At 46.3% G+C, this 144,179-nt stretch overlaps 1 protein-coding gene and 1 pseudogene across 1 annotated transcript; both read left to right on the top strand.

Moving 5' to 3' along the window:
* Positions 1-42,579: 42,579 nt before the first annotated feature.
* LOC126089601 (5S ribosomal RNA) lies at positions 42,580-42,697 on the top strand (annotated as a pseudogene).
* A 9,022-nt stretch (positions 42,698-51,719) lies between these two features.
* Positions 51,720-122,838, top strand: LOC126191451 (DNA-dependent metalloprotease dvc-1-like). Its single transcript, XM_049932331.1, has 5 exons — positions 51,720-51,816; positions 65,534-65,760; positions 87,714-87,822; positions 97,210-97,552; positions 122,735-122,838. The coding sequence occupies exons 2-5, from the start codon at positions 65,543-65,545 to the stop codon at positions 122,737-122,739; spliced, it is 675 nt and encodes a 224-aa protein (XP_049788288.1). The 5' UTR covers positions 51,720-51,816; positions 65,534-65,542; the 3' UTR covers positions 122,740-122,838.
* Positions 122,839-144,179: the final 21,341 nt, after the last annotated feature.

Genomic DNA, 144,179 nt, shown 5'->3' with positions numbered 1-144,179 from the left:
TTCCTAAGAGATAACTATTTTAATATGACAAATAATATTAAAATGATCTGAGTATCTTGTGCGGCAATGTGAGTAAATGATACTGACTATGAACTGGCAGTAGTGGTACTACTGCACTCCTGCCACTAATAGTGATAATAGTAATAATAATGATAATAATAGTAATAATGACAATAATAGCAATAATGTTAGTGGGAGATATAAAAAATGATAGGCATATGAGGAGCTAGACGTTTTCTGATACAGCGAATTCAGGGGAAAGGAAAATGAAGGAGATTGCTCCAGCAAAGAATACTAAGAAAAGAGGAAGATATGGTTGGAAAGAAGGATGTACAAGGGTAACGAATGTTGTTGTTGTGGTCTTCAGTCCTGAGACTGGTTTCATGCAGCTCTCCATGCTACTCTATCCTGTGCAAGCTTCTTCATCTCCCAGTACTTACTGCAACCTACATCCTTCTGAAGCTGCTTAATGTATTCATCTCTTTGTCTGCCTCTACGATTTTTACCCTCCACGCTGCCCTCCAATGCTAAATCTGTGATCCCTTGATGCCTCAGAACATGCCCTACCAACCGGTCCCTTCTTCTCGTCAAAGTTGTGCCACAAACTCCTCTTCTCCCCTATTCTATTCAATACCTCGTCATTAGTTACGTGATCTACCCATCTAATCTTCAGCATTCTTCTGTAGCAATACATTTCGAAAGCTTCTATTCTCTTCTTGTCCAAACTATTTATCGTCCATGTTTCACTTCCATACATGGCTACACTCCATAAAAATACTTTCAGAAACGACTTCCTGACACTTAAATCTATACCCGATGTTAACAAATACCTCTTCTTCAGAAACGCTTTCCTTGCCATTGCCAGTCTACATTTCATATCCTCTCTACTTCGACCATCATCAGTTATTTTGCTCCCCAAATAGCAAAACTCCTTTACTACTTTTAGTGTCTCATTTCCTAATCTAATTCCCTCAGCATCACCCGACTTAATTCGACTACATTCCATTATCCTCGTTTTGCTTTTGTTGGTGTTCATCTTATATCCTCCTTTCAAGACACTGTCCATTCTGTTCAACTGCTCTTCCAAGTCCTTTCCTGTCTCTGACAGAATTACAATGTCATCGGCGAACCTCAAAGTTTTTATTTCTTCTCCATGAATTTTAATACCTACTCCGGATTTTTCTTTTGTTTCCTTTACTGCTGGCTCAGTATACAGATTGAATAACATCGGGGAGAGGCTACAACCTTGTCTCACTCCCTTACCAACCACTGCTTCCGTTTCATGCCCCTCGACTCTTATCACTGCCATCTGGTTTCTATACAAATCGTAAATAGCCTTTCGCTCCCTGTATTTTACCCCTGCCACCTTCAGAATTTGAAAGAGAGTATTCAAGTCAACATGCGAATAGCTAATTCTTATTGTTGTGGTGGATATGTCATTGACTGTCTTTTGAAGCTGAAGATGTTCAGTTCTCTTCAATAAACTAAACTAAACTCCGTCCGAACACCCATTGGAAGTGCCAACGGTATTCACCTACCGCCGTGTCATTCTCAGCCTATAGGCGTCACTGGATACGTATATGGAGGGGCATGCGATCAGCACACCGCTCTCCCGGCCGTCTCCCGGCCGTTGTCAGTTTTCGTGACCGGAGCCGCTACTTCTGTCAATTAGCTCCTCAACACACCTCATAGGGGCTGAGTGCACACCGCTTGCCAACAGCCGTCGGTAGACGCTCATCCATCCAAGTGCTAGCCAAGCCCGACAGCGCTTAACTTCGGTGAGCTGGAGGTTATTCCAGAGTCGGGTTCCTGCTACTGAGAAGGACTTCAAGAAAGTGGCTGAATGGTGGAGTGGGACAGAGAGGATTTTGCTCTGATGGGAACGGCTGTTTATGCCGTATTGTTCAGACAAGAGCGTTGAGGTCGAGGAGAGATATGAGGCACAGTATTCGTTGACAAGACAGTACATAAGACAGAGGATATGGAAATCTCTGCCCTTGTCTGCACGCAGCCAGGATAGCTGTGCTTTATGATGGTGTAATATGATCAAGGAGTCGAACGTCACAAACATAACGAAAACAGGTATTCATCATCAGTCCAGGCGCCGTGAGCTTTCACGAGAAAGGCCTTGCTGGATAACATCGCTGTAATCAGTAATTGGAAGTGTGTTTGTACAAATTCCTTTTTCAGGTCAAGAGGAAACAGCTTTTTATATTTTTATAAGGCATCGAGAGATCATGATGCCTTCTTGCACATTGCAATTACGTGCTCTGTCCAATTTAGATTTTCATCTACTATAACTCCTAGACTCTTTGCCGAAGGAGAGAGGTCGATATCTGTCCCATTTACGGTTAAGGATGGTAGGGATTCGAGATATTTCTGGCTAATGAGCCTAGAAAGACCAACCAGTACCTCTTGGGTTTTGGATGGTTTGAGCTTTAACCCTGTAGCCTGCGCCCATTTTCATAGTGAACATAGGTCGTTGTTGAGATTCTCGTTGGGTCGTTGTTGAGATTATCGACAGCTGTCTTCAGGTTTTGCACTGAGATACAAATGGTGGTCATGTCTCTATATTGCAACAGCATCGCCGACTTCATGCTAATGGCGCTGGTACTTGAGAACAAAATTAATAAAATGGTGATTTCAGACAGAAACCACTGGTACTCGAAGGATTAAGGTGTTTTTGTGTGAATTCCAATGTGGAGACATCCATTATGCTGCTGGACTAGGCCATTTGGTATCAGGGTAATGAAGGGTATGACGAGAGGATTTGCTGTTCTTACTAAATGCCATTGGGAGTTCACCCTCTATTTAACAATTATGGTATCAGTCTTGTTGCCACATTCAACAGATGACCACTTCATGATCCAGATGTTGTAGAAGTGCGGGTTTCGAGAATCGCTGCATTCTGTGACGCTTTCCCAGGTCGTCTGTGGACACTTTGGCGTTGATCTTGCCGCCACAAACCGAGGCGAGATCCATCGCTGAATACCATAAGATGTCACTCAACGGCCCATTTCACTCTGCCTCAACGCGGAGGAAGTCTATGTTGTCTGACGTATGGTGTCAGTGGTAAGCGGCACATAGCAATCCGAGATCTGAAGCCGGCTTCCAGCAGTCGGCTGCCGACAATTCGTGGTGGCACTGCTTATAACCTCTTGCCGGGTTTCAGCTGTTGTCATTCATCTAGTCGTCAAAACCAGTCGAACAATCCTGCGTTATTCTCGTGGTGCAGTCCTTATGGAAAAAAAAAGAGATGGCTATAAGTGGAGCGGCACGTGCCCTTCCTCTGGGCAGGTTTTGCTGCGATTTCCGCCTGAAAAGTCTCAGTATTGTTAGACGCAGCCATTAGTCATCATGTACTGATGCTGTTCTTTATCTGCTGGAATGGCATTTTCCTGCATTGAAAATATGCTCGCACAACGATGAAATTTTAATCAACGTACCCTACATACATTGTAATACTGGAGTGTCAGCTTGAATCATTTGGTCAAAGTCTTGATGGTGAGACACTTTTCGTTTCAAGGCAGAGGCCAAAGTTATAATGTTAAAAGGTGAAGCAGTCATCAACCCCAAAGTTGGTTGGAACAGCACAGGTCTTTACCAGTCATGACCAAACTGCAGGTGATGTGCCGTTACCTTCCTTTAACTCCGAACTGACTTACCCTATCGGTTATAGTGGGACCTATAATTTAACGTGTATCCCAGTATCCCGAATCACGGTCCAACTCGGCATTTCTCACACTAACAAATCCTGCCGTAGATGACAGAAATGGAAAATGACATCAACAATGGGGGATTGAATCCGAGATGTTTCGATACCTGGTCTGGCACTTTAGCAACTTTATGTATTACACCTATGTATATTTATTTACCTCTGCATATATAAAAAAGATGGTCTTTATGTATTGTAGAATCGATAATTCGTTATAGAAAAATGTTGAAAAGTGAAGGATTATTCCTACTGATGAGATTCCGTGAGATTATTGATATAAATTGATGCTGAACTATATTATACATTTTTTATTGAAAATTTCATAACAAAAACCACCCTTGTAAAAAATTTCCATTTTTCAGGAGAGGGAAAAACATTCTAAATAGCTGTAAAATATCTTGCCACCAACTATGTTTTATATATGGCTCCTTGGGAATGTCTAAATCATATTTATGACACTGTACTAGCTTACCTTTCTGTGTAGCTAAAAAAAAAATATTCAAATTACAGTCCTCACTGATATGGGCTGTTTTTGTCAGAAAATATAGCTGTGAGTATGAAGAAATGACTCGTTAGGTGGACTAATTATACTTTATAATCCTCATAATATGCTCATTTTTAGGGAAGATAAGATTACGCTATATTAAAGTCACAGAATTGATCAAATAAACGTTCACTGGTCCTCTCCATTGCTGTAGATATTCAATCATATCCAAATTCGGCCCATTTTCTTCCTCTCCACATGCAGTCACTGTTTTGAACGAATTTTGGCTCCTACTCGTCATTAAGGAAAAAGCGCCTCGAAGTGTTGAGCTTTTAACTTCTTAATCTTGGGTAAATTGTCGTAAATCTGTCTTAAAGTTAGCTCATGTGGAAGCTTTATATTGTTACGAAGTGCAACCGCACCCCGAGGTACCGTATAACAGTCCCGCACAAAGATGTAGCTCATGGACGCCTCCTTACCCCTTTCAAGTTAATTATTTTTTTTGCAGGTGAAGTAGCAGCCAACAGCTTCTTTTACGCTGAACATCATTGACTGGTCTAGTCTGCAGATGCGGAAAGGTGCTGTATGTTTTTGGGAAGAGGTAATGACTATGTCCCAATCATCAGGTACTTCAATGACCTGATTCTTATGTAAAATTAAGGAGAAATCTTGATCATTGAGCAAAAAAGAATTACCTTTCATCGGAAAGATGTAAGTTATTCTGTTGAACATTTTCAGACTGTACTAGCATACACAGAAATTACACGACAAAATTTTTATTCTGACTAGCCCTTCCCTCTGTTATCAAAACTAGATCTCCCTCCAGACACTGCTTACTTTCCAATTACTGACACAATAAACAGGTTGCTTCATTGTGCCGTTTGGCGGGAACAATTTTGCCGACGTAATTTATGCGTTTCTCGCCGTACAGCTTCTTCTTCTTTATTTCTTTTCCTTCCTGACGTTTTTGCTTTTTAGGCCACAGAAAACTGTCTTCGGAATTCTTTAGAGACTCACAGACCATGAACAGTCATTTGCCAAAGAGTAGATTGAAACAATCCAACACGTACTGGAAGGCGACAATGAACACTCAGGTTGCATTGTCGCTTGATATCACACAAAACTAGCCCTCGAATAATGACAAAGGCTGTCTTTGTCAGAAAGTATTTATGTAGAACCATCACATTTTTGAACTGCAATAACTCAGGACAACGCTGCCATGTCTGATTAGAACAAGTCGTGAGTCAGCGTTGAAATTACAAACATGAAAAAAATTGATAAGGATTGTCTTCAATTAATAAATCACGAGAATGAACAATATATTTGACCCATTCGCTGTACGCTGATAAGCCAAAACGTTATGACCGCTGCCCACCAAGACGTTAGATGCTGCCTCGTGGCGTTGCGGGCACGTGACGTGATGACGTAAGTATGTAAGCGGAGCAGACACGGATGAGGGATCACCCTGGCGAAGATATGGACTGCAAACGGGGAAATTCATTGACAAAGGGCAGCTTATTATTATGCAGGACCTGTGAGAAAGTACCTCGAAAACGGCGAAGCTGGTCGAATGTTCACGTGCTACTGTCGTGAGCATCCACGGAAAGACGCAGGACAGTGGCGCTAGATGGTTGGACGTCCACGACTCTTCACAGAACGTGTCGTTCGGAGGCTTGTCTGCTCAGTAAAGTAGGATAGATGGTGATGTGTGGTATCTCTGCCGAAGGAGCGCAATACTGGTGGAAGCACAAAAATTTCGGTGTGCACTCTTCATCGTACATTATTGAACATGGAGCTCCGCAGCATGTCGTCTCTACTTGTTCTCAAGTCGACTCAACGACATCGCCAAATACGACTGCAGTGGGATTCGACCGTCGATAAATGGAAACGTGGGTGACTCACATTTTTGCTACACTAGCTGGATGCCCTTCTCCACAAACGCCGTCATCGAGGAGAACGGTGGCTCTAAGCGTGCAGCGCGCCACGGATGCAAGCTGGTGGGAGGAGTACAGGGTGTGGTAGAAAAGTAATGAGACTCAGTCTAGAAAAACAAATTTATTGATCCAATTTGTACAAAACGTTAATATTCTTCAAAGTACTCGCCTTGGGCGTCGACACAACGTTGCCAGCGCGTTTTCCAAGCTTCATAGGCCCCACTGTAGTCCGTTTGAGTTATCCCAGTTAGTGCCTTCGTGACAGCACGTTGGATGTTCGGAATATCGTCGAAACGATGACCCTTCAGGCATCTTTTGACCTTCGGAAATAGGAAGAAATCAGGAGGACTCAAGTCAGGGCTGTATGGTGGCTGTGGCAAAACTTCAACTCCAATTCGGGTCAAGTAGGAGGTCACGAGGAACGCTGTGTGCGCCGAAGCGTTGTCGTGGTGGAGACGCCAGCGTTGAGCAAGATCCTGTCGCTTCCGTTTGACGGCTCTGTGCAATCGCTGAAGGACTTCTTTGTAGAATTCGGCATTGACAGTCTTCCCCTGAGGGACAAACTCTTTGTGAATTAACCCCCGCTTGTCGAAAAACACAATCAGCATTGTCTTGATGCGGGACTTTGACATTCTTGCTTTCTTCCGCCACGGGGATGCCGGTGTGTGCCACTCCGAGCTCTGGGCTTTCGTCTCCGGGTCGTACTGGAATGTCCACGATTCGTCGCCTGTTACTATGTTGTCTAAAAAGTGTGGATTAGTTTCCAAATCGTTCAACATCTCACGGCAAACGTCCACTCGTTGTTGCTTTTGTTCGGCGGTGAGCACTCGGGGAACCAATTTTGCGCAAACTTTCCTCATCATCAAATCTTGCGTATCAATTTGGTGAACCGTAAATTTATTCACGGAGACCTCATCGGCGATCATTTTGAGACTTAAACGACGGTTGGAGTCCAGGAGTCCTTTCACTTTGGCCACCGTTTCATCCACACGACTCGTTGAAGGGCGTCCAGATCGTTCCATGTCTTCAACGGATTCCCTCCCGTTTTTAAATTCATTAAACCACCGGAACACTTGAGCTCTTGATAGGGAGTCTTCTTTGTAGGCCTCCGTAATCATAGCAAAAGTTTCCGAAGCAGTTTTGCCCGAGCGAAAGCAAAATTTGATTGCATACCGCTGTTCTATCGAGCGATCCATCTTCAGCGTTTTCACAAGTGTCACGGGCACACAAACAACGTAATACGCGAAGCTCGACCCTCACTGCACCAGAGCTCCGACGCGACTGCGAACCGGTTCTATTGTTAGCTCAGATCCCCCACCACGTGACGTACAGGTGGAGACCGCCCTGCGAGCGACTGGGGCGCCGCGCGGCGGCCAGTCTCATTACTTATCTACCACATCCTGTATTACTCGACGGGATACATTCTACTGCGCTTGCATGGGACCTGTGGTAGTAAACGAAGACACGCTGACAACCGCGAACCACCAGCATCCGCTCATGCTTGATGTCTTCCCCGACGGTGAACTCATCTTTCAGCAGTATAATTGTCCGTATCTCGGCGCTAGATCCGTGCTAGAGTGGTTTGAGGAGTATTATAGTGAACTCAAAGTTGATATCTCGGCGACCAAATTAGCCTGATATAAATACTATGGAACCCATCTGGGTCGCTATCGAGTGCCATCGCCGCGTACGCGAATCAGCGACGCGTTATTTAGGCGAATCACGTAACCTGTGCATAGACATCTAACGCCACATACCCTCACAAACCTAGCAACAAACTATCGTATCCCTGATACACAGAATCAGTGACGTATTTCGTACCAAAGACGGACAAACACCCTATTGAGTAGGTGGTCATAGTGCTTTGGCTCGTCAGTGCATAATTAAATCAACTTATCCACGTCGACGTCCAGCACTCGAAAAATTGAAAATGGCATTCCATTTGAAACCGAATCACCAGTTACTAATCATAGTCTCCATCACTGCTGGTTATTATTGACGACTGAGGCGTCAGTATTGGTTGGTTGGTTGGTTTAAAGATTAAAGGGACGAAACTGCAAAGGTCATCGGTCCCTTGCTTCATAAAAACACAGAGCACAGTGAAACCATCCACCAGTCAGGCGAAGCACTAAAATAAAAATTCCGGGGGAAGAAAAGCCCCATGGTCAATGGTAAGACAACACGGAAAACGGAGCACAGCAACAAAAACTACATAGAGAACAAAGGCAGAAGGAATTAAAACTGCACAGCAGAGGACTGTGGCTGGCTGATCACGAAAATAATAGGATGAGCCAGCTACTCTATTTTTGTGATCGGCTGAACGGTGTAGAAGTTGATATGCTGCAGCGCCATATACTTTTACAAAGAGCCATCCCGTGTGTGGCCGAGCGGTTCTAGGCGCTACAGTCTGGAACCGCGCGACCGCTACGGTCGCAGGTTCGAATCCTGCCTCGGGCATGGATGTGTGTGATGTGCTTAGATTAGTTAGGCTTAAGTAGTTCTAAGTTCTAGGGGACTGATGACCTCAGCAGTTAAGTCCCATAGGGCTCAGAGCCATTTTTTTTTTTTACAAAGAAGTGGATAACATAAAAGCCTTCTCCGTGAAAAAATACATATATATACCAACTTTTATGTTTATCAGTAAAATTGTGTCGAAGTCTATTACTCTCCAAGCTGTTACACTAACATCCTTTTTTATATATGAAATAAATTAAAATCCCCCACTAATCCCAGGAACCGGTATAGGGATTGTAATATAGTTTTCGCTAATAGATAGACCGATTCACGAGAAGGGTTTGAATATGGTAATTATGAGGAGAATCTAAAAGGAATGTATCTCTTTCTGTACACAACTTATTTGTATCCCAAAAATTCAGCATTCTAGCACCACAGAATTACGCTACCCATGTCACCACTGCAATGAATGAGGAAATAAAGAATTCATTACTTACGTTCTAAGTGCCATTGCAGAAAACTGACTGGTAGTAAGAGCCAATAAGAAGCTTTTTGTTTCAAGTGCTGTTAACCCTCCAGTAGTCGCGTGGATGACAATAGTCGTCCACTGAGTTTCTGTATTTTATACGATCATATAATGTATTTTTATTTCTATTAATACACTCCTGGAAATGGAAAAAAGAACACATTGACACCGGTGTGTCAGATCCACCATACTTGCTCCGGACACTGCGAGAGGGCTGTACAAGCAATGATCACACGCACGGCACAGCGGACACACCAGGAACCGCGGTGTTGGCCGTCGAATGGCGCTATCTGCGCAGCATTTGTGCACCGCCGCCGTCAGTGTCAGCCAGTTTGCCGTGGCATACGGAGCTCCATCGCAGTCTTTAACACTGGTAGCATGCCGCGACAGCGTGGACGTGAACCGTATGTGCAGTTGACGGACTTTGAGCGGGGGCGTATAGTGGGCATGCGGGAGGCCGGGTGGACGTACCGCCGAATTGCTCAACACGTGGGGCGTGAGGTCTCCACAGTACATCGATGTTGTCGCCAGTGGTCGGCGGAAGGTGCACGTGCCCGTCGACCTGGGACCGGACCGCAGCGACGCACGGATGCACGCCAAGACCGTAGGATCCTACGCAGTGCCGTAGGGGACCGCACCGCCACTTCCCAGCAAATTAGGGACACTGTTGCTCCTGGGGTATCGGCGAGGACCATTCGCAACCGTCTCCATGAAGCTGGGCTACGGTCCCGCACACCGTTAGGCCGTCTTCCGCTCACGCCCCAACATCGTGCAGTCCGCCTCCAGTGGTGTCGCGACAGGCGTGAATGGAGGGACGAATGGAGACGTGTCGTCTTCAGCGATGAGAGTCGCTTCCGCCTTGGTGCCAATGATGGTCGTATGCGTGTTTGGCGCCGTGCAGGTGAGCGCCACAATCAGGACAGCATACGACCGAGGCACACAGGGCCAACACCCGGCATCATGGTGTGGGGAGCGATCTCCTACACTGGCCGTACACCACTGGTGATCGTCGAGGGGACACTGAATAGTGCACGGTACATCCAAACCGTCATCGAACCCATCGTTCTACCATTCCTAGACCGGCAAGGGAACTTGCTGTTCCAACAGGACAATGCACGTCCGCATGTATCCCGTGCCACCCAACGTGCTCTAGAAGGTGTAAATCAACTACCCTGGCCAGCAAGATCTCCGGATCTGTCCCCCATTGAGCATGTTTGGGACTGGATGAAGCGTCGTCTCACGCGGTCTGCACGTCCAGCACGAACGCTGGTCCAACTGAGGCGCCAGGTGGAAATGGCATGGCAAGCCGTTCCACAGGACTACATCCAGCATCTCTACGATCGTCTCCATGGGAGAATAGCAGCCTGCATTGCTGCGAAAGGTGGATATACACTGTACTAGTGCCGACATTGTGCATGCTCTGTTGCCTGTGTCTATGTGCCTGTGGTTCTGTCAGTGTGATCATGTGATGTATCTGACCCCAGGAATGTGTCAATAAAGTTTCCCCTTCCTGGGACAATGAATTCACGGTGTTCTTATTTCAATTTCCAGGAGTGTATGTATTATTGCCATAATTTGAGTTACAAAAAAAAACAAACGAAATATACGTTAAAATGGTTTATTGTTAATTGTGAATCTTAGTTTGCATAAAAATAAGTACAAATACAAAACATGAAATACACAAACTTCGTAAACTTTTACAACACACTTTAGAAATGTAATTTTGACCATATATCAGTTCCATTTGGGAAAGTTAATTAACCACAATTTAGACACTTTGAGCACGATCTTCTCGTGGTTTTTTTTTTTTTTTCTCGACTACAGATCTGGCATCTTCCCCTTCCTTGCACCTGCAGGCCGGTGTTCAATTTGGCTGAATTTTGGTACTTCTGTGTTGAGTAAAAGAGCACCTCTTTTCCTAATTTCGACTGGCACCTGAGGATTTTCGACGCGTCGTTGTATTTAGAGTGAGCTCCCAGCAAAATGATTCTATAAAATCATCTCTTTTGACTGCTTTATAGCCATTATTCACTGAGTATATGACATCAGCGCCAACTTTTGTCTTATTGTAAAATATGACTATTTCGGGTTTTCTTTTGTCTCCAGCAGATACACCAATTGAATCATCCTCGTGCATTGAAGGTACCAGAACAGTGGATCTGTTTTTTCTTTGGGTGTACGAAACAGGAGTCTTATTTTTTTGAAAACCAAAAACAGAAGTATTCAGTTGCTTCTTTTTTATTTGGTAGGAACTCTTTTGGAACTCCCTTTTATTTTATTTTTTGGCTTCCCAACATAAGTAATATTTTTTTCATGTAATGTTTCCACCAGAGGAATACTGGAAAACCAGTTACCTCGAGTAATATTCCTATTAGAGTCATAAATTGGTTTGGCAAGGCGAAGGACAACGTCTTTTTGAGCACTGCTGACTAAATAAGGCCCTGGTGCCTGTTTTCCACAGTAAACTTCTAAATTCATCGTGTACATCATTCTACAATCTACAAGTGCGAATACCTTTATTCCATATTTAACAGGTTTGCTTGGAATAAACTGCCGTAAGCAAAACTTCCCCCTAAAAGGAAGCAGTTGTTCATCAACCGTGAGGTATTCGCCTGGTGTGAAATAACGCTGAAAATTCTTTATAAATTATCCAATAAGGTCACGAATTGGCGCTAGCTTGTCCGATTTTCTTCTGTCTGCTCTCGTGCTGTAGTCGTCAAAGCGGAGGCAGCCCATCAGAAAACGAAATCTATGCTCGCTCATTGATAAATAGCAAGCTTCTGTTCCACATCCTTTGGAGTTATCTCACATTTTTTCAGTACTTTTCTGCTACAATGGCGAGAACCAACAAGGAAAATAATTCCAATCAGAGCACTAATTTCAATTTCATCCGTGAGACGAGCATCCCTGTCTCTGGAGAAATTATTTTAATTTTCCGAATATTCAGATTTGTACATTTTGTAATGATGCTGATTATTCCGTCATCAACAAATAGTCGCAATGCATCTATTGCTGTTTTAGCATATTTAGCTCTGTCTTTCGGTCCCGGTAAGCGGATTATTACTTATGTGATCAAATTTTCACATTTTTCTGGGGAACTTTTTTGCTCCACTTGGTGCTTCCATCGATGCCTACAGATTCCTCTAAATTACAATCCTCACTACTCTCTTCAAAATCAGTTGCTATGATTCTCTGATGCTACATAATCGCTGTCTCAGTCACTGACGTCACTCTCGCAGTCTAGAGGATCTTCGTCTGAATCACATTCCTCCAGCCACTTTATCCAAATGTTAAGGTCTGGACTTCTTTCTGCCACAATGGAAACTTTATGGTTTACTGAAATAAAACAAGAAAATGACTAAAACAGAGATAGAAAATACGAGGGCCGTTCAGAAAGTAACCTCCGGTTGATTTAAAAAAATACACCAAGTTAAATAAAAATATTTTAATATATACATCTTACAACTACATCTTTGCACTATTTTTCTACATAGTCTCCATAGCGATTGAGGCACTTATCGTATCTCTTCACAAGCTTTGAAATTCCTTCTGCATAAAAATCACCCGCTTGTGCCTGGAGCCAGCCTGTGACCGCATCTTTGAGCTCTTCGTCGTCATCAAACCGCTGTGACCCGAGCCATTTCTTCAAATGCATGAAGAGGTGATAATCACTTGGCGCCAGGTCTGGGCTGTAAGGTGGATGGTTGATAACGTCCCACTTGAAGGACTCAAGAAGGGCCGTTGTTCTGCGAGCAGAGTGAGGACGGGCGTTATCGTGCAAAAAAACGATACCGGAAGTCAGCATACCACGGCGTTTGTTCTGTATAGCCCGTCGTAACTTTTTTATTGTTTCACAGTACACGTCTTGATTAATGGTCGTACCACGTTCCATGAATTCAACCAACAACACCCCTTTGGCATCCCAAAACACCGTTGCCATCAGTTTTCTGGCAGAAAAATCTTGCGAGGCTTTTCTTGGTTTGGTAGGCGAATTTGAATGTGCCCACATCTTTGATTGTTCTTTTGTCTCAGGGTTCACGTACTTAATCCAGGTTTCGTCACCGGTCACGATTCTGTTTAACAATGGTTCTCCTTCGTCCTCATAACGTGACAGAAAGTCTAATGCAGAGGCCATTCTTTGAGTTTTGTGGTGGTCGGTAAGAATTTTGGGCACCCATCGTGCACAGAACTTACGGTAACCCAATCTTGCTGTCACTATCTCGTACAAGTGAATCTTAGAAATCTGTGGAAAACCAGTAGACAACTCCGACATTGAGAAACGTCGATTTTCACGAACTTTTGCATCAACTGTCTGAACGAGTTCGTCAGTCACCAATGATGGTCTACCACTCCTCTCTTCATCATGAACGTTTTCTCGTCCACTTTTAAATAAACGTACCCATTCACGGACAACTCCTTCACTCATAACTCTTGGTCCGTACACGGCACAAAGCTCACGATGAATAGCTGCTGCAGAATATCCTTTGGCTGTAAAAAACCTTATGACAGCACGCACTTCACATTTGGCAGGGTTTTCTATTGCAGCACACATTTCAAACTGCCACAAAAACTAAACTAGCGCAGGTACGACGTTCACTCGACCACGGCTTGATGCCGACTGACCTGTTGAGTGCGTGAACGCACAGATGGCGTCGCTACTCCCCCCACAACCCGCACTGTGACCGATCGGAGGTTACTTTCTGAACCGCCCTCGTAGCTAAGGACAAATTTCAACGGACACGTGTGGCTACGATGTGTCTCAACCCCTCCCCTGCAGACTCCTGGTGGCTGGTCCTCATTGTTGCCAAAAAAATTAACGGTGGCAATTCAAAGAGGAGTGGATGACTATTGTCACCAACGTGACCACTCGAGGGTTAATACAGAGCCACTACGTTTTATTTGTGATAATACAAGTACAGAAATACGGTAGCGATATTTTAACTAACAGATCTGTAGACAACAAAAATCATTTCTCATTTCTTTCCAGTTTCTTTGCAAAAGAGCTGCATAGTTAAATTCGAGCAAAACGATCTCTAATTATTGACGTCTGTTTCTCACACAACACCATTCTTGGGATTAGACATTGCTACGTTTACTGTACTCCCTCTGTAGTTATGGAAGAAATGGCAACAGTTTCAACAGATCTTTACGTTTTCCAGTTCATGAAGTTCATTAGTCTTTCCGATGAAGTACAGCGTGACATACATTTAGATGGTCTTTACTCTTTTGAGTACATTGACATTTTTCCGTTGTGCTGTTTCAGAGTATGAATTTTTATATAGCTATTTGTGATGGATGATAATAAGACACTTTGATAGTACCGGCACTACATTTGACCTTACATGGCTGCACGGACAACAGTGTTTCAGCGTAAGTATAGCGTTTCACGTAAATATAGCATAATGGTGCTGAAACTGAGAGGAAGAAAAATTGAAGCACTGGAAATCTAGTCCAAAGTTTAGTACACATTGTTACGTAATATTTAAAAACCCGCATTTCTGAAAGGAAAAGGCGACGAAGGCAAATTTGTTATGGTCGCATAGTGATAACATAATAGCGATTGTTATAAAATAAAAAGGTTCATAGTGTAAACCGACTTAGGCGTTTCATAATTACCTGCATTATCAAAAATAACAGACTGTTACGTATCAGAAAATCTGCTATTTTAGTCAATCTAATACTTCAGTTATAATCAGTTTATTCTTACAAAATAATTGTTACTGAATGGAACAGTGTCTACATCTACATCATACACCGCGAGCGAGCTAATGGTGTGTGGCGGAGGGTCCTTTTGGTACCACTAAAACTGAGCCATTCAACCCTGCTCCACTCGCGAATAGCGCGTGGGAAGAATTGTTGGTAAATGGCTCTAATTTCCCGAATTTTCTCCTCGTGGTTATTAGGCGAGAGGTATGTGGGGGGAAGTTATATTTTGCCCACCTTTTCCCGGATATTGTTCTCTCGAAATTTCAACAGTAAATCTCCCCGTGATGTACAACGCCTCTCTTGTAATGCCTGCCAATGGAGTTTGGTTGGGCATCACCGTATCACTCTCTCGCCGTCTAAACAAGCCTGTGACGAAACGCGCCGCTCTTCATTGGATATTTTGTCTCTTTTCTACCAGCCCCACCCTGTATGGATCCCATATAGATGAACAATATTCAAGAATCGGTCGATCAAGGGCCTTATAAGCCACTTCCTTCGAGGACAAGTTGCATTTCCTTAAGACTCTTTCTACGAATCTGAATCTGGCATCTGCTTTTCCCACTATTTCTTTTATGTGGTCCTTCCATTCATGGTTGCTCTGGATAGTTACTTCTAGAACTTTTGCGGCAAATACTGCTTCCAGCGGTTTGTCGTCAATACTATAGCCATACAGTAGCGGATTTCTTTTCCTATGTATGTGCAATGTGTTACATTTACTTAGGTTCAGCGTCAACTATCAGAGCTTGCACCATTCATCAATTCTCTGGAAGTCATTCTGCAAATCGTGACAATCTTCTGCCGTTGTTTTTTTTTACAGACAACCGCATCATCTGTGAACACCTTAAAGAGCATCCGAAGCTTTCTACTACATCATTTATACATATCGTAAACAGTAACGGTCTTATCATACTTCCTTGGGGTACTCCGGAAATTATCTTCATGTCTGTCGATTTTGTTCCGATAAGAGCGACGTGTTGCGTTCTATCTGCAAGGAAGTCTTGAATGCAGTCGGAAATATGTTCCGATACTCGATAAGCTGTTATTTTTTTCAGTAAAAGGCAATGCGGGACGGTGTCAAATGCCTTCCTTAAGTCAAGGAACACGGCACCAACCTGAGCGCCGTCGTCTACGACACTGTGGATCCCAGGGGAAACAGAGCGAGCCGAGTTTCGCAGGAACTCCGTTTGAGGAATCCATGTTGATCTTTATAGCGGAGATTTACATTCTCCAAAAATGCCATAATTCTTGAGCATAAAACATGTTCCATAATACTACAACAGATTGACTACAACAAAATAATTGTGTGCATCTGTCCTATGGCCCTTCTCATAAACGGGAATGACCTGCACTTTCTTCCAGTCGCTTTCGTTGCTCAAGGGATCTGAGATAAATTGCTGCTAGAAGGGGAGAAAGTTCTTTCGCATAATCTTCGTAGAATCGGGTATCTCACCTGGTCCTAACGTCTTTCCACTACTAAGCTATTGTAGTTGTTTTTCTATTCCGCGATCGTTTGTCTCTGCCATTTCGACGTTCGTATTTCGATTGAAACATTTGACCTTACATGGCTGTTATCTTCCGTTTCGGTGCCAGTATGGTCACTGAGTGAATGAATAGGTGATTTTTAACGACTTACTGATTTTGCTTACGGCCAAAATCTCTTACGATTTTACTTTCAAGGCCATTGATCACTTCTCTCATTGCTCTCTTCAAGCTCATTTTCACTTCGTTCAGCTTTTGCGTTTGTCAGCTAGGTTTTTACTTCTCTTGACTCTGCGATGAAGTTCTCTTTGTTTACGTTGCACTTTTCTAACACGACTATTAAATCATGGTGGATCTATCCCATCCCTCAAGACCATACTCATAACGTCCTTGTTGTCCTCCATGTCTGCGTCGTCATCACCGAATATTTGTTGCTGACTTTTCAGATACTCTGAAATTTGTTGTATCCTATCATTCTTCCTAAGCAAAAATATCTTCCTACCTTTCTTAACGTTTTTGTAAGCCCTGTTGTCATAGCTGCTGTCACAGCCTTATGATCACTGATACCTTCCTCTGCATTAATTGATGCGTTAAGTTCAAGTCTGGTTGTAGCCAGGTGGTCTAAGACGTTACTCTCACGAGTTGGTTCTCTAACTATTTACTCAAAGCAATTTTCGGACAAGACGTCCAGAACAATGTCAAGCGAATCCCTGTCTCTGACACGAGTTTTGATAGCATGACACTCCCAATCTATACCTGGCAACTTGTAGTCACCCCCTATTGCAACGGCTTTATCAGGAAATTATTAACGATATGCTTCAAGTTCTGTCTGAAGCGATCTATCACTAGAATTCCTGATTCAGGAGATCTATAAAAGCACCCAATTACCATTCTTGACCGATCTTTGGTACTTAACTTCACCCAAATTAATTCACAATCGGAATCCGTCATAATCTCGCTAGATCCGATCGAATGCTTTACTGCAATAAACACACCGCCACCATTGGCGACTAACCTATCTTACGATAAACTATCCAATCTGAATTTAGGACTTCGTTGTCACACCTTTCTGTTCCTAATGCAATCCGTGTGCCCGCATCTCGTGGTCGTGCGGTAGCGTTCTCGCTTCCCACGCCCGGGTTCCCGGGTTCGATTTCCGGCGGGGTCAGGGATTTTCTCTGCCTCGTGATGGCTGGGTGTTGTGTGCTGTCCTTAGGTTAGTTAGGTTTAAGTAGTTCTAAGTTCTAGGGGACTGATGACCATTGATGTTAAGTCCCATAGTGCTCAGAGCCATTTTTTTTGCAATCCGTGCGTTATAACTTTCAGTAAGCGATACTAACTCTGGCTCCTTTCCTTGGGTGCTCCTGCAGTTTACTAAGATCATATTAATATTTCCTATCACTGATCTGCAACACGAACATTCTCTGAGGACACTGTGGCTTATTTATCAGGCCAACCATCTTTGATTCCAAGGAAAGTTTTTCTAAAGTGAAGAAGTCCCATGTGTTCGCCACACGTACTCCGCTACCCTAGTAGCCGCGTCCTGCGAGTAGTGTACCCGTGACCAACTAAGATGAACCCTACAATTCTGCACCCGATAGCTGAGGTCGGGAAAGTCGCATCCGATATCGTCGCAGAGTCGTCTGAACCTCTGGTTTAGACTTTCCACTATGCTCCAAACCAGACAGCTTAACCTGCACACCGTGTGCGTTGCTAGCTGCCTTCATCAAATCAGCCATCCACCGAAAGGAGCCGAGGATGCCCCCTGAACCCAAGTGGCAGGCGTCATTCGCACCGACGTGTGCCACTATATGCAGCCAGTTGCACTGCGCAGTTCAATAGAACGTAGTTGATGTCTGGTGGGACAGCCTCGTGCACAATCGCACGATGCAGGTGACATTTCCCAAAATCATCCACCGTCTCCTCCCTCCCTTCTCCCACCACCCCTCCTGCAGCTATGGAAATTTCCGCGTCTCAGGGTGGCTTCCGCAGCTGAGATGATTGTGCGTGGCAGGAATGCGGCTGCAAGTACAGCGACGTATTCTACAAAGGATAGTATGCGCTCTTCAAAAACCACTTTCATGAATGCCACTATGTCAAAGTTGTAGCAGTGGTTGAATCGCCTCACGTCTTCCGTGCACAGATATGAGGTTCACTCCAAAAGAAATGCACACTATTTTTTTTTAAATCCATCTTTTATTCTACATGTCTGAAAGTTTTACAGTGTGTAGATACATCCTTTAGGAACAATATTTTCATTTCTCCTCATAATTTCCATCCCTCTCAACTGCCTTTCACCATCTTGGAACCAGCACCTGTATACCCACACTGTAAAATTCTGGACCAACCTATTGGAGCCACTTTTGGCAGCGTGCACAAGCTAGTCATCATCTTCAAACCTTGTTCCACGAAGAGTCTTCCAGTTTCCCAAAGAGATGATAGTCACATGGAGCCAGGTCAGGACTGTAATGGGGGTGTTTCAGTGTTCCCCATCCGAGTTTTGTGATCGCTTCCATGGTTTTTTGACTGACATGTGGCCGTGCATTGTCGTGCACAGCTTGAAGTTTCTTCAGTGTCGTCACATACGCATCAGAATTTATGGTGGTTCCACTTGGCATGATGTCCACAAGCAAGAGTCCTTCAGAATCGAAAACACCGTAGCCATAACTTTTCCAGCAGAAGGTGTGGTTTTGAATTTTTTTTTCTTGGATGAATTTGCATGATACCACTCCATTAATTGTCTCTTCGTCTCTGGAGAAAAATGATGGAGCCATGTTTCATCACCTGTGACAATTCTTCCAACAAATTAATCTCCACCATTCTCGTACTGTTCCAAAAGTTCGCTGCATACCGTTTTTCTTGTTTCTTTGTGAGCCACTGTCAACATCCTGGGAACCCACCTGGCACAAACCTTTTTTAACGCCAACACTTTCAGTATTCTGCAAACACTCCCATCCCCTATCCCAACGTAGCGTGACAATTCGTTCACTGTGATGCGTCTGTCAACAGTCACCAATACGTTAACTCTCTGTATATTGACTGGAGTGTGTGCAGACCGAGGCCTGCGGCTGCGAGGACAATCCTCAATATTGCCATGCCCGCTTTCATCACGTAGCCTGCTTGCCCTCCGACTAACTGTACTGCGATCGACAGCAGCATCTCCATACACCTTTTTCAACCTCTTGTGGATGTTTCCCACTGTCTCGTTTTCACAGCACAGGAATTCTATGACAGCACGTTGCTTCTGACGAACGTCAAGTGTAGCAGCCATCTTGAAGACATGCTGTGACGGCGCCACTCACGGGAACAGGTTGAAGTAAATTTGAAAACAAGCGGGAAGGATGTATCTACACACTGTAAAATTTTCACACATGCAGAATGAAAATTGTATTTTTACAAAGATAGTGTGCATTTCTTTTGGGGTGACCCTCGTACTTCTGCGATGATGTTGGTCAAACTGTGAATGCAAGTAATGAAATGTGTATTTCCATATTTACGTTATAATACACGTTTCGTTTTATTCTCTTAAAACATAGCCAATGGTAAGATTTTCTTGTATGAGTTTTGCTTTTAATGTGGGTGTGATGCCTGCATTCAGGTTTCGCTTGAATTTTCCCCACTGTAGGTGGAGCTGTGAATAAAAAATGCAAGCCTAAGACCATAACCGGTGAACAATGACACAATGCTTACATTCAAATCTACTAGCAAGGTAGAACATTTTTCGGACGGCCAGTGACAGAGTTCACGGACTTGCTTGCCGGGGAAGGGGGCGACGGGAGGGGCTCATTCCTCTCCGCTCTCCGCCTCACCCGTCTACCTGCTTCCACTGCCAGCCTCCCTCACTCTCTCCCCCCCCCCCCCTCTCTCTCTCTTTCTCTCTCTCTATTTAAGCTACATAAAACATGGCACATACAATGTGCAGTAGACACGTTCAGCATGCAGTAAAAGAGGACCTCCATAGAAAAACTCAACTACACTATTATGATGTTTGATACTGTAGTTACGAAAGCCTCAGAACTCAGTAATAATTTGCAGGATTAAAAAAAAAAAAAAAAACGCGAACAGGTTGGTTGGTTTAAAGATTAAAGGGACCAAACTGCAAAGGCCATCGGTCCCTTGCTTCATAAAAACACAGAGCACAGTGAAACCATCCACCAGGCAGGCGAAGCACTAAAATAAAAATTCCGGGGGAAGAAAAGCCCCATGGTCAATGGTAAGACAACACGGAAAACGGAGCACAGCAACAAAAACTACATAGAGAACAAAGGCAGAAGGAATTAAAACTGCACAGCAGAGGACTGTGGCTGGCTGCTCACGAAAATAATAGGATGAGCCAGCCACTCTGCAACACGTTAAAACCTTCAGCCTAAAAGAATAGGAGGGAGTCGAATTAAAACACAAAACTAAGTAAAAGATACAGCTCAAAAGAGGGTGATGTAATAAAATTAAACTGACCTATAAAAGCCGGTTGCGCGAATAAAACTTAAAACCCGATCTGCCATAGAGACATTGTCACCTAAAAGAGATGATAAATCACCCTGGAGATTAAAAGCACGCCTGAGAGCAGTTAAAAGAGGACATTCCAACAACAGATGGGCCACCGTCATGTTTGCACCACAGCGACAATGAGGGGGGTCCTCTCGACGCAGCAGATGACCATGCGTCAGCCAAGAGTGACCAATGCGGAGCCTACAGAGAATAACAGAATCCCTGCGAGAGGCCCGCATGGAGGAACCCCACACGGTCGTGGTCTCCTTTACACTCCGCAGCTTGTTGGGTACAGACAGAGTGCGCCATTCGTCTGCCCACATCCCAAAGACCCGACGGCGTAACACCGATCGGAGATCAGTTGCCGGGAGGCCGATCTCCAACAACAGTTTGCGGGTGGCTTCTTTAGCTAACTTGTCGGCGTGTTCGTTTCCCGCTATCTCAACGTGTCCCGGGGTCCATATGAACACCACTGAACGTCCACGCTGTGCAAGAGCATGAACGGACTCCTGGATGGCAACAACAATGGACCAACCATGCATATTAACGTAATGTGGAAATTTGGACAAGTCTGTGCGCACCTTAGATGACTAACAATCAGCCGCCATTGAACTTTGACTATTTCTCTTTTTCCTGGTTGATTCGCCCACGGCTTCTATTTTTTTTCCAGAACGCAGTTACTTGCACAGTGAAACAACTACTTACTGTGAGGTGCGTGGTCTGTTCAGAAAACGACGTTCTCTGTATCGTCTGACGACAGGGACAGTGTCTTGTTCACAAAAAAAAGAAAAAAAAATGAAGTTCCCGACAGACAGTATTCAACAGTGAAGAAATCCAAAGCTGCCCACTCAAGGTCCGGTAAGGTCATGATGACTCTTCTTTAGCTGCAGGGCCCCTCAGCTCGTTGACTTCCTCGATCATGGAACGACAATCAAGGCGCAGCGCTATGAAGGCTCTTAGCGGAAACTGCAACGCACCATAAAATCAAAGCACCTACGAATGCTGTTGGACGGAATCATCCTGTTATACGATAAAGCCCGTCCCCACACTGCCGAAGCGATTTGATTGGCTAACACTGCTACATCCTCCGTACAGGCCGGACATTTTACGGCGTGATTTTCACATCTTTGGCGACCTGAAGAAATACGTGCTTGGTCGTCGGTTTTAGTGGAACGGGGAAGTGCAAGAGTGGGTGTGCTTGTGGATCCTCCAGCGACCGACAGCCTTCTGGAGCGGGATAGATCCTCTCGTCTCCCAGTGGGATAGCTGTCTTAACGCGTACGGTGATTGTTTTTGAATGGAACCATTCCATGCTCCCGTTAGGTGGGTGTTCAGTTTTCATTTGACTCCCCCTTACGTACTGATGGATGTGTTAATGTCAATATTTGTTGTAGCCTCAGATTGCACGACGCCGCAGGGACCTTTATTAAAATATAAGACGATGTTTCATACACTGTTAACTGACATTGCTCTGACAATTTTCCTACCTCGATAACCGAAAATAAAATGGGAAGCTCTTTCTTCTTCTCGATTCGAGCCGAATAACCTTCATCTGAGCCGGGCACACTGCCATCATTACGCGACGGAGACCGATAACTTAACACGGCACCTCTTGTGTCAATATAATCACTTCTACGGTTCGATACAGACTAGGTCGCTATTCTAGATAAGCAATATCTACGTTATCTAAAGCTCACACGAATATTAATCGTTTGATACACGGTGCTGCGCTGTATCCGCATGAGATGTTGCGCTCAATTCAGCGCTAGGCACTTTTTTTTGCGTTAATGCGGCTCCATATCAAATGTAACCCACATCCGTGAGTAACCCAGACATTTTAGCTTGACAACTTACATGGAAAAACAACAGAAAGAGCAAATGTGTAGCTGTGAAATGAGTCAGTGCTGACTGCATGTCTCCTTTCCTAGTATTCGTTATACGGTTTCCTCGAACGAGAAGCATCATATAAACACAGAATCCTGCAAACAGAACAGAGGTTCTCACACCTATTCCTGGAGAAAGAGGTAGATTACAATCAGTGGTTTAAAAACTCAACCACCGAACACCACGGACCCCTTACGCCAGAGTACTCAGAAGATATTTCTGAACCATCTGCGAAATTCTTTCGCTGTATTTAATATTCTTCGACCGTTTTGTGTATGGCGGAGTGTCCGTTATATTTCAGCAAATATTAATGTTTCTCTGCATTGCGTTCATGAAAGGCGTGGGGTCAGATACTTTACACACTTATACTTTTATCCCTCGAGAGCGATACACAATAGGGAGAGGCATGTTTGTAGTTCTCGCCGTGAAAGTCGGACCTTACATGTCTATTGAATTATTAAGCCATGTTAGATTCTCCCGCTCTTGCATAGACGAGCCACGATTTCCCAGCTTCCTATCAGTGAACCGAAGGCTATTACGTGCTTTATCTACAGCTCAGCATATCTCACATCAATTCATAAGGCGCTGATATACACTACTGACCATTAAAATTGCTACACAACGAAGATGACGTGCTACAGACGCGAAATTTAACCGACAGGAAGAAGATACTGTGATATGCAAATGATTAGCTTTTCAGAGCATTCACACAAGGTTGGCGACGGTGGCCACACCTACAACGTGCTGACACGAGGAAAGTTTCCAACCGATTTTTCATAAACAAACAGCAGTTGACCGGCGTTGCCTGGTGAAACGTTGCTATGATGCCTCGTGTAAGGAGGAGAAATGCGTACCATCACGTTTCCGACTTTGATAATGGTCGGATTGTAGCCTATCGCGATTGCGGCTTATCGCATAGCGACATTGCTGCTCACGTAGGTCGAGATCCAATGACTGTTAGCAGAATATGGAATCGGTGGGGTCAGGAGGGTAATACGGAACGCCGTGCTGGATCCCAACGGCCTCGTATCACTAGCAGTCGAGATGACAGGCATCTTATCCGCATGGCTGTAACGGATCGTGCAGCCACATCTCGATCCCTGAGTCAACAGATATGGGGACGTTTTCAAGACAACAACCATCTGTACGAAAAGTTCGACGACGTTTGCAGCAGCATGGACTATCAGCTCGGAGACAATGGCTGCGGTTACCCTTGACGTTGCATCACAGGCAGGAGCACCTGCGATGGTGTACTCAACGACGAACCTGGGTGCACGAATGGCAAAACGTCATTTTTTCCGATGAATGCAGGTTCTGTTTACAGCATCATGATGGTCGCATCCGTGTTTGGCGACGTCGCGGTGAACGCACATTGGAAGCGTGTATTCGTCATCGCCATACTGGCGTATTACCCGGCATGATGGTATGGGGTGCCATTGGTTACACGTCTCGGTCACCTCTTGTTCCCATTGACGGTACTTTGAACAGTGGACGTTACATTTCAGATGTGTTACGACCCATGGGAGTACCCTTCATTCGATCCCTGAGAAAACCCTACATTTCAGCAGGATGATGCACGATCGCATGTTGCAGGTCCTGTACGCGCCTTTCTGGATACAGAAAATGTTCTACTGCTGCCCTGACCAGCATATTCTCCAGATCTCTCACCAATTGAAAACGTCTGGTCAATGGTGGCCGAGCAACTGACTCGTCACTACACGCCAGTCACTACTCTTGATGAACTGTGGAATCGTGTTGAAGCTGCATGGGCAGCTGTATCTGTTCACGCCATCCAAGCTCTGTTTGACTCAATGCCCAGGCGTATCAAGGCCGTTATTACGGCCAGAGGTGGTTGTTCTGGGTACAGATTTCTCGGGATATATGCACCCAAACTGTGTGAAAATGTAATCACATGTCAGTTCTAGTATAATATATTTGTCCAATGATTAACCGTTTATCATCTGCATTTCTTCTAGGAGTACGAATTTTAATGGCTAGTAGTGTATTTGCCATTGGGAGCTCGGGTTCAGAAAAAGTAATGTAACACTTCGTACCTCCATACGTTGTTATTCCCATTTTTTCGGACGTATTTTAAAAAGATATCATAATTGTACGTTATATAATGTGACATCTCATTCTGAGGAGTAACAGCGGTGGAAAAACGCAGTCAGTTATGTCACTGTGTGCTAGACGCAAATTCATGTAACGTATGATGAAATATCCCAAACTTGACAAAAAAAAAATAAATGTGAGACCTTTCGCACTACTAAGCATCTATATGGGCTCTCACAGAAATTCAGCCAAAGAGGCGGGCGACGAGATTCTAAAATTGCCATTGTTTGTATAACTGGGTCAGCGTGTTCGGAAAGGCGTCATGAACTTCACAAGTGATACACCAAACTTATTGCATCCAAAACCGTACCGAGGTGATCCTGTGCCTGCGGCAGAGCTGCCAAAATGCGCCTCCCCACATTTCCTCTTAAAACGATCTGTCGGAAATACACTCCTGGAAATTGAAATAAGAACACCGTGAATTCATTGTCCCAGGAAGGGGAAACTTTATTGACACATTCCTGGGGTCAGATACATCACATGATCACACTGACGGAACCACAGGCACATAGACACAGGCAACAGAGCATGCACAATGTCGGCACTAGTACAGTGTATATCCACCTTCCGCAGCAATGCAGGCTGCTATTCTCCCATGGAGACGATCGTAGAGATGCTGGATGTAGTCCTGTGGAACGGCTTGCCATGCCATTTCCACCTGGCGCCTCAGTTGGACCAGCGTTCGTGCTGGACGTGCAGACCGCGTGAGACGACGCTTCATCCAGTCCCAAACATGCTCAATGGGGGACAGATCCGGAGATCTTGCTGGCCAGGGTAGTTGACTTACACCTTCTAGAGCACGTTGGGTGGCACGGGATACATGCGGACGTGCATTGTCCTCTTGGAACAGCAAGTTCCCTTGCCGGTCTACGAATGGTAGAACGATGGGTTCGATGACGGTTTGGATGTACCGTGCACTATTCAGTGTCCCCTCGACGATCACCAGTGGTGTACGGCCAGTGTAGGAGATCGCTCCCCACACCATGATGCCGGGTGTTGGCCCTGTGTGCCTCGGTCGTATGCAGTCCTGATTGTGGCGCTCACCTGCACGGCGCCAAACACGCATACGACCATCATTGGCACCAAGGCAGAAGCGACTCTCATCGCTGAAGACGACACGTCTCCATTCGTCCCTCCATTCACGCCTGTAGCGACACCACTGGAGGCGGGCTGCACGATGTTGGGGCGTGAGCGGAAGACGGACTAACGGTGTGTGGGACCGTAGCCCAGCTTCATGGAGACGGTTGTGAATGGTCCTCGCCGATACCCCAGGAGCAACAGTGTCCCTAATTTGCTGGGAAGTGGCGGTGCGGTCCCCTACGGCACTGCGTAGGATCCTACGGTCTTGGCGTGCATCCGTGCGTCGCTGCGGTCCGGTCCTAGGTCGAGGGGCACGTGCACCTTCCGCCGACCACTGGCGACAACATCGATGTACTGTGGAGACCTCACGCCCCACGTGTTGAGCAATTCGGCGGTACGTCCACCCGGCCTCCCGCATGCCCACTATACGCCCTCGCTCAAAGTCCGTCAACTGCACATACGGTTCACGTCCACGCTGTCGCGGCATGCTACCAGTGTTAAAGACTGCGATGGAGCTCCGTATGCCACGGCAAACTGGCTGACACTGACGGCGGCGGTGCACAAATGCTGCGGAGCTAGCGCCATTCGACGGCCAACATCGCGGTTCCTGGTGTGTCCGCTGTGCCGTGCGTGTGATCATTGCTTGTACAGCCCTCTCGCAGTGTCCGGAGCAAGTATGGTGGGTCTGACACACCAGTGTCAATGTGTTTTTTTTTCCATTTCCAGGAGTGTACATTCTTCATTCTCCAATGGATGTCTACGAGTGTCCGTCTTTCAGCAGCGTGAAAATGGATAACAGAACTTTGGTTCTGTTTGGATGCATTTTGTAATAACATCCCCTTAGTTCACGTTTTCGCATTCACCACATGCTTCTGGGAAAGACACGAACGCCACACTAATCCCTTGTTTGCATGTAGGTGCTTATATACAGGCCTCGGAGTCGCAGTATGTTACATTATACTGCAGCAGCGCCCTCAGACGGAAACTTTCCGATTGCCCAAAAAAGGAATGGTGTTTGTTGCTTCACAATACATAAATTATATCCCAAGAGATTGCAAAGCAGAAGTTCGCTCTTGAAATAAACGGATCTTACTGAGCTTGAAGAAGGTCGTGAATAGGGCTACGAGAAGCTGGATGTTCCTCCTGCGATACTGCAGCAATACTTGGCAGGAATGCAGCCAGTGCACATTACTGTTGGTAGCGGTGATCACGAGGATATACTGTCCCAAGTAGACAGTGCTCCGAACGGCCACGTGGCACTATGCAGAGGGAAGACCACCGTTTTCGACGTATGGCTCCGGCGCATCGCACTGCATCTACAGCAGCAATTTAAGCAGCAGCTCTAGCAAATCGGTTACTTCAAGGACAACTCCGAGACAGACGCCCTGCAGCGTGCATTCCACTGACCCCAGACCACCGCCATTACTGACTTCAGTGTATAACTTGTAATGGTCGCCTAGTCGTAGATATAGCTAATTGCTATAATCGCACTATTTCACTCCCATTTACGGAGCTTGTTAGCACTTGATGTTAGGTTGGCGCCATTAAAATGCATTGTGTTGTGGTAATCGCTGCTACTTGCCGGATCGCTGCTGTGTCTCGATGCTGATGCTGGCTCTAAATCTGGTTGTCTAGGGTTAAAAACATGAAGTCCCGTGTTTTTTATGTGCTTTTGATGATAAAGAACGAGTGAAACCAACAAATATGTAAACTTCAAATATTTATTACTCTGGTGGCCATCTTAATTCCACTGTCCACCAAAGACCATGACACAACACAAAGTACTACTTTCTTTACATGTTCTTTGCATTGTTTATCCACCTCAAACAATAACACACAAACACACTTTACCAAAGTGACATTCCGACTGCCTCTCGACCGTTCTTGCTGCTTGTATTTATAACATTGTCAAAGAACTACTAAAAAGAGATATAGTTAACAAGTCACATGTACATCTGTTATCATAATTTGTGCAGAAAAGTTATTAATTTGCACCGAGTGACATAATTTAACATGTTATTAAAATGACATACAGATTTGTTGACTTGACAGAATAATTCTTTGTTACAAAAAGGCCGTTTTTTAGAAGTTTGTCAATTGACTTCTCTAATTTGCATAAATAAGTAAATAACATGAATTATTAAGAATTACATTGGTTTTAGTCTAAAATAGGATTGCTTACGTGAAAACTGAGTGAAAACGCTCCTAGTGAACAAATAGGTTTCACTGGGTGATTTTTATTTAAGGAGATCCAAAATATCTAAGTTGTCCACTATTTTTCGTACTTCATATTAATTATTTAAGATGAACTCAGTGTTTTTACATGATGACATTTGCTGTATCAGTGATCAAGTGATATTAACTTTTGTGTGGGTCAGTTATTCAGTATAATTTAATGGGTTGACTGTTTATGCAGACATGTTATGCAATCATTGTTAACATACACAATAACTTTTCTATAATCATAAATACTTGTTAAACTGGTTGAATTGGGAGGGTATCGTATACTTCGGTAAAGTAAAGCCTTTAATACGTTCCGTTAAAAACTGCCCACGTCGTGTTGTGCCGACTCCACTGTGGCTTGAATGGATTTTTAAGTTTGTTTTATATGTCTGACTTCTAATTTCACCACTCAAGTCTCCAGGGTTGAGCAGTTATTGGTCGATGACGACACGCAATACAGTTTGTTAAAGCGGAGTTCGCCGTTATTAATTTTGTTTTTAGATTTAATTTTATTACTCGTACAGAGACTCAACGTTCCTTTGTTTAACAGCGCGTCGTCAAAGTAAGTATGAAATGCTAATCTCTTTGCAATACATAATGTCGACTATTGTGTTAAAGTTCGTACTTATTTTGCCATTTTAGAGAAGAGGAACCTTAAGCGCTTCTGCTTCTATAGTCTCAGTATCAAACGTTCACTAATTTCAATTTACTTCCTGTCTCAGTTCAGTATTTAACACAAATTATATATCAATGTCGTTTCAGAGATATTACGTCGGTTCCACACTAACGGGATAACACGTAATTGTCATTTAACATCACTTTTATTAATAATTCTTTTTCTTATGACGTAAATGTTAATGAATGATCACTATCTAGGAGGAAAGAGGGATTGATCCTAATCATGAGATAATAGCTTTTAATGAGCCCGATATCGTTAATTAAGTAAAAAGTCACGTTCAAGGATGATATGCGAACAACTTTCGTTACGTCCGTTTTCACGTATCTGTCAAAACTAATCCTGTCACCCACAATTCAAATTAACACTGACGTTAACCTCTTTGGTCGGAACATCGAATCGCAACTATTATGTGAAAGTTTATTCTAGTCCCCGAATTAATTCCTTTCAGATACGCGCACGACCGAACAGCGGAACGGAACACAAACGACTTGTTTTAACAACCGAACAACGCAATGACGTTACATTACGACACTGTCCGCCCAATGAACATCTCTTTGACTTTATCTTCTATACTCTGTTTAATTAAATTACTCCTAATTACAATTTATTCAGGTATTTAACGAAAACATCTAACAAAAAATAAAATAAATTTATGCCAACGTAAAAGATGCGTTATAAGTGGAATCAAGCGAGAGCTCATTGGAGGGAAGGGCGGATGTCTGTTGCGTATTTCGATGAAAGCCGGTTCTGCCTCGATGTCAGTTGATGGCCGTGTGTTGATTAGGAGGAGGCCAGCCTGTGTGCTGGACACACTGGACCTACACCTGGAGATTTTCAACAGGATATCACTCGTTCGCATACTGCTGTTGTAACACAATATGCTCCACAGAGTTCGACATGTTGCTTTGACCTGCTCGATCACCAGATATATTTCCAATCGAGCACGTATGGGACGTCATCGGATGACAACTCCAGCGTCATTCGCAAACTGCATTAACCGTCCCTCTACTGACCTACCAAGTGTAACAGGCGTGGAACTCCATCCCACAAACTGACATTCAGCACCTCTACCACACAATGCATGCACGTTTACATGGCTGCATTCAACATTCTGGCGGTTACACCGGTTATTAATGAACGGGCATTTCACTTTTGCAATGGCTTATCTCACGACTGTAACCTGTGATCTTGCAGTGTTAGTCACTTACATATGTTACCTAGACAAATGCATTCCCGAAGTTTCGCTACTCTACAGTATTTTGATTATAATTTTAATTACAACAGTTTTAAGTATAACAATTTTAATTATTTTATTTATTATTTTATTTATTTGTTATTTTTGTTATTTTAATTAGTTTATTTAAAGTCTTGAGAGCTCCTTCAAAAAACCGACTCTCGTAGAATTTGTACCAAAATAGGATGTGATTTACACCATATTCTTTGCCATCACATTGACAGTAGTGTGTCTTCAAAAAGACGATTTTATATAAGTCTGCAAGGAAAGACCCATGACTGAGAAACATTCTCCCAATGGATGCTATTATTTTGATTTTGTGGACTAAACAAACTATGAGGGCCTTGAATGAGATTTTCACTCTGCAGCGGAGTGTGCGCTGATATGAAACTTCCTGGCACATTAAAACCGTGTGCCGGACCGAGAGGCTCCTGTAAAGTTTGGAAGGTAGGAGACGAGGTACTGGCGGAAGTAAAGCTGTGAGGAGGGGGCGTGAGTCGTGCTTGAGTAGTTCAGTTGGTAGAGCACTTGGCCGCGAAAGGCAAAGGTCCCGAGTTCGAGTCTCGGTCCGGCGCACAGTTTTAATCTGCCAGGAAGTTTTATGAGGGTGTTGTTGTGAATGGATGTATTCCTGCATAGCTTTTATCTCTTGTTTTTCGACTTTCGTTCTACTCTTCTTGCCATGAGGGAATCGCTTCCTGTCTAATTTTCAGGAGACAATCGATGTAAAAAAAAAAAAAAAATAAATAAAAAAAAGTCTCTGAGCACTATGGGGCTTAACATCTGAGGTCATCAGTCCCCTAGACTTAGAACTACTTAAACCTAACTAACGTAAGGACAGCACACACGTCCATGCCCGAGGCAGGATTCGAATCTGCGACCGTAGTAGCAGCGTGGGTCAGGACTGAAGCACCTAGAACCGCTCGGCCACAATGGCCGACTACAATCGGTGTCTAGGAGTATCATATCCATGTGTCTTACGCTGCTTAATTGCATATCCGGCTAGTCGATCTGCTTTATCAATGTATTTAATGGCGTAATGAGATTTAATCTACTGTATAATTTTACCAGTTCTTTACTTGATAATAGCGATCTGCTAAGTCCTGGATGTATTTACTGGTTCTTTTGTTCCAGTTTTAAATAACTTCAGAACGCTTTTTAGATGGTAGTTATTACTGATTTTGAGATTCTGAGAAGTATTGTTTATTTTACTGTTTCAATACCAGCGAATGTTTCAGTTAGAAATATGAAAGCATCAGTTGCTAGTTGAAAACTTTCTTTTGTATACTGTGGGCAGACGAAAGCTCCTCCAGCGTGATTTTCCGTACCAATTTTTGGCCCGTCTGCAAATATTTGAGCGTAACTTGTCGTCTTTTCTTCCAGCCACGACAGACGTGAAAACTGCGCACATCCCATTCCTTTGCAGGGAACAATTGCCATATGATACACTAATAATTTGATACATACCGTGATAGTCAGAGAGCAATATTAGAAGCAGTTCTCTTCGGCGTATTGTATTTCATAGATATTTCCAGCGTTCGTACCTTTTATAAACATGGAAGAGCCTTTTTCTCGTATTTCTGTAGTTCCCAATTTTAGTGAGCTTTTCATATTCTTTTCTCAGTTGTTGGTAAAATATAACCATCACACAACATTGTTCTGTGAATGTATAGAGCCATTTCCGTTATTTCCAGGACGAGGGCGTTAATGCGGGAAGAAAGCATAACTCCATGGCAGATGTGTAGGCTTTTGTACTGCAGTCTGTCCACGGGTGCCACGTATTTTGATCAGTGTTCTGGTAGATCATGCATCCGTAATCTGCACAGGAACGTAAAATTTTGTTCAAGTCCTTCTGTATCCACGCGACGATACGTTGCCGAAGACAACAGCTTCGCCAATGACAATCTGATAAAGAGACTGCCTTCACTACGCTAGTCTGTTCTGTTTTGGAGTACTGCTGCGCGGTGTTGGGTCCGTACCAGGTAGAATTATCGGAGTACATCCAGAAAGTTCAAAGATTACCACATTTTGTACGAGAGCAGTTCAATAAGTAATGCAACACTTTTTTTTCTGAAACAGTGGTTGTTTTATTCAGCATTGAAATACACCAGGTTATTCCCCAATCTTTTAGCTACACAACACTATTTTTCAACGTAATCTCCATTCAATGCTACGGCCTTACGCCACCTTGAAATGAGGGCCTGTATGCCTGCACGGTACCATTCCACTGGTCGATGTCGGAGCCAACGTCGTACTGCATCAATAACTTCTTCATCATCCGCGTAGTGCCTCTCAGGGATTGCGTCCTTCATTGGGCCAAACATATGGAAATCCGACGGTCCGAGATCGGGGCTGTAGGGTGCATGAGGAAGAACGGTCCACTGAAGTTTTGTGAGCTCCTCTCGGATGCGAAGACTTGTGTGAGGTCTTGCGTTGTCATGAAGAAGGAGAAGTTCGTTCAGATTTTTGTGCCTACGAACACGCTGAAGTCGTTTCTTCAATTTCTGAAGAGTAGCACAATACACTTCAGAGTTGATCGTTTGACCATGGGGAAGGACATCGAACAGAATAACCCCTTCAGCGTCCCAGAAGACTGTAACCATGACTTTACCGGCTGAGGGTATGGCTTTAAACTTTTTCTTGGTAGGGGAGTGGGTGTGGCGCCACTCCATTGATTGCCGTTTTGTTTCAGGTTCGAAGTGATGAACCCATGTTTCATCGCCTGTAACAATCTTTGAGAAGAAATTGTCACCCTCAGCCACATGACGAGCAAGCAATTCCGCACAGATGGTTCTCCTTTGCCCTTTATGGTGTGCGGTTAGACAACGAGGGACCCAGCGGGAGCAAACCTTTTAATATCCCAACCGGTGAACAATTGTGACAGCACTACCAACAGAGATGTCATGTTGAGCACTGAGTTGTTTGATGGTGATCCGTCGATCATCTCGAACGAGTGTGTTCACACGCTCCGCCATTGCAGGAGTCACAGCTGTGCACGGCCGGCCCGCACGCGGGAGATCAGACAGTCTTGCTTGACCTTGCGGCGATGATGACACATGCTTTGCCCAACGACTCACCGTGCTTTTGTCCACTGCCAGATCACCGTAGACATTCTGCAAGCGTCTATGAATATCTGAGATGCCCTGGTTTTCCGCCAAAAGAAACTCGATCACTGCCCGTTGTTCGCAACGCACATCCGTTACAGACGCCATTTTAACAGCTCCATACAGCGCTGCCACCTGTCGGAAGTCAATGAAACTATACGAGACGAAGCGGGAATGTTTGAAAATATTCCACAAGAAATTTCCGGTTTTTTCAATCAAAATTGGCCGAGAAAAAAAATGTGTTGCATTACTTATTGAACTGCCCTCGTATTATCGAGAAATAGGCGAGAGAGCGTCGCGGACATGATACAGAATCTGGGGTGGACATAATTAAAAAGAAGGCGTTTCTCGTTGCGATGGGATCTTTGCACGAAATTTCAGTTACCAACTTTCTTCTCCGAACGCGAAAATATTTTGTTGGCAGAGACCAAAGTAGGGAGAAACGATCATCATAATAAAATAAGGGAAAAGAGAGCTCGCACGCAAAGATATAGGTCCGTTTTTCCCCGCACTGTTCTAGAGTGGAATGAGAGAGAATTATTGCAATGGTGGTTCGATGAACCCTCTGTCAGACACATACATGTGATTTACAGAGTATCCATGCAGATTTAGATGTAGATGCTAAAATGGGTCTGCTGGTGGCGAAGAAGTCATCGTGGCGTGGGATGTGTATAATATGAATTGGTGATAATGAACAGATCTACAGACTTACAAAAGTTGAAAGTTTATGCCAAAAGTTTTGCGGCCACAGTAACAACGTGAACCGCAATAATTTAAAAAATGGTTCTCCACCAGCTGAGATGCAACTACTTCAACAAATTGATTGAACTGTGAAATTCAGAAATGTTCGTTAGTTTAGAGATGAAATATTGTTACTAAAATGTTCGTGTATCCACATAACTTGTAGATCTTCATTCTTGAGGTGTAGCTTCGCTACAAATACTCCTGAGCTCTTGTTTTGTGCTGCTGTGCAAAACGCATCGTGAAATGTGCTAAATAAATTCCAGGTACATATTTTGCACAAACGTGCTTTATTCGCACGCAAGATGTGCGACGGCGAAATATGTAAACGAAGTTCTACATGCTGTGCTGTTGGTGGCTGGTATAAACTGCTCTTCGTGCTGTCACACTCAGACTCGCTTGACTTTAGGAGATCTGTTGATCTCGTTTCTTTTGTAGTTTTGGCTCTGATAATGCCTCGCCTACTTAACTGCTCTATTCGTTTAGCTTTTTAATTCTTCTCTTTCTGGTGTGTCTGCTCAAGGTGTAATTCTAGTCATATGAACCTATTTCTCTAATTGCGTGCTTTATTCAAGCAGTAGGTCCGGCCACCTTGTGGTCGGGCGCCAATGTATCGGGTTGTCCACATTGGCTGTTAATGGGTTTTCAGACCGCTGCGCCTCTTCATAGAATCGGCGGACGGTCTGTTTGATGCGGTCCTTTCCGTTGGAACGCCAGCCTATTCGTGAAGCTCCCTAGCGGGGAAGCGTCTGGGTAGGTGCACTATCTGTAGTTTCTCAGTGTGGATGTTGGCAGGACTGCCCTATACCACATACGTGTACCCTATAACTGGCCTAATAAGTGCCAGATATACTGTTAATCTACACTGGGCGGATAGCGACGTTGTTGGGTTTAAGATTGAGTAAAGCGTGCGTATTCGACCCAACCCTCTTACTTCGCGGATGTGAGGTCCCCAGGTCATGTGCCGATCTAGGGTCACACCAAGGTATTCCCCGGTTCGTGACCATGGAATGGGGCTTCTCATGATAAGAAGCGGTACTAAATCCGTATGAAGCGTTTTCCTGGTGATTACCAAGGCTTGGCTTGTAGCCACATTAATCTTGAATCGTCATTTGGCCGCTCGAGATCCAAGATTGTCGCATGGTTCTTGCAGGCGACGCCTCATTACGTGGACGCTGAGACTGCGCACAAAGAGCGCAGTGTCGTCTGTTTAAAGCGCAAGCTCGACTCTGGGAGTTTTCGGCATGTCAGAGGTATACACAGCATACAATAGAGGACCGAGAACGGACCCCCGCGGCACTCCCGCCAGCATTCGTCTTGCTGTGGATTTGAAACTGTCCGCTTGAACGTGGAAAGTGCGGTCACTTGGCGAGGATTTCAGCAGGCGGACGTATGACACCGGTAGTCCCAGAACAAGATGCTTCTACATCAGTGCCAAACACTGTCGAATGACAAACAGCCTATTGGCTTCTGTCTCGGGTTCTTCGGTCGACGTTCATCTAATGATTTTTCTGACGTTTCGCCAGCAAGAGTGGCTGGCATTGTCAAAGCTTCACCCTCCATTGCCGGTGGTGAACTGGAGTTTCATTCCCTTCTCAGATGGAGAAGGGCGGGCTGTTTGAGAGCGTGCGGAGCTCTTTTAAGCCATGGGGTTTAGGTTATTCTGCTTTGGCTCTGTTTATTCTTTTTTGCTGGGGTGCAAGGAAGGGGGGGCATTTCTCCCAATTGGGAATTTATTTGCAGGAGTTTGTTGGGGACAGTTCCGGTATTTACCTTAGCGGCCAAGGAAAACCTGCAAAACCCGGCCAGAACTGCTTGTGTCTTGCCTTCTCTTTATTTTCCGTGTTGCCAGCGTTGACGCTGGCGTTCACGGCGGGCAAGGGCGGCTTCGCGTCTTCTGTCACGCTCCGCCTCTTGCTCCTCTCTCTGTCTTCTGAACTGCTCGTTCAGGGCTTCCTCCTTTCTTCTTCTGAGCTCCCTGCTTTGCAGGAAGCTCATCTGGTACTCGTCTCGGCCGGCTGGGTTGTCGTCGTCCAGGAATTCGCTGTTCACAAGTTGCGCTATGTTGTTGACGAACTCCTTGGTTTGGACGCTTGAGGCCTGACGTGCAACCGCTTCTCCCTTGCCTTCTAACGAGGCCTGTGCGGCTCGACTAATTGTCATCTTCTTAGGCCAGGCCGTTTGTGTGGCCTGGTCGCGACTGGGCTGTGCTGCTGTTGTTGCCAGCCTGTCGTCTTGGTGCTGCGCCTCCTCCTTGTTGGTGTTGCGGCTAAGGGATTCACGTAGAGTGAGGCAGGCGGCCTCCATCTCCGCATGGAGAATCATGCGGAATCGTGTTTCCGCCTCCTGGAGGGCCGACTCGATGTCGGGACCAGCTGTCGTCTCCGTCTTCCCACTCGCTGCGTCGCGCCGCCGCCTCCCTCCTCCGCCCTTGCCACAGGCGGCGGGGGAAGGCGGCCGCACGTGAGCGGTGGCCGCCGTCGAATCACCTCCGGGCGCCGCCGTTGTTCCCGCGGCGTTGCCTCCTCCTCTCGCTGATTCCACTGTCCCTCCGCGGCTCGCAGCGGCTGCAGGACGTTGCCGTCGCCTTCTCCTGCGGCGTCGCTTCTTTGCCTGGGGCGCCGTCTCCTTTGTAGTGGCGTGGTTTCGGCCGTTGAAGGCCTGACATCCGCGCCAGTTGGCGACGTGTTCACCGCCGCAGCGGGCGCACGTCGGTTTGACGTCTTTGGCGCTGGTACAAGTGCGGGTGTCGTGGTGACGTCCGCACTTGACGCACCTGGCGGCGTTGCGGCAGTGCTTTGCCACATGCCCTTCCTCCTGGCACTTGAAGCACTGTGGCTTCGTGTCCAGGTGCGGGGGGAGAGTCTCCAGCTGCACGTGGAAGCCCAATAGCTTCCGGATGTTCAGAATGTCCCCGTCGTTGTTCGCCGCTGGTGTGGCGACGATATACAGAGGCAGTTTCTTCTTATTGGTTTTGTTGTGCAACCTGACGGTTGCCTCAACAAAACCTTGGCGGCGCAGTCCTTCTTTTACCGCGCGCTCCGTGAGGATCCAAGGCAGTCCCCTCAGGAGCGCCTTTGTGACTTCTTTGCGACGAGTCTTTTGACCCATCGCACTTCTTTCCGGGGCGTCCACCGTGTGAGCGGCCACAAGGGCCTTCAGGGCCCTGTAGTTCCTCCAGTCACAGGCCTGGAGCTTGATGGTGGCGTCGGAGTCGACGGACTCAACGACGACCTCCTTCTCGCAGCTCTTCCCCATCTCATCATAGAGTTCCACCCACTCGACCTCCCTGCACTTGATGTACAGGGCGGGAGCGGGGGAAACCTCTTCTTCTGTTGCCGAGTTGCCGCCTCTCGCGACATTACGTCCCACGCTGCTCATTTTTACCATACTGCGCGCTGGGGTTTGACAATTTGCTTTTTGCCCTCGCGGCCGCAGCCTATATGTACCTGGCGCGCCAACGTCCGAGGGCTTCTCCGCGGTCATTTCCGGTGCGGTTCTCCTCTTGCTACCTGCGACGTGGTCGGCGAAGGAGAAAAGAGACCCACTTGCAATTTCGGGAATATACCGCATACCATGCACATGCGGAAAAGTTTATGTCGGAATGACTGGACGATCAATTAACACCAGGGTCAAAGAGCACAAGCGACATTGCAGGTTGGGGCAGGTGGAGAAATCGGCCGTGGCAGAGCACGCACTGAATGGAACCGACCACGTAATAAAATTCGCCGACACGGAATTTCTAGCTCTAGAGAAGCACTATCACACGCGCTTGTTCAGAGAAGCTGTAGAAATACAAAAACACGCGAACAGTTTCAACAAGAAAGAGGAAAGCCTTAAGGTAAACGGATCCTGGCTTCCCGTACTGCAGCGAACGACCGTCGCAGGTAGCAAGAAGAGAACCGCACCGGAAATGACCGCGGAGAAGCCCTCGGACGTTGGCGCGCCAGGTACATATAGGCTGCGGCCGCGAGCTCGCCTCCAGTTCACCACCGGCAATGGAGGGTGAAGCTTTGACAATGCCAACCACTCGTGCTGGCGAAACGTCAGAAAAATCATTAGATGAACGTCGGCCGAAGAACCCGAGACAGAAGCCAATAGGCAGTTTGTCAACAAGTGGCCACGAAAGCCTTAACAATACTGTCGAATGCCTTGGACATGTCGAGGAATACCGCCTCAAGGTCCTCTCTACGGTCCAGCGCTCCCTTGCCTGTTCGACCAACCTAAGGAGCTGTTGTTGGGTATAGCGCCCGCTCCGGAAACCGAACTGCTCATCCGAAAGCAGGCGCTCATCCTTCACGTGTCTGCACAGCCGTTTGGCCTAAAGCCTTTCAAAAACCTTAGAAAGGGCTGGAAGTAGGCTTATTGGCCTGTAATTGTGCGCGAGTCTCGTATCCTTACCAGGCAACAACCTCCGTGTGTCTCCAGTGAGATGGGAAACTGCCACTTCGTAAGATGTTATTAAAGATAACAGTAGAAATATGGACCGCGCCTTGCGGCATTTGGAGGAGGATTGCCTGCTTTAGGGGACTGAATTGAGAAAGTTGTACCCGCACTTCTTCCTCAGTTACTGCTTCAATGACGTCGTCCTCGTCCCGATTTTCCAAGAAAACTGGTAAACGCTCTTTCACTAATCGTATGTGGTTGTCATCAGCTACGTCATCGGTAGGCGTGAAATTCTCCGCGAACGCGTCCGTCAATGCGTTTGTCTTGGCTTCGGGCTTAGGCTACAACCTCACGCCCGACTTGTAGAGGTGGAATGCGATGTTTCTTCCGCACAGACTGTTTGGTGACGCACCATGCGCTGTTATCATCAGTTCGGAGGGTGGCTATTTTGCCCTCCCAGTCCCGATTTCGGTGCTGGTCGACAACAACTTTCATTTCACGGGGAAGGCGAATCAATCGCCGTTTCGTCGCACGTTGTCCTGTCAACTGCCATTCACGAGACATGCGGTTTTTCTTCGCGATCGTTTCCAAGACGTTTGGAAGAATATGTCGGAAGAAATCTCGGTGTCGCTGCGGTCGATGGGGAGTGGGTGCGTCAACGGCTGGCAGCGTGAGGTGCGTGAGTATTACGAGCGCCTCCTCCACAACGGCTTCGTCAGGATTATGAGTGAGAGGAAGGGTGTCTTCTAGGTGCACTTTAAAGTGATCCCAGTCGACGTTCCGCAACTGTCATCGGCCATTCACTGGGGAATTTCCGTCCAGGTCAAGGTCAAAGACAACCGGCACATGATCGACGAAAGTGCACACCTAGAGGATGCTAAGTCTGGTAACCAGCGCCTTTTAAAATGGCAATGTCTAGGACATTAGGGCGCCCACGGTGTGGATAAATTGCTCGGTCGTAACTTCCCAATGTTATCGCATCACGTGCCTCAGCCACGCGGAAGAGGCGACGTCCGCTGAGATAGGTAATGCACGAATACCACTCGGCATTTTTCGCATTCAGATCACCGCTGTGACTATTTTGCCGTGCACAGAGAGGAGCTTATCGACAACATCTCGTGGTATTAAATTCCCTCTAGATTGGCGATATGCTGCTACAAACATGAGTTGTCCCATCGACGTGCTGACTGAGACACATGTTGCTTCGATACCTTCGAGCTCAGGAAGCTGAAATAGATGGTGTCTGAGTTTAGCTTTGACATAGGCGGCAGTACCGTCTCCCACCGTTTCGCGATCAGTCCGGTAGAAACAGAACTCAGCGGCCCGCACATGAACTCCGGGCTTGAGGTGTGTTTCACTCATCGAGCAGATATCTATCGCTTCTTCTCGTAGGAACTGACGAAATTCGCCGTCCTATGTACGAATGCCATTGGCATTCGAAACACACACGGTTAAACCACATATCGTTGTATTTACGAGGGCAGCTCAATAAGTAATGCAACACATTTTTTTTCTCGGCCAATTTGGGTTGAAAAAACCGGAAATTTCTTGTGGAATATTTTCAAACATTCCCGCTTCGTCTCGTATAGTTTCATTGACTTCCGACAGGTGGCAGCGCTGTACGGAGCTGTTAAAATGGCGTCTGTAATGGATGTGCGTTGCGAACAACGGGCAGTGATCGAGTTTCTTTTGGCGGAAAACCAGGGCATCTCAGGTATTCATAGGCGCTTGCAGAATGTCTACGGTGATCTGGCAGTGGACAAAAGCACGGTGAGTCGTTGGGCAAAGCGTGTGTCATCATCGCCGCAAGGTCAAGCAAGACTGTCTGATCTCCCGCGTGCGGGCCGGCCGTGCACAGCTGTGACTCCTGCAATGGCGGAGCGTGCGAACACACTCGTTCGAGATGATCGACGGATCACCATCAAACAACTCAGTGCTCAACTTGACATCTCTGTTGGTAGTGCTGTCACAATTGTTCACCAGTTGGGATATTCAAAGGTTTGTTCCCGCTGGGTCCCTCGTTGTCTAACCGAACACCATAAAGAGCAAAGGAGAACCATCTGTGCGGAATTGCTTGCTCGTCATGTGGCTGAGGGTGACAATTTCTTGTCAAAGATTGTTACAGGCGATGAAACATGGGTTCATCACTTCGAACCTGAAACAAAACGGCAATCAATGGAGTGGCGCCACACCCACTCCCCTACCAAGAAAAAGTTTAAAGCCATACCCTCAGCCGGTAAAGTCATGGTTACAGTCTTCTGGGACGCTGAAGGGGTTATTCTGTTCGATGTCCTTCCCCATGGTCAAACGATCAACGCTGAAGTGTATTGTGCTACTCTTCAGAAATTGAAGAAACGACTTCAGCGTGTTCGTAGGCACAAAAATCTGAACGAACTTCTCCTTCTTCATGACAACGCAAGACCTCACACAAGTCTTCGCACCCGAGAGGAGCTCACAAAACTTCAGTGGACTGTTCTTCCTCATGCACCCTGCAGCCCCGATCCCGCACCGTCGGATTTCCATATGTTTGGCCCAATGAAGGACGCAATCCGTGGGAGGCACTACGCGGATGATGAAGAAGTTATTGATGCAGTACGACGTTGGCTCCGACATCGACCAGTGGAATGGTACCGTGCAAGCATACAGGCCCTCATTTCAAGGTGGCGTAAGGCCGTAGCATTGAATGGAGATTACGTTGAAAAATAGTGTTGTGTAGCTAAAAGATTGGGGAATAACCTGGTGTATTTCAATGCTGAATAAAACAACCCCTGTTTCAGAAAAAAAGTGTTGCATTACTTATTGAACTGCCCTCGTAGTTCTCTGGTTTTCCCGCAGTTATGACCTCTAGGTTCATTGCAGCCATTATTGTCTACAGGAGTTCCACTATGAGCTGCTTCACTGAAAGAATCAGCGTTTTGAGATCGTCAGTGTTACTGGAACTTGTCTCAACACTGGTCTGACTTACTGGAGAAGAGTTGTCAGTGCTTTTTGCCTCAGATTGCTGAGAATCTTGGACAACACGCTGCTGTCGTTGCGGCAGCTGAGGAATGTGCTCTCTCTTCCGTCCGCTCCCGTAAGCGGCTACAGAAGTCGCTGGGCGTTCCCTTTTCGGTCCGCGCCCTGGAACGACTATCTCCACTTCCTGAGACAGCCGCCCCCCCCCCCCGCCCCCATCCCCCAATCGCCGCCTGCACACCAGCATTGATTGATTGATTGTCTTGGGATGAGGGCTAATATCTGTATTCTGACCACCGACGCGAGTTACGCCTTCGCGAGGGGAAATACGACTCGCCTGGGGAGCGCTGCCTTGCCAGACTTTTCCCGCGGCATTTGCGAATGTCTTGCCTGCCTGTACCTCACTAGATACGCGAGATTTGTTCTTCGCGCCGCCTCGTCTAAATACAGCACAACCGCGGTAACAGGCTTTTTCGGGGGCAATTGCAGCATTTAGGCTTATCAGTCCGTGATAAGGGACATTCACCAATTGCGTGGCTTCCCGCACATGTAACGCAACGGGTGGGCATTGTGCGAAATCTAGCCACGAGGTCGAGGCCTTGCCTGTTAAAGCACTGTACCCTCCCGCGCTTCCGTCTCAGTTTCTACACTTCTACGTAAATATTCGCGACGAACTCGACTTGGGGAGCATTTCCCTGTTCGCGACGTTCTCCCGGAGCACCACGCAGAACAGAGGCTGTTCTTTGTGGGTCTTAGGAGACTTCATTTTGCTTACAGAGCGTGCGTCGAAGCCTAGAAAACTCAGTTCTTCATGGAAGTGATCTGGCTTCATATTGAAGAGCAGCCTTCTAAACAATGCCTTAATCAGTTTCACTGTTTCTGAGGCGTACGTAAAGCTACGTATTTTTTCGTCCCTGACCGCTTTCATCACTGACTCGTAGTCATCTTCGGAGCGCGTTGTAACTCTCTAAAGATCGCATCCTGTAAGACGAACTGCGAAATTATTTTGCACGACTGATTTGATGAATTGGAGGGATCTGTAATCCTCTTTCCAGTTGATAACTACCGGTGGTGGAGGTGGTACCCTTTTTCCCTGCTCGGCCGGCACGGATACGTCCATGTCGGCTGTAGCTACATTGACACTGCCATTTAGGCTATAAAAGCGATTGTCGGTTTCCACTTGTTGCGTTGGCGCGTTAAGTGTCACTGCCCTCGCGGTATGTTTGCGGTTTGGTGTGACAAAGCCGTCTTCATTAGGCATCTCTCGCGCTTGCTGTGCCCTAGTGCCTTGTCTGGACGTATTGATACGCTGCAGCAGAGCGTCTAGTCGGTTTGGAAACCTGAATCACGTCGGCACGCCGCTTCCGTAAATTTGATCCCGTGTCTACATCGGTTGCCAACGGCCTTGTCGCAGTGGTAACACCGGTTCCCGTCAGATCACCGAAGTTAAACGCTGTCGGGCTGGGCCAGCACTTGGATGGGTGACCATCCGGTCTGCCGAGCGCTGTTGGCAAGCGGGGTGCACTCAGCCTTTGGGAGGCAAACTGAGGAGCTACTCGATTGAGAAGTAGCGGCTCCAGTCTCCGAAACTGACTTACGGCCGGGAGAGCGGTGTGCCTCTCCATATCCGCATCCAGTGACGCCTATGATCTGAGGATGACACGGCGGTCGGTCATTACCGTCGGGCCTTTATGGCCTGTTCGGGAGGAGAGGATTTTTTTTACATCGGTTGGCCTGGTATCGGGAGTGATTCCCATCACAATGGCCACGTTTGCTTCTACGATATGCGAGTGGTCAGCGCTCACGTTCGCAGTGTTCGCAGGTGGTGTATTTGCGCTGCTGTGAGCAATAGCTGGCGGAGCAAGCTCAACGTCACGCTGTTGTACAAGTGCAAGAGCGAGCGAGACCGTGGTCCAGTCCGCTGCACCATCTCGGTTGGGACGATCCGTCTGCCGGCCCCCACGTCCAGTTCTGTGGTGACGTGGGGTTGCTATTCTGTCGTTCTGCGCAACGGATTAATCTGAGATGTACCCTTTACCCTGTGGCTCCTGCAAGATGCAATTTCCACCCCCACACTACTACAGAAGTCAGACAAATGCTCCTAACGTAGTAAAGAGAAATGCCTGAAAAACTTTCAGCAATAAATATCTTCTGGAGTCGGCGACTGTAAGGAAATGACACAAAAATTCACAAAATGTCTTACATAACTAGTGGGATACTTGGGTACTGGAGTAGTGCTAGTTAGTGTAAGAAAAAATGAAACTAACGAAGAAATACATGAAACTAACGAAAATTATTTTTTATTTTGCAAAAATTCTGAGAAATGACAATGGCACTTTTAGTTATGAACTGAACACGTTATTTCTGGGCTCTTTTCGGACTGTGAAGTTACCTATTAAGGATAAGATTCCCTAATGAAATTTCTATACAAAGTTTAAGATTGTTATTGACTTGGCAGAATGGTTGAGAACTGGGCCTACTCAACTTGAATAATTATCCATTAGAATGTTGCTAGGTACGGTCGAGGCTGTCGCGTGTTAAATGCAGTGAAGTGTACTGTTGTGGAGGAAATATGGGGCTCGCAAGAGCTGTAGCGCACAATACCGTAAGCTGCGAAGACTGCTGTCTGCGCCGCTCGCTGCTGACAAATAAGATAACTCTTGTTCTGTCTGGACTGACCTTCGCCAATCAAACTCTCTGTTGTGTACATAGTTCCGCGTAGTCAGCGCATACACAACTGTCCCACTAGAGCGCGGCACGCTAAGCACAACAGTGCAGGCGCAGCGCTCGTCCGTCTCCGCACTACGAGATGGCGCTGTCTTAGAGACGGACCAAATTCTGCTTCCGCCGATCAGCGTATTAATATGTAACGCAGCCAATGAGATTGCTGCTAACGTAGAACCTTTTCTTCTCGCGGATCACACTCGCACAGTGATACATGAATGCGCGAGGTATTATAACGAGTGTACAGACCTCCGATTAGTCAGTCTGCACCAGTCTGCATCAGTCTTTACCAGTCTGCATTAGTCTGCACCAGTCTATAGTCACGTTTCAGTCTGTGCCTAATAAGATTATCATATTCCTGTACAAATCCATGAAGATAAATGTATAGACACTTTGTCAAGTATCAGAGATATGTGAGAATACGATTAATGTACCAAGACCAAAGGAACTTCAGATTGTCAATTGTAAACAGCATCCAGAATCAAGTTACGTAATATCTATGAATTTTATTATTTTAATAAATGTGTGTGAAAATTAATCAAGTTCTGTTTAAAATTGGTCACCGTCAATCTGCTACTCTAAGCGTGCAAGTGGCATTTCTATCGTCTGACCTAACGGCAGAAGATAAACACGCCACAATAAGACCACGAGACATATTGCTGACACTCGCCTACTTCGTTAGAGCGACAAGTCAAATAATCTGATGGTGTGTGTACCGAGGGTCTTCCAGTACGCACACCACACTCTCCCTATGCCTTGATGAAGTCAAGGACTCCTATTCAACCGTAGTCCAACTATTGGCATGGTACACCAGTCAGATAACCAGTGCACCGCGATACCACTCAAAAATTCGCTCGCAGGTGTTTAACTATAACTCTGTCTGTTCACACTGTGCAATAAGAGTGGCAGCCAACACAGTGAACAACGCTTAATCGCAAGGACTCAGTATAGAGACGCCCTTTGATTCGCTCTCGACAGAGGTGCTCTCCCAGTGAAGTACTGAGGAGAGACTTGTTCCTCACTCTTTGAATACACGTACGGGCGCGCAAGCTCTCGTTACATGTTCTCGCTCCAAGAGCGACAACGGAACAGCCCCTCTCCACACCGGACGTGAAGGGGTATGTCTTTCGGTCTCTTCCATTACTCCTTCAGCTCAAGGCATCAGAAATATCGTCTGCCAATCAGCATTGCTCTTCTAAAACGGGAGAATGACGTTTCGTTTAAGGCGACCAATCGGAAAATCTGTAGCATCGGCATTTGGCGTTTGCTGTCTCCCTGTGAAAATCTCTGAAACTGCATGCTATTTTTGTAAAGAATGCGTAGGCTGGGCGCTCCCACACAATGTAGCGGAATTTGCTTTTGAGCCGAACACGGGGTCGTCCTTTCACACGGGCAAACGCCGTCTGCTCTACAGGCAGTCACCGGCCGACATAGATAGGTTGGGACCGGCCTCCTGGCGTGCGGTTGCTCTCCCGAACTAAAAGCCCCTGCGACCGTCGTATCTGGAATGTATGTGTGTACGCCAGCCTCGAGTATTTCAGCCACGGCGCGCTTACTTGTTATTTGCGTATCGTTTACATGAATTCGTAGAACATTGACTTTATCTTATCGAGTTTGGGTTCGAATGAAGCGTCTTGATGTGCGGAACATGATTGTGAGGGCGGAATGTGTAAGCAGTGAAGGTCAGGAGACCACGACGTCTTACACAGTGTTCTAGCGACTGCATACGATGGCATTGCCGTCAACACAGGCCGCTTCTGAACTGCTTTGGTGCATGCGATGCCCTGGACCCGTCCGCGCTTGGAGCATCTGCTTGAGTGGCACAAGGCTATGGGAAGTCGCTCGACACATGACAGGTGCTACCGCCGCCTTTTGCAGAGGCTGTTACAGCGTCTGACGCTGTCAATGGAGGGGAAGCACACTCTGGGAAGCCATCAGCTACATGCGAGGCGCTACCATCGCCTCTTTGCTCGTGCTTAGCCGTAGCCACGTCCAGAGTCGATGCGTGCGGACCTTGTGCTATGCGCAAACCGCTGGTATTTTTACGATTTACGACAGTCATTGACCATCGGAATTTACAGGTTTTAAGAAATGAGAATTAAGAGTGTGTAACAAAATTAATTGACATATATAGAAAAACATCGAAAGTAGTGCTTTATAATTTTGTGTGGACGCAGACATAATTTCGTTGAGAATTCCGACGTAATTTAAAAGTTTCCAGAAGTCGAAAGAAAAAACGAAAAGTATTCCTATTATGTGTATGAATGCAAATAATATTTTTATCAAAAAAGAGCTTGCCTATTTGCCGAAAATAAATTTGTAAGCTACAAAATACGCTTTGTACTCATCGGCGTAGCAAGTTTACATAAATTACTCAGTAACTGTTGAAAGTACAATATTTCTAGCATGTTCACAAACTCGTGATTGAGCGCAGAATACAATTGCAAAAATCAGATTTTTCGTAAGTTGACTGAAACGGTCTAATTACTGGTATAGGTGCATTGTAGCACTGTACATTAAACAATTAATTAAGCATAAAAAGTGGCCTGCCAGAGTGACCAAGCGGTTCTAGGCGCTTCAGTCTGGAACCGCGCGACGGCTACGGTCGCAGTTTCGAATCCTGCCTCGGGCATGGATGTGTGTGATGTCCTTAGGTTAGTTAGGTTTAAGTAATTCTAAGTTCTAGGGGACTGATGACCTCAGATGTTAAGTCCCATAGTGCTCAGAGCCATTTGAACCATAAAAAATGTAATCTGTAGTCTCTTCAGGGGGTGACGAAGAATGCCCCAAGAGCTGTTTTATTACAATGCACACACAGTTTGTTTTTACTCGGTACGATCGCATCGACCAGCAGGAATATGCAATCCGTCGAACGGCTCATAGCGGGCGTGTGTAGTTCGAAGAGATCCAGGATGCGTTCACCGTACTCCCCGAGCCATCAAACTCTCCGGGTTTAAACGCAGTCGAGGGTCTGTGGGACCGTCTCGACTGGACTCCTCCCTCAACCAAGAAATCTAGCGCATCAGGCCAAGACACAACTTATGTTTTGACAGAGCACAGAGAAACTGTGTGTCTGTGAAACTATTGCGTTCATTTGTCGCAGCTGATGCGACAAACTACACTCCTGGAAATGGAAAAAAGAACACATTGACACCGGTGTGTCAGACCCACCATACTTGCTCCGGACACTGCGAGAGGGCTGTACAAGCAATGATCACACGCACGGCACAGCGGACACACCAGGAACCGCGGTGTTGGCTGTCGAATGGCGCTAGCTGCGCAGCATTTGTGCACCGCCGCCGTCAGTGTCAGCCAGTTTGCCGTTGCATACGGAGCTCCATCGCAGTCTTTAACACTGGTAGCATGCCGCGACAGCGTGGACGTGAACCGTATGTGCAGTTGACGGACTTTGAGCGAGGGCGTATAGTGGGCATGCGGGAGGCCGGGTGGACGTACCGCCGAATTGCTCAACACGTGGGGCGTGAGGTCTCCACAGTACATCGATGTTGTCGCCAGTGGTCGGCGGAAGGTGCACGTGCCCGTCAACCTGGGACCCGACCGCAGCGACGCACGGATGCACGCCAAGACCGTAGGATCCTACGCAGTGCCGTAGGGGACCGCACCGCCACTTCCCAGCAAATTAGGGACACTGTTGCTCCTGGGGTATCGGCGAGGACCATTCGCAACCGTCTCCATGAAGCTGGGCTACGGTCCCGCACACCGTTAGGCCGTCTTCCGCTCACGCCCCAACATCGTACAGCCCGCCTCCAGTGGCGTCGCGACAGGCGTGAATGGAGGGACGAATGGAGACGTGTCGTCTTCAGCGATGAGAGTCGCTTCTGCCTTGGTGCCAATGATGGTCGTATGCGTGTTTGGCGCCGTGCAGGTGAGCGCCACAATCAGGACTGCATACGACCGAGGCACACAGGGCCAACACCCGGCATCATGGTGTGGGGAGCGATCTCCAACACTGGCCGTACACCACTGGTGATCGTCGAGGGGACACTGAATAGTGCACGGTACATCCAAACCGTCATCGAACCCATCGTTCTACCATTCCTAGACCGGCAAGGGAACTTGCTGTTCCAACAGGACAATGCACGTCCGCATGTATCCCGTGCCACCCAACGTGCTCCGGATCTGTCCCCCATTGAGCATGTTTGGGACTGAATGAAGCGTCGTCTCACGCGGTCTGCACGTCCAGCACGAACGCTGGTCCAACTGAGGCGCCAGGTGGAAATGGCATGGCAAGCCGTTCCACAGGACTACATCCAGCATCTCTACGATCGTCTCCATGGGAGAATAGCAGCCTGCATTGCTGCGAAAGGTGGATATACACTGTACTAGTGCCGACATTGTGCATGCTCTGTTGCCTGTGTCTATGTGCCTGTGGTTCTGTCAGTGTGATCATGTGATGTATCTGACCCCAGGAATGTGTCAATAAAGTTTCCCCTTCCTGGGACAATGAATTCACGGTGTTCTTATTTCAATTTCCAGGAGTGTATATTGCGTTCATTTGTCGCAGCTGATGCGACAAACTATTATGTTTTCATTATTTCCTTGGGACTGATTACATTCACATTCATACGAACACCTAAATCGGGCAAGGAGGCATATCTCACTCAGTTACCAGGAGCACAAATTAGATGGATCGATAAGAGATTCCTATCATACGACACACGTATTGCCACTAATGCAGTGTATGGCACACCAGACGTATTTTCTGGCGGAGGATTCGGTTGACTTGTCGTCTTGTCATCAAGCGTTTGCGCTTCCCACTCGAAAGCCATTTCATTTCGGCTGCTAACAGAATAGTTTTGCAGAATCAACTGCGGTTATAGGTCCCTACCCTACCTTACACCTCGCTGTTGCAAATAGACGTTACACCAAGATATAGACGCAAATCTGAATAAAGCGAACAGCGAAAATAAAAGAAATATTGGCGCAGAAAGGTTTGAACACAGCTCGCCCTCTTGTCAGTTCAACACCGTATCCACTTTTTAATTTATTTTATTTTTTACTTCTCTTCATTTTGCTCCGCAAGCATTGTTCATTGCGTTTGGTCTAGGCCTACGTCGCATGACATCCATTCAAGTTGATCGTTAACTCCTTCACTCAGTTTATTTTATTATAGAGCGCCACCGGCTCTCTGACCGAATGTACTTGCTTTATATAAAACTTCCTGGCAGATTAAAACTGTGTGCCCGACCGAGACTCGAACTCGGGACCATTGCCGTTCGCGGGCAAGTGCTCTACCATCTGAGCTACCGAAGCACGACTCACGCCTGGTCTCACAGCTTTACTTCTGCCAGTATCTCGTCTCCTACCTTCCAAACTTTACAGAAGCTCTCCTGCGAACCTTGCAGAACTAGCATTCCTGAAAGAAAGGATACTGCGGAGACATGGCTTAGCCACAGCCTGGGGGATGTTTCCAGATGTAGTCGTGCTTCGGTAGCTCAGATGGTAGAGCACTTGCCCGCGAAAGGCAAAGGTCCCGAGTTCAAGTCTCGGTCGGGCACACAGTTTTAATCTGCCAGGAAGTTTCATATCAGCGCACACTCCGCTGCAGAGTGAAAATCTCATTTTGCTTTATATAGTTGCTAAAAAGAAGTCCAGCCTATATTCAAGCCTTCTGCTGTGACGAGCGAAGTGGGGGATTGTTTTTTTTACAGTTCTAGCAGTTGCTAGATTCTTCATTTCTCTTGCATTTATTGTATTTCCTAGAGGATGCGCGCTACCACGATCTAGTCTTTGTTATTCTAATTAACAATGAGTTTCTTACACTTAGGGGGCATTTTTTATGCTACATATAAAAATAAATTAATAAAGTTTGCACGAATATCTTTCGTTTCATTTATTTTGCTTTACCATTATGTATTGCCTCAGGCAACTATAAATCACCTTAGACGTTTCATTTTAGGTAACAATTATGGGGTTCTAACTGCACTGAATTTCAGGTCATCCTAACTCCTGCCAGTGGCTAGAAACTATAGTGTAGGTAACAGCCTCTCCTCACAGCTTACAGCCTCCCTCACGACAGTGTTAGCTTTCGTTAAGAATTGTTTGATGATATTCAGAAACTCCGAAATACAAGTTTCATCCATTCTTAGATAACTACGGAAATCTTCTGCTCTCGCCTTCTCAAGTAGCAGAGAAAGAGTGAATTTCTTTCTTTGCATTAGCCACTTCTCTTCCCACAGCTCTGTGTCAGCTTTTTCCACCTCTAAAACAGCCAACGCAAACTCCAGTGTTTTTTTCTGTGTAAAACTAAGCGGGTTCTCGTAGAATATAAACACAACGAACTTACGACAGACAAAGCAGAACAACATGGGGGCGCTGTAATTGCTGAGTGCAGTGAGTCGGGATATGCCTAGGCTGCCACAAAACTGGACGGTCGGTCGGCCGGTAAATTGGTGCGTGTGTACGGGCCTCTTAGCAGACGGAACCAACGTGTTCAGCAGCATCCACCATTTGCAAGTGAATAAATCACGCTGGTTTCCAGATGAGCAGTTTTTCCTGAATCAGTGAAGATTCTGTGAGAGGGGCATATTTTCCTCCAGGAACGTCATAATGGTCGATATTAGATTATGCTATAGCCCTTGCAACTAACGGAAGTTTCTAATTTCTTTATTGTTTTTTCATCCCTCCGCCCCCATATGGGCGGGGGGGGGGTGAGCTTTTAGCGTTACAGGCAACGCGCTCTTCAGTCAACCGACAATAAAAATTAAATGAGATGAAAAACAGTGTGTGGGTGATACTGCCACTGAATTTAAAACTTTTTAGAGGTGAAAAATAAAATGAAAGTTTTTAGATGTACCAGAGATATGCTCCTTGCTCTAGTAGTTAAAAACAGTAATAAAAGGTAAAACGAAATCAACAAGCGCACATTTAAAAACACTTAAAACACTGAAATTTAAATTTCCTGCCAGTAAAAGCTGGAAGGACCTGCTCTGGGATAGGAAGTCAGAAGTCTGGTGTCGAAGGGGCAAAGGTTAGCGAATAATGAAGGTGGGACTGTGGTGGTGTACGGATGCTGGATTGTTGCATGGCAGCGGTGGGGTAGGTGTGGTTTTTGGGACAGGAGAGGGGGGGAAGGCGAAATTGCTGACGCTAATAACTGTTGGGAAAACGGGATTGGGAAAAGAAAGGCAGATGGGGAAAAATGGGGTGGTCAGGAAATGTGGGGAGGGAATGAAAGCCGTGATATGGTGGGATGGGTGGGGTGGACTTACAACTGGTAGCAGAGGTAAATGTCGTAAGTCATAATCTGGGGGGTGAAGTTGATGGAAGTTTCTTTGGAAGAGTATGTGTAGGGTGTGTATGGTTGATGGAATGTGCTGGTAAAGGCGCGGCAGCATTTGAGGATTGGATAGTAGAGGGGAAACGATAGGATTATTGGAGTGGAGTTTGCGGATGGTGTAGATTGTTTGGAGGTGTTCCATGTGAGTTAGGAGAGGCGAAAGGTAGTTATCTTAGTTTTAAAGTTCACAGCTCGGTTCTTTTCGCCGTTTTGTATACAGTAGTGGCCTGTAATGTTTTCCAGTAACGCGGGACTTGTCACTTCTCGAGATATTCTCTATAAATATAAGTACGGAAAGAAGAACTGCTCTGTCCCCAAGGTGTGTTCCGAAAATTGCTATGGAGAGTAGGAGAATAGCGATAATTCTCTTCGTTTTACATACATTCGATGGCGCCAGATAACTTTCTTTCGGCACAATTAGGTTGGCAGCAGTGAGAACTCCACTGGCAGTTAACTTCGGGCATATACTCACGAACGGTTGTTGTTTTTGAGTAGTTAGCTGCGGTGCATGTCGACTTGTTTCCGTTTGTGTTTCGGAGGTGAGCCAGGCTACCCTACCTTTCGACTATAGCAACAGGATTACGTCGTACTCACAAAGCTCCTTAAAGGTATGTATTTCCTCAGTGTGTCACGCCCTTTCCACTTCTTGTAATAAAAGTAAATTAATCCAGGAAGATCCTTGAATTAGTGGGGGGAACTTACCAGTATTTCGCGTAAGAAGACACAGATTTGTTTGTGTTCTAGTTTACAGTTAAGAGATTTTTTTGAGGAATGATGAAATTTAACATTTTCTAACCTAGGTGTGCTTCGCATTTATATTTAAAGTTTTCATTTACTACCGTTCCGGATATTAAGATTTGCTTTACGAAATGTTAATTTTAGGTTAATTGCCGTTCACATTCGGATTCAAATTTAAAATAGGGTCTTATATTTGTTACTTTCAGGAAGTATCTTGAGCGTATCTTCAAATGATCGTTCCCTCGAATGTGTAAAATGGATAGTTCTGATAATAATTTCTACATAAATGTATGCTTTCTTCAGATTTTTTTTATCTGAAAAGGACTGCACCTTATTTCTGTCTTCGTCAATGAGCGACTTCCTTAATTTTGAACCTGAGGTGACCTTTTACAATTTGTCTGTTTTAAGCACCTTGAGTCATATTTCTTTCTTGCATTAAGCTGTTTTCGTAATTTTTTTTACAGTAAATGATCTGCTTGTTATGAGGAAAAGTTTGTTGCTTTTCGTCTGAATTTTTGCCTTAGAAAACAAAATTCGTTAATGTTAAAAGACCTACAGAAGGGAAAAAAGGATGTGACATGATCTTACTTAAAATGATGGGGGCAGATAAAAGGCAGTACTGAACTTGAAATTGTGCTGTGGAAAAGTGATAGATCACCGCTGACAGCTTATTTTCGTCACCTACTTTTTTTTCTCCTAAGGATAGGAGCACGAATATTAGGTTGTGTACCGCGACTCGGTGCGAAGGCTTGACCGAACGTGATGTGTTGTCGGCTGTTCAGACAGGCTGCCGACTCCATTTTGGTCCAATGTTAACGCGACTGAAGAAGCAGCTTAATACAACGGCCGCATCTAGTGGTAGACCGGTGCGTTCGCGTGTAGAACTTAGAGGATCAGTCGGAACGCCATTGATATTGATTCATAACGTAATTCTGAATGGGGTGTTGAGGCATATTCCAGTTTTCAATCCTAGCAGCCGTCAGTTGCCTCTTTTGCAATGTTTCTGCAAGTTTAGTTTTGGTAAGGTATAAATAAAAATTAGTACAAAGATATTATATGGAACTCGTCAGATACCACATCGACGTGATTACTTTGCAATTCACAATTTAGTGCCTGGGCGAGGTATCACCGAACCACCGTTCCACTCTCGAATGGCGCGCGAGAAAAATGAACACTTAAACCTTTCTGAGCGAGCTCTGATTTCTTTAATCATGATCATTTCTCTCTGTATAGGTGAGAGCGCCAACATAATTTTTAGCAAGCGGATGAGGAAATTGGTGATTGAAATTTCACGAGAAGATCCTGCTGCAACAAAAAACCGCCTTTATTTTAATGATTGCCATCCCCTATAATTTAAACAATCGAACTCCCATGTATAAAAGAGCTTCAGGAGTCTGCTTACTTTGAGTTAATGTGTAAAAATTTTGAAGTTAAGCTTGTAAAACCTTTATGGTTCAAAAAATCCTAATTGTTTTATTAGCTTCGGGTTATTCATCTATAGACTAATGGAAAAGTCAAGCGCAGAACAATAATCATATTATATGTTCATGCAAGACTTCTTGACAAATGGCGCATAGTTGTAAGAACAGCCAACTTGTCACGTATCTCAATGTTTTATGTCATATCTCGCGCGCGCGCGCGCGCGCGCGTGTGTGTGTGTGTGTGTGTGTGTGTGTGTGTGTGTGTGTGTGTGTGTGGGGGGGGGGGGGGGGGATTTTTGTTGTTGGATGCGGAAGCCATCAGTCAGAGTGAGGATTTACAGGCTCTAAATCAGTGGTCATGAGACTGCGGTCTCTGGTCCGCATGTGGCCTCAATCAAGTAATCGTGCAGTCGGCGGTTTCAGCCGCATTTTGTAATGGACATGTCTAGAACGAACAACCAAATCAGTTAGTTTCATGTTACATGGATCATTTTGCACGATAAATCTTAATGATGTGCAACGAGTCATTTTACATTCATATTGCAAATTGTGTACATCAACATATTATTTTTTTCCCCCGAAATGAAAGCGAGATATACGGATTGAATTAACAATTCCTACCTACCATAATGGTAAGACAGAGATTTAGGAACCAGGTTTTAAATTGTAAGACATTTCCAGGGTCAGATGTGGACTCTGACAACAATCTATTGGTTATGAACTGTATATTAAAACTGAAGAACCTACAAAAAGGTGGGAATTTAAGGAGATGGGACCTGGATAAACTGACTAAACCAGAGGTTGTACAGAGTTTCAGGGAGAGCATAAGAGAACAATTGAAAGGAAAGGGAAAGAAATACAGTAGAAGAAGAATGGGTAGCTTTGAGGGATGAAATAGTGAAGGCAGCGGAGGATCAAATAGGTAAAAGGACGAGGGCTGGTAGAAACACTTGGGTAACAGAAGAAATATTGAATTTAATTGATGAAAGGAGAAAATATAAAAATGCAGTAAATGAAGCAGGTAAAAAGAAATACAGACGTCTCAAAAATGATACCGATAGGAAGTGCAAAATGGCTAAGCAGGCATGGCTAGAGGACAAATGTAAGGATGTAGAGGCTTATCTCACTAGGGGTAAGATAGATACTGCCTACAGGAAAATTAAAGAGACCTTTGGAGAAAAGAGAACCACTTGTATGAATATCAAGAGCTCAGATGGAAACCCAGTTCAAAGCAAAGAAGGAAAAGCAAAAAGGGGGAAGGAGTATATAGTGTCTATACAAGTGCGATGTACTTGACGACAATATTACGGAAAGGGAAGAGGATGTAGATGAAGATGAAATGGGAGATAAGATACTGCGTGAAGAATTTGAAAGAGCACTGAAAGACCTGAGTCGAAACAAGGCCCTCGGAGTAGACAACATTCCATTAGAACTACTGACAGCCTTGGGAGAGCCAGTCCTGACAAAACTCTACCATCTGGTGAGCAAGATGTATGAGTCAGGTGAAATACCCTCAGACTTAAAGAAGAATATAATAATTCCAGTCCTAAAGAAAGAAGGTGTTGACAGATGTGAAAATTACCGAACTATCGGTTTAATAAGTCACAGCTGCAAAATACTAACGCGAATTCTTTACAGACGAATGGAAAAACTGATAGAAGCCAACCTCGGGGAAGATGAATTTGGATTCCGTAGAAATGTTGGAACACGTGAGGGAATACTGACACTACGACTTATCTTAGAAGAAAGATTAAGGAAAGGCAAACCTACGTTTCTAGCATTTGTAGACTTAGAGAAAGCTTTTGACAATGTTGACTGGAATACTCTCTTTCAAATTCTGAAGGTGGCAAGGGTAAAATACAGGGAGCGAAAGTCTATTTACAATTTGTGCAGAATGCAGATGGCAGTTATAAGAGTCGAGGGGTATGAAAGGGAAGCAGTGGTTGGGAAGGGAGTGAGACAGGCTTGTAGCCTATCCCCAATGTTATTAAATCTGCATATTGAGCAAGCAATAAAGGAAACAAAAGAAAAGTTCGGAGTAGGTATTAAAATCCATGGAGAAGAAATAAAAACTTTGAGGTTCGCCGATGACATTGTAATTCTTTCAGAGACAGCAAAGGACGTGGAAGAGCAGTTGAACGGAATGGACAGTGTCTTGAAAGGAGGATATAAGATGAACGTCAACAAAAGCAAAACGAGGATAATGGAATGTAGTCGAATTAAGTCGGGTGATGCTGAGGGAATTAGATTAGGAAATGACACTTGAAGTAGTAAAGGAGTTTTGCTATTTGCAGAGCAAAATAACTCATGGTGGTCGAAGTAGAGAGGATATAAAACGTAGACTGGCAATGGCAAGGAAAGCGTTTCTGAAGAAGAAAAATTTAACATTGAATATAGATTTGTCAGGAAGTCGTTTCTGAAAGCATTTGTATGGAGTGTAGCCATGTATGGAAGTGAAACGTGGACGGTAAATAGTTTGGACAAGAAGAATAGAAGCTTTCGAAATGTGGTGCTACAGAAGAATGCTGAAGATTAGATGGGTAGATCACATAACTAATGAGGTATTGAATAGAATTGGGGAGAAGAGGAGCTTGTGGCACAGCTTGACTAGAAGAAGGGATCGGTTGGTAGGACATGTTCTGAGACATCGAGGGATCACCAACTTAGTATGGGAAGGCAGCGTGGAGCGTAAAAATTATAGAGGGAGACCAAAAGATGAATACACTAAGCAGATTCAGAAGGATGTAGGCTGCAGTAGGTATTGGGAGATGAAGAAGCTTGCAGAGGATAGAGTAGCATGGAGAGCTGCATGAAACCAGTCTCAGGACTAAAGACAACAACAACAACAGCAGCCACCCACCACCTTTTACACATTTCAAACATAGAAATTCTTCTCGGAATAGGAGTTGCTAAGGAAGAACTTTTCCAATTTATTTTAAAATTTTACCTTGCTGTCTGTTAGACGTTTTATATCACTGGGTAAGTGGTCTAAATTTTTTCTTACAGCGTTGTGCACCTCTTTCTGTGCTAAAGACAACCTTAATGTATAGTAACGAGTGTCATTTTTTCTTCTAATATCGTAATTATGTACTTCATTGTTAGCCGGCAGCGGTAGCCGAGCGGTTCTAGGCGCTTCAGTCCGGACCTGAGCGACTGCTACGGTCGTAGGTTCGAATCCCGCCTCGGGCATGGATGTGTGTGATGTCCTTAGGTTCGTTAGGTTTAAGTACTTCTAAGTTCTAGGGGACTGATGACCTCAGATGTTAAGTCCCATAGTGCTCAGAGCCATTTGAACTTCATTGTTACTTTTGAACGGTAGTGGATTATGTACGACGAACTTCATGAGGGAATAAATGTAGTGTGAGGCAAGTCAGAATGCCCAATTCCTTAAACAGATGTCTATAAGATGATGGCGTGTGAGCGCCACATATTATTCTTACGGAACGTTTTTTTTGGCATTGAAGACCTTCTTTCTCGAATATGAGTTACCCCAGAACATTATTCCATATGGCATTACTGAATGGAAATAAGCAAAATATGACAGATTGATTTCTCTCTCCGGAAAATTTGCTATGATTCTAAGTGGACATTTGGCTGAACTAAGTTTTTTGGGAATTCTCAATTTTTTTTTCCAATTTAAATCCTCATCAGTATGGACAGCTAATAATTTCGAAGTTTCCACCCTATGTACTATTTCATCACCATGTGTTACTTATCACTGGTGTAGTACCCCTAGAGGTGCAGAAGTGAATACGATGTGTCTTTGTGAAATTCAGGGTGAGACAATTAGCAGAAAATCAGTCGGTGATACTTTCGAGAACTGGTCACCATTTCTTACATTTCTGTGTATATACACTATACACAATACTGGTGTCAGCTGCAAAACATCAACTAACGTTAAGAACTCCTTAAGAGTGTTGTTTTCCTGCGAAGTAACAAAGAAAAATATCTACATAGACTCTAATACGTAAAGATGTGCCTAATTGTAATTGAAGCTGGTGAATTTGGTCATGTGATAAGTAAAGTTGGCAGCGTACTTAACGAGTAAGTGGCGCGGCCACTGCAGGGTTGGGGGGGGGGGGGGGGGGAGGGATGTTGTTTGGTCTGCAGTACCAATTCAGGGCGTGAGCAACTCTTGCTATGGCATCAATTTCAAACAGAAATAACATGGAATTCATTAATGCGCATTATAGAGACGATAATGTTCAAATGCAGTACATGTTTGTAGTAAGCAATATGAAATTAAGGTTGTAATACAATGAGTAGGAGGAAAGTGACATTATAAATATTTATCATCGTGTATCATATTGAATTATGCATTCAAATATAAGCAAAATTGCTGTTGATTGGTTAGTTAATCGTCTGCTCATACAACACACTTAGTGAGGCTATTATGGTGTCACGCCTTTGGATTTGCTGAGGGAGGCAACTGTGCAGCAGTACTCGACACGAAGTGTTCCGAACACCTTCGGTTTCTAACGATCACTACTTGGGGCAGGCAGCAAACATATCGCGCCGTTACTGTGGCTACTTTTTTGGGGGTTCATAACATAGTAATTTATGTGGGTTACCAATTAATAACGGTATATGCGCGCCCCGAGTTGCCGCTCCACAATGTCATTGGCTCTTGAGTAAAAGTTTCACCACCACTACTCTAAAAACTATATAAAACATGGTCCATTGTAGGCTGTAATGTAAACCTTGATTTAAATCGTGCGATTAGCGAAATTCAGCTATAAGTTATTTTCAAGCACATAGGCGATGTTATGTACTAGTGAAGTGGCATCACCCTTGTACCTGAAAACGACTTTGGTCGAAATTACCTAATCGCACGATCTAAAAGAAGAAAGTTTACATTACAGCCTACAACGGACCAGGTTTCCTTTTATGAAATGTGAGTTGTTGTACTGGACGGTGACTGTTGACTTCTAACATCACGTATTCATAAGCTATGCGTAACGCAGGACCTCTGACGTTCTCAAAGTACGTAGGGTCAGTACTCGCTGACGACGCGAGTATCCACGTAAGGAGATGGAAAAATTTGCAGTTGATAAAACGAGTGGCATCTCTTTAAATTGAGGATTAATGGAAGATAGTGCCCATAACACATAACTTGCCAGTATCCGATTACAAGGGTTAGTGGTGAACAGGTGAGATCTTCTCAGTATATAGTGTGTTATTAAGAAGGCGATACGAAATAAGATGAACACATGAAATCAGTAGCAGGGGAAGCGGATGACTTAATTTGCTAGGGTTAAGGGAAAACGTAGCGTATTTGTAAAGAAAAAGCTTACAAAACGCTAATATGACGAGATCGTAGAGTTTTGAGTGCTTACAAGTAGGCATGCTGGCAGACATAGAACGAATTCAGAGACGCGTTGTTAGTATGAAATCACTGCTGCATGTAAAAGTGTAACAGGTGCTCGGGGAACTTAGATGGCCATCTTTGGAAGTGAGGCGGCGATCTAAGAAGAAAACCCTGTTCGGTGAATGGGCAGAGCGGGTATCAGAGGAACCCTGACAATTCCGAGAACTGTGGAGTGTGTCTGATGCAGGAGCCGTGACAAGACAATAGGCCGCGTACTCTCTCGCTCAGTACGCAAAGGGAATATGACAAAGTGGCTGATGTTGATAAAAGGTACGCTCTGTATAGTGCGTTGTCGAATGTGTGTTGAAGTTGTTGAATCGATTGGCGTAGAATTTTGCGGTGTTACGGACTTCGTGAAGATTAGTTCACTATTGTCAGGTAAGGCGTGAATTTGGCTTCTGTGATGGGTGACGTGTTGCTATTGTCTTTAGTGCGGGTATTTCGAATGTTGAGATATTTCTTTATTGATCAGCGTGCTCGAAATATTTTGAATCAGTTCAGCAAGGATTAGTCTGACCACACTTTTTCGATTGCACCACAACTTAGTAACATTTTTATGTACGCACCGCTGGATAGAGCTTCCTACCTTAAAACTTTCTTTCTGAATTCATGTTCTTGGGTTCGAATTTAACGAAACGCGCGCTTCTTAGGTTAGCACTTCCGTCGATCCCAAAAATTTATTCGCCGCCAAAAGTTTCAATCAAAGAAGAGATTAAGAACTGTGCTTGAAGGAAAAAATGATTGTGCTTTGAAATAGTTACGTAGAAACTAACAAGGGGATCATCAGACCTGTTAATCACGAGTTTTGATGAGTCTTAAGTATTTTCTGAATACCTGGCTACTGGCATTTTATTTGGCGGCCCCCTAGTTTCCTGAAAATCGAAGTTTCATGCGTGCCGCCTGTACGCATAATGCTTATCACGTTTCGATAACCCCCCCAGGGGGTCCACAACTCTTTTTGTGGATACGTGCGTGGCGAGCACGGGGCCCCAAGCCATTGCAGCCTTCTTTCTCTCCAGGGCTGCATTTCCTTTCCCTTCCCCTCCTTTCCCCTCCTTGCTCCTTTCCCCTCGCCCTCTCCTCTACCTCTCTTGGTGTCCTTGCTTATGTTGGCCCCCGCTATCCTCCTGGTTCTGTTGGTTTTCCAATTCGGCTTTGTTGCATAATCATCTCCTCCTTTTGGCATTCCTTGGCCCCCGTCTGGGGTTTGACCTCCATTACAAAATTTCTCCCACGTAGTGTGAGCCATTTGGGGAAGAGCACCTTACCTAATGTCTCCGACGTCCGCCCTCATAGTACATTCAACCTTTCCTTTCACGTCGTTGTCTGATACTAGGGTGCATAGCCAGCACGGTAGCCAGCCCGTGTGGTGGGGTCGCTATGTACCCTTTTGGTTGAGCCCCCTGAACACACAGGGATCACATTTCTGATACCTGAGCTGTGACCTCCTCATGCATGCCTTGGAGTGGTTGCTCGTCATCCTGGAGCATCGGAACTCCCGGCAATGGCCGCTGTGCCAGATGGCCCTTGCTGTGGCTGGGTGGCGCCCGTGAGGAGAGCCCCTGATTGGAGTGGGTGGTATCAGGGTGGACGCTATGCAAATGAAACGCATACGGGTCCAGAAATCTGGCCGTTCTTCTGCGGCTGTCTATCTGCGTGGAACTGATTCCTCAAGTGCTGCTTCTCTTGCCCCTTCGGCCTTCCCTTCCATGGCTACCCCCTGGGAAGCGGGTCAGGCCTGTCGGCTAGGGGCAAAACCTTTCCCCCATTATCTAGTTTGCACCAGGACTGATGGAGATACTTTCACCAATACCAAACCTTTATTCTTTGTGGAACACATTGAAGACAAGTTTGGCAAAGTGGACTCCCTGAGCAAGATGCGGTCAGGTTCGTTGCTGATCAAAACTGCTTCAGCTGCCCAATCTGCGGCCCTTCGTGCCTGTACCCATCTTGGCACAATACCTGTGTCCATTACCCCCCCCCCCCCACCAGTCTCTAAATATGGTACAAGGTGTGATTTTTCACAGGGACCTCATCCTTCAAACTGATGAGGAACTTCGGGACAATCTTGGACAGCTGGTTGTTCACTTTGTTCGGAGTGATCAGAAGGGTCTGAAGGACAATCGCATTCATCCTGGTCTTTGAAGGGGATACCCTCCCTGAGAAAGTAAAGATTATGGTTTATCGATGTGATGTGAAGCTGTACATCCCACCTCCTATGAGGTGTTACAAGTGCTTGCGTTTTGGCCACATGTCTTCCCGCTGTTCCCAGGCCCCTCTCTGTGGTGACTGTGGACGTCCACTCCATGAGGGGAGTCCCTGTGTTCCCCCTCCTGTATGTGTAAATTGTCATGGTAGTCATTCTCCACGTTCACCAGATTGCCCAATATATAAGAAGGAAACAAAGATACAGGAGTATAAGTCCCTCGATCGTTTAACCTACACAGAGGCCCGTACGAAATATGCACGACTTCACCCTGTGTCCATATCTAGTTACGCCTTGGTTACATCTTCACCCCTTCCTCCCCCTTCCTTACCTCCATCCCTGACCCCTCTCCTCCCCCCCTCCCCTGTGGCTCCCACACCTTCTCCTATGGGCGCTGCTCCCCCTCCCCAGCCGGAGAATTGTCCCACTCCTTCGGCGTCTGCAAGTCAAGGGCGCCTCTCCCGGAATGCCCCTTCCCGGCACCTTCCAGGCCAAAGGTCTGCTGCCGCGCGACGACCGCGAGATCCGGGTCTGTCGGCCCCCAGGACGCCCGGTCTCTTTCTGTTCCTGATCTTGCTGCAGCTGGCTCCTTAATGCCACACAGCCGTCCTCGATCTCAGCCTGAAAGGAAGAAGAAACATAAGTCGCGGGACAAAGAGCCTCTGGTGTCACCGGAGGTCCCTTCCCCGACTTCACAACCGGATTTTGACCTGTCGTTCATGGATTTCGGCCCCTCCTTGTCGGTGACGGGTGGGGACCCGGCGGTATGACTGGATTTAGCGTGTTCAGCCCCCAGTTAAACCATCGTTCTGTGGTTCTCCAATGGAATTTTAATGGATACCATCGTCACCTTCCGGAATTAAAATCCCTTCTTTCGTCCTACTCTGCAGCTTGTGTGGTTCCCCAGGAATCTCATTTTACTGATGCTCACTCACCGACCCTCCGTGGGTTCCGTGTTTTCTGTCGAAATCGGGTCTGACCCCTGCGGGCTTCTGGTGGCGTTTGTACATTGGCCCGTACAGACATTGCTAGCATGTGGATTCCTCTTCAAACTACATTGGAAGCGGTTGCTGTTAGGGTTCACTTAAACTCTGCAGTCACAGTTTGCAATCTTTATCTCCCTCCTGACAGGACTCTTACACCTGCTACCTTAACCACCCTTCTTCAGCAACTTCCTCCTCCCTTCCTCCTCCTTGGGGATTTTAATGCTCATCATCCCTTGTGGGGCAGTGCCTTTCCATCTAGACGAGGTCTTCTTATAGACCAATTTATTGCAGACCACGACCTGTGCCTTCTTAATGATGGCTCCCCTACTCATTTCAGTGCCGGTAATGGTACCTTTTCTGCGATTGATATTTCTCTTCTCCCTCTCTCCTCCCTTCTTTACACTGGTTGCCACACGACGACCTTTGTGATAGTGACCATTTCCCGTTGATTATCACGCTCCCTTCCCGCTCCCCGATGGACAGGTTGCCTCGTTGGTCTTTCCAACGCGCCGATTGGCCTCTATACAATGCACAGGTCGTGTTTTCTCCCTCTTTGTCGGGTTGTATTGATGACGTCCTACGTCGCACTGCTAGCCTTGCTGTCCCGCGCTCATCTGGACCATTTCGTCGCCGGCAAGTCCCGTGGTGGAGTACGGCTATTGCCATTGCCATCAGTGATCGCCGTCGAGCTTTGCAACACTTTAAGAGGCACCCATCTGTAGCCAGCCTTACTACCTTTAAACGCCTTCGCGCTAAAGCCCGTTATTTAATCAGAGCAAGCGGATATGTTGGGATCGATTTGTTTCTTCCCTTGGTTCTACTGTCCATCTGTCACGGGTATGGGCTACACTTCGCTCTCTCCAAGGTTGCCATCGGCAGTCCACCCTCCCAGGCCTTCACCTCCCAGATGGCATTTGTACGGACCCATTAGTTCTTGCAGAACATCTAGCGACCCATTTTGCAGTGGCATCAGCGTCAGCCTCCTATCCAGCTGCTTTCCTTCATCAAAAACAGCGGGCTGAAGCTTCCACCTTACGTTTCACCCCTTGTGAGTCAGAATCTTACAACGAACCTTTTACTGAATGGGAATTTCTTTCCGCACTTTCTTCATCTCATGATACGGCCCCTAGCCCAGACACCATTCATAAGCAACTGCTTCAACATCTCAGTGCTCTACAACGGCAACATCATCGGGTGTTCAACCGTATCTGGCTCCAGGGTGACTTCCCTTCTCAGTGGAGGGATAGCATTGTGGTTCCTGTCCTTAAGCCTGGTAAGAACCCCCTATCTGTTGACAGCTATCGGCCAATTAGGTTGACCAATGTTGTTTGTAAGTTACTTGAACGGATGGTAGCCCGTCGGCTCAGTTGGGTCCTCGAATCTCGGGATCTATTGTCCCCTTACCAGAGTGGCTTTCGAGAGGGATGGTCTCCAATCGATCATTTACTTCGCTTGGAATCTGCGGTCCGGTAGGCTTTTTCCCAGTGCCGCCATTTGGTTGCAGTGTTTTTTGACCTTTGCAAGGCCTATGACACAGCCTGGCGCCATCACACCTTACTTACCCTTCATCAGTGGGGTCTTTTTATCCGCCAGTTGCTGATCCATCGGTCATTCAGAGTTCGAGTTGGTACTGCTTTTAGTTCTCCACGGACCCAGGAGACGGGCATCCCACATGGTTCTGTCTTGAGTGTCCTTCTTTTCCTCATTGCTATCGATGGACTTGCCTCTGTCGGTCCCTTGGTCGCCCCTGCCCTGTATGTGGATGATTTCTGCATTTGGGTTAGTTCCTCCTCCATGGCATCTGCAGAACGGCAGCTCCAGGTAGCAATACGGCGTGCCTCTGCATGGACCCTCTCACACGGGTTTCAATTCTCTCCTTTAAAATCGCGAGTGGTCCACTTCTGTCGCCTGATCCAGAGCTCTATCTCGCTGCACAACGATTGCCTGTGGTCCCACAGTTTCGTTTCTAGGGTCTTCTTTTCGACAACAAGCTCACTTGGCTGCCCCATATCAGACTCCTGAAGGTAGGGTGCTCTCGCATGATTTCTCAGGCTACACTCACTCCAACGACTTTTGTGACGTGGATACCAAAATAGTATCTTTTATGGTAACAAGTTCTGTTGGTACGTCTATCAACGCTTTCCAGCTGGAGGTTCTTAGTTTGTCGTTGAGTGGTTGACCTTTTACCTGATTCATCAACCACTGTAGTCTGTTTTACTGTAGTCAACTCTTTGCTCTGCTTCTTTTAAGTGTAATCTATTTTGTTACTGCGGTGATCATTTTAGCTCTGTACTCCTTGGTGTTCCCTCCCTCTGGGTGCAGAGGTTACGTTTTTACTGATAGGCCTTTTGCGAGTATGTCTGTTTGGAACTGGGGACTGATGACCTCGATGTTTAGCCCCCATCAAACCCTAAAACCAACCAACCAACTAACCCTGTATTTTTTTTTTGCTTGTTACTCAACAAGAAAAATATTCTCAAGCAGTTCCTAACGTTAGCTGAGGTTCTTGGATCCGGCTGGTAGTTGCGAGGAGCGTATTATAAAATACAGCTGAGAATCGCCTGTCGCACGAATGCTTTATTTGATCTGATTGTTGCCCGCAGGCCGCAGTTTGACAACCACTGCTTTAGGGTTTTAAAGATCCTCGGAACACTTTAAAGTCGATTTTCACGATAATTTTGAGTTGCATGTCATTGCTTTCTTTGACTGACATTTGAATTTTGAACTTCGTCCACCATACATATAAATTACAAAACACGTTCGGCATACGGTGTAATTTTTCTTCTAATTTCAGACTGCGTGGTATGGTATACGATTTATTCATCGTTACATAGCAAGAGCAACAAGTTTCAGATAAAATTATCAAAGGAAAATTACACAAGGGCCCGAATAGGACTCCCGATATCGAGTTTGAAAAATTCTAACGAGCGCAGTAACCGGAAAGCACAGCTTCCGTGAAGATATTTGCCATACATAGGATTAGTGGTGAAAAATAGTCTTCCTTTGAAATTTCCTTACTATTAGTATCCAAATGACGAAATGAGACACTTTCGTACTCTCAGTATGGAAGGAACATCACTGGCATCACAGTGTGCAATTTTTGGTCCATCCTCTACACGAGCTATTATGACTGTTAGTATGTAATATTGGGTCTATATTTCAAACAACGTGATACATAACAACCCACTACCACCCATTAGTGGGTCCTAATTCTACATCTAAATTTACAATTACTACAGCTATGTTTTTACTACAGGATGTGTACTGTTGTTCTATGGGCATTTCTTGTTTGGCTGTCGTTGTTCACTGTACAGGTTACATTCACTGCTAAGCTGTATACAAGGTTAGTGCACTGGTATCTATTATCTGATCGTATGCTACATTCTAAAACTACTACTCTACACTACCTGCAGCGTTCCAGGTGTACCAGTATGATAGAAACCTACGTTGTTGGCCGTCCCCACCGAGGTAATCCCAGTGGGCATGCCCCCGACGCCGGGCTGGCCCAAGGTCTTGAAATTCGCTGCAGTTACCTACTGTTAGTTCATCCTGTCTTAATCTACATCTAACCTAAAATTTTTAGTACTGGGTCTTATCTGATTTCAGCGAGCAGCGATGAGCAAGCTGGTGGACACACCTCCTCAGGGCAAGACATATTCACCAGAAGACGGGATGACTCACGAAGGCGCGGCGTGTACGTCGCTTGTGGACCCGTCTCTAGAGTACACGGACCCCACCCCGGACATCCACGCCCTCTTCCTGCAGTTCAACGACCGCTTCTTCAGGGGGCGCCTCGCCGCTGTGGAGGTGAAGTGGAGCTCCAGAATGACATCGTAAGTTGCCTCATTCTGAGTTACCATCAGTAAAATTGACGCCCCCCCCCCCCCAGGGGGCTCTCGGTTCTTTCGTGCGTACGTGTGTGGAGAGCACGGGGTCCCGAGCTATTGCAGCCTTCCTTCTTTCCAGGGCTGCATTTCCTTGCCCTTCCCCTCCTTTCCTCTCCTTGCTCCTTCCCCCTCGCCCTCTCCTCTCCCTCTCTTGGTGTCCTTGCCAATGTTAGCCCCGCTATCCTCCTGGTTATGTTGGTTCTGCAATTTAGTTTTGTTGTGTAATCACCACCTCCTTTTGGCACTCCCTGGTCCCCCTCTGGGGTTTGACCTCCATTACTAAATTTCTCTCCTGTAGTGTGAGCCATTTGGGGAAGAGCACCTTACCTAGTGTCTGACGTGTGCCTTCCTAGTTCATTCCACATTTTCTTTCACATCATTGTCTGATGCTAGGATGCACAGCCAGCACAGTAGCCAGTCTGTGTGGTGGGGTCGCTATGTACCCTTTTGGTTGAGCCCCTGAACACATAGGGATCACACTTCTTATACCTGAGCTGTGACCACTTCATGTAATCCTAGGAGTGGTTGCTCGTCATCCTGAAGCATCGGAACTCCCGGCAATGGCCGCCGTGCCAGACAGCTCTTGCTGTGTCTGGATGGAGCCCGTGAGGAGAGCCCCTGATCAGAGTGGGTGGTATCAGGGCGGACGCTATGGAAATGAAACGCATATGGCTTCAGAACTCTGGCCATTCTTCTGCGGCCGTCTCTCTGCATGGAACTGATTCTTCTAGTGCTGCTTCTCCTGCCCCTTCGGCCTTCCCTACGATGGCTACTCCCCTGGGAGGAGGGTTGGGCCCGTTGGCTAGTGGTCAAACCTTTCCCTCGCTATCTGGTTTGCACCAGGACTGATGGGGATACTTTCACCAATACTAAACCTTTATTCTTTGTGGAACAAATTGAAGACAAGTTTGGCAAAGTGGACTCCCTGAGCAAGATGCAGTCGAGTTCGTTGTTGATCAAAACTGCTTCAGCTGCCCAGTCTGTGGCACTTCGTGCCTGTACCCATCTTCGAACAATTGCTGTGTCCATTACCCTCCACCAGTCTCTAAATATGGTTCAAAGTGTGATTTTTCACAGGGACCTCAGCCTCAAACTGATGAGGAACTTCGGGACAATCTTGGACAGCTGGTTGTTCACTTTGTTCGGCGTGATCAGAAGGGTCTGAAGGACAATCACATTCATACTGGTGCCTTTATCCTGGCCTTTGAAGGGGATACCCTCCCTGAGAAAGTAAACATTATGGTTTATCGATGTGATGTGAAGCTGTACATCCCACCTCCTATGAGGTGTTATAAGTGCTTGCGTTTTGGACACACGTCTTCCCGCTGTTCGCAGGCCCCTCTCTCTGGTGACTGTGGACATCCACTCCATGAGGGGAGTTCCTGTGTTCCCCCCTCTTGTGTGTGTTAATTTTCATGGCAATTATTCTCCACGTTCAGGAGATTGCCAATATATAAGAAGGAAAAGAAGATATAGGAGTATAAGTCCCTTGATCGTTTAACCTACACCGAGGCTCATAAGACGTATGCGCGTCGTCACCCTGCGTCCATGACATCTAGTTATGCTTTAGTTAAATCTTCACCCCTTCCTCCCCCTTCCCCCCCTGCGGGTCTGGGGTTTAGAATAGGCCCGAGGTATTCCTGCCTGTCGTAAGAGGCGACTAAAAGGAGTCCATCCCCCTCACGGGGGTAGTTAGCGCCTGCGTCCGGAGATGGACGGTTCCACGACCTATAATTGTGGTCTTTTTGGTTTTTCACTTCTCGTTTCTTCCTTCCTTTTGTTGGTTCTTTTCCTTGCTCTTCTCCACCTCACTGTCTTCCTTACTCTTTCCCTTGACTTCTCCTTGCCTTCTCCTTGCCTTCTTTTCCTTGCCTTCTCCTTGCCTTCTCATTGCCTTCTTCTCCTTGCTTTCTCATTGCCTTCTTTCCTTGCCTTCTCTGGTCTCCGCCTCGGCGTTTGAGACAGTCTGTCCTCTTTCTCCCTCTCTCTCTTCTTTTTCCTCTTCTTCCTTCCTCCCTGTGCGTGTCTGAAGGCCGACCCACGCGTTCGCACGCGTAGCCGGTGACGGGGTAACGCGTAAGTCCCCGCCCTGGGTAGACATGTAAGGCACGCGCGTACCCCCTGGTAAAGGCCAGGCCCGGGGAGGAGTGATTGCCTGAGCTGATACCTTCTGACCATGCCGATTGGTCCCTCCGTCTGTTTCTCGGGAGGTGTGACCTGAGGTGTAAACATTCACCTAAGGCGGGAGTGCCCTCTGAGAGGGTCCCCACAAGGAAGGAGCGCGCCATCGGAGACGCTGGCAATCATGGGGGATTCCTCCGCAATGGATTCTACTCCATCGCTTTCGACTTCTGCCCAAAAACGGAAACGTGACCAGCCACCAGTGACAAAAGTACTACCCCCTGCCCCACAGTTCCTCGTCGTTTCTCGATCTGAGGACGGAAAGGATTTTTCCTCTGTCAACCCTTTCGTTATCCAGAAGGGCGTAGATGCCATAGCCGGATCTGTCAAATCTTGTACCAGGCTGCGTAACGGTACCTTATTACTAGAAACTGAGAGTGCCTTTCAGGCACAAAAACTGCTTCGGGCCACACTCCTGTATGCGTTCCCTGTCCGGGTGGAGGCCCACCGAACTTTGAATTCGTCTCGTGGTGTAGTCTATACTAGCTCCCTCGACGGATTGACTGACGAGGAGATTCAATCTTTCCTCGCTGAGCAGGGCGTGACGGCTGTCCATAGGGTCATGAAAAAGGTCAACAATGACCTTGTACCGACCCGGACACTTTTCTTGACCTTCGATAGTGTTAAGCTGCCATCGCGCATCAAGGCGGGCTACGAGGTTATTTCTGTTCGCCCCTATGTCCCGACACCTACGCGCTGCTACCAGTGTCAGCGTTTCAATCACACTCGACAGTCTTGTTCCAATGTGGCTAAATGTGTCACTTGTGGCAGGGATGCCCATGAGGGAGACTGTCCACCTCCGTCTCCTCGTTGTGTGAACTGTCAGGGTGACCATGCCGCATCCTCCCGCGACTGTCCTGTCTATAAGGAAGAACGCTGTATCCAAGAAATTCGGGTCAAAGAGAAAGTGTCCACCTCGGCTGCTCGCAAGCTATTGGCTAGCAGGAAGCCCGCGCTGCTCCCAGCGGGGAAATACAGTACTGTCCTCGCCTCTCCTCGGACTACCAGGGAGGTAGCAACCCAGACATGCGATCTGACCTTCAGCACCACGGTCGTCCGTTCGGCCAGTGCTAAGATCGCGCGGTCGACGTCTCCTCTTCCTCCCATCACCCCACAGACACCAGCCCCTTCATCAACTTCTGCTAAGACGAAGACCCCGAAGTCAGATGCACGGGCCTTCAAGAAGGAACCATCCCGTGCAGACTTCCTACGTACCTCGACCTCCCAGCCTTCCACCAAACGTCCTTCCAAAAAGGCTCATAGGAAGCACAGTTCTCCTTCTCCGCCACGGCGCATTTCTTCTCCTGCGCCACCCAGCGGTTGCCGCCCCAGGCCGTCATCCGTTTCGCCTGGCCGCACCGCTGGTAGCCGGACATCTGGCCGTTCACCGGCGGAGGAAGCTCCCCCTCCCGGCCATCCTCCCGAGATGGCCGATGAACCTATAGACCCAATGGACGATGACTGTCCGCCTACTGATAGCGGCGGCAGTGCTCGCTCGAAGCCAGGCCCTCAGCGGCCTTCGAGGTGACCCCTTCTTTCATCTTCCTTTTCTTACGATGGCACTTATTCACTGGAATATTCGCAGCATTCGCTCCAACCGAGAGGACGTGACGTTGCTGCTCCGCTTGCACCGTCCGCTCGTCGTAGCCCTCCAGGAAACGAAGCTACGCCCATGCGATCAAATTGCCTTGGCACACTACACCTCTGTGCGTTTTGACCTACCCCCTGTGGTAGGTATCCCAGCTCATGGAGGGGTTATGTTGCTGGTCCGGGATGATATTTACTACGATCCCATCACGTTGCACACCGGCCTGCAGGCAGTTGCCATCCGCATTACTCTCCCCACTTTTACGTTTTCCTTTTGTACCGTTTACACTCCATCGTCATCTGCCGTTACCAGGGCAGACATGATGCAACTTATTGCTCAGCTACCTGCACCATTTTTGTTAACTGGAGACTTCAATGCCCACCATCCCCTTTGGGGCTCTCCAGCATCCTGCCCGAGGGGCTCCTTGTTAGCAGACCTTTTCAACCAGCTCAATCTTGTCTGCCTCAATACTGGCGCCCCTACTTTTCTTTCGGACACATCTCACACCTATTCCCATTTAGACCTCTCTATATGTACTCCCCAACTTGCACGCCGGTTTGAGTGGTATGCACTTTCTGATACGTAGTCGAGCGACCACTTCCCGTGTGTTATCCATCTCCTGCAGCATACCCCCTCTCCGTGCTCCTCTAGTTGGACCATCTCCAAGGCAGACTGGGGGCTCTTCTCTTCCAGGGCGACCTTTCAGGATCAAACCTTCACGAGCTGCGATCGTCAGGTCGCACACCTCACGGAAGTCATTCTCGCTGCTGCTGAATATTCCATCCCTCACCCTACTTCTTCTCCACGTCGCGTACCGGTCCCCTGGTGGACCGCAGCATGTAGAGACGCTTTACGTGCTCGTCGACGTGCTTTACGCACATTTAAACGCCACCCTACAGTGGCGAATTGTATCAATTATAAACGATTACGTGCTCAGTGTCGTCGTATTATCAAAGAAAGCAAGAAAGCCAGCTGGGCTGCTTTCACAAGCACCTTCAACAATTTTACACCTTCTGTTGTCTGGGGTAGCCTGCGCCGGCTATCTGGCACTAAGGTCCACTCACCAGTTACTGGCTTGAAGGTCGCGAATGACGTCCTTGTGGCCCCTGAGGCTGTCTCCAATGCCTTCGGCCGCTTTTTCGCAGAGGTTTCGAGCTCCGCTCATTACCACCCTGCCTTCCTCCCCCGCAAACAGGCAGAGGAGGCTAGGCCACCTAACTTCCGCTCCTCGAATTGTGAAAGTTATAATGCCCCATTCACCATGCGGGAACTCGAAAACGCACTTGGCCGATCACGGTCCTCCGCTCCAGGGCCTGATTCTATTCATATTCAGATGCTGAAGAACCTTTCTCCTGTGGGTAAAGGTTTTCTTCTTCGTACATATAATCGCATCTGGATTGAGGGACATGTTCCCGCATGCTGGCGCGAGTCTATTGTTGTCCCGATTCCTAAGCCGGGGAAGGACAAGCACTTGCCTTCCAGTTATCGACCTATCTCCCTTACCAGCTGTGTCTGTAAGGTGATATAACGAATGGTTAAGTCTAGTTTGGTTGGGCTGCTCGAGTCTCGACGCCTACTTACCAATGTACAATGTGGATTTCGTAGGCGCCGCTCTGCTGTTGACCATCTGGTTACCTTGTCGACCTTCATTATGAATAACTTCTTGCGGAAGCGCCCGACCGCGGCTGTGTTCTTTGATTTGGAGAAGGCTTACGACACCTGTTGGAGGGCGGGCATTCTCCGCACCATGCATACATGGGGCCTTCGCGGTCGCCTCCCTCTTTTTATTCGTTCCTTTTTAATGGATCGACAGTTCAGGGTACGTGTGGGTTCTGTCCTGTCCGACACCTTTCGCCAGGAGAATGGGGTGCCACAGGGCTCAGTTTTGAGCGTCGCTCTCTTCGCCATCGCGATCAATCCAATAATGGATTGCCTCCCAGCTGATGTATCAGGCTCCCTTTTTGTGGACGATTTTACCATCTACTGCAGCGCGCAGTGTACACGTGTCCTGGAGCGCTGTCTTCAGCGTTCTCTTGACCGTCTTTACTCCTGGAGTGTCGCCAATGGCTTCCGTTTTTCTGCCGAGAAGACGGTCTGTATTAACTTCTGGCGCTACAAAGAGTTTCTCCCACCGTCCTTACGACTCGGTCCCGTTGCTCTCCCAATCGTGGAGACAACCAAATTTTTAGGCCTTACATTTGACAGGAAACTTAGCTGGTCTCCACATGTGTCATATTTGGCCGCCCGTTGTACCCGTTCTTTAAATGTTCTCCGTGTTCTCAGTGGTATGTCGTGGGGAGCGGAACGAACCGTCCTACTTCGTCTATATCGGTCGATCGTCCGCTCCAAGCTGGATTATGGGAGCTTCGTATACTCCTCTGCACGGCCATCCATCTTACGCCGCCTCAACTCCATACAACATCGGGGTTTACGACTTGCGATCGGAGCATTTTATACTAGTCCCGTAGAGAGTCTTCATGCTGACGCTGGCGAATTGCCACTCACCTACCGGCGCGATATGCTTTGTCGGTATGCCTGTCGGCTACTGTCAATGCCCGTCCATCCGTCTTATCGTTCCTTTTTTGACGACTCTCTTGACCGTCAATACGGGTTGTATGTCTCTGCCCTGCTACCCCCTGGAGTTCGCTTTCGTCGCCTCCTTCAGCACCTTAATTTTTCACTCCCTGCAACCTTTCGAGTGGGCGAGAGCCACACGCCACCTTGGCTCCAGGCTCAGGTCCGCGTTCACCTTGACCTCAGCTCGCTCCCAAAAGAGGTTACCCCCGGTTCGGTCTACCACTCCCGTTTTTTGGAACTTCGTTCGAAGTTCATCAACATGACTTTCATTTATACAGATGGCTCTAAGACCAATGACGGGGTCGGGTGTTCCTTTATTGTCGGGGCACAAAGTTTCAAATACCGGCTCCATGGCCATTGTTCGGTCTTCACAGCTGAGCTCTTTGCCCTCTACCAGGCTGTTCTTTACATCTGCCGCCACCGACATTCTGCTTATGTCATCTGCTCCGACTCCCTGAGCGACATCCAGCGCCTCAGTGATCTGTACCCGGTTCACCCTTTCGTACACCGGATCCAACGCTCTCTTCAGCAGCTGGTGGACGTCGGTTCTCCAGTTAGCTTTATGTGGGTTCCTGGCCATGTCGGTATCCCTGGGAACGAAGCTGCAGATGCCGCGGCCAAGGCTGCGGTCCTCCAGCCTCGGACAGCTTCTTGTTGTGTCCCTTTGTCCGATTTTAGCAGGGTCATTTGTCGGCGCATTTTATCGCTGTGGCATGCCGATTGGGCTGCACTTACAGACAACAAGCTTCGGGCCTTAAAACCTCTTCCCGTGGCTTGGACGTTCTCCTCACGCCCTTCTCGGCGGGAGGAGGTAGTTTTGGCCCGGTTAAGAATTGGACACTGCCGGTTCAGCCATCGCCATCTGCTGACGGCTGCGCCGGCGCCGTTCTGCCCATGTGGGCAGTTGCTGACGGTTCGACACATTTTAATGTCCTGGCCAGATTTTAACACACTGCGCCTAGATCTTAACCTGCCAAGTACTTTCGATGCCATTTTAGCGGATGACCCACGAGCAGCTGCTCGTGTTCTTCGTTTTATCAATTTGACAAACCTTTCTAAGGACATATGATGATGCTGTTTTTTAATCCTATGCCTGTCAGTCTGTCTTTTATCGTGTTTTCCCTTTTAGTTGTTGTTGTCAACTTGTGCCTCGCGGTGCATTCTTAGAGTAGTCAGGGCGCTAATGACCATTGAAGTTGTGCGCCCTAAAACCACAAAAAAAATCCTCCCCCTTCCTTATCCCAGTTCCGGAATCCTCACCTCCCCCCCGCCCCTGCAGCTCCCACATCTTCTCCTCTGGGCGCTGCTCCCCCTCCCCAGCCGGAGAAGTGTCCCACGCGACGACCGCGAGAACTGCGGTCTGTCGGCCCTCGGGTTGCCTGATCTCTTTCTGTTCCTGATCTTGCTGCAGCTGGCTCCTTTATACCACACAGCCCTCCTCGATCTCAAACAGAAAAGAAGAAGAAACATATCATCCCAGATTCTGACCTGTTGTTCATGGGTGTCGCCGCCTCGTTGTTGGTGACAGGTAGTGACCTGGCGGTATGACTGGCTTTAGCCTGTCCAACCCCCCTTTGCATAATCGTTCTGTTGTGTATCCAGTGGAATTGTAATGGATACTACCGTCACCTTCCGGAATTGAAATCCCTTATTTCGTCTTATTCTGTAGCTTGTGTGGTTCTACAGGACTCTCATTTTACTGATGATCACTCACTGACCCTCTATGGGTTCCATGTTTTCTGTCGAAATCGGGTCGGAGCCCTGCGGGCTTCTGGTGGCGTTTGTACGTTGGTCCATACAGACGTTGCTAGCACATGGATTTCTATTCAAACTAAATTGGAAGCGGTTGCTGTTAGGGTCCACCTGGACTCACAGGTCACGGTTTGTAATCTTTATCTCCCTCCAGACACCACCAGACCCTCTTACACCTGCTGCCTTAACTGCCCTTCAGCAACTTCCTCCTCCCTTCCTCCTCCTTGGGGATTTTAATGCTCATCATCCCTTGTGGGGCAGTGTCTTTCCATCTAGAAGAGGTCTTTTCATAGACCAGTTTATTGCAGACCACGACTTGTGCCTTCTTAATAATGGCTCCCTTACTCATTTCAGTGCCGGTCATGGTACCTTTCTGCCATTGATCTTTCTTTCTTCTCCCTCCCTTCATTAGACTGGTCGCCACATGACGACCTTTGTGATAGTGACCATTTCCCGTAGATTCTCTCGCTCCCTTCCCATTCCCCGATGGACAGGTTACTTCGTTGGTCTTTCCAACGCGCCGATTGGCCTCTATACACTGCACAGGTCGTGTTTTCTCCCTCTTTGTTGGGTTGCATTGATGACGTCCTACGTGACGTGTCTGACGCGATTGTTCGCGCTGCTAGCCTTGCTGTACCGCGCTCATCTGGACCATTTCGTCGCCGTCAAGTCCCGTGGTGGAGTACGGCCATTCCCATAGCCATCCGTGATCGCTGTCGAGCTTTGCAACACCTTAAGAGGCACCCATCCGTTGCAAACCTTATTACCTTTAAAGGCTTTCGCGTTAAAGCTCGTTATTTAATCAGAGCAAACGGATATGTTGGGAACGATTTGTTTCTTCCCTCGGTTCTACTGTCCCTATGTCACGGGTATGGGCCACACTTCGCTCTCTCCAAGGTTGCCATCGGGAGTCAACCCTCCTAGGCCTTCACCTCCCAGATGGCCTTTGTACGGACCTGTTGATTCTTGCGGAACATCTTGCGACCCATTTTGCAACGGCATCAGCCTCCTATCCAGCAGCTTTCCTTCACCAGAAACAGCGGGCCGAAGCTTCCGCCTTGTGTATTGCCCATGTAACGTCGTTGCATTAATTTGCTCTGCAAGCGGTGCTGATAGACAATAAAAGAGGGTTAAAGCTGTGAGCTATGTGGGGAAGTTAACCTTGCATTACTGCGCAACTGCTTCACCAGGTATCCAGTCCAGCTTACCAAATTCCCAACCAGACTAACATGAATGTCATACGACAATATATATATATATATATATATATAATCATTGATCATTGAAATTTCAGCATATTAAACTGGTGCCTTATTTAGAATTGTAAAAATGTGAGTTTGTAATCTTACACAACACATCAAATATGGAGCACACGAAGAACGTTCAAACATATGCAAGAGGAAATTAACCACAACCAACCGATTAAATTTTCACCCAAAGAAGTTACGTTCGTAGCGCAATCCTGTCCGTCATGTAATTACCACACACTGGTATACTAAATTCATACTAACTCTCTGTGAAATCTTCCCGAAAAGAATAGCTGAGGGTTACTTTGATGCTGACACCACATGCTTCGTGGTCAACTTGGTTTACACAGAGTGTAACTCCACAATACTTTTGATAATTAAAATAAATTAGATCGAAAAGCAATTTACAAAAGAAAAACCTCTCACTGGTTACTATCGTCTTACTATTAACCTGATGGGTCAAACAATTGTATAAGCACGTGGTACTGGTCTCACAAAGTACACCCCACGTGGGTTGAACATAAAGAAAAGTTGCTATATTGAAAAATATTGTCAAAACGAGACATTATAATCTCACGCACATTCGCATTTAAGATTGATGATCTTAGAGTTACTGATCAACACGTGGTTCCACTTTACTCAGAAAGTAGTGACAAAGCAACTACTGGAAGATATTCTGAACTTCACACTCGAAATACACTGCGTTGCAATTTAAGATAACATTAGATATTTTAGAGCTAAACCTGAAATAAAGGTGGTTAAATTTTCAGTTAGGCTGAACTTAAGAAATCCATTGTCCTGCGGACTTAACAGACACGCACTTAGCTGGAGATCTTACCACTTCAGACGCTCGCCGCGGACAGACTGACCTGGGCCGCTACCGAGCGTGCTTAACAGATACAAACGGAAGTGACCAGAGAGGCAGCTTCCTATACCAACATGACAAGGGACTTACAGGACCATACTAAGAATAGAAACACTCTCTGCTTTTAGAAAGTGTAGCTACGTGTTCCGACGTTGGTCCTACTGGTCTCTAGCAGACAGGCTTGTCTGCTACCATCAAGCATGCAACTAGAAATACATTTGCTCATTCATCCTCTCACACAGAAGGGAAGGGGGATGACAGTATCTTACCATATACAGAATATAAAAGAAAGCGGATGTAGGTTCCGTACGAGACTGTGAGACATGAATTACACATAAACTGTGTTTTAAAGTGTATTAGAGTGGCAGATCGTTCTTGTTTGTGTAAAAGTAACACGTTCCACTGCTCAGTCTCCTCCCAGATAGTCAGAATCATCACAGTAAATTTAGAAGAGGAATTTATACCGTAAATGACAACATATTTAAGAAATTAACATGAAAGGAATCCAACAGAGACCTTTCACCCCTTGTCAGTCAGAATCTTAAAACGAACCTTTTACTGAATGGGAATTTCTTTCCGCACTTTCTTCATCTCATGATACGGCCCCTGGCCCAGACACCATTCATAACCAACTGCTTAAACATCTCAGTGCTCCACAATGGTAATCTCTTCTCCAGGTGTTTAACCGTATTTGGCTCCAGGGTGACTTCCCTTCTCATTGGAGGGATAGCATCGTGGTTCCTGTCCTTAAGCCTAGTAAGAACTCCCTATTTGTTGAAAGCTATCGACCAATTAGTCTGACAAATGTTGTTTGCAAGTTACTTGAACGGATGGTAGCCTGTTGGCTCAATTGAGTCCTTGAATCTTGGAATCTATTGTCCCCTTACGAGCGTGGCTTCCGAGAGGGATGGTCTCCAATCGACCATTAACTTCGCTTGGAATCCGCAGTTTGGCAGGCTTTTTCCCAGAGCCGCCATTTGGTTACAGTATTTTTTGACCTTCCCAAGGCCTATTACACGGCTTGGCGCCATCACAATCTTACTTACACTTAATCAGTGAGATCCTCAGGGCTCACTCCCGATTTTTATCCACCAGTTTTTGTTCCATCGTTCATTCAGGGTTCAGGTTGGTACTGATTTTAGTTCTCCATGGGCCCAGGAGACTGGCATCCCACAGGGTTCTGTATTGAGTGATTGAGTGTACTTCTTCTCCTCATTGCTATCGATGGACTTGCGGCCTCTGTTGGTCCTTTGTCACCCCTGCCCTGTATGTGGATGATTTCTGCATTTGGGTTAGTTCCTCTTAGACAGCCTCTGCAGAGCAGCAGTTCCAGGGAGCTATACGGCGTGCCTCTGCATGGACCCTCTCACACGGGTTTCAATTCTCTCCTTTAAAATTGCGGGTGGTCCACTCCTGTCGCCGTACTACGATCCACCCTGATCCAGAGCTCTATATCGATGCACGATTGCCTGTGGTCCCACAGTTTCATTTCCTGGGTGGGCTTTTCGACAACACGCTCACTTGGCTGCCCCATATCAGACTTCTGAAGGTAAACTCAATATCCTTCTCTTCCTTGACCACACCTCTTGGGGTGTGGACCGCTCCCTCCTTCTCCGCCTATATCGCACTATAGTTCTGTCTCGCTTGGACTATGGTTGTCAAGTTTATGGTTCAGCTGCTCCTTCCACACTGCATGTTCTGGACCCAGTCCACCATCGTTGTATCAGTTTGGCCACTGGTGCCTTCCCTACTAGCCCTGTTACTCTCCTGGTTGAAGTTGGGATCCCCCCTCCCCCTGTTCTGTTCGGCGGTGTAATATGCAATCGCTGTCCATTCCTCTCCCACTCATCCTTCCTATTCTCTCCTGTTCCCAGACCATGGACGTCGCCCACCCGACTCCCGCCCTCGGGCGGGTTTACCGATTTGGCTCCACCTTGCGTCTCTTTGCCGTGATTTTCAGCTTCCTTCTTTGTCCTGTCTTCCTCGCTCCCTCCCCTCCACCCCTTCTTGGTTAGTTCCTCGGCCTCGAATTCGGGTGGATATCCGCCGAGGTCCGAAAGATTCCATCCCCCTGATGGTGTTCCGTTCCGTTGTTCCTTTCCGTTGTTTTTTACACCAATTGCTCTAAATATGATGATCATGTGGGATATGCCGTCACGTCCTCTGTTGGAACGAAAAATCATCAGCTGCCATCTACATGTGGGGTGTTTACTGAGCAATTGATGGCAATTTCCCAGGCCCTTACCTTTATTAAACAGTCCCAACACAACCGCGTTTTGTTATGTACGGACTCGATGAGTGGCCTTCTTGCTATTGACCGGTGTTTTTCGCGCCATCCCTTGGTCTCTGCCGGCCATGACCATCTCACTGATAATAACCGTGCTGCTTGTTCCGTTTACTTCCTTTGGGTCCCTGGCCATGTGGGTATCCCAGGTAATAAGCTCTCTGATCGTTTGGCTGGGGGAGCAGTCACTTACCGAGGATACTTCCCTGTCTAATAAACTTCGTGCAACTAAGGTGACACCAGGCCCGTGGGGTTCTTCCTTTCGCCTCTCCAGAAAGGACTCGACCACACTGTGTCGTCTCTGCATTGGCCATACCACACTGACCCATGGTTTTCTTCTGCGTGATGAACCATCCCCACTCTGGGGTTGTGGAGCCTTCCAGTCACTAGCCCACATTTTGGTTGAATGCCCCCTTCTTTTGGCTCTGTGTTCTAAGTACAGACTCCCCCGCACTTTAACTTTGATGTTGGCTGACGATTCCCGGATGGTCGAACTGGTTTTCGGTTTCCTCCAGGAAAGTGGTTTTTATTCTCAGTTTTAAGGTTTTTAATCTCTCTCTGGTGTTGGGGCAGGGCGTGAGTGTTGGGGTATCTCCCACTGTAAGCCGTGTTTGGTGGTTCCTGACTCCCCTCTCTGGCAGGGATCATCTTTTCTTCCCCTTTTACTCTGTTTTTATAACTTTTTAGGATTGGTTAGGCTTCTTCTCCCATACGCACTTCTACATTCTAGCGGTTGCATGCTTTTAAGTCGCAGGTGGTCTTGCCTCTACTGCGTCAGAGGTGTGATATTTCCTGTCTCTAGCATAGGTATCAGATAGATTATATAATGGTAAGACAGAGATTTAGGAACCAGGTTTTAAATTGTAAGACATTCCCAGGGGCAGATGTGGACTCTGACCACAATCTATTGGTTATGTACTGTCGATCAAAACTAAAGAAACTACAAAAAGGTGGGAATTTAAGGAGATGGGAACTGGATAAACTGACTAAACCAGAGGTTGTGCAGAGTTTCAGGGAGCATAAGGGAACAATTGACAGGAATGGGGAAAGAAGTACAGTAGAAGAAGAATGGGTAGCTCTGAGAGATGTAGTGAAGGCAGCAGAGGATCAAGTAGGTAAACAGACGAGGGCTAGTAGAACTCCTTGGGTAACAGAAGAAATACTGAACTTAATAGACGAAAGGAGAAAATATAAAAATGCAGTAAATGAAGCAGGCTAAAAGGTATACAGACGTCTCAAAAATGAGGACAGGAAGTGCAAAATAGCTAAGCAGGGATGGCTAGAGGACAAATGTAAGGATGTGGAGGCTTATCTCACTAGGGGGTAAGATAGATACTGCCTACAGGAAAATTAGAGGACTTTGGAGAAAAGAGAACCACTTGTATGAATATTAAGAGCTCAGATGGAAACCCAGTTCTAAGCAAAGAAGGGAAAGCAGAAAGGTGGAAGGAGTATATAGAGGGTCTATAAAAGGGCGATGTACTTGAGGACAATATTATGGAAATGGAAGAGAATGTAGATGATCAAATTGGAGATACGATACTGCGTGAAGAGTTTGACAGAGCACTGAAAGATCTGAGTCGAAACAAGGCCCCAGGAGTAGACCACATTCTATTAGAACTACTGATGGCCTTGGGAGAGCCAGTCCTGACAAAACTCTACCATCTGGTCAGCAGGATGTATGAGACAGGAGAAATACCCTCAGACTTACAGAAGAATATAATAATTCCAATGCCAAAGAAAGCAGGTGTTGACAGATGTGAAAATTACCGAAGAATCAGTTTAATAAGCCACAGCTGCAAAATACTAACGAGAATTCTTTACAGACGAATTGAAAAACTAGTAGAAGCCGACCTCGGGGACGATCAGTTTGGATTCCGTAGAAATACTGGAACACGACTTATCTTAGAAGAAAGATTAAGGAAAAATAAACCTACGTTTCTAGCATTTGTAGACTTAGAGAAAGCTTTTGACAATGTTGACTGGAATACTCTTTCAAATTCTGAAGGTGGCAGGGGTAAAATACAGGGAGCGAAAGGCTATTTACAATTTGTACAGAAACCAGATGGCAGTTATGAGAGTCGAGGGGTATGAAAGGGAAGCAGTGGTTGAGAAGGGAGTGAGACAGAGTTGTAGCCTCTCCTCGATGTTATTCAATCTGTATATTGAGCAAGCAGTAAAGGAAACAAAAGAAAAATTCGGAGTAGGTATTAAAATCCATGGAGAAGAAATAAAAACTTTGAGGTTCGCCAATGACATTATAATTCTGTCAGAGACAGCAAAGGACTTGGAGGAGCAGTAGAACGGAATGGACAGTGTCTTGAAAGGAGGATATAAGATGAATATCAAAAAAAGCAAAACGAGGATAATGGAATGTAGTCGAATTAAGTCGGGTGATGCTGAGGGAATTAGATTAGGAAATGAGACACTTAAAGCAGTAAAGGAGTTTTGCTATTTGGGGAGCAAAATAACTGATGATGGTCGAAGTAGAGAGGATATAAAATGTAGACTGGCAATGGCAAGGAAAGCGTTTCTGAAGAAGAGAAATTTGTTAACATCGAGTATAGATTTAAATGCCAGGAAGTCGTTTCTGAAAGTATTTGTATGGAGTGTAGCCATGTATGGAAGTGAAACATGGACGATAAATAGTTTGGACAAGAAGAGAATAGAAGCTTTCGAAATGTGGTGTTACAGAAGAATGTTGAAGATTAGATGGGTAGATAACATAACTAATGATGAAATATTGAATAGAATTGGGGAGGAGTATGTGGCACAACTTGAGAAAAAGAAGGGACCGGTTAGTAGGACATGTTCTGAGGCATCAAGGGATCACAAATTTAGCATTGGAGGGCAGCGTGGAGGGTAAAAATCGTAGAGGGAGACCAAGTGATGAATACACTAAGCAGATTCAGAAGGATGTGGGTTGCAGTAACTACTGGGAGATAAAGCAGCTTGCCCAGGATAGGGTAGCATGGAGAGCTACATCAAACCAGTCTGAGGACTGAAGACAACAACAACAGCATAGTGTTGGGTTCGCTCTCTTACCGACTTATTTTGTTTTTACCATTGACAACATGACTGCACTTCTACGTTTTTAGCCTTTACCTTTTCCCTTTTGTCGTTCTGACTTTTCTGAGACGTCACACTATCGGAATGGACCACACTTGAAGCAAGGGACTGATGACCTTGCTGTTTGGTTCCTTCAACCCCAATCAACCAACCAAAATGGACGGTATACATATTCTCATGATTCATGTAACAATCTTCTGTTTCGACACACCACTTCCAGTCGCTGTGGAAGCATTCTTTTGCACAGCCGACTGTAACCGTCAAAGGTCATTCAACCGTGTATCGCGGCGGTAGAACGATGTGTGTTTAGACTTCACTGCCCGAATCGCGAGGATGGTAAAATCCTCTATAAAAAAAATCCTTATTTTCAAGTGGGGTGCGCGCTAATGGGATGCATGGCTGTTGTGGTGTAGCAGTTGTTAGCGGGCAACCTGCGGGGAACCTGCTGCACCTCAGTTGCATAAAGCTTACCCAGGCAAGCAGTGCTCTCTACAAGTGGACTTCTATTTTCCTAGCTGCTTGTGGGATGAATCCTTCGAAATTTTTTCTTCTCCCAGTGGAAAGGGTGGGCCACTGGTATGTACAAACACCCGAACATAAGGGCACGTGCAACCAATGCTGCTTCTGAGCGTATTCAGAGTGGTGGTATTTACAGTAACAGAACAGATGCTGCTGGATGGACTGTAGCGTTTGCTTTGAAGAGAGGAAGACAGAGAAAATTAAAGACAATAAGTGTGTCTCGTGTGGTGAGGCCAGAAAGGTCTAAAAGCCCATGCAGCCCCCTGATGTTCGCTACCTCCTTTGCGTTTGTTCTTAAACAGGCGTGGCTAGCATTGCTGCCTCTGGATCACAGGGTCCTGGGTTCGATTCCCTGCCAAGTTGGGGATTTTCTCTGCCCAGGGACTAGGTGTTCGTGTCCTCCTCATAACTCATCATTATTCGTGACAGTGGCTAGATTTGATTGTGTAAAAATTGGGACGCTGATGACCGAACAGTTGAGCACCCAACAAACCAAACATCATCGTTGTCGTCTGACGTATCTATTGTACCTTGATGTCGGACTGCGAAAATCATCTCGCCCCAAAGTTGGGCCTCCACACATGGCATGCTCCCCTCCTAGGTTGAAATATAGGGTGAAAGTGCCAACCCCCATAATAAGTGACTCCCATTCTCCAATGGAACGTTAATGGGTTCAGTAAACAGGAATTCCCCCTGTGCATGTGTTTTTCTTTCTTCACGAAACGCATTTTAAACCGCCTCATACCCCTGTCCTACTCATCTGGAGCTATACACTCTACTGCAAGGATGACCTGAGTAGGGAAAAAACCGAGGGAAGGGTGACTTCCTTTGTAAATAACGCACACTTCTCCTCTGCTTTCCTCCTGGCTTCTGACTGCAGGTAGCTGCAATTGAAATTCATGTGTGTTGGAAGATCACCATTTGCTCACTGTATTTACTTATGCCAGATCAAGTAAACACTGAGACTCTGAGAGACCTTACAGAACAACTCCCATGACCATTTCTCCTCTTGGGAGACTTCGATGTCCATCTGTCTTGCAATGCTCGACCTCCACTTGCCCTCAGGATCGGGCATGACATCTCACAGGCTGTGCGTGCTAAACACAGGTACTCCCACTCATTTCTGTGCTGCAGCTGGGTCATTATCAATCTCTCTTTCTGGTTTCCAACCCTCACAGACTCTGTTAAGAGGGCACTTACTGATGAACTTCATTCCAATGACCACTTCCCACTCTGAATTCACTTACTGAATGGAGTGTTGTTTGAACTGAAGCCACCAAAATGGTAAGCAGGGCTAACTGGACGCTGGTGAGCTAGCTATCTGTTTGAACACCATGACAAGGTTCAGGAATGGGTGGACCACATCATGTGAGTGATCAATCATGCCACTGACTTACCAATCCCAGTTTTCAGGTCATCTTAGGCGGCGACCTGTACCTTGGTGGATGGATTAGTGCCGTTCAGCGATCTGTGAAAGGCATGTGGCTGTTCGACAGTTTAAATGCCACCCAGCAGCACACACCCCTCACAGCCTTTAGGAAGAGTAGGAAAATGTAATGTCAAGCTTTCTTGAGTATCAACTGTTCTCCTTGTTCCAAGAAAGTATGGGAAACCATCAGGATGATTTCTGTAAACAGTTATTTAACAATAGCAGTAATGCTGAAACAGAAGTGTATCTAAAAAGTGCCCAGACACATTGTTGACATGAGGCACAGCATTTTGCAGCGACTACTGCTGATGCTAGCCAGGATCTGGTGTTTTGCTGCTACCATACAACTGCAGAGAGGGGCAAATTGGTGAGTCTTAAAATTGTAGTTTCTCCTTGTGGAGCTGGAATCGGCACTAAGATTCGTGATACTGCACATGGGGATCAAATCTGGTACTTAATGCTTAGACATTTGCCAGCAGCGTCAAAGGAAATCGTCCTCGAATGTTTTAATCTTAGACGGCAGACAAAACACTCTGCGAACTCCTTGAGAGAGGCAGTTTTGATACCTCTCTTCAAACTGGAAAGGACTGCACACGTCCCAGTACTTAATGGAGCGTCACCTACGAGAGCTGTATAGGAAACACCCTGGAGCGAACGATTAACCGTCTTTTGACCTGGTCGTTAGAGACCAGCCGGCTCCTTAGCCGCTCTGCACGGTTTCCAAAGATTTCAGGTCGACGACATGACCCTATTACAGGCGGCTGTTCAGCAGGCTTTGCCATATAAACATCACTGTCTCGCTATATTCTTTGATATTAGCAAGGTGTACTACACAACTTGGAGGGACAGTATTGTCGAGCAACTCCGTCAGTGTGGCTTTCGTGGCCACCTCCCCTTCTTCATACGGTCCTTCCTGTCCAAACGGTTTTTTTTTTTTAGGTTGAGTTGGACGTGCTGTCGAATTGTTTTGAACAGGAGACTGGTGTTCCTGGTGGCAGTGTTTTAAGTGTTGTGCTCTCTGACATAGCCATAAACAGTATCACGACTACGACAAGGAGGCCTGTGCAGTGCTCCTTATTTGTGGATGACTTAGCTTTTCTCTGCTCCTCTCCAGCGTTGCAACAGCGACCTGTTGGAACTTAGTGGAGAGGTTAGAGGAGTGGGCTGAAGAGACGGATTTTCAATTTTCTGCAGAGGTGTGTGTGTGTGTGTGTGTGTGTGTGTGTGTGTGTGTGTGTGTGTGTGTGTGTGTGTGTGTGTGTGTGTGTGTGTCATTTTAATCGTTATCATAATATTTTTAATATAACTGGCTCGCATACGAGAGATGCCAGTCTACATAAAGACTCAGTGAGGTTTCTTGGCCAAATTTTTGACTCCAAACAGTCATGGTTACCGTATCTGAGAGACGCAAAAAGCAAGAAACTCAGACGCAATGAGTATCATAACGTGCGTTAGCCACAGGTCTCGGGAAGCAGACAGGGTATGTCTGCTCCAGTTGGATAGAGCTTTTGTACGTTAACATCTAGGCTGTGGCAGGAGAGCGTATGGCACAGTGAGGCCATTTTATCTGAATGTTGATGCTATCCACCATGAGGGGATTAGGTGCTTACAGGACCAGCCCTGTACCCACTCTCTGAGACTGTGGCGCTGCCCCTCGCCAATTGGTGGCGACATCCCACGGTGCATCAGTCATCTAAGTGCCTCGCAACTCCGACTTCCGCTGCATACGGCACTGTTGCTAGTCTACTTTTGGAACTCCTTTTCTCAAATTGTCCAGAGCAACAATGCCATTTGGGAGAGGTGTGAGGTATGTGCTGGAGTCACTTTGTGTGGAACATGTACAGTCACAAATCCAAGATTTTAACTGCCTACCACAATGATTACGGCAGAGGTCCAGGGTGATATTAGATATAGTGCAGTACAGGAGATACTAAAATTCTGCATGTGTTTAGTACTTTATTTTCTGCTATTTTAATTGAACACCACAAGTCTACAGCTGTCTCTACAGATGGGTGGAAACGGGGGTCTGTTTTCCATCATCGTGTCCGCGAGGTCGCCTGGGTCGAGACTTCACCATATTCGACACGAAAATCTGTGCGACCTTGGGGGCACTGGAGCAGTTGACACGCTATTAGACTGCTAAATTCCTTGTCTGTTCAGATTCTCTGAGTGCCCTTCTCTCTCTACAACGTCTGTGTACAGCAGATAAAGTAGTCCAGAATATCAAGAACTCTGTCCCAGCTACAACAAACAGGGGAGGAATTGTCTTTCTTGGGGACCAGGGCATTGCAGGGTAGATGTAGTAGCAAAGGAGGCCTGTAGCGATCCTCAGTTATTTCATGCCATCAGGTCGCTGTTGAGGTACAGTCATGTGTCGGTGGGAAAACGAGTGGCTGGAAGTGATTGATATCAACCTACGTCAAGTAATGCCCACTACACGGTCGTGGCGTGCTTCCTTCCAGCCATGAAGACGGGATGAGGCCCTCATCACTCATGTTCAGGTAGGTCTCAGACCTCTGACGTATGGCTTCTTGCTCCGCCGAGAGGACCATCCAGTGTGTGGAGCTTGTGGCGTGCAGATCACTGTGCACCACGTTTTACTCGACTGTGTTTCATTTTCAGATCAGAGAGCAGCTGCAAATTTACTGGCATATCTCCTCTCTAGTTTAAGTGAAGTTGAAACGGAGTTTGTTTTTAAAGGTTGGTGATCTGTCCAGCTTGTTTCATAAAATTTTAAAGATGTGTTCGTAGTCTGTTAACACGCACGTTTTTCGCAAGTGCTCACCCAGTCACATTACCCTGTGTCTCGTGTAGCTCTTCTGTGGTTTTACGTAGGTCTAATCCCATGTATAGCACCCTCCTCTGTTGTATTAAGGCCTGTGACATTGTAATTGTGTGGGTCCATGTGAAGGAGGTGGAGTGAATATCATTTTAAAGGTTTCCTCCTCACAGTGCGAAACAATTTTAGACATTTTATACAAATTAATTTGTTTTAATATGTGTAAGGGCGCTGATAACCTCGACGTTGAGCAGTGTAAGCTACACGCACACTTGAGATTTGGTGCATCTAAGGAAATATGAATCTGAACTAAAAGTTTTTTTTTCTTTGGTAGAATGAAAACTGGTGAACATTGTCACTGTCTCACAAGGGAATAAAGCTAAATCAACAATCCTAACTTTTCTTTAGCGCAATCATACTAGACCCCTTGGAAACATTTGTTGCTCTTGACACACAGCGATCATTCTGAAAATGACAAATAGCTGACGTGTTCATGTTGCGGACAGTGTAGACTGTAGATTAAGATAAAGTCGGTGTTCATATGAAATACAGCGCGTTTTGCGAACAAACGTAATGGGATCGGCGTATAATTCATATAAGAGTGTCGCTAGAGGAAATTAATAAATGATGCGGCCCACTGAGCAGAAATTTGTCTAACAAATTTGTTAGAATTTGGAATATCAATGTTACTGGGAAATGTCTCCAAAGTTAAGATCATCTTCTTTCAGGGTGTCTGCCTAAAGTTAAATTTATGTTTCTACACATTTCTTATCTTTATGTGTTAGTCATCGCTTATGCTCCCACGATTACCGAAAATAATTTTAGTAACCTTAGACTGAAACGCCAGTTTCACTATTAACCGAACTCAAAATTCAGCTAAAGTACTTTGAATCAATGAGTTAGGTTTCTGACAAGTAAATGTTGAGATTGTAATGTTAGAGCTTCTTCTTAAACTGCTAAAATACTGACGTGCAGTCTCCATTCCATGATGGAGTTAAAAACTCAACGCCCTGTCGTCGAAGCAACACAATCTCAGTTCGCAGTTCTGCCTCATGAAATCATGTCTTATTAGTAACATAAAAATTTGTTTCTGTTTTGATCGTTAAGTATTTTTATTAACATACGCTAACGAGATGAAAATAAATTTTTATGTCATTAATAGTACCGAGGTCGCTACATTCCAGTGAGTCACAATTTCTAATGTGTGGTCAGTTTTCAAACCTTCTCGCACGCTGACTCACTGCTTCTTCACTGCTTTCATTCGCCTTACGTTTACCACTTGAGTATGCTAAAAATAAATTATTGAGCCACACGCCTGCTCTCGGTGGCGTGATTTTTGTGCAGTTATTTCGTTGTTCAGGCATGAAAATTCTATCAGCACTGGCAATTTAAATTCCACGTTGTCGAAATGTTCCATCGTGGTACTATAAGAGTGTCAGAGCTGAGTATTTCGGAACAAGGTAAGATGTGTATGTATAGTTTAAATATCTGTAGACACAAATCGCCATTTCGTGCTAGCCGTTCAGTATTGCTCTTATGGTGGCAGTAAGTAGTCGACACAAACTGCAAGTCTTCAGAACGTGTAACTCACATGCTCCATCTGTCTTAGGAATGTCGGTGTTTGCACGTACGAAGGAGAGGATGGACTGTGCACTATCAGACTAAGTGAACCGCTGCTGAAACTGCGTCCGAGGAAGGACCTAGTTGAAACACTTTTGGTAAGTATTAAAATGACACATACAGATTTTAGAAACGGTTGCACCGTTAATATAAAAACACATTTGTCCCTTACCGTTTCTGGACTCACCCCTAATCCTTGCCTCGTGTCCCTGGATCCACATTCATTGCCAGTTATATTTATGCTGAACAGTAGCTGTAAGTGCTCTTGCAGATGGTACATCCCTTCCTTGAGGTAAGTTGCTAAAGCTGGTTTTCGATGTGGTGGTGGTGGTGGTGGTGGTGGTGGTGGTGGTTTCCTACATGAGGCTACCGTAGTCAGATGGGCTTCGTTTTGACTTGGAGCTATGGACATGTTATCCAGCCCCTAGATTGCAAATATTATTGTGAGCAATATTGTCACGTAGAAGGTGTAAGTAGATGAATGACGAACACTAACTTCACTTAACGAAGATTTATTCAGCACCTGCACATACAAGAGCGAGGAGTTAACTGCCTTCGGCCAGAATACATACAGTATATATACAGGTACAGAATATTTCAGTACAATGATTCTTCACATTTGTGGATACGTCTAGAATGTACTCGAACCGAATATAGAAATTAAAGTTCTATAGTCCAGGTGAGTTTTGAACTCACGACACTCCATGCAACAGTTCAGTATCATAACCACGATACCACGGTGCTACTTAGCACATATGAAAATATTGTCGCAGAAAAAGCTATAATACTTAGCTTATAGGGATGATATTCAGAGGCTGCGGGATAATGTTGAGCCGTCTGTGGACAAAACTGACAATACCTTCCGCAGTCTCTCGCATGCCAGTCTGGCTAGTATTGTATTCGGTGTTGTGTTGAAAAAGACACGAAAAGCCTTGTCATTAGTGCACCGAAATGTGTTTATCATAGCCGGCAATGTGAGATGTTAGGGCAGATGAGTACAAAAACAGATGTTAGAAGTGGATCCTAAGATTGGCTCAGAAAATGCAGGAAATTGTACTGTACAGCTACGAAAGACGACATTTAAAATAAATTTAATTAATGAAAAGTTATAATTTGATGTGTTCTGAACACAAGCTCTTAGTGCAGTTACTATTCCTGGACAAGATTACATAACTGTCTTAAATACTAAGAAGTTAAAGTGGATTCGTAAACTGTAAGTCTACACCGCAAAGCAGTAGCAAGGTGCTGAAGCGTAGTAGATAACCGATGACTTGGTGGAATTGCGTCTCCGATTCTATTTTGTTTTTTGGTCTTGTGATATGGACGTCCGCACAAATTTATCAAGGAGGGGTGGGCCAACAAACGTGTGAAATTCCAATTTTTAAAAGAGTTGTTTACTTTAGACACATAGTATGGCACAAGAACCAAATTTTATTATATCCTCTCAGTATTTGTTAGAGTACGTTGATACTTAAAACCTACAAAGAAACGTTAGTAATGAAGAAATAGCGAAAGTCAAAGAACAGTCTCTCTGCGATGAGCCGTGTAGTGGTACATTTCGCTAAACGAAAGGTTTGGTTGGGTATGTATCAAATATTGGGAGATAGACCTAAAAAGCTTTGAGAATTGCTTTCTTTTTTCAATTTCATTTCTCACAACAGGTTTTCGTGAGGGTCTTTGACGCTCCTTAAATCATTATTTCATCCACTTTTCTTCTTTCTACAACAAAGTCGAGTATCACAGCAGTAGCATTTTTATCATCTAACTTTCCGAACTGTAATATTATTAAGCGGTCAAGGGATAACTTCAATAATATTGCTCAAAATTTTTCAGAACTATAGAGCGTTAAGGAGCGCTGCACACGGGGAAAACATAGGAAGACGTGTTTCCTACACAGTGCGACAACTTCTACGAGGCGAATATCGCAGCATCATTTTATAAGGAGGTTTTTACTATTAGAATGTATATTCAACTTATTTTTGCGCCCAAGGAATAACTTTACTGCTTAATAAGTAGGCCTGTGTTATAGTGCTAATACAGTAAACGGAACTACAAAAAGCTTCACATACAAGCATTTAGCAATAAGTTACTATGTTATGAATTTATGCATTTTCGATTGTGGAATATGTACACTACTGGCCAATAAAATTGCTACACCACGAAGATGACGTGCTACAGACGCGAAATTTAACCGATAGGAAGATGCTGTGATATGCAAATGATTAGCTTTTCAGAGCAATCACACGAGGTTGGCGCCGATGGCGACAACTACAACGTACTGACAAGTTTCCAACAGATTTCTCATACAAAAACAGCAGTTCACCGGCGTTACCTGGTGAAACGTTGTTTTGATGCCTCGTGTAAGCAGGAGGAATGCGTACCATCACGTTTCCGACTTTGATAAATGTGGGATTGTAGCCTATCGCGATTGCGGTTTATCGTATCGCGACATTGCTGCTCGCATTGGTCGAGATGCAATGATTGTTAGCGGAATACGGAATCGGTGTGTTCAGGAGGGTAATACGGAACGCCGTGCTGGATCCCAATAGCCATGTATCACTAGCAGTCGAGATGACAGGCATCTTATCCGCACGGCGGTAACGGACCTTGCAGCCGCGTCTCGATCCCTGAGTCAACAGATGGGGACGTTTCCAAAACAACCACCATCTGCACGAACAGTCACAGGTCGTTTGCAGCAGCATGGACTATCAGCTCGGAGACCACGGCTGCGGTTACCCTTGATGCAGCATCACAGACAGGAGCGCCTGCGATCGTGTACTGAACGACGAACCTACGTGCACGAATGGCAAAGCGTCATTTTTTCGGATGAATCCAGGTTCTGTTTACAGCGTCATGATGGTCGCATCCGTGTTCGGTGACATCGCGGTGAACGCACATAGGAAGCGTGTATTTGTCATTCGATCCCTGCGAAACCCTACATTTCAGCAGGATAATGCACGACAGCATGTTGCTGGTCCTGTACGTGCCTGGCCAGCGCATCCTCCAGATCTCTCACAAATTGAAAACGTCCGGTCGGTGGTGGCCGAGCAACTGGCTCGTCAGAATACGCCAGTCACTACTCTTGATGAACTGTGGTATCGTGTTGAAGCTGCATGGGCAGCTGTACCTGTACACGCCGTCCAAGCTCTGACTCAATGCCCAGGCGTACCAAGGCCGTTATTACGGCCAGAGGTGGTTGTTCTGGGACCTGATTTCTCAGGATCTATGCACCCAAATTGCGTGAAAATGTAAGCACATGTCAGTTCTAGTATAATATATTTGTCCAATGAATTCCCGTTTATCTGCATTTCTTCATGGTGTAGCAATTTTAATGGCCAGTAGTGTACTATGTATGGAACTAGGGTTCGGGATACACACACATGGGGTTACGCAGACTAAAATAACGTTGACAGGACTTCCTCAGCACCAAAGCAGAAAAAAGAAACCGTTTGCACACACACGCGTTAAACCAAACATTGAAATAACTACTGACTTACCTATGCAGTCGAGGATATTGCTTTTTTTTTTTTTTTTTTTTTTTTTTTTTTTTTTTTTTTTTTTTTTTTTTTTTTTTTTTTTTTGCGAACCGCCAGGCGACGTGCGCGCATCGAACATTGGGAGGGGGAGGAGGGGTGGGTAAAATGTTAAGAGTACTGCAAATTCCGGGACTTAAAAACAGCTCATGCAGCCAGTTGATACACTGTACGTATATCTGCTCAAGTTGGAGATGACGAGATAACAAATCGTAATCAGTTTTCAACGTCAGAAGTCTTGGTTCTTCTTTGAGAACTCGTTACGAAATGTTTAAATTATTGAAATTGTTTGTCTGGTCTACAGATGACTGTCTTGAGTTGCGGGAATCGTTTCACGTCAAGAACCGGAAGCTGATTTTTCTGTATTGTGGTTCAGCGGCCGTAATATATTCAGGGAAATATTTCGACCGCCCCCCCCTCCCGGCACACACGCACACACACACACACACACACACACTTACGTGTATGTGAACATAAGCTTGATAGTCAAACACAAGTCCTCCCGTATCCACACCAGCTTTCGTTTGCTCTTGCGGGAATACAGGTGACGCTGCGAACAAGGGGTTGCGTAGACGGGGACGCTACGTTGGCGTATGACGAGTTAGGACCCTGAGTCAGTCAGGGTGTATGTCCTAACAGCCGATGCAGTTCCATCGAAGCGTAGCATCCGTATTCGGGTCGTACTCCGGTACGAATTTTCATTTCGTATCATGAATTTGTGTCCAAATGCAGCTGCAGTCGGAAAAATTTCCCTGAATGGTATCAACTTTTGTTTGATAGCGTCAATCTTGTCAGCTATATTTTACCAAATGCTGCTTCCCTTGAGTAATGGTGGTGGTGGTGGTGGTGGTGGTGGTGGTGGTGGTGGTGGTGGTGGTGGATACCTACCATAGAATAATTTTCCACTGCTCTGTTTACCCTTGATTCAGTTTTTTCCCTGATGACCGTTGAACCACCGTTCATTCTTGATCTCCAGAAGTGCTTCATACCGTCTTCGTAGTTGGTGTAACGATGCTCCGGTGAATGTTTTTTTCAGCTCATAATAGTGTGATGGCGTATTAAGCACATCGCGTGGCCTTCAAACTATACGAAAAATAAAGCAGTTCCCATTCAGCATTGAATGCTCTGGCTTCTCCACTTTCTCTTTCGGAAACGTGGGTAGACGCCACTGATTCCAGGCGTAGATGATCCTACATGTAAGGACGATGAAAGAACGGACATGCAAAATTACAACGTACTTTCCATTTGTTTGCTACAGAAATCTGAAACTTTTTCTGAGTTCAGCTATAATAATTTCCTACAGACTGAAAAGCTTATGTCGATGAATCAGAACAGTTTTAGAAAGCATCGCTCGTGTAAAACCCCATTGCAAACTATTAACGAAGGTACGAGCCTATGGAACGGGTTCCCATATATGATTCGAAGACTTCTTAAGTAATAAAACCAGTATGTTGTCCTCGACGCCGAGTGTTCATCAGAGAAAAGGATACCTCAGGATTGCACTAGGGAAGTGTCATAGGACCACAGCTGTTTCCTGTATACATGAATGATCTCGCGGTCAGGCTTGGCAGCAATCAACGCTTGTTTGCTGATGATGCCGTGGTGTACGATAGTGTCGAACGTGATTATTGGATGATATGATGACTTAGAAAAATTCCTAGTTGGTATGATGAACGGCAGCAAGCTCTAAATACAGAGAAAAAGCGGATAAGTAGGAAAAAGAAACCTGAAGTGTTCGGATCCAGCATTAGTAGTGTCCTGCTTTGACAGTCAAGTCGTTTAAATACACGGAGTTAAGTTGGAAATAGAATAGAAAGAACATGTGAGGATTGTAGTAAGAAAGGTGAATGGCAGACTTAGGTTTACTGGGGGAATTCTAGGAATGTGTGGTGCATCTATAAAAGCGATTGCATATCCGTATTTTACGGACTATAGGACGAACTTCTTTCTTTGGAAAACTACCTCCAAAATTCAGATGTATCTTATACTTCAAATTGGTGTAAAAATGTCCAATCTTTGATTCAAAATTCCCACCAGTCGTAAAAATGGCCATATATTCGATGCCGCGGAAAACTTCTATCTAGCAACATTGGATTCAACAGGCAGCAGCAGTGCACCGATGAGAAGAAAATGAGTTGGGTGGATTCACAAGCTTGCTGACACTGCCTCCCTGCCGTTCCGCCATCACAAACCCACACCACTGTGTAGACAATGATGCCTGAACTGAAAGTGATTTATTTTGTCGGTAACAGTACAACATCTTTGCTAGTAGCTAGTTTCGTGATGGAAAAAAAATTGTATTCATATGATGCAGGCATATTCAAAACAACATGGAAACAGAGCACCTGAACTGCAATTTCGGTCCACTAACAGAAAAAACCAACGGCGACTGGCGGGCTAAAAAAGAAACTGTAAAAAATTTGGAAGAGTAAATAATGAAGTGAAGGACTGAATGCAAACTGGCCAAAACTAGACGATGACGTATTGAAATGTATCCAAGGATACGGTCAAAATGGCACTGGAATTAATACAAAAATGTTTCAAATAGACGCTCGTAAGCTAGCGCTACAGTGGAATTTAAGACTTTAAGGGTAGAGTTCGTTGGTACAAAAGATTTATGAAGCGTAATGTCTTAGCATGCGAACCAAAATATCTCAGAAAGAAAGGAAGTTCAGATGACGATTTTCAGGGATTTTGTAGGTCAGTTTGGTTTCATAAACTAAGAACGTATTTAGGCAATTGACCCTAAATAACAAAAACTGTGAGGTCATCCATATGAGCGCTAAAAGGAATCCGTTAAACTTCGCTTCCACGATAAATCAACGAAATCCAAAGGCCATAAATTGTATTACGAACATCTTAAATTGTAAGGAACACACAGAAAATTTTGTGGGTAAGGTTAAACAAAAACTTCCAAAATGCAACAAATCTACTAAGGAGACTGCTTACACTACGTTTGTCCGTCCTCTTTTAGAATACAGCTGCGCGGTGTGGGATCCTTAGCAGATAGGAATGACGGAGTGCACCGAAAAAGTTCAGATAAGGGCAGCAAGTTTTGTATTATTGCGAAATAGGGGGAGTGTGTCACCGAAACGATAGAGGATTTGAGGTGGACATTTTTATTATATATATAATTTGTTTTAATACTAAGGCGTTTTTCGTTGCGGCAGAATCTCCTCACGAAATTCCAATCACAAACTTTTTCCTCCGAATACGAAAACATTTTGTTGACACAGACCTATATAGGGAGAAAAATGGTTCCAATGGCTCTGAGCACTATGGGACTTAAATTCTGACGTCATCAGTCCCCTAGAATTTAGAACTACTTACACCCAACTAACCTAAGGACATCACACACATCCTTGCCCGAGGCAGGATTCGAACCTACGACCGTAGCGGTCGCGCGGTTCTAGACTGTAGCGCCTAGAACCGCCCGGCCAGCTATATAGGAAAAAGTAAGGGAAATCAGAGCTCGTACGGGAAGATATAGGTGTTCGTTCTTTCCGGGCGCTACAAGAGATTGGAATAATAGAGAATTGTGAAGGTGGTTCGATAAGCCCTCTGGCAGGCACTTAAATGTGATTTGCAGAGTGTCCATGTAGATGTAGAGTCTGGATTTGCAATCTAATAATAAAATGCTAGAAATGCAATTTAAAAAAAATTGCTTAAAAATTCAGGTGCGTCTCGGTAAAATACGGTACTGCGACCTATTTTGAGCACTGGCATTGTTCGGGATCCGTACTGGGTCCGATTAAAGGAAGACATCAAAGCAGTTCAGAGGCACGATGCTAGATTTGTTACCGGTAGGATCAAACAGCACAAGAGTGTTACGGAGATGCTTCGGAAACTAAAATTGGATTCCACGGACGAAAGGCGACGTTCTTTCCGTGGAACAGTGTTGAGAAAATTTAGAGAACAGGCATATGAAGCTGATATCAGAAAGGTTCTACTGCCGCCAACATCCAGTTCGCATAAGGACCACAAGGATAAGGTGCTAGAAATTAGGGCTCATGCGGAGGTATATACACAATGGTTTTCCAAATGGTCGAATGTTTGTGAAATCTTATGGGACTTAACTGCTAAAGAACTGCTGAGAACACACACACATGCCCGAGGGAGGACTCGAACCTCCGCCGGGACCAGCCGCACGGCCCATGACTGCAGCGCCCAAGACCGCTCGGCTAATCCCGCGCGGCGTGGTTTTCCCCCCTTGGTTCAGTCTGCAAGTCGTACAGGAAAGGAAACAACTAAAAGGTGTTTAGGGTACCCTCCACCACACACCGTGTGGTGGTTTGGGGAGTAGGTTGTAGACGCAGAACACAAATCTAATTTATCGCAGTTGGCAGACTGTCCTGGTGTACTCGCGTCAGATTGCAGTCGAACGTTCGGAGCGCTGTTTGGCGAGGCCTGATCTGAGCCTAATGAAAGTTACGCTGCCTTCCATTAGAGAGGGAGCACGTTAGCAGAGGAGGCCGTGGTCTCTTAGGCTCGTTTCACACTGGGACACTTGTGACGGTCACCTGTGGGGCAGTGTGGGACACCAGTGGCCCAGGAGTGTTCGCCACAGTCGCCGGTGACTGTCGCCGGTGACTGTCGCCGGTGACTGTCGCCGGTGACTGTCGCCGGTGACTGTCGCCGGTGACTGTCGCCGGTGACTGTCGCCGGTGACTGTCGCCGGTGACTGTCGCCGGTGACTGTCGCCGGTGACTGTCGCCGGTGACTGTCGCCGGTGACTGTCGCCGGTGACTGTCGCCGGTGACTGTCGCCGGTGACTGTCGCCGGTGACTGTCGCCGGTGACTGTCGCCGGTGACTGTCGCCGGTGACTGTCGCCGGTGACTGTCGCCGGTGACTGTCGCCGGTGACTGTCGCCGGTGACTGTCGCCGGTGACTGTCGCCGGTGACTGTCGCCGGTGACTGTCGCCGGTGACTGTCGCCGGTGACTGTCGCCGGTGACTGTCGCCGGTGACTGTCGCCGGTGACTGTCGCCGGTGACTGTCGCCGGTGACTGTCGCCGGTGACTGTCGCCGGTGACTGTCGCTAACACTCCTGGGCCACTTGTGTCCCACACTGCAGCTGTTACCAACTGATTTGTTGGTGAAATGGACTCGAGCGAGGAGGAACTGTTGTTAGTACTTGTAATGGGGAGGAGGAGGAGAATGAAGACAAAACGTTCATTACACATACATCCACTGCTACGTGATCGGCTGGAAAGGATTGTACTACACCCTTTATGACGATCTGAGACAGTCTGAGAAGAAGTTTTTTCAGTATTTTCGAATGTAAAAAACTTCATTTGATGAACTACTAGTATTCTCCTTGTAGGTTATTAACCTCCTAGCCTCGTACAGGGATAGAAGATATATTTCGCTATTCTTGTGGTCCGAAAAATACGGTATTAAAGTGAAAAAAGAATATAGAACTTACCAATTTTGTTTCTTTCATCTATGCTCTTTTCATCGAAATCAGGCACAAACTTAGTAATAATTTCTTGCCACGCTTTTATTTTCATGACTTTGTTACTGTAGTCATCGCTTTTCATATCCCAAATAACGTGACGACTTTCCACTTCACTTATAAAACCTTCTGTGTTGATGAACTCTAAACTCATGGCTGCACTGTGTGGAGAACCACTAGGCTCAGCAACGGCTGCCTGTCTGTTGGCAACTCTGCAATGCCGTGTCTGTGATCGGTGTCCCAGTGTGAACACTCCAGTACAGGCTAATGCATGTCCGGCGGTGACCGCAGCGAACACAGTATCGGTGTCCGTCACATGTGGCGAGGGTGAGTCACTGCTGGGTCACCGTGGCTCGGTGACTCAGTGCAGTGTCCCGGTGTGAATGCTCCAATTCAAACGAAGGTATCTCTATCAGTGACCGTCACCGGTGACCGTCACAAATGTCCCAGTGTGAAACGAGCCTTAGAGTACACCGTGCGCTCGTGTCGTGTTGCAGCACGAGATGATCCACGCCTACCTGTTCGTGCGCAACAAGGACCGCGACCGCAGCGAGCACGGGCCGGAGTTCCACAAGTACATGCGGCGCATCAACCGCGAGGCGGGCACCTCCATCACGGTGTTCCACGAGTTCGACGACGAGGTGGAGTTCTACCGGCAGCACTGGTACCGCTGCGACGGGCCCTGCCTCCAGTGGCGGCCGTGCTTCGGCACCGTCAAGCGCTACAGCCGCTGCCCGCCCGGTCCCAGGGACTCGTGGTGGCGCCGCCACCAGCAGCTCTGCGGCGGCACCTTCCGCAAGGTCCACGGCCCCGAGGGCTACGTCAAACCCACGAAGGAAGGTGCGGGAACTTCTCACTCCTCTGAACTCTCCTCTCTGTGGCCTGGCGCGCTGCCTCGACAACGCTACTGTGCTCTTAAAACTGGTTCAGTTCCGTCATCATGTCATCACTGTGGACCTCTGAAAGGCATTTATTTCTCATAAGATGCACTTCGGGGCTCTTACACGAAGGTAATAGCGTCTAAAACTATAGGTTCCTAACTGATGGCTTGCCGAATAGAGATTCGGCTGGCAGAACAGGGGTGTGAGCGAGGGCTTTCTAGCTACGTGTGCTGTAGCAGTACAAATTCCTCTGCGCGTAATTATACCTACGCATATTCAGTGTTTGGAGGAATGTAACAAGTGGCGAGAGGGAAGCGTGCATACAAATCGGGAATGGCAAAACATATTTAAGGGGGGGGGGGGGTAGGAAGTCAAACTGGCAGACTTGGGGCAGGAGAGGCACCACAGGACATTTTAATTTCCACTGTCTGTACTTTTACAAATTCATAAAACTTTGTCAGCATGACCAGGAAGGGTTCGAGATTCACGCTCATAGGAGTGGAAGGTCAAAAATATAACTAAATATATTTTTTTACATGTGAAATGTCATAATTTTTTCACTTACTATTGGCTGCATTCGTTGCTATAGGTACACTTTTCTTTATAAATGAGGGAGATTCTTCGATGAATTTTGCACAGCATAACAAACCATACTTACAGGTGTATGAAACTCTAGAATTTTCAAAATCTATTAAAAACTGTGCTAAAAATGGTGATAATTAACGATAAAATTTGAGATTTTTCTAAACATGAAGTTTAAAATGAAACAGCGTATTCATTTTTTCATTAATTAAATAAATTCTAGAGTTTTATACACCTGTAAGTATGGTTTGTATGCTATGCAAAATTCATCGAAGAATCTCTCTTACTTCTGAAGAAAAGTGTACCTATAGCAACAAATTCAGCCAATAGTAAGTGTAAAAAGATGAAATTTCACAGATAAAACAAATTTATTTTGTTATACTTTGGACTTACATTGCGATGAGTTTGAATCCTGGATCCTTCCTGGTCGTGTTGACAAAGTTTTATGAATTTATTTGTAAAAGTATAGACAGTGGAAATTAAAATGTCGTATGGTGCCCCCCTGCTCCAAGTCGGTCCGTTTGGCGTCCTACCCCCCTTAACAGCTTCACACTCTGAATAGTACTTACAGAACGCTAGAGTGGAAATTATCTTCTCTTAGTCCCTGAAATGTTAAGCAAATGTAATAAGGTACGTAAACGTTAAGTACTACTCTGAATTGGAAAAAGTTATCACAGGCAATGAGATACTCCTCTGAGAATAGGACTATGTTATGCATGCCATAGATTCCATCAAAACCCTTAAGGACTGTAAGTTGTCAGTTAGGTTCTGAAACTTGCCAGCTAGAAACTGAACCTCGCTCTGTAATCCTAAAAATTGCTGCGTGCAATGGAAGCTGTCTGCTCTGCTTTGCAGCTCGTAGTCTCGTTCTGTGGTGAACTTCTAAGATAAAAGAACTAGTATTAAAATTCCTCTTCACAAAGTATGCAGTGCAATACACTGTCTGATCCAAAGTATCCAAACACCTGTTATTGGATATTAATATGGGGTGTGTCAACTCTTCGCTTCTGTGACAGTTTGAATTCTGCTGGATAAACTGAAAATAACGTCTCGGAAACTCTGGAGAAATGACTGTCCACTCTTCCTTAATAGGCGAAATTGGAAGTCAGTATTAGATGTAGGGTTCTAGAAAGAAGCTGAACTGTCGCATCTCAAAGGTGTTCCACTGGGTTCGCGTTGGGGCTCTGGGTAGGTCAACCCATTTCTTGACTGTTACTGTCCACAAGCCACTCTAAACTGCTGCTTCATGACAGGTGCAGTGTCTTCCTCAAACGCAATACTAAATGATGTATAACGGGCTCGTGTCCCCCTGCATTCACCGTCGTCTTAAGCGCATTAAGCGGACTACATCCTAACAGCGAAACACCCCCATCCTCCCCCACCCAGTGATACCTTAATACCACCTCCCCTGTACTTCACTGTACGCACTCCATATGATAGTAGGCAACGTCCGCCAGCTGTTCACCGAACACATTCCAAATCACTTCAGTCATCCACCGTCCAGTGGCATCACTATTTCCGCAACTTCAAGCGTCGCTTAACATTGCCTACAGAGAGATCTGTGCTTAATGAACAGCTGCTCGACCATTGTACCAAGTTCTTTTTAATTCGGAAGTCGTTTCTTCTTCTGATTCCACGAGATTTTTAAAACCTACGCTCCACAGTTCTCGATCGTTTCTGTTCGTCAGTACATGAGATCTGCCTCGCCTTGGTTTAGGTGTCGTTGTTCCTTCACGTTTCACCACCACCACCACCACCACCACCACCAACAACAACAACAACAACAACAACAATGGCACCATTAGAAGGGGTTGAAATGTCCCTGATTGATCTGTTGCGCACTTCATACACAACGTCTAGTACCAAAGTCGATGAACTACCCTGCAGACCCATTCTACTGACGCTTCTCCACTGATAACTCAGTATTAGCTACATCCATTTAGACTTGTAGGGTCCATCTTCCGTGACAACTAGTGGTCAGTTCCGCATTATATGCAAGTGATTGGTATTTCTGACCAGGCAGTGTATGTGACAAATGGGTCTGACGAGCTTAGGACTCCAGTGTGTTACACACCCTGTGGCACCCCCGCCCCCCCCCCCCAATCCCTAAGGCGTTCATAACTCTTTCGTGAGTATGTGCTTAGCTACAATAAGACCCCAGCCCCGGAATCACTATTTCCACTTTTGTGCTGCAAGTCTATACATCCCTTTTCCTCCTTTGCACCAGAAACACCATCCAATGTCAAGGCAGAATCTGCTTGGAAATGGTACATACCTTAGGACCCTAGTTTTCCATTTCACTTCCGGCGCTCTCTACACATTTTCATTAATAAATACGTAGAGTTTGAGCTCATACAACTTTTCCAAATTTTTCAGAAACGCAGGTAGTGCAGAGAAGGTCGCCTAATATGGTGTGTTCCACTTTTATGCCTTCCCACTTCAGCAACCTTCGTCTGAAATAAAGTAGTATGTCCAAAACCCAGCACAGTAGCCATCCTGTTGGGTGGGGCGTAAATTACCTGCATGGTAGTAGTGCCCTGACCACACAGGGATCACACTGTTGGTGCTGGAGCTGAACACTTCCCATGCCTAAGAGGAGTATGTGCCATGACTGGGGCATGGGGACTAAGACCAACAGATTACTGGCCTGGTAGCCATTTCTAAGGCTGAGGCTGGCTGGTTGGGTGGCACCCGTGGGGATAGCCTTTATTTAGAGTGGGTAACCTGTATATAAAGTGGATGAAGCTTTCTCCCGTTGGTGTTCAGACAGCCCGAGCAGTCTCTTTAGAAGGAAAGAAGTCTTTCAATGTAGACAGATACGACCCCAAAATGTTTCCTTCCCTGGCTACACTGTGGGAGGAATGTCAGGCCAAATGACGAGCAGAGAAATATCCTCTCAAATACCTGGTCTGTAAAAGGACAGGTGGGATTATTTTTTGGCCTCAAAGCCTTTATTCCTTGTAGAGACTACAGAGAGTGAGTTTGAGGAAGTTGCAACCATGCAGCCATCTCCAAAACAAAGAATGGGTCAGTTTTGATTAAAACAGCGTCCCCTGTCCAGTCATGGACATTGCTTGCTTGTGACAACTACTGGGTAACATTCCAGTGACCATCACTCCCTGTAATAGTCTGAAAGGCGTCATTTTCTATCGTGACTTCCTCCTGCAGTATGGTAATGAGCTATACGCCAACTCGAAGTGAAGAGTTGTAGAATTCGTGTGTTGTCCGCATAAGAGTTCAAAGAGCAATACAGTTGCTACTGGGGCTTTCATCTTTACCTTTGAGATCGATTTATTTCCTAAAAGGTAAAGGTGACGGTATACTGTTGTGACTTAACACTGCATGTCACACACCCATAGGCTGGCCGAAGTGGCCGTGCGGTTAAAGGCGCTGCAGTCTGGAACCGCAAGACCGCTACGGTCGCAGGTTCGAATCCTGCCTCGGGCATGGATGTTTGTGATGTCCTTAGGTTAGTAAGGTTTAACTAGTTCTAAGTTCTAGGGGACTAATGACCTCAGCAGTTGAGTCCCATAGTGCTCAGAGCCATTTGAACCCACACCCATGTGATGTTTAAAATGTACGAAATTCGTGCACATCTTCACGTTGCAACGCCAGCCTAGTCTGTAGGGTCTTGTGAAAGACCACTGCAAGCAAATGTTTGTGCTCCTCCCCACTAGCCTGCATCAGCTGTGGAGAGCAACATTCTCCCAGCTCACCAGACTGCGCTGTCCTTCAGAGAAAGAAAAAAATTCAGGAATATAAGACTCCAGGCTGACATAACAGGAGGCCAAGAAAGGTATATCTACATCCAGCGTGCATGACAATGTCACACAATACAGCTACGACAACTTTGCCCCTCTGCCGGTAGTACTCTCCACCATTACATGTACTACAGCAAGCCTTCACGCTGCCTGACCATGCGGCCCCTCTTCTCCCAATTATTGGGGGCTGTCCTCTTACTGCTCTCCCTACAGCCACTTTGGGAACAATGGCTTACCACCCTCCAGGGGTGCTGATCCCAATCCCCCAGGCACACACAGGTCGCCCTCGTATGGCTTCTCACGAGGACCTCTGCCATTCATGGCTACCAGCGATATTTCAAGAATCGTGCCAATTATGATAGCGTGTCAGGTGGAGTTAGTTCATCTGTTCTGAAGTCTGTATATAGTGAACTTCGGCCTTTTGACACAACTTTGGAGGCTGTGGCTGTTTGCTAAGGGCTTTTCAGGACTTTATTTTCTGTAATGTTTCTCTCTCCTGATGGTGGAGTGCCTCAGAACGTATTGTCTGCGTTGGTTTCTGAGCTCCCCAACCTTCCCCAGTGTTGGGCGACTTCTGTGCCCATAACCCTGGCTGTCGTAAAGGTGTTGAAAACATAATGGCAGATATTGATCTCTGTCTTTTGAATACTGTCCTTCCACACACTGTTTGGTACATCGAAATTAGTTGCGCATTGATCTTTCTTCTTGCAGCACTGATTTTCTCATCCATCCATTGGAGGGTCCACAATGGCATGTGTGGTAGTGACTACTTCAGTCTTCCTGACCCTCACTCAGCATCTCCCTTCTGGGCGTTCACTTAGATGGGCTCTTTGCAATGCTGACTGGGATGCTTTCATCTCCACTGTCATTCTGAGCTCTCTGCTGAATGGAGGTACTCATGAGGCTGTCCGGAATGCCATTGTAACTGCAACTGACTTAGAGATCCCCCTGTCCAAAGGTAGTACCTTGGCAGAACACAGATGTTGCAGAGGGTCTCAAACGCCATAAGTACCATCTAACAGTTGAGCACCTGGTTATCCTGAAACAGCTCTGTGCCTGGGTCAGCCACTTAATAAAATGACAGAAGCAAGAATACTGGGAACAATATGTTTCAACCACAGCACAATGTACAACTCCTGTGCAGGTACAGGTGAAGGTCAGATGCATTAATGGATACTGGGCCTCTGCAGGTGCAATTGGTATTCCCTTGAACAGTGTTGTTTCCACTGACCCAGACACCATAGCTAAACATTTTGTTCTGTGTCATGTGCAAGCATCTGCATCTGAGAAGTAACAGCCTGCCTTTTGTGTCCTTAAACAGCTGACTGTTTGCAATCAATTTCCACTACACGCCAAGTGGAGCCCTATAGTGCCCCATTGAGTGGGATTCTTCAGTGCCCTAGGTGTTAGTCCTGACATAGCCCCAGGCCAGACTACATCCAAAATCAAATGCTCTTGCACCTAGCTGTCGATTGTTGGCATCAACTATTTACCATCATCAACTGTACCTGGAGTGAGGGTGAGCTCTCACCTTAATGGAACCGAAACCGTGTAAAAAATCTCCTACCTACAGACAGCTATCGGCCAGTTAATCTCACCAATGTCTTGTGTAAGCTGCTTGAGCGCGGGGTGAGTTGGTGGCTGTGTGTCTCGGGGCATTCTGGCTCCATCCCAGGGTGGTTTTTGCCTAGGCTGTACCACTGCTGCTTGCCTGGAGTCTGCCATCTAGACAGCTTTTGTTCCATGTCTAAACCTTACTGCTATATTCTTTGGACTATAAACAGCTTGTGACACCACATGGCGGCACCACTTCCTCGCTACCTTACATGAGTGCGGTCTCCAGGTCTAGCTTGCAAATTTTGTCCAGAACTTCCTGCCCCACTGTACTCTCTGGGTTCTAGATGGCACTTCCCTCACTACCTCACATATCAGAGTGTGGAGTTCCCCCCCCCAGGGGGGTCCACAACTCTTTTGTGGATACGTGTGTAGTGAGCACGGGAACCCGAGCTAATGTGGCTTTCCTTCCTTTCCAGGCTGCATACCTTCCTTTTCCGCACCCTTCCCTTTCCCCCATCTTCGCCCCCCCCCCTCCCCTCACCTCTGACTCATTCGTTTCCTTTCTCCCCCTCTGGGAGTACGGTTTGTGCCTACGTCCGGAGATGGACGCTCGTAAATGTAACGCATTCTTTGCCTTCTCTGCTTGTATGTCATCATCCTTCCTTTGTCCTTCTCTTTTCCTTACCTCTTCTCTTTACCCTTTTCTCCGCTGCGGCGTTTGAGACCTCTCCTCTTTCCTTTCCATTTCTTTGTTTTTCCCTTTCTCTTTTTTCCTCCATGTGCGTGTCTGAAGGCCGACCCACGCATTTTTGTGTGTAGCCGGTGACGGGGTAACGCGTAATTCCCCGCCCCGGGTAGACAGGTAGGACACGTACGTACCCCCTGGTAATGGCCAGGCCCAGGGAGGGGTGATAACCCGAGCTGATACCTTCCGAAAGTGCCAATTGGTCCCTCCGTCCGTTTGTCGGGAGGTGTGACCTGAGGTGTGAACAATCACCTAAGGCGGGAGTGCCCTCAGAGAGGGCCCCCACAAGGGAGGAGCGCGCCATCGGAGACGCCGGTAATCATGGGGGATTCTTCCGCAATGGTTTCCTCACCTTCCACTATGTCTGCTCACAAGCGTAAGTTCACTGAGTCTCAGCCACAGACAGTTCTTCCATCGTTGCCACAGTTCCTTGTTGTTTCTCGGTCTGACGAAGGTCACGACTTCTCCACAGTCAACCCTTTCATTATTCAGAAAGGTGTCGACGCAATTGCAGTTCCTGTAAAGTCTTGTTCCAGATTACGGAATGGCATCTTGTTGTTAGAAACAGTCAGTGCCCTCCAGGCACAAAAATTGCTGCGTACTTCACTGCTCCACACCTTCCCTGTCCGGGTTGAAGTGCACCGCACTTTAAATTCCTCGCGTGGACTCATTTATACACGTTCACTCGATGGATTGTCTGACGAAGGAATTCAGCACTACCTGTCTGACCAGGGCGTAACGGCTGTTCATAGTTATGAAAAGGGTTGACATGAACCTCATTCCAACCCGCACTGTCTTCTTGACATTTGACAAAGTTCAACTCCCATCGAAAATCAAAGCAGGCTAGGAGATAATTTCCGTTCGCCCTTACGTCCCAAACCCAACGCGTTGCTATCGGTGTCATCGGTTCAACCACACCAGCCAGTCCTGTTCCAATCCGGCCAAATGTGTTACGTGTGGCAAGGATGCCCATGAGGGTGCTTGTCCACCTCCATCCCCTCGCTGCATCAACTGTATGGGTGACCACGCTGCTTCCTCTCGAGATTACCCCGTTTTTAAGGACGAGAAGCTCATCCAGGAAATAAGGGTGAAGGAAAAGGTGTCGACCTTTGCTGCTCGAAAATTATTCGCCAGTCGCAAGCCCACCGTGCCTCAGACAGGAAAATACAGCACTGTCCTTGCTTCTCCTCGGCCAACAAAGGAGGCGGCCACGCAGACTTGCGACCTCACCTTTAGTACCACGGTCGTCAGATCGGCCAGCGCAAAGATCGCCCGTTCAACCTCACCACTTTCGCCTGCCCACTCTATGGCTCACCCTTCGTCGGGTTCTGCTAAATCTCGAGCCCAAAAGTCAGACACCAAGACTTCAAAAAAAGAGCATACTCGTGACGATTTTTTACGTACCCCAACTTCACAACCATCGGTTCCTCCTTCATCTAAACATATTTCCAAGAAGGCTACAAAGAGACCCAGTTCCTCTCCTTCTCCGCCAAGGCGTGTCCCATCTACAGCACCACCTGGCGGAAATCGCCCTCGGCCGTCTTCTGTGTCACCGAGGCGCACTGCTGGCGGCCGATCAACCGGCCGATCGCTGGTGGCAGGAGCTGCTCCTGAACAACCTATGGATCAGGATCTTCTGCCTTCGGCTGAATGCCATTCCATGCTGTCGGTCGCAAGCTCTGAGCAGTCGTTGAGTTGACAGCAACCTTGGTCAAAATCCATTTTCTGTTCACCCTATGTCCATTATCCACTGGAATATCCGCGGCATTCGAGCCAATCGGGATGAATTGTCGATCCTCTTACGATCCTACTCGCCGGTCATCTTCTGTCTTCAGGAAACAAAGCTGCGTCCCCATGACCGCTTTGTTCTCCCTCATTTTCAGTCAGTCCGATATGACCTCCCCTCTGTTGAAGGCACTCCCGCCCATGGAGGACTCATGATTCTTCTCCATGATACTCTCCATTATCACCCAATCCCCTTAAACAGTTCCTTCCAAGCTGTCGCTGTCCGTCTTTCCCTTTCTGGATATACCTTTTCTCTTTGTACTGTATACATTCCATTGTCCACACCAATGGCACGAGCTGATCTCCTTCATCTTATTGGTCAGCTTCCACCCCCCTATTTGCTGGTTGGGGACTTCAATGCCCACCACCCGCTTTGGGGATCTCCACATCCCTGTCCACGTGGCTCACTATTGCTAGACGTCTTCCACCAAGCGGATCTAGTTTGCCTCAACACTGGGGTCCCTACCTTTTTGTCTGCCTGCACGACAAATTTATCTCATTTGGACCTTTCGGTCGGTACTGTTCCGCTAGCTCGGCGCTTCGAATGGTTCGCCCTTGATGATACACACTCGAGTGACCACTTTCCATGTGTCCCTAGACTGCAGCCTCAACTGCCATATATGCGCCCGCGACGCTGGAAGTTTGCCGAAGCCGATTGGACACTTTTTTCTTCTCTAGCGACATTCGATGACCGTCGCTTTCCCAGCGTCGACGATGTCACACATATTACCGACGTTATTCTTACAGCTGCGGAACGTTCAATACCACGCACCTCCGAATTTCCCCGGCGCCCCCCAGTTCCTTGGTGGAACGAGGCATGCCGTGACGCAATACGTGAGCGGCGACGTGCTCTTCGCGTTTTCCGCCACCATCCTACTTTGGCCAACGCGATGCCGTCGTGTCATCCGCGATAGCAAGAAGGCAAGCTGGAAATTCTTTATTAGCTCATTTAACACCTTCGCTCCCTCATCGGAAGTTAGGCGTCGGCTTCGACGGTTATCAGGCGCGCCTAGTTTCTCCCCGGTCTCTGGACTCACTGTCGCGCATGATACATTAGTGGACCCCGTCGCAATTTCTAACTCATTGGGTCAGCACTTTGCTGAGATTTCGAGCTCTTTAAATTACCCGCCAGCTTTTCTCCCGAAGAAACGTGCAGCGGAATCTTCTCGCTCCTCCGCCCCAGGACCAGATGGTATCTACGTCCAAATGTTGCTGCATTTATCAACCCATAGTCTGCGTTACCTCCTTCGCCTTTATAATCGAATTTGGACCGACAGTACTTTTCCCAGACGATGGCGGGAAGCTATCGTCGTTCCTGTTCCGAAACCTGGAAAGGACAAACATCTCCCCTCTAGCTATCGCCCCATTTCTCTCACGAGTAGTGTCTGTAAGGTTTTGGAGCTTATGGTGAACTACCGTTTAGCTTGGTGGCTGGAATCCCGCAGTATTTTAACACCAGCCCAATGCGGATTCCGAAAGCATCGTTCTGCAGTTGACCATCTTGTTGCTCTCTCCACTAATATCATGAACAATTTTCTCCGGAAACGCCAAACGGTAGCAATATTTTTTGATCTGGAGGGAGCATACGATACCTGTTGGAGGACAGGCATCCTCCGCACACTGTTCTCTTGGGGGCTTTCGCGGTCGGCTGCCCCTTTTTCTTCACGAATTTATGGCAGAGCGCACATTTAGGGTGCGGGTGAACACCACTCTCTCCCGTACTTTCTTCCAAGAAAACGGGATACCCCAGGGCTCCGTGCTGAGTGTTGTACTGTTTGCCATTGCCATAAATCCAATTATGGATTGTCTCCTTCCTGATGTCTCGGGCTCCCTCTTTGTGGACGATTTTGCGATCTACTACAGCTCTCAACGGACCAGCCTTCTTGAACGACGTCTTCAAGGATGTCTCGATCGCTTCCACTCTTGGAGCATCGAAACCGGCTTCCGTTTTTCTCCCAGTAAGACCGTTTGTGTTAATTTTTGCGACGTAAGGAGTTTCTTCCACCCTCCTTACATCTAGGACCTGTCAACCTTCCGTTTTCAGACGTCGCTAAATCTTGGGTCTTATGTTTGACAGAAAACTGTGCTGGTCCTCCCACGTTTCCTATCTTTCGGCTCGCTGTCTGCGATCCCTCAACACCCTCCGTGTCCTGAATGGTACCTCCTGGGGAGCGGACCGAATGGTCCTTCTCCGCCTCTATCGCGCCTTAGTGCGCTCGAAATTGGACTATGGAAGCATAGTCTACTCCTCTGCTCGGCCGTCTATTCTTCGGCGTCTCGACTCTATCCACCACCGTGGATTACGTTTAGTGTCTGGAGCTTTTTACACCATCCCTGTGGAAAGCCTTTATGCTGAGACTGCTGAACCTCCGCTGTCCAATCGGCGAGCAGTCCTGAGTCGTTATGCTAGCCATCTGTCTTCCATGCCTGCTAATCCAGCCCATGACATTTTTTTCGACGCCTCTTTGACGTAGGGTATGCAGGCCGCCCCTCCTCCCTACTACCACCTGGAGTCCGCTTCCGTCAACTGCTCCATTCTCTTTCCTTCCGCTTTCCTGAAACCTTCTTGACAACTTGGGGTACAGCACCGCCTTGGCTCCGTCCCAGAATCTGCCTGCTCCGTGACCTTCGTCAGGTTCCCAAGGATAGTACCCCTTCACTTGTTTATCGTCGGGAATTTTCTGCTCTATATGCACAAATGAAGGAAGCCACATTAATTTACACTGATGGCTCGAAAACATCGTTTGGTGTAGGGAGTGCCTATATTGTTGACGACACCCCAAATCAATTTCGGCTTCCCGACCAGTGTTCGGTTTATACTGCGGAGCTTTACGCTGTTCTCCAGGCTGTCCACTACATTCGCCGCCATCGGCGGATACAGTACGTTATCTGCTCCGATTCTCTCAGCTCGCTCCTCAGTCTCCAAGCTCTTTACCCTGTCCACCCTCTGGGCCACCGGATTCAGGACTGTCTGCGCTTGCTCCACCTGGGGGGCGTCTCGGTGGCGTTCCTCTGGCTCCCGGGACACGTTGGTGTCTGTGGAAATGAGGCGGCCGATATAGCAGCCAAAGCTGCAGTCTGTCTTCTTCGGCCAGCTATTCAATCGATTCCCTTCGCCGATCTACGGAGCGTTTTATGTCGTCGTGTTGCTTTTTTATGGCACGCACATTGGTCGACACTTCCCCATAATAAACTGCGGGACGTGAAAGCTCTTCCTTGTGCTTGGACCTCTTCCTCCCGAACGCGTCGTCGGGAGGAGGTAATTTTAACTAGACTCCGGATAGGGCACTGTCTTTTTAGCCATCGACATCTTTTAACCGGCGAACCTCCCCCACTCTGTCCCCACTGCTCTCAGCTGTGGACGGTAAGACACCTTTTAATTGAGTGCCCCTATTTTACTCCGTTACGCGCCCGTCTACAGCTGTCGCCTGATATATCGTCAATTTTAGCAGATGACACGCGCTCGGCCGATCGCGTCCTCGAGTTTTAGTGCCAGTGAAATGACGTCAGTCATTTGAAGCATTTTTTGGGACAACCAACCCCATTCTGTAGTGGATTTTTAAGCCTTCCTTCTGCTTTTAGTTTCTCCAATTTTATGAGTTTCGTCCCATTGGTGCTGGTTTCCATTTTCGGTTTTTTACTGTTTCCTAAGTCACGGACCGTGCACTAATGACCATAGCAGTTTTGCTCCCTAAAACCAAAACAAAAACAAAACAAAAAGTGTGGAGTCCTGCAGGGTTCTGTATTAAACGTCCCCCTCCTTTTAGTGGCCAAAACGGTCTAGCAGCTGCTGTGGGGGGGTCTACAGTATCACCCTCCTTGTATGCTGAAAATTCTTGCTTTTAGTATTGCTCCTGTAATGTGGGTATTGCTGAAGGCTGATTCAGGGAGCCATTCGAAAGGTGCAGTCATGGGCACTCACCCATGGATTTGTTTTCAGTCTTCAATATTAGTGTCATGCACCTCCCACTGTTGTACTGTTCATCTACATCCAGAACGTCATCTCACTGACCAGTTACTCATTGTCGTGGAACCTTATTGCTTTTTGGGGCTAGTCTTAGATGCCCAGCTGATATGCCTTCCCAAGGTGTTAACTATTCCTTAACACACTTTTCTGCCTCATTAACAACAGCTGCAGTCCAGACGGCACTACTGTTCTTCAGCTTTATGAATAACTTGATACTGCCCCGTCTTGATTATAGGAGTCAGGTATGTGGTTCAGCATCCCCTTTGGTATCCAGTCACTGGACCAGAAACACCACTGTGGAGTCTGACTTAAACAGCAGCCTTTCGAACTAGCATGGGGCTGGGCTCTTCCTCTACAGATCAGGCGCCAACAGCTACTCAGTTATGCTATACATGTTCGCAGCGCCACCAAGAATCTGGACTACTGTGGCCTTTCTGCTGTTTGGGAACTCCACCTCTCACAACAGAGATCCAGAACTGGGGTCACAAATTTAAATTGATTACAGTATCTCCATTATGAACTCAAACATCCCCCACTGTCACCTCTTGTCAGGGAGCAATCGTGTACACCTCCATGGCGTGTACTCTGACCTCTGATCTCTCTCGATGCGTCCTTCGGACTGAAAGATTCAGTTTACCCTATGGTGCTCAGCCACCTGTTCGTGGCTGTCTTTGATGCTTTTCCAGCTTTGGAATTGGTTTACACTGACAGGTCAATGGTAGATAGATGAGACGGTTTTGCATACCGGTACACACATGCAAGGTGCAGTGACCTACGTTACTTGCTGAACTGATGGAACGTTTTCACTGCTGAACTGGAGCCCTCAAACATGCCTTTAGCTGCACGATCCGTTACAGCCATGCGGATAAAATGCCTGTCATCTCGACTGCTAGTGATACGAGGTCGTTGGGATCCAGCACGGCGTTCCGTATTACCCTCCTGAACCCACCGATTCCATATTCTGCTAACAGTCATTGGATCTCGACCAACGTAAGCAGCAATGTCGCGATACGATAAACCGCAATCGCGATAGGCTACAATGTGACCTTCCTCAAAGTCTGAAACGTGATGGTCCGCATTTCTCCTCCTTACGCGAGGCATCAAAACAACGTTTCACCAGGCAACGCCGGTCAACTGCTGTTTGTGTATGAGAAATCGGTTGGAAACTTTTCTCATGTCAGCACCTTGTAGGTGTCGCCAACGGCGCCAACCTTGTGTCAATGCTCTGAAAAGCTACTCATTTGCATATCACATCATCTTCTTCCTGTCGGTTAAATTTCGTGTCTCTAGCACGTCATCTTCGTGGTGGAGCAATTTTAATGGCCAGTAGTGTAAGTGTAAGTTGGACTCTCACTTTCTTTGCTGTTTCTTCTGTTAACGTTAATTTGAAGTTGCTTATCCATTTGCTCATCCCATACATGATTTCTCTCTTGAAACAATGGTTGGTTGGTTAGTTGTTGACGTTAGTGACCGAACTGCGAGATCATCACTCATTTCGTGCTACATGTATCGAGCATGGAGTAATCCTCAGGAGGTGAATACATAATGCAAATCCTCGGAAGACTGTCTAAACAAGATCAATAACATAGAGATAAAATCAGGGAGAAGTGGGAGGAAAGAGAGAGGGTAAGGAGAGCGAGCCACTCTGCCCCGAATGCTGCTGACTGTTCCCAGAGCATGGTATGCTGTGGGAGATGCAGCTTTGGCATCATGGGATGCCAGGGCTGACTCTCCAACCCCTCAGGCGGCCATGAGGCCAAACTGCCCCATCTTACTGAGACGAGAGAAACCACCTTTGTGTGAAAAGTAAAACCAGGTCAACCTCTCTGGCATCTTTCGCTAGGATGAAAGGTAGCTTATTAGGAAGGTTGAGAGATGGCCGCAAAGAAGCCAAATTTGGACAGTGTAGTAGGATGTGGGCCACTGTCAGGTGGGTACCACATCAGCGCGCAGTTGGTCTTCATGTCAGAGAATGTGGTTGTCAGCCAAGTGTGGCCAATGTGGAGCTGACCAAACAAAGTGGATTCCCTGCGAGAAGCTCGCTCCCTGAGTCAACGCATGGGGTAGTTTGCAAGACAACCATCTGCACGAACAGTTCGACGACGTTTGCAGCAGCATGGACTATCAGCTCGGAGAACATTGCTGCGGTTACCCTTGACGCTGCATCACAGACAGGAGCGCCTGCAATGGTGTACTCAACGACGAACCTGAGTGCACGAATGGCCAAATGTAATTTTTTCGGATGAAAGTAGATTCTGTTTACAGCATCATGATGGTCGCATCCGTGTTTGGCAACATCGCGGTGAACGCACATTGAAAGCGTGTATTCGTCATCGCCATACTTGCGTATCACCCGGCGTGATGATATGGGGTGCCATTGGTTACACGTCTCGGCCACCTCTTGTTCGCATTGACGGAACTTTGAACAGTGGACGTTACATTTCAGATGTGTTACGATCCGTGACTCTACCCTTCATTCGATCGCTCCGAAACCCTACATTTCAGCAGGATAATGCACGACCGCATGTTGCAGGTCCTGTATGGGCTTTTCTGGATACAGATACTGGCCAGCACACTCTTGATCAAATGTGGTATCGTGTTGAAGCTGCATGGGCAGATGTACCTGTATACGCCATCCAAGCTCTGTTTGACTCAATGCCCAGGCTTATCAAGGCCGTTATTACGGCCAGAGGTGGTTGTTCTGGGTACTGATTTCTCAGGATCTATGCACCCATATTGCGTGAAAATGTAATCACGCGTCAGTTCCAGTATAATATATTTTCCAACGAATACCAGTTTATCATCTGCATTTCTTCTTGGTGTAGCAATTTTAATGGGCAGTAGTATACCATTTAAGGTTAATGACGGTGAAGCCTCAAAAATACGTGACTTTTCACTGAAGGTAGTGTGCTCTAAATCATCTAACTTAGTACAGGTTTCTGTATGATAGCCGCGCGGGATTAGCCGAGCGGTCTTGGGCGCTGCAGTCATGGACTGTGCGGCTTGTCCCGGCGGAGGTTAGTCGTGTGTGTGTGTGTGTGTGTGTGTGTGTGTGTGTGTGTGTGTGTGTGTGTGTGTGTGTGTGTCCTTAGGATACTTTAGGTTAAATAGTGTGCAAGCTTAGGGACTGATGACCTTAGCAGTTAAGTCCCATAAGATTTCAGTCACATTTGAACATTTTTTCTGTAAGATATGAATCGGACATACAATTATTATGGAAAAAGAAAACTAAGCATTGGTAAGGGTCTGCACTCGAATTATCGATAAATGTCCTGTGAATTTGGTAAGTGGATGGCGTGTGATCAGTAACCAGTCACAACATTAACACCAGTAATTTGATCAAATTAAGGACTTGATTTCTTGGGGTGATAACCGAATGTAAACACTATACGAACAAAAGATATGGAAGATAGGGGACATGGAATATCATTCAAATACTCTCTACGTGTTTGGCAAGAAGCGGCGCGGATAAAAATTCAGTGGTTTCGTGGCAGTGGGAGAAGTAATCTCTGCCTCAAATTAAATTGTTCACTCAAGGCCCAGGGCTGTTTGGTAATATGGGAAACAAAACAGATATTTTAATCGATCCTGATGCGTGTGATGCAGTCCGCAGACCCAGACGATCTGAGCAGTTCTTTTACCCCCGGCCATGACCACAGTATCTGGTGTTCACAAAGCATTTACCCGAGATACTGTCAGTGCAATCTGATGTCACATCCCTAATAAACCTCATAGTACAGAGCGAAGTCGAATGAGTGCATGGCCTGGGCGCACAGAATTGGAGCTATTTGTATTTGCGCATTTATATCAGAGTAGTAAGAGCAGCGATGTAATTATATACTTTATTTTACCATAAATCTCGGTGTGGAAGTTTATTACCGTATATAAAGCTGCTTTTCAACTAAGATGTTTTGCTGCTTTCGGTGTCTCGGCGAAACAGCAATGCGAGGATAAAATTGGTACGAAATCTTTGTGTTTAGATGTCTCGCTGTGTGCGCTGTGTACTTCGTTTGATAATAAAACAACTTATTCAGTTGTCAGTGGGCTAGTGACTAAAGATTTCTTGGAGAGAATATCTCTGGGGACCCCTCCGTGTTTCCTTACCGTCTCCTACCATAACGGTCAGTGCCTGATGGTCTCGCAAATCATTGTATGAGACGTTAACAATTGTTAGCGACAAAACAGTAAACAGTTACTTGATGTTCTGAAACATATATTTACTCCATTTACGGACTGGTAAATCCGCGTATTGTTCAGAAAGGTATCGATGCAATTGCTGGCCCTGTGAAATCCTACTCTTGTTTACGCAATGGCACTTTGCTTTTGGGGAGTGCTTCTGATTCCCAAGCACAATTTCTTGCAGCTTCGCTCCTCCATGACTATCTTGTTAGTGTTGCGGCATATCGAATGCTGATTTCTTCCCGTGGTGGTATTTACACGAGGATACTTGACTGTCTGACTGAGGCAGAAATCCAAACGTACTCCTCTGATCAGGGTGTCAGTGCAGTCCCCGAGGTGATGAAAAAAGTAGATACCTCCTTAGTGCCCACACACAATCTTCCTTACTTTTGATAGAGTGGTTCTTTCATCAAAGATCAAAGCAGGTTATGAAGTTATCAGTCAGACTATATATTCTGAACCCAATGTGCTGCTGCCAGTGTCGTTCCAACCACACTCTAGTCCTGTCTACACCTGGCCAAATGTGTAATGGCTACCTCCTCCGTCGTGAGGACCCACCTCACTGCGACTCACATATGACGGTCGTCCACATCTTGTTGACTGCTCACTTTTAGCTGCTCTGCGGCGGACTTTCATCCTTCCCAGCAACCTAACTTCGGTGTTGGGCGATAATGCCTCAACAGCGGATTTAGTTTTAAGTTTTATTAGTGAGGGGAGGTTATCGTACCATCTAAGGGTGGGCATTTAGCCTTATCTCTGAGGTCGCCAACCTCCCTCCATTTTAACTCTGTCGCACTTTCTTTGCATTTGTCTTGGTGTTCGTCTTTTCTCTCCATGTGTTCATCTCGCCTTGTGTTTTTAGGGTGGACATTTTAATGTGTTGCAGAGTGGCTGGCTGGCTCATCCTCTTTTATTATTGTGGTCAGCCAGCCCAGACCATATGCTCTATGGTTTTAATACCTTCTTCTACTTTTCCTTGTGGCGCATGTTTTCCCCGTTTTTTGTTCGCTCCATTCGTTTTTAGATGTGTCGGAGGTTTCTGTACACAGAGCCTTGCTTGCGTCAGGAAAATGGGACTGATGACCCTGTAGTTTGGTCACTTTATACCTCAAATAAATAAACCAACCAACCAACCGAATGTTAACCTGTGGTAACAATGTTCACGGGGGCCATTGCCACCTCCTCCTCCCTGCTGCATCAACTGCAATGCCCCGTGATTTGCCGTGTACCTCGATGACTGGGCTGGGTGAAGGAAAAAGTGCCTTACCCAGTCGCTCGCAAGTAGTTGTCTAGTCGGAAAATCTGCAATCTACCATCTGCCACCTACATTACTGTTCTTGCTGCATTTCCCTCCACAAAGGACATGGCCACGCTGATATGCTACCTCAGATTTAGCACCGCGGTTGTGAAATCGCCCAGCGTCATGGTAGCGTCCCCGTCCCCTCCTCAGGCTGTGCAACACACCACCGAACTTTCACTTAACGGGGCGAAGCCACCAGCTACACAACTGGCAGGCCGGAAACGACAGAAGGACGTCTCCAGTGAAGATTTATATATCCCTCCACTTAAGTCACTTTCTCTGAGAACCGTAAAGGCTCCAAGAAGTCAAACAAAGGCAGACATTCTTCTCCTTCATAGAACTCCGCCAGTGCGCACCGCCAACCGTTTTTCTGCACTGGAGTCTGCAGGCCAACAGGAGAATGCCGATGCTTCTGGAGACCTACTGGAGCAGGATCCTCCTGCCTCTGTGTCTTGTAGCGCCGAATCTTCGAAGGCTGGCGCTGGGCAGCTCCTGAGGAGACATCTCATTTTTTCCTCCTCATGACTGTCCTCCAATCGAACGTTTGCTGTCTTAGATACAACAAAGAGGATTTATGGCTGATCTTAGAATCGCAGCGTCAACTTGTACTGTATTCAGGGAAAAAATGCGTCCTTATGACCACTTCAAGGTTTCTCAATTTCCTGGTCCGTTTTCACCTTCCCCAAGGTCGACCTTCCATCTCGTGGGGAGTCATGCTGCTAATATGGGATGATATTCATAGTCAATCCATCTTCCTGACTACCCACCTTCAACCTGTTGCAGTTCGCCTTTTCCTTCCTCACTTGACCTTTTCCTTTTGTACTGTTTACAACCTTCCTCCATTCGATGTCACCAGGGCAGACTTCCCCCCAGCTAATTGGTCAGATACCTCACAGCTTTCTGCTGCTTGGTGACTTTAATGAGCAGCATCCTCTTCAGGGTTCTCCCAGAACCTCTGAAAGGCGCCCCTCTTGACTGACCTTCTCAGTCAACTTAACCTCTTCTTCCTTAACACAGGAGCATCCATGTTCCTTTCAGACTCTATGCACACCTATTCCCGTTTGGACATATTCTTCTGTACTGCCCAATTCGCCCGTTTAATCGAGTGGTCCGTTTTGACACAACTTGAGCGACCATTTCCCGTGTACTATCTGTCCACCTACATCCACACCCAATGCCTCCCTCTATCGGAAAACGAGGGGAGGAGGCTCTGGCGATACCCTTCACAGAATTGAGAGTTAAAATGCCGCCTTTACTATGAGGGAGCTAGATCATGCTTTATCCATCCCAATCCTCCGCCTCAGGGCGAGACGCTGTTCATTCAGATGCTGCAACACCTTTCTCTTGCAGGCAAGCACTTCCTGCTTCATTCGTACAACCACATCGGGGCAGAGGGCACGTATCCCAGACGCTGGTCTGAACCCACAGTCATATCCATATGTAAGCCCGGTAAGGACAAAAACCTTTCTTCTAGCTACCAATTAATTGCAAGGCGACGGTGTGATTCATGCCCAGCTGGTATGTTGGCTAGAGGCTTGGAATTTACTGACGACTTCACAGTGTTGATTTCTAGCGCGCCGTTCTGCAGTTGACGACCTAGTCACTATGTCCACCCATGTCGTGAACGGCTTTCTGCGGAAATCCCAGACTGTGGCCGTATTTTTCGGTTCGGAGAAAGCCTAAGACACCTGCTGGAGGACTGGTATTCTCTGTGCTCTCTACACGTGCGGCTTCCGTGTTCAACTTGGCCTTCATTCACTTCCTGCCCTGTTCCGTTCAGGAATTTTTAGAAGACAGAATTTTCAAGGTATATGTGGGTTCTGCCTTGTTGGACACCTTTTTCTAGGAAAACGGTGTGCCTAAGGATTATTTTTCTGAATGTAGTCCTCTTTACTATCGCCATTAACCTTATAATGACCTGTCTCCCACTGGGCATCTTTGGCTCCATTTTTGTTGACGATTGTGGCATCTATTAAAATTCTGCGCGGATCTGTCTTATTGAGCAGCGTCTTCCGCGGTTTCTCGATTGTCTTTGCACATGGAACATCGACATTGGCTTTAATTTTCCCACTGACAAAACCGTCTGTATGAATTTCTGACGGCGCGAGTGGTTGCTCCCATCATCTTTACGTCTTGGGCCTGTTGCTCTTCCGTTGGTTGGAACTACGAAATTCCTGGGGCTCATGCTCGATAGGAAACTTTCTTGGTCCTCCCCAGTGTCTTACCTGGCATTTTTGGACAACATGGTTGTGGAGATGAAGCAGCGATTAGTATGATCAATCAATTATTCAAAAACAGTCTTACCGGCTGGCGGTATAATATTAATAAATGCGATTAAAACCGTTCTTGAACAATTATCTTTCTTGAACAATTATCTTTCTTGAACAATTATCTTTCTTGATCAATTATCTTTCTTGAACAATTATCTTTCTTGAACAATTATCTTTCTTGAACAATTATCTTTCTTGAACAATTATCTTTCTTGAACAATTATCTTTCTTGAACAATTATCTTTCTTGAACAATTATCTTTCTTGAACAATTATCTTTCTTGAACAATTATCTTTCTTGAACAATTATCTTTCTTGAACAATTATCTTTCTTGAACAATTATCTTTCTTGAACAATTATCTTTCTTGAACAATTATCTTTCTTGAACAATTATCTTTCTTGAACAATTATCTTTCTTGAACAATTATCTTTCTTGAACAATTATCTTTCTTGAACAATTATCTTTCTTGAACAATTATCTTTCTTGAACAATTATCTTTCTTGAACAATTATCTTTCTTGAACAATTATCTTTCTTGAACAATTATCTTTCTTGAACAATTATCTTTCTTGAACAATTATCTTTCTTGACAGCCCACCGTACGTGATCCCTCAATGTCCTATGTATCCTCAATGGTACACCTTGGAGTCCAGATCGAACCACCCTCCTCTGTTTCTACCACTCCCTTGTCCATTCGAAACTAGATTATGGGTGCTTTGTTTATGCATCTGCACGTCCGCCCCTCTTACGCCGTCACAATACTGTCCACCATCGTGGCGTTCGTTTGGCCACTAGCGCCTTTTACACTAACACGGTTGAGTGTCTGTATGCAGAAGCTGCCGACCTAACGCTGTGCTTCCGCCGTGCGCCTAGACTTTCTCCTCAGCAGTTATGCATACATTAGTCTGCCGTGCGTGGCCACCCATCCTATGCCGCCACCTTAGATGACGCCTTTGATCGCCAGTATGGGGCGTGTCCCTCTTCTGTTACGTCCTGGAGTTAACTTTCGGCTCTTGTTCTGGCAAGATTTTCAAGCTTCCTGCGACTTTTCCAGTGGGTGTGAACACTTCATCGCCGTGGTTTCGTGCAGCGGTCTATGACACTACTCCAGCCTCACTATCGCCTTCAGTTTCACGACTTTCGCATGGAATGTTGCGATAGTACCTTTAAGTTCACCGATATTTCTTGGACTGATCGTACTGTCGGATATGACTTCGTCATTGGCGCCGACGTTTTTAGATATCGGATTCCGGTACACTGATTAGTATTTTACAGCAGAGCTCTTCGTACTGTATCAGGCCACCGAGTACATCCAGCGACACAGGCTTTTGTGAAGTGTCATCAGCTCAGACACTCTCAGCGCCCTTCAAAGTACCTGTGCGCTGTACACAGTCCATCTGTTAGTGCAACGGCTACAGGAAAACGGTCACTTGCTCACTCTTGATGGTCACTGTGATGTTTGTGGGTCCCTGGTCATCTCGGGGTCACAGGAAACCAGGCTGCTGACGCTGCTGCCAAGGCTGCAGTCCTCATGCCTCAGCCTGCTAGTTCTTACATTCCCTCCGATTATATCTGTGTTGCCATCAGCCAGCAGGTGGTGTCACTTTGGCATCGCCACTAGTCCTTCCTCCGTGGGAATAATTTCTGCGTTATCAAACCTCTCCCAGCGTCTTGGACGACGTCCCTCTCGGCGCTCCCGCCACGAGGAAGCCATTTTAACTAGGTTGCGTGTTGGCCACTGCCCATTTAGCCATCGCCATTTAAGTGGTGCTCCCCTACCACTTGGTACACATAGCGCCCAACTTTTAACTGTCCGCCATTTCCTGACGGAATGCTACTTTCTTTTTGTTCCCGTTTGGGCTTGCCGTCTGAGTTATTGGCTGTTTTAGCGAACGGTAACCGGGCTGTCAACGCGATTTTATTCGTCGTAGCAGTGTAGCGAAGGCCATTCAATTTTTTGTTCTGAACTTCCGTTTCTCTATGGCGTATTTTATAGACCTCTACGCATCCCTGTTATTTAGCTGTCTCATCTTCCGTCGATTGATATAGAGTCGTTTTTAAATCTTTGTCTTCCACAGTTTTGACATGGGTGCGTATGACCCTAGATGTTTTTGCTCCCTGAAACAAAACTAATAGACAAATAACTGGATCTGGTACACATTTAAGATTCCAGTTTTCCATTTCACTTTCAAAGTGCTCTGTCTCTCTTGGTTAATAAATGCACGGTCCCCTGTTGTTGGGTTTGTACTGGCACTGTAGTAGCCATATGACGACACAGGGGTCCAACTGTTGGTACTGGAGTTAAAAATTCCCATCGATGCCAAGGTGCACGTTCCCATCGTGACTGGAGCACAAGGACTGAGCAATGGGTTACTGGACAGATAGCCATTGCCGAGGCTGGGTGGCGCCCATGGGGAGAGCCCTCTTCGGGAAGGGTGGCACTATGGTGGGTAACTCGCATACAAAGCGGATGAAGGTTTCCCACTGGTGGTCGAACGGCCTCATAATTCTTTTCAGAAGAAAAGAACTCGGTCAATGCGGAGAGATATGACCCCAAAATGATTCCTTCCCTGGATACGCTGTGGGAGGAGCTTAGGGCTAAGCAACAAGCACAGAAATACTCCCCTCAATACCTGGCATATACAAGGACAGATGGGGACTCATTTTTGGCCACAAAGCCTTCATTCTTTGTAGACACTATAGAGAGTAAGTTTGGGGAACTTGCAGCTGTGCAGCAATCTCCAAAATGTGGAGTGGGTTAATACTGTTTAAACCAGCATCACCTTCCCAGTGACGGACAAGCTGGGTAACATTATGGTGACTATCACTCCCCATAGTAGTCTAAACACAGTTAAAGGCATCATTTTCCATCATGACCTCCTCCCGCAGCCTGATGAGGCATCAATCAACTTGGATTGATAGGTGGTACAATTTATGTGTTGTCCACAGACGGCTGCCGAAGGACAATTGAGTTGCTGCTGGGGCCTTCATTAGGCCTTTGACGTGGAACTGTATATCCGCCGTACCCTCCTCTCATATGATGGTTAAAATATATGAAATTTGGGGATGTGTTTCATGTTGTGATGCCAGCCAAGCCTGTAGGGATTGTGGACAACTGTTGCATGCGAATGTACCTCTGTGATTCGTGGTCTGGCCTGGTCCCTACCTTTCGCACCTTTTTATTCTCCTTGTTTCATGTTCGCCATTTGTAATGTTCCGTCTTTTCTAAAATTCTGCTATCTTGTCTGTCCTGATCGTTTTTTGGGGTAAAGGACGGTGAGATGGCGTTGGTGGGATGGAGAGCGGTGTCTCCCACTGCATCCAGTGCTCTGGGGACCTCCAACTGCACTCTGGGCATAGCGACTCGGCTGTCTTAGAACCTCTCACTACCCTACTACTTCTCCTTAATTTTATCTCGGTCATACTGTATCTTGCTTACAATTGGTCTTCCGAGGATTAGTCCTGGACCGCTACATATTGGATGAAGGGAGTGATAACATCGCAGTTTGGTTCCTTTAACTCCAACAACCTATCAACCATCCAACCGCTTTTTGATCTATAGACAGCTATTCTTTTCACCTACATTCATTCAACTTAGCAGTTGAGAGCTGTCAAAAGTGCTGCCAGAGGTCAAGGGTTTCCTTAGGTTGACTCGACTGTGAGTGTCTTAGCATTAAAGAATAAATATGTTAAAACTTGATGCGCCATTTTTTCGCTCATCTCACCACTATCGACGTCATATGTCTCGATATACGTTTCGCAAAATTTAATTTTGTAGGTGCATTCAGCGGCTCATATGTATGTTGGTAATAGTTAATAGCAAAGAGGTAGTGAAGCTGGACGTCACGCACAACGCGCCAGTTCTACACGCATCTGTGTTTGACATATTTCCCGAACTATGATAGGCACAGGAATTGTTGCCTCGCATTGAGGGATATTTGTACTCACTCTTTCTTTTTAGGATTGCAAGCTAGAAATATACGCACACTCGGAGTAACGAGTCGCATGCAAGTAATAGACCTCGGGAAGAGAGACAGGGAGTACTACCACAACCTGATATATAATTTTAGGCTTTTCCCGTAGAATTTTTTCACTTCTATACGCTAGCTATCAGGAACAAGTCATCAATGCCAAAATGTCGTTAGCAATATTTCAGATAGCCTTGCAAAAAGTTAATCTTACAATTGCAGACCTGCGTTTTAGAATAACAGAGCAAAAGTATTACCAAATAGTAAAGTTAGATCGACATATGGCACAAACTGGTGTAAGATGTATTTGCAAGCATATGTCGGTCAGTCAGGCAGAGCTGTATTAACTAGGTAACCAGAGCACATGACTGCGCTCTATACAATGTTTAGAGGTGGCACTACACGGGATATGAAATCAATAAGCACAGGACACTTTTAAATGAATAAATTCCTTTTCCCTCTTTCCAGTTCCCAGTTTTTCATACAAGGGAACCAGACTAAAACAGTAAAATTTATTACTCTCTTACAAAATGACTACCTTTGTAATTCTTAAACATTTAATACTTACTTTCATAAGTACTCAATCTGTATCACTAATTTCAAAGTCGCACGTAATTATATGTTGTCAGCTAAGCAGTTCTAAGAAATCGAAACCGTTTCCAGAGTATATAAATACGTTGCTGAGAAAGTATTTAGTTTTTGACTCCTGAGAAGTACGAACTCAGGATAAGGATGTTTTTGACTCTGTGGAAAGCTCGTTAAAAAAAAGATTGAAGACTGTACATAACTTTATGGCGACGTCTTCTTGCAGCCAGAAATCAATTTAAAGTTATCAACATGGAAATTCGTCACCAAAAATTTTGCTTAGTGTTAATTCTTAAACAGCGTTGCGTAGTAGCAATCTTTCACAATCGTTCATTGTAATATTTTTGATGTATCGCTATGTCTCAAAAGAATTAATTCTCTCGTTAGCAACTTATTCAGTTTGCAGTGAAAGTCATTATTAACTTCATGTCTTTATTTGCAGAATAACGATAGGAAAACATAAATTATTCATAAACGTCATTGGAATACTGAAGACACTCTGGTAGAAAAACCTGCACCTACAAGAAGAAACTGAAGAACAACAAACAATTTTTAACTTTTATTTATTCATAAACGTCATTGGAATACTGAAGACACTCTGGTAGAAAAACCTGCACCTACAAGAAGAAACTGAAGAACAAAAAACAATTTTTAACTTTTATGATTTTAAAAATAAGTGATTTGCTGGTCAACAAATATAATTTTAAAATGTAAACTTTTTAATAAATTTTAATAGGAAGTTTTTCTTTCATGCTTGCCCTCAAAACCCAACGTTCCATTGATGTACATGAAGATAAATGTGGTTACCCGAACTAGACACTGATAAAGATGGTGCAGTGGTTCGCACACTGGAGCAGAGTAATTAAAATAACCATCCGGCCATCCTGATGAGTTTTCCATAGTTCATTAAAATAGCTTAAGCTAAATGCGGGATGGTTCCTTTAAATACCACATGGTCAACTACCTTTTCCATTGTTCAGCAATCAGAGCTTGTGCTCACTTTCTACCTTAGTTTTCTACAGGTTAAAACTTAAACTTCGTTTTTTTCCTTTCCAATCTAGTCTATGTAACTACCGGAAACATCTCCCTCAAAATAAAAAGAAACTGAAAATAAACGATCAATTGTTTCTGAGTCTGTCACTCAGAGCAGTCTCCCATCTTGTACTGGTCACAAAGATAGAGAAAAATGTATTTTATGATGAACATACTTAATACGAGAATTTCTCATCTCCACAAAGGATTTAACACCTCGTGTGTTAACTCACTGAATCGACGAACGAGGATTTTTTTAATCAGATACCTAATTGTTGCATAGTAGACAAATGGACATGTCTAAGAACTCATTCCGTATAGTAACACGCATCTCTTTATCAACATCGTTGCACAAGAACCAGGTATGAGAAATGTCTCCAAATCGAAGGCGAGTTCCCAAATTGAGGCCATAGAAATATGTGATACCGACGCGACGGAGTTGTGAATTAAAACAGGTCTAGAACAATAAGAAGCGGTCATACTCAGTTGTGTTCATTGGCGACTGTAACGAATGACTACAAGCGCAGGTAGCACGCAACGCTAACAAGCCCACAAAGATCTGCCGGCGAGTGAATATTTGTTTTAAAAGATCTTCCAATAAGCAGACGGCAAAAACGGAATAATATGTAACGACAATTTTGTACCAAATATGACGTGTGAAGATAGTGTTCTCCCAGTCAACAGAAGGTAAAACCTTCTCCAACATCAGCAATTAACACTTAAGTGTTAGGTTTCGTAGAGCCACTTGGACTATTTCTCGAATGTTCCACTCAAGAGCAGCATATAGGAAAGAGGTAAATTCTCCCTATGTAGATCGGAATCAACAAAATAGTTTTGCTTTTGAAGGAGACAACAGATGGTTGAAACTTATTGACACGAGCTCTCTACAACGAAAAGTCTTTATTTTTACGACTGCCATCCAAACCCGCTTATCCGTGACTCGCGGGTAACAGATTTGTGACACCTGCATTTTCTTCTGAAGTACCTGAAAACACATGTACTGGCAATGAAGGAAACTACGATAATGTTTCTGAAGTGACCACGGCCCCTAGTGTATCGAAAAGGAAATTAACTTTAGAAACGGATGACAGTGGTAAAAGTAATATTATGGCAATCAAACCTATTTACAGAGATTTGGAAAATCCTGAGCTACTAAAGAACTGTTTACATGGGGAGACCCAGAATGTTAACGCGTTCTTCAGTAATCTTGTGTGGTGCTGTGTGCCTAAAACGTATTTGTTGTCCTTATTGAGCTGTGCACAGCTCGCGTTTATCCCATTTATTGTTTGTCATCTTCTATTACGGTACTGCCACCTCGTTTTCTTATTCCATTTACTGGCGTCACTTCCTTCCTTCCTTCCTTCCTTCCTTCCTTGCCTCTGAGTGGCGGCGGCGGCGGCGGCGGCGGCGGCAGCAGCGCATATCGGTAAGTGCACTGTCGTACCATCTCTGGAGTGACCGATAGTATTTCCGGGTCATCTGGCAGCAAGTTCGGGATGGACCAGCAGTGCAGTCGTGACGCAGCAGCACTGAAGTTGGATACAGAGTGCTGGTGAGGTGCCGACAGCCAGTGCTCGACAACCACTGGCGACAAACACATGAACTGTCCGACGGAAGGAGATTGGAGCAGGACCTCGGTCCGTTTGTCGGTCCGTTTGTCGGTCCGTTTGTCGGTCCGTTTGTCGGTCCGTTTGTCGGTCCGTCAACGTATATCTGGTCCCTCCACCATTTACGGGCCTGGGAGTTGGTCGGTTGGTGTGGAGCAGTGATGAAGCCTCAGAGGCACGTTTTTTGGCCGGGCCCACTGGCGGCCTCTATGCGGTGTCGGAGAGTGTGGTGCTGTTCCCATTGCTGTGAGGCTCGTGGCTCACCAATCCTGGACATGAAAGTTCAAGTCAAAACTAATGTACCAGCAAGTGATGACTCTTCGCATTCTGTCGTTTGGAGTTCGTTGTCGGGATATTCCCGCGAGCAACAACGTGTGTTTTCAAGTTGGCAAATTTTAGCCACCATCCAGTGGAGTTTAACTGTACTAAGTTATCTGAATTCAAGTGCACCCGTAGCATCTCCTGCCTTGTGGCCGTTAACGTTCCAGTTAACTCCCCTGGCCCTTGACTTAATTCAGGCAGTGTATTTTCCTGATAATGTTGTTGCTGTCCAGCACAGTGTGTAGTTTAACAGCTCAATGTATAATTGGTTGTTGGCGCCAATATCTCCAACGTTGTTCCGTTGGACTCCCTGTTGTGTGCTGGTCGGGTGAAGCGGAGGTTATCTTGGCGCTGGGTACGTTGACTGTCATTTTACCGACAATGGTAGGGCCGACCGCCTGTCTCACCTGAGTGCCCGAGGATGTACTGCTTTTTGTTGTTTGTTCATGTTGTTGTTTTAAGATAACGCTTTGCCGTTAGAATTTCTGATTTTGGTCCGCAGCTCGTGGTTGTGCGGTAGCGTTCTCGCTTCCCACGCCCGGGTTCCCCGGTTCGATTCCCGGCGGGGTCAGGGATTTTCTCTGCCTCGTGACGACTGGGTGTTGTGTGATGTCCTTAGGGTAGTTAGGTTTAAGTAGTTCTAAGTTCTAGGGGACTGATGACCATAGATGTTAAGTCCCATAGTGCTCAGAGCCATTTGAACCATTTTTTTCTGATTTTGGTTGAGCTTCAAGTTATTGGCTTTCAGCCATTTTTAAAGTGGTCTTGCCCTTAAGGCATGAGAGAGTACGGCGCATTCAGCTGCTAATTAAGTTCCAAAACTAAAGCTGTGTAAGTGACAGTCGCTTATTTTGGCCCCTTTCCACAATTTAAACTACCTGTCCTGTGGGTTTAGCAGAGCACATCATTTATGACTATAAAGTTAGGGAAAGAACACAGCGAAGTACGTGAAGCAGAGTTAGCTGCTCAGCAAATGACAAAAGAAGCAAGAAAGAAAATGAGGCGGCAAGCTCTGTATGAGAATTTGTAATAAAGTTTTAAACCTCAGTATCTCTGAACTACATTTTTTGCAATAAATGACCCATTTTCTAAAGAAGTACTGATGGTAGAGACATGAAATTTTCACAGCATTACAAGTGAGAGATTCAACGTATATGGAACTAGAATAATTCAAATATCCTGAGTTGTTTTTCTTTATGTTCATTTATTTACAAAATTCTGTCAAATTGAGGGTTAAAAAAAGTAACGTGCCCCACAATAAGATTTTTGTAATAATTCCAGTTCAGTGTATCTAGAAAGGTGCATTCAATAATTATGGAAAATTGTAAGTTGGTGTCTTTAAACGTTTCCGAGATAATAAGACACAAAAATCGATAGTTTAATATTGGCGGCATAGGACAATCAATGTCCCCTTAAGTAAATGCAGTAAGCAATACAAGAATCAGCTTAATGTTCAAGAAACTGTCCATGAAGTAACCTATTTGTAGCAGTTCGTTGGGTTAGTGTGGTGCCAATTGCTGCTGCACATACAGTACGATGCGTCAGTCTCTCTGAGTAGTGCCACGTCACCATCCGGAGCTTGGTCGTCTTGCAGCTGTACAGCTCAGTGACTACCGCTGCCAGTAGTCATGCAGAGTTGCTACTTTCCTGCCAAGCCTTTCCGCAAAGCTGCAACTGCTCGTGACCCTATTACATGACTTAGTTCAGACTCAGCGAGGTGTTGATAAGGACTTCTTTATAGTCTTAAAGCCATTCTTGACTAACTTCAACTCACCATCTCCAGTCACAAAGATAACAAAAGTTGAAGACAATTAAAGCGTCGTCAGACGACGTTTTCTGGGTGTTCATTTATTTTCCATCAGTGCATCTTAGCCGTTCAGATGTGTCCGTTGGACTTCTCTCACCCTACCGGGTCATCAGACCAACTCAAACGGGCCTGACCTGAGAAGACTACCCCGATCATTGCCCTGCACAAGCCGAGGAGAGCAGCTTTGCAGCTTTCACAGTTGGCAAGGTAGGGATACGCAGTGCCGACAGCAGAGAATGTGTCCTGTACTCTTGGCGCTACGCTTCCGGGAAACCTTTACCCTTGCATCTAACAGCCGAAATCGGCGCTCTTTAACTCTGAGGAGTGTTTTGAAGCAGCTTCCTTCACATTTATCCAATGTAAATTTTGAATTAAATGTAGGTGCCATCGAAGTATCGTTTAATGAGACGAAAATACTGTAATAGTCAATTCAATGGAGAAAAATACGGGCAAAAATTCGTGTAGTCGCAATTTTTTTTTACAGTGATAGGAAGGAGTGTAACGAATAATAAACATACAATTTTGACCGTTCGGGGGGTGAGCATGCTGATGGGGATGGGTGTATAAAGGTCAAATTTTTAGGTATTTCTCGACTCACGAAAACCTCTGCTTCTGGCGAATGTGTTTCCCGGTACAAAATTGAACTACATTAAATGTTCTAGACGACAGCTCATAGTTATTTTCTCTCTAGGGTTAATAGTGTCGGTGTTACAGGGTATGGAAAAGTTGCAGGCTATGAAAAAGTCTTGAGATTGAATTCCATTAAAATTTGAAACACTTTTTTTTGTAGTCGTATATCGATTTGTCACAGAATAATCACCTGTAGTGGAAGACTAAGTCTGGTGGACTCTTATAGTAATGCACAGAATGTAGCTTCAAACATATATGTGAAGAACAAGCCAACTAACAGATAGGATTCAGGATCTACCCGCTAGTTGGGATTTTTTCACTATGAACACCTATGTTTCAAGATACACACACATCAAAAAAGTTTTGCATCACCTCGGTTCCGAGAGTACCGGAACCTGTACAGAAACATAAAACCATAAAAACCATTTCCGCCCTTTTTATTGCTCATCAGAACCTCACATTGCATGTTGTACCACCATACAGAAACCCCGGTGGTGGTGAAGAAGAGTGCTGTACACACCGGTACCTCTAATACCCAGTAGCACATCATCTTGGATTAATACATGCCTCTATTCATCGTGGCATACTATCCACAAGTTCATCAAGGCACTGTTGTCCCACTCCTCAAAGGCGATTCGGGGTGGATCCCTCAGAGTTTTTGGTGGGTCACGTCGTCCATATACATCCCTTTTCAGTATATCCCAGGCATGTTTGATAGGGTTCATGTCTGGAGAACATTTTGGCCACTGTAGTCGAGCGATGTCGTTATCCTGAAGGAAGTCATTCACAAAATGTACCCTATGAGGATGCGAATTGTCGCCCATGAAGACGAAATCTTGGCCAATATGCTGCCGATAGGTTTGCGCTATTGGTCATAGGATATCATTCAGCCAAGAACCATGGACCTTGCCGTTGGTGGGGAGGCTTGCAAGCCTCAGCGATACAGATAGCCGTACCGTAGGTGCAACCACAACAGAGGGGTATCTGTTGCGAAGCCAAACAAACGTGTGGTTCCTGAAGAGGGGCAGCAGCCTTTTCAGTAGTTGCAGGGGCAGAAGTCTGGATGATTGACTGATCTGGCCTTGTAACACTAACCAAAACGGCCCTGGTGTGCTGGTACTGCGAACGGCTGAAAGCAAGGGGAAACTACGGCCGTAATTTTTCCCAAGGGCATGCAGCTTTACTGTATGGTTAAATGATAATGACGTCCTCTTGGGTAAAATATTCCGGAGGTAAAATAGTCCCCCATTCGGATCTCCGGGCGGGGACTACTCAGGAGGATGTCGTTATCAGGAGAAAGAAAACTGGCATTCTACGGATCGGAGCGTGGAATGTCAGATCCCTCAATCGAGCAGGTAGGTTAGAAAATTTAAAAAGGGAAATGGATAGGTTAAACTTAGATATAGTAGGAATTAGTGAAGTTCGGTGGCAGGAGGAACAAGACTTTTGGTCAGGCGAATACAGGGTTATAAATACAAAATCAAATAGGGGTAATGCAGGAGTCGGTTTAATAATGAATAAAAAAATAGGAGTGCTGGTAAGCTACTACAAACAGCGTAGCGAACGCCTTATTGTGGCCAATATAGACACGAAGCCCACGCCTACTACAGTAGTACAAGTTTATATGCCAACTAGCTCTGCAGATGACGAAGAAATTGAAGAAATGTATGATGAAATAAAAGAAATTATTCAGATAGTGAAGGGAGACGAAAATTTAAGTCATGGGTGACTGGAATTCGGTAGTAGGAAAAGGGAGAGAAGGAAATGTAGTAGGTGAATATGAATTGGGGCTAAGAAATAAGAGGAAGCCGCCTGGTAGAATTTTGCACATAGCACAACTTAATCATAGCTAACACTTGGTTCAAGAACCATAAAAGAAGATTGTATACATGGAAGAAGCCTGGAGATACTGACAGGTTTCAGATAGATTACATAATGGTAAGACAGAGAGTTAGGAATCAGGTTTTAAATTGTAAGACATTTCCAGGGGCAGATGTGGACTCTGACCACAATCTATTTGTTATGAACTGTAGATTAAAACTGAAGAAATTGCAAAAAGGTGGGAATTTAAAGAGATGGGACCTGGATAAACTGACTAAACCAGAGGTTGTACAGAGTTCCAGAGAGAGCATAAGGGAACAATTGATAGGAATGGGGGAAAGAAATACAGTAGAAGAAGAAGAATGGGTAGCTTTGAGAGATGAAGTAGTGAAGGCAGCAGAGGATCAAGTAGGTAAAAAGACGAGGGCTAGTAGAAATCATTGAGTAACAGAATAAATATTGAATTTAATTGATGAAAGGAGAAAATATAAAAATGCAATAAATGAAGCAGGCAGAAAGGAGTACAAACGTCTCAAAAATGAATCGACAGGAAGTGCAAAATGGCTAAACAGGGATGGCTAGAGGACAAATGTAAAGATGTAGAGGCTTATCTCACTAGGGGTAAGATAGATACTGCCTACAGGAAAATTAAAGAGACCTTTGGAGAAAAGAGAGCCACTTGTATGAATATCAAGAGCTCAGATGGAAACCCAGTTCTAAGCAAAGAAGGGAAAGCAGAAAGATGGAAGGAGTATATAGAGTGCCTATACAAGGGCGATGTACTTGAGGACAATATTATGGAAATGGAAGAGGATGTAGAGGAAGATGAAATGGGAGATAAGATAATGCGTGAAGGATTCGACAGAGCACTGAAAGACCTGAGTCGAAACAAGGCCCCGGGAGTAGAGAACATTCCATTAGAGCTACTGACGGCCTTGGGAGACCCAGTCCTGACGAAACAGTACCATCTGGTGAGAAAGACGTAAGAGACAAGCGAAATACCCTCACACTTCAAGAAGAATATAATAATTCCAGTCGCAAAGAAAGCAGGTGCTGACAGATGTGAAAATTACCGAACTATCAGTTTAATAATTCACGGCTGCAAATTACTAACGCGAATTCTTTACAGACGAATGGAAAAACTAGTAGAAGCCGACCTCGGGGAAGATCAGTTTGGATTCCGTAGAAATATTGGAACACGTGAGGCAATACTGACCCTACGACTTATCTTAGAAGCTAGATTAAAGAAAGGCAAACCTACGTTTCTAGCATTTGTAGACTTAGAGAAAGCTTTCGGCAATGTTACCTGGAGCACTCTTTCAAATTCTGAAGGTGGCAGGGGTAAAATACAGGGAGCGAAAGCTATTTACAATTTGTATAGAAACCAGATGGCAGTTATAAGAGTCGAGGGACACGAAAGGGAAGCAGTGGTTGGGAAAGGAGTGAGACAGGGTTGTAGCCTTTCTCCGATGTTATTCAATCTGTATATTGAGCAAGCAGTGAAGGAAACAAAAGAAAAATTCGGAGTAGGTATTAAAATCCATGGAGAAGAAATAAAAACTTTGAGGTTCGCCGATGACATTGTAATTTTGTCAGAGACAGCAAAGGACTTGGAAGAGCAGTTGAACGGAATGGATAGTGTCTTGAAAGGAGGATATAAGATGAACATCAACAAAAGCAAAACCTGGATAATGGAATGTAGTCGAATTAAGTCGGGTGATGCTGAGGGAATTAGATTAGGAAATGAGACACTTAAAGTAGTAAAAGAGTTTTGCTATTTGGGGAGCAAAATAACTGATGACGGTCGAAGTAGAGAGGATATAAAATGTAGACTGGCAATGGCAAGGAAAGCGTTTCTGAAGAAGAGAAACTTGTAAACATCGAGTATAGATTTAAGTGTCAGGAAGTCGTTTCTGAAAGTATTTGTATGGAGCGTAGCCATGTATGGAAGTGAAACATGGACCATAACTAGTTTGGACAATAAGAGAATAGAAGCTTTCGAAATGTGGTGCTACAGAAGAATGCTGAAGATTAGATGGGTAGATCATATAACTAATGAGGAGGTATTGAATAGAATTGGGGAGAAGAGAAGTTTGTGGCACTACTCGACTAGAAGAAGGGATCGGTTGGTAGGACATGTTCTGAGGCATCAAGGGATCACCAATTTAGTATTGGAATGAAGCGTGGATGGTAAAAATCGTAGAGGGAGACCAAGAGATGAATACACTAAACAGATTCAGAAGGATGTAGGCTGCAGTAAGTACTGGGAGATGAAGAAGCTTGCACAGGATAGAGTAGCATGGAGAGCTGCATCAGACCAGTCTCAGGACTGAAGACAACAACAACAACAACAACAACAACAACAACAACAACAACAACAACAACAACAGCCGTTACGGCGCCTTCCATGACCGCCAGCAGCGTACGTCTGCCCCACATAATACCACCCCAAAACAGCAGGGAACCTCCACCTTGCTGCACTCGCTGGACAGTGTGTCTAAGGCATTCAGCCTGACCGGGTTGCCTCAAAACACGTCTTCTACGATTGTCTGGTTGAAGGAATATGCGACACTCATCAGTGAAGAGAACACGATGCCAATCCTGAGCGGTCCATATGGCATGTTGTCGGGCCCATGTGTACCGCGCTGCATGATTTAATGGTTGCAAAGATGGACCTCGCCATGGCAGTCGGAAGTGAAGTTGCACATCATGCAACCTATTGTGCACAGTTTCAGTCGTAACCTGATGTCCTTTGGCTGCACAAAAACCATTATTCAATATGGTGGTGTTGCTGTCAGAGTTGCTAGGAGCCATAATCCTTAGGTAGCGGTCATCCACTGCAGTAGTAGCTCTTGGGCGGCCTGAGCGAGTCATATCATCGACAGTTCGTGTCTCTCTGTATCTCCTCCATGTCCGAACGACATCGCTTTGGTTCACTCCGAGACACCTGGACACTTCCCTTGTTGAAAGCCCTTCCTGGCACAAAGCAACAATGTGGACGCGATCAAATCGCGGTATTGACCGTTTAGGCATGGTTGAACTACAAACAACCCGAGCCGTGTACCTCCTACCTGGTGGAATGACTGGAAATGATCGGCTGTCGAACCCCCTCCGTCTAATGGGCAGTGCTCATGCATGGTTGTTTAAATTTTCGGGCGGGTTTAGTGACATCTCAGAGCAGTCAGAGGGACTTTACCTGTCATACAATATCCACAGTCAACGTCTATCTTCAGGGGTTCTTGAAACTGGGGTGATGCAAAAACTTTTTTTGATGTGTGTATTTTGTGCACGATTGTACGAGTCCACTGGACTTAGTGTTCCACTGAAGATGATTACCCTTATTGAAATCAATATGGAGAACTAATGCCAAAGATTGCTTTGTTTGCAAGTGAAGTAGTGTCTTAATGGTACAAAATGTATGCCTGTTTTTAAATAGCATGGGCTGAGTACAAATATCAGATGTGTAGACCACGTTTAAGTGCAGTAGAAACGTTTGAAGGGATAATTGTGCTCCGAAGGTGTAACAGGGTGAAAATGCGCGGTAGGAGGTTACAAGGGTGGAGGAGGGTGGGCCACCATTTTGTGATCGTGTCCTTCCATCCTTTTTCTAAACGAAGAGCGAGTCCCATACTCCGCGCAGCAATACGTTACAGAGAGAAACTACAGAGTGTTTCATAAAGTTACACTGACCGTTCCGAATTTCACCTTATGAATCACTGGGGACAGTGTGCAGGCATGCCCTGGGGTGTTTATTTTTCACAAAATGCGTTAACACTGCAGCTACACTGAAGCGCCAAAGAATTTAAAAGTAACAATTACATAAGAGTATTTGACGCTTTACAGAAATGCTCATGGAACATGCACCTTTATTTAAAATTGACCGCGACCAGGAAACTAATCCAGGAACACCACATGGCAGGTAAGTAGTATACAACAGAGGCACACGGCCTATCTACAATGAAGCACCAAAGAAACTGGTATAGGCATGCATATTCAAATACAGAGGTATGTAAATAAGCAGCTTACGGCGCTGCGGTTGGCGACGCTTATATGATAAGTGACAGACACAATTGTTAGATCGGTTACTGCTGCTACAATGGCAGGTAATCAATATTTGAGTGACTTTGAACATGGTGCTACAGTCGGCGCATAGTTATGGGACATAGCGTATCCGAGGTAGCGATGAAGTGGGGATTTTGCCGTACCACCATTTCAGGAGTGTACCGTGAGTATCAGGAATCCGGTAAAACATCAAATATCCGACATCTCTGCGGCCGGAAAAGGTCCTGCAAGAATGAGACCAACGACGACTGAAGAGAATCTTTCACCATGACTCAAGTGCAACCCTTCCGCAAATTGCCGCAGATTTCAGTGCTGGCCATCATCGTCAGCTTGTGAAGCATTTGATGGAACGTCATCGATATGGGCTTTTGGAGCGAAGGACCACTCGTGTACCTTTCATGACTGCACGACACAAAGCCTTACGCCTCGCCTGGGCCCATCAACACTCACATCGGACTGTTGATGACTGGAAACATGTTGCCTGGTCGGACGAGTCTCGTTTCAAATTGTATCGAGCGGATGGACGTGTACATATATGGAGACAACCTCGCGAATCCATGGACCCTGCATGTCAGAACGGAACTGTTCAAGCTGGTGGAGGCTATGTAACGGTGTGGGTCGTGTGCAGTTGGAGTGATACGTGACCCGTGATACGTGTAAATACGACTCTGACAGGTGATACGTATAAGCATCCCTGCATCCACTCATGTCCATTGCGTATTCCGACGGACTTGGCCTATTCCATAGAGAAACGCGACACCCCACACGTCCAGAATTGCTACAGAGATCTCCATCCCTCGCACTCTTCCGGATTTATTGACAGCCTTGCAGGATTCATATTGTCAGTTCCCTCCAGCACTATTTCAGACGTTAGTCGAGTCCATGCCATGTCGTCTTGCGTGACTTCCGCGTGCTAGCGGGGGCCCTACACGATATTAGGCAGGTGAACCAGTTTCCTCGGCTCTCCAGTGTAATACATCTACGAATTACTAATTACGCTAATGTAAGAAATGCATATTGACTGAAGCAACGTAAATCTGTGGCCCCTTTTTCTATTACGCTAGACGGGTACTTGATTGTTACTCATCCTGTATGGAAATTGTAGTGCTCACGAATGCTGCTAGTTTTTCAGTTTACAGACGGATTATACCTCCCCATCATTTCCTGTCCAGTTCTGTCTTGTGAATAGACAAAATAACTTCACTGGTGTGTTTAGACAGCAGAATTATTTTCAGTTTATTAAGGAAGTATTTATTTGCAGTTGTTAGATGAGCTATTAAGACAAAGCTCAACAGTTGGAGCTGTCAGCTGCCTACCACGCTGAAGATTCCGTACCAAGTTTAACATGCTCTCAATATGTATTCGATTATGTCGATTTCATTGTTTCCACAATCAATGACTGCAATGAAACTTCCTGGCAGATTAAAACTGTGTCCCGGACCGAGACTCGAGCTTTCTAACAGTAGTAGGTCACCTATGTATTATACAACCTCAGATATTTCAGTACGAGTCAACCAATGCCTTACAGCACATTATTGTTCTACATTTAAACATGATCAGTCCTATTCCATCGGATATTTTTACAGCCACCTTGCAAGATACACCCTCCCCCCTGCGGGTCCGTGGTAAGAATAGGCCCGAGGTATTCCTGCCTGTCGTACGAGGCGACTAAAAGGAGTTTCAACCGTTTCGGCCTTCCATGTGATGGTCCCCCTTGGGGTTTGACCTCCATTTTTCTAAATTTCTACAGAAGTACGAGCCTTTTGGGGAAGGACACCTTACGTGGTGTACCACTGGTCCTAAGTTCACTCAGACCTTGGCACTCAGCATTGCACCGGCGTTGTAACCATACCCACTATTACTCAAATTGGGCCTAAACGCCTTTTGGGTTGTCCCAGTTACGCCCATAGTGCGTCTCCATCTGCACCAGCGATCATGATGGACTTTCCATGGCACCAGAAATCCAGCACGGTAGCCAGCCCGTTGTGGTGGGGTCGTCATGTACCCTCTAGGTTGTAGCCCCCTGACAACACAGGGATCGTACTGCCGATACCTGAGCTGCACCCTCCCCACGTCGGCCACGGAGTAGATGCCCGTCTCCTTGGGGCATCAGGACTCCCGGCAATGGTCATCCTGCCAGGTGGCCCTTGCTGCGGCTGGGTGGCGCCCGTGGGGAGAGCCCCTGGTCGGAGTGGGTGGTATCGGGGCGGACGTTTCGCAGATGAAACGTCACCACGTATCGGGTCGCTCTGCGGCCGAGTCTTTCAAAAGAAAAGGTACCGTTTCTAGTTCTGGTTCTCCTGCCCCTTCCCCCTTGGCCACTCCATGGGAGGAGGGACAGGCCCGCCGGCTTGGAGTGAAGTACTTCCCCCGCTATTTGGTCTGTTCTCGAACCGATGGGGGGACATTCGCCACCTCCAAGCCCATGTTCTTTGTTCAGCACATTGAGGACATCTTCGGGGAAATCGAGGCTCTCAGCAAGATGCGTTCAGGGTCCGTTCTTATCAAGACCACGTCCGCCACACAGTCGGCGGCGCTCCAGGCGTGCGACCGCCTAGGGGACATCCCAGTCTCCATTGTCCCACATCTGGCACTCAATAGGACGCAGGGGGTTATTTTTCATCGTGACCTCCTGCTACAATCTGATGAGGAGCTCAGGGCCAACCTGGAGCGCCGAGGCGTGCATTTCGTCCGGCGAGTCCAGCGCGGCCCCAAAGACCGTCGCATCGACACTGGGGCCTTTATCCTCGCCTTCGAGGGGGACGTTCTCCCGGAGAAGGTAAAGGTAATGTGCTACCGGTGTGACGTGCGACCCTACGTTCCGCCTCCTATGCGCTGTTTTAGGTGTTTGCGCTTTGGGCACATGTCGTCACGGTGTGAGGCTGAGCCCCTCTGTGGCGATTGTGGACGTCCTCTTCGTGAGGAACATACATGCACCCCACCACCTCGGTGCGTTAATTGTCCTGGCGTCCACTCGCCTAGATCCTCAGACTGCCCCGCATATCAGAAGGAGAAGAAGATACAAGAAATCAAAACTTTGGATCGGCTGTCTTATTCTGAGGCCAGGAAGAAGTACGACAGCCTCCATCCCGTGCCATTGACCACTTCGTTTGCCTCAGTTGTGTCCACTCCTTCCGCGGTATCCTCACCCCTCTCCTGTCCCCCCTCCGCCTCCTCTGCCTCCCAAATCCCTCCCTTCCAAATCCTCCTCCCCCGTGGCCCCACCCCCTCTGCCCCAGGGGCCACCCTTCCTCCTCCTTCTCCCCCCATGCCACCTGAGAAGCGATCCTCTTCTCAGGCGTCCATCGGGGAAACGTTCCGGACCCCGGCTTCCGAGGTCCGGCGTTCCAAAACGGACCCCGCGCGTGAGGACCTTCTTCGGGTCCAGCCCACCATCACTGTGCCTCCTTGGCCTTCCAAGAAGGCCTCAAAGAAGAAGTCTCTATCCCCCTCTCCACCCCGGCGCGTTTCGACTGACGCTCCATCCGTGAGTCGCCGCTCCCGGCCGTCCTCAGTTTCGCCGGGACGCTCTGCTGCCAGGCGCTCAGCTGGCCTTTCGTCAGCAAATGATGCTGCCCCTCCTACACAACCAGGGACAGCGGCCGCAGCTGGCGACCAGTCGATGGAACCGGATCCGCCTCCCGTCGGTTGTAGCGTTGTTCCCTCGCAACCTGGTCCTCCGCGGCCGTCGAGGTGACCAGCTCTTCCCCCGTCTCGTTCCCCCAACTTTTTGACTAGCGATGGCGTTGTTTCATTGGAACATAAGAGGTATTCGATCTCATCGGGAGGAATTACAACTGCTCCTCCGCCTGCACTGTCCGCTCGTCCTTGGACTCCAGGAAACCAAGTTGCGCCCGACTGACCGTATTGCCTTTACTCACTATACCTCGGAGCGGTATGACCTCACCCCTGTGGACGGTGTCCCAGCTCATAGTGGGGTCATGTTGCTCATTCGGGACGACGTCTATTACCATCCCATCCCATTGACCACCCCACTCCAAGCAATAGCTGTCTGCATTACTCTTTCTGCTTTTACTTTTTCAGTTTGTACCATCTACACTCCACCGTCGTCTGCTGTTAGTCGGGCTGACATGATGCACCTGATCGTTCAGCTTCCCCCGCCGTTTTTATTGTTTGGCGACTTCAAAGCCCATCATCCCCTTTGGGGCTCTCCTGCATCCTGTCCTAGAGGCTCACTCTTGGCAGATGTCTTCAACCATCTCAATCTTGTCTGCCTCAATACCGGCGCCCCGACTTTCCTCTCGGACTCCACTCATACCTACTCCCACTTGGACCTCTCGATATGCTCTACCACTCTTGCCCGTCGGTTCGAGTGGTATGTCCTTTCTGACATCTATTCGAGCGACCACTTCCCCTGTGTCGTTCGTCTCCTGCACCACACCCCATCCCCACGTCCTTCGAGCTGGAACATACTGAAAGCTGACTGGGGACTTTACTCATCCCTGGCGACCTTTCCGGACCACGATTTTCCCAGTTGTGACAGTCAGGTCGAATACCTCACGGCTGTTATCATCCATGCTGCCGAACGTTCCATTCCTCGTACTACTTCTTCACGTCGCGTTTCCGTCCCCTGGTGGAACGAGGCTTGTAGGGACGCTATCCGTGCTCGACGACGTGCTTTACGCACCTTTCGCCGCCATCCTACGTTGGCGAATTGTATTGAATACAAACGACTCCGAGCGCAATGCCGTAGAGTCATCAAAGACAGCAAAAAAGCTTGTTGGGCCTCTTTCACCGTCTCTTTTAACAGTTTTACTCCCTCTTCCGTCGTTTGGGGTAGCCTGCGCCGGCTGTCGGGCATTAAGGCCCACTCCTCGGTACCTGGCCTGACCTCAGGTAATGCGGTCCTTGTTGATCCGGTGGCTGTCTCCAACGCCTTTGGCCGCTTTTTCGAGGAGGTTTCAAGCTCCGCCCATTACCATCCTGCCTTCCTTCCCAGGAAAGAGGCAGAAGAGGCTCGGCGACCTTCCTTCCACTCGCTGAATCTGGAAACCTATAATGCCCCCTTTACTATGCGGGAACTCGAACGTGCGCTTGCACTGTCCTGGTCCTCTGCTCTGGGGCCAGCTGACATTCACGTTCAGATGCTGGCACACCTTTCTCCGGCGGGCAAAAGCTTCCTTCTCCGTACCTACAATCGCGTCTGGACCGAAGGTCAAGTCCCCATGCGTTGGCGTGACGCCGTTGTTGTTCCTATACCCAAACCCGAGAAGGATAGACACCTTCCTTCTAGTTACCGCCCCATTTCTCTTACAAGCTGTGTCTGTAAGGTGATGGAGCGCATGGTTAATGCTCGGTTAGTCTGGATTCTTGAATCTCGACGGCTACTTACTAATGTCCAATGCGGCTTTCGTCGCCGCCGCTCCGCTGTTGACCACCTTGTGACCTTGTCGACATTCATCATGAACAACTTTTTGCGAAGGCGCCAAACGGTAGCCGTGTTCTTCGACTTGGAGAAGGCTTATGACACCTGTTGGAGAGGAGGTATCCTCCGCACTATGCACAGGTGGGGCCTACGCGGTCGCCTGCCCCTTTTTATTGGTTCCTTTTTAACGGATCGAAAGTTTTGGGTACGTGTGGGCTCCGTATTGTCCGACGTCTTCCTCCAGGAGAACGGAGTGCCTCAGGGCTCCGTCTTGAGCGTAGCCCTTTTTGCCATCGCGATCAATCCAATTATGGATTGCATTCCACCTAATGTCTCAGGCTCTCTCTTTGTCGATGACTTCGCGATCTACTGCAGTGCCCAGAGAACATGCCTCCTGGAGCGCTGCCTTCAGCGTTGTCTAGACAGCCTCTACTCATGGAGCGTGCCAAATGGCTTCCGGTTCTCTGAAGAAAATACGGTTTGTATCAACTTTTGGCGATATAAAGCGTTCCTTCCGCCATCCTTACATCTCGGTCCCGTTGTTCTCCCATTCGTGGACACAACTAAGTTTCTAGGGCTCACGTTGGACAGGAAACTGTGTTGGTCTCCACATGTCTCTTATTTGGCAGCCCGTTGTACACGTTCCCTTAATGTCCTCAGAGTTCTTAGCGGTTCATCTTGGGGAGCAGATCGCACTGTCCTGCTTCGCTTGTATCGGTCCATAGTCCGATCGAAGCTGGATTATGGGAGCTTCGTCTACTCGTCCGCTCGGCCGTCCCTCTTACGCCGGCTCAACTCCATCCACCATCGGGGGATACGTCTTGCGACCGGAGCCTTCTACACTAGTCCTGTCGAGAGTCTTTATGCTGAAGCTGCCGAGTTACCGTTGACCTACCGGCGCGACGTACTGATGTGTCGGTATGCCTGCCGGCTGTCGTCTATGCCCGACCACCCCTCTTACAAGTCCTTCTTCGCCGATTCTCTCGACCGTCAGTACGGGTTGTATGTGTCTGCCCTGCTGACCCCGGAGTCCGCTTCCGTCGCCTGCTTCGACAATTGGATTTTGCCCTCCCTACCACCTTCAGAGAGGGTGAGAGCCTGACACCACCTTGGCTCCAGGCTCCGGTTCATATTTATTTCGACCTCAGCTCACTCCCGAAGGATGGTACTCCGGCTGCAATGTATTGCTCACGGTTTGCCGAACTTCGTGCTCGACTTGCCGGTCACACCTTTCTTTACACCGATGGCTCCAAAACTGACGATGGTGTCGGCTGTGCCTTTGTCGTCGGGGCCGCCACATTTAAATACCGGCTCCTCGACCAATGTTCCAGCTTTACGGCCGAGCTTTTTGCTCTCCATCAGGCCGTTCAGTATGCCCGCCGCCACCACCATTCATCATATGTACTCTGCTCTGACTCACTCAGTGCTCTTCAGAGCCTTGGAGCTCCCTATCCGGTCCATCCCTTGATGCAACGGATACAGCAGTCCCTCCATTCTTTCGCTGATAACGGTGGTTCTGTCAGCTTTCTGTGGGTTCCCGGACATGTGGGAGTGCCTGGGAATGAGACTGCGGATGCTGCAGCCAAGGCTGCAGTCCTCCTGCCTCGGCCAGCCTCCCATTGTGTCCCGTCAGCTGACGTTCGTGGGGTTGTTCGTAAGAGGCTTGTGTCGTTGTGGTGGGATGCTTGGTCATCCCTCCAAGGAAACAAGCTCCGGGCAGTAAAACCGCTACCAACTGCTTGGACAACATCCTCCCGACCATCTCGGCGCGAGGAGGTCCTTCTGACCAGGTTGCGGATTGGGCATTGCCGGTTTAGCCACCGCTACCTGCTCTCCGGTGACCCAGCCCCGCAGTGCCCTTGTGGTCAGGCATTAACAGTGCGCCATGTTTTATTGTCGTGTCCCCGTTTTAGTCAATTTCGTGTTGTCCTGTCCCTGCATCTACTTTACCGGATGTTTTAGCTGATGACGCTCGAGCAGCTGCTCGTATTCTGCGTTTTATAACTTTAACTGGCTTGTCCAAAGACATTTAATCTTTTTACTTATTTTGTCTGCATCTTTGTCGGGTCCTTCTGGTGTCCCCTCCATCCCCTTGAGTTTTACCAGATTCCATGTGCTCTAACAACAGTGACTGGGCGCTAATGACCTCAGCAGTTGAACGCCCTTAAACCCAACCAAAAAAAAAAAAAGGATACACCCTGGACGTGTGAAAAGTGGCTCGACTCAGTGCAGCCCACTATACAGGTTCCAGCAATTCCTGATTTGAAGAGATTTATCCAGTCTACCTGTAGGAGAGAGACGTGCAGTAACTTTCTGGTCATTGATTAATTCACCAGCGAGTGACTACAACATGGTTACACGGCTTTACTGTATGTTGGAAATGACAGACAGCAGCAAGATGCCACATATACTAATTCAATCCCTTCCCAATCAATACTAGACAAGTAACTGATAACGTCATACTTACTAATTGTGCACTTCACAGCCATCGTTAGAAGTGTATTTTACGTAAAAACTCACGTAACAACTGCAAATAAGTACTCATTTAATAAAGTGAAAATAACCTCGCTACATAATCACGAGCTCAGGGAAGTTACTTTGTCTGCTTACGTAAGAGAACTAGACAAGAAATGGTGGGAGATTGTCTGTACATTGTAAAACGAGCACCACTTGGGGTGAAGGAAGTCGCCTTTCCCGGGAGAATACTAGAACTGCCGTACAGGATGTCTAAGAATCTATTTACCATCTAGCAATGTAGAACAGTGTGCAGAGATTTATGTAAAATCTGTCGATACGCTTTACTTGCGTTTGTGTTATTAGCAACTCATGCGTGTATTCAGCAACGTTTTAACACACGTCATGGAAAATAAACTGTCTCCTCGGGAGTGTGAAACTACGGGGTCATAAGCACTGAAGAGGCGAGCTGCTGAAGGGTCTGTATAACTTCGTGAAACACACTGTAGTTGTCTTTTATGACGAGGTAGAGAGAATGGGAAATCCCCTGCCCCATCTTCACTGTGCCGACCTATAGCCCTGTGAAGGACGGAAGTGCATGACCACAATCTGGCGACACTCGTAAGGAAAAATGAATAGGACATTTCTAGTAGGAAATATAATGTAGTTTTATTTGGTACTGGGAAACATTTCAGGTATAAGCCAAGGTTTTAGAGATCAAGAAAAACCTAAAAAAAGTTACCTTTACGTGTCCAACCCCCAATCACACCCACCCCACCCCTACCTCGCACCTCGCCCGCCACGCACACTACCCTCTGTTTAATTTTTCGTATATCTTCTGATTGGAGGTTTGAAGGACTTCGGCCATTCACTTATGCAATGAAATGGAACACCTACAACCGGTGCTGCATTGCACCACTATATTCAGGCCTTAAATGATGCTGAGAGGGTTATTTCCAATCGTAAAGACGACTCCACAGGGGCCAACATGTATGAACCGGTTTTCACAGACTACCTGTCACAAAGATGTGCCTCCAGCCATCATGTACCAACTGACTGGAAAAACATTCAAAATAGAACGTTCTATTTTCAATGTTTCACCAGTTAGCTGGCATCTGCTGACTGGAGACACAACATCGTTGTTACAAGTCGTCTGCGAAAACCAGTTCATACATGTTGACCACTGAGGAATCGAATACGTTTGGAGTTAATCCCCTCAGCGTCAGTTAAGGCCTGAAGATAGTGGTGCACTGAAGCATCGAAACTGGTAACCATACAATAAATAACATCTTAAGGACAGTTGGGTCTTCGTTGACTGGGCGTTAACGTAGGGAACAGTTTAATGAGGTGACTAGCGGTTCTGGTCACTTAATGATTTTGTTAGTTGATCAATTAAGGTGTAAAAACCCAACGGTAAGCCATTTTAATTCCTTTTTTCACATGAACGAATTCTTTATACGCCACCCATTCCTATCTCCAGTTGTGCCCCGCAGGCCGAGGGTTTACCGACGCGACACCGGTATCTGCAGGCTACAGGACACGAGATGCTACGGTCGTCAGCGACCATCGAAAGCATCCCCATCACACACCAGAGAGAGTGAGAGGGAAAAAGATCTCTCTCGCGCTAGGCACCAACCGTCAAGAAGTTTCCCAACGTACGGTGGATAGTGGACGGCAGCAATTGGCAAGCAGAGCCACAGCCACACTGGTCACGGGATAAAACCCACGCAGGAGAACATGGACGCTACCGCGTTTAGCAGCAGTTCCACAGAACACTTTATCTGCTGCTCTCCCTAGGTTTTTCAATGCCTCAACCAATCCCTTTGTGCCGATCAGCTCGATAAGGTTAGCATATTTTCTTCAAACTTGAGTGGGAAGCCGGCCGCAGTGGTCTCGCGGTTCTAGGCGCTCAGTCCGGAGCCGCGAGACTGCTACGGTCGTAGGTTCGAATCCTGCCTCGGGCATGGATGTGTGTGATGTCCTTAGGTTAGTTAGGTTAAGTAGTTCCAAGTTCTTGGGGACTGATGACCACAGATGTTAAGTCCCATAGTGCTCAGAGCCATTTGAGCCAACTGTAAGCAATTAGTACGAATGGTATTTAAAAGAAAGTTCAAATGGTTCAGATGGCTCTGAGCACTATGGAACTTACCTTCTGAGGTCATCAGTCCCCTAGAACTTAGAACTACTAACTAACCTAAGGACATCACACACATCCATGCCTGAGGCAGGATTCGAACCTGCGATCGCGCGGTTGCAGACTGTGAAACGTCCCCTTAGAACAATTATACAAGACTGTGCTTAAACTGACACACAATATTTTTAGCGCAACGCAATCTGACTTTCAAAAATCCCTACAAAAGAATGGCCCTGACTAACATTAACCTATACCTTTCACAAATCACTTACCTCACAAAAATCTTCATTACACGAACTACTGCAATACAGCGAGCGCCACTACTGCCAGCTAAATAAAAGATTCAAACTACGGAAGGCACTAACTACTGATAGGGATAGTTAGCAAATGAAAGATTTTAATAGAGAACAAACAATGTATTTACCTTAATACTCATAATATATATATAGCAGTTTATGACTCTCCCCACATCCACCACTGCTGGAGGCTCACTTCCAACTGCGCAACGCTACGCGCTGTTCACATCCAGCTGCCGCTGCCCAACACTACAATGGCAGACAACAATGCAAACTAGCCACAGACTGCACACAGCACAGCCAGTGATTTTCATACAGAGCGCTACGTAACGTTGCC

Source organism: Schistocerca cancellata, chromosome 6 (assembly GCF_023864275.1).
Source record: "Schistocerca cancellata isolate TAMUIC-IGC-003103 chromosome 6, iqSchCanc2.1, whole genome shotgun sequence".
Taxonomy (NCBI): Eukaryota; Metazoa; Arthropoda; class Insecta; order Orthoptera; family Acrididae; genus Schistocerca; species Schistocerca cancellata.
This window is presented reverse-complemented; position numbering and strand designations above follow the sequence as displayed.

Bases quoted from the DNA above. Each gene is read 5' to 3' on its own strand.
- LOC126191451 (XM_049932331.1), top strand. From the start codon at position 65,543: ATGAGCAAGCTGGTGGACACACCTCCTCAGGGCAAGACATATTCACCA. The intron at 65,761-87,713 runs GTAAGTTGCCTC...CATCTGTCTTAG, and splicing joins TGGAGCTCCAGAATGACATC to GAATGTCGGTGTTTGCACGT. The intron at 87,823-97,209 runs GTAAGTATTAAA...GTCGTGTTGCAG, and splicing joins ACCTAGTTGAAACACTTTTG to CACGAGATGATCCACGCCTA.